Source organism: Bos indicus, chromosome 29 (genome assembly GCF_029378745.1).
Source record: "Bos indicus isolate NIAB-ARS_2022 breed Sahiwal x Tharparkar chromosome 29, NIAB-ARS_B.indTharparkar_mat_pri_1.0, whole genome shotgun sequence".
Taxonomy (NCBI): Eukaryota; Metazoa; Chordata; class Mammalia; order Artiodactyla; family Bovidae; genus Bos; species Bos indicus.
The window spans coordinates 41,875,282-41,993,806 of NC_091788.1; the positions used below are offsets into that span (position 1 = coordinate 41,875,282).

The 118,525-nt window shown below is 40.0% G+C and overlaps 3 protein-coding genes and 1 pseudogene across 5 annotated transcripts; 2 read left to right on the top strand and 2 right to left on the bottom strand.

The window, feature by feature from the left end:
- Positions 1–1,370: 1,370 nt before the first annotated feature.
- LOC109554666 (solute carrier family 22 member 10-like) lies at positions 1,371–37,935 on the bottom strand. 3 transcript variants are annotated; one of them, XM_019955335.2, is made up of 10 exons: positions 37,343–37,935; positions 18,269–18,372; positions 12,281–12,435; positions 12,011–12,179; positions 10,195–10,318; positions 9,511–9,626; positions 7,238–7,452; positions 4,920–5,028; positions 4,257–4,460; positions 1,371–2,825 (listed from the first exon to the last, which is right to left on the bottom strand). In XM_019955335.2, exons 1-10 carry the CDS (start codon positions 37,742–37,744, stop codon positions 2,765–2,767), a joined length of 1,659 nt encoding a protein of 552 aa, XP_019810894.2. In that variant the 5' UTR covers positions 37,745–37,935; the 3' UTR covers positions 1,371–2,764. The 3 variants fall into 3 exon arrangements, with proteins under 3 accessions (XP_019810894.2, XP_070639514.1, XP_070639515.1); XM_070783413.1 differs by lacking the exon at positions 9,511–9,626 and having other exon boundaries at positions 7,238–7,376; XM_070783414.1 differs by lacking the exons at positions 12,011–12,179; positions 12,281–12,435.
- A 20,075-nt stretch (positions 37,936–58,010) lies between these two features.
- On the top strand, positions 58,011–60,765 carry LOC109553965 (FH2 domain-containing protein 1 pseudogene; annotated as a pseudogene).
- LOC139180684 (uncharacterized) lies at positions 58,523–63,026 on the bottom strand. Its single transcript, XM_070782803.1, has 4 exons — positions 62,979–63,026; positions 62,066–62,194; positions 60,676–61,530; positions 58,523–58,609 (listed from the first exon to the last, which is right to left on the bottom strand). Exons 1-3 carry the CDS (start codon positions 63,024–63,026, stop codon positions 61,063–61,065), a joined length of 645 nt encoding a protein of 214 aa, XP_070638904.1. The 3' UTR covers positions 58,523–58,609; positions 60,676–61,062.
- Positions 63,027–71,972: 8,946 nt separating this feature from the next.
- LOC109554215 (solute carrier family 22 member 10-like) lies at positions 71,973–108,360 on the top strand. The gene is made up of 10 exons (XM_019954536.2): positions 71,973–72,481; positions 73,169–73,272; positions 86,100–86,254; positions 86,341–86,509; positions 99,682–99,805; positions 100,294–100,409; positions 104,301–104,515; positions 106,022–106,130; positions 106,583–106,786; positions 108,300–108,360. The coding sequence occupies exons 1-10, from the start codon at positions 72,080–72,082 to the stop codon at positions 108,358–108,360; spliced, it is 1,659 nt and encodes a 552-aa protein (XP_019810095.2). The 5' UTR covers positions 71,973–72,079.
- Positions 108,361–118,525: the final 10,165 nt, after the last annotated feature.

Genomic DNA, 118,525 nt, shown 5'->3' on the forward strand with positions numbered 1-118,525 from the left:
GATGGTGCAAGTTTGCTTTCCCGTATCCTTACACTTTCTCTTAGTCCTAAGAAATCAGAAATGAAGTTTAAGTTTCCCAGAATTGTGTTAGATTCTAGGAAACTGTGCTCCTAGATCAAGGTGACACAGCTGTCTCTTTCCAGCTTCAATCACTATTTGAGAAAAGAGAAATTCTTCTCTCTGTTGTGATTGAGATGCAAGAAGTCAACAGAATAATGAAACCCACCCTTTCATCTGAAACTCATAATTTTGGCTTTGTATAAAGATACCACAGTGGAGAGATTTTGAGAATATACATGCAACATAATTCTGGAATCCTTCCAAATTGGAGAGACTTGAGCCTCCAAGTTATAATCACAGACTTATAGAAAATCAAAATATGACGCCCAAGTTGCACTGTGGCCTACATGAGAGTTCTGATATTATGTTTTTTGTCTCATCAAATCTCTGTATCCACAGGAACAAGTTAAGTCCTTTGTATGTTACATATACATGACAAGGGGCTCCCCTGATAGCTCAGTTGGTAAAGAGTCCACCTGCAATGCAGGAGACCCCAGTTCGATTCCTGGGTCAGGAAGCTCCATTGGAGAAGGGATAGGCTACCCATTCCAGTATGCTTGGGCTTCCTTTGTGGCTCAGCTGGTAAAGAATCCGCCTGCAATGTGGGAGACCTGGGTTCAATCCCTGGGTTATGAAGATCCCCTGGAGAAGGGAACGGATACCCATTCCAGTATTCTGGCTTGTAGAATTCCATTGACTGTATAGTCCAGGGGTCGTGAAGAGTCGGACATGACTGAGTGATTTTCACTTTCACTTTTCATACACAAGTGTTTGAGGAACTACAAATTGAGTAGAACTCTTAACATAATGTCAACTGTTTTTGGCAGGATTAGAGCATATTGGCTTTTTTAAACTATACCACGTTGTCTTGTATATGAATGCCTATTGCAGTGTACCCCCAACCACAATGAGAATTATTATTACTTTTGAGTCTGTTCTTTTTAAAATGAAATATTATTTTTCAGATTTGTTGTGTCTTAAATTGCTATTAACTTTTCCTATATGGATTAGCCATCACACTTGAAATACAGTTTTTTCCCATTGAATCATATATTTTGTTATTTAAAAATTTTTATATTGGAGTATTGTTGATACAGCCTTCCCTTTTGGCTCAGACGGTAAAGCGTCTGCCTACAATGTGGGAGACATGGGTTCGATCCCTGGGTCGGAAAGTTCCCTTGGAGAAGGAAATGGCAACCCACTCCAGTATTCTTGCTTGGAAAATCCCTTGGATGAGGAGCCCAGTAGGCTACAGTCCATGGGGTCGCAAAGAGTCAGACACGACTGAGCGACTTCACTTCACTTCATAGTTGATTTATAGTGTTGTATTATTTTCTGCTTCACAGCAGAGCGAATTAGTTATACATACAGATATATCCAATCTTTTTAAGATTCTTTACCCTTCTAGATCATTACAGATTATTGAGTAGAGTTCCCTGTGGTATAGAGTAAGTCCTTATTAGTTACCTGTTTTATATTTTGTAGTATATATATGGGGCTTCCCTGGTAGTTCAGCTGGTAAAGAATTCTCCTGCAATGCAAGAGACCCCGGTTCAATTCCTGGACTGGGAAGATCCCTTGGAGAAGGGATAGACCACCCACTCCAGCATTCCTACATGCAGAATCTCCATGGACAGAGGAGCCTGGGTGGCTACAGTCCATGGGGTCATCTAGCTGGACACAACTGAGCAACTAAGTACAGCACAACACAGTGTGTATATGAACCTATTTACAAAACAGAAATTGAGTCGCAGACGTAGAAACCAGTCTTATGGTTACTGGGGTAAAGAAGGGGAGGGGTAAATTGAGAGATTGGGAGTATAGTTTTTAACTTGTAGTGATTTTATTAAATGCATACACATTTGAAGTTGCTTATACTTCAATTTTGATGTCTTAAAATACTAAAATTATATATGCTAATTGTTGAAAATATGAAAAGAGAAAATCCAAAGAGAAAGTAATAGTCATTTAAATCCCGCCATTAAAAAAGTCACTATTATCATTTCAATGATTGTATTTTCAAAGATTGCTTCCCAGGTGGCACTAGTGGTAAAGAACCAACCTGCGAATACAGGAGATGTAAGAGATGTGGGTTCGATCCCTGGGTCAGGAAGGTCCCTGGAGAAAGAAATGGCAACCTGCTCCAGTATTCTCGCCTGGAAAAGTCCATGGACAGAGGAGCCTGGTGGGCTACAGTCCATGGGATCGCAAAGAGTCAGGCACGACTGAGCTCACACACACAAGATATTCAAGGATTACACAAGCTTTCTTTTGAAGGAGATTTATGATGTCAAATGTATTATGTTAAGCATATACATATTGGGTATCTGTTTCCGGATTTCTTTCAATGGCCATTTACATATGATATAGTGCTCTGATTTTTGTAAATTTTTTTAAAGTTCACCATATGCTGTTCCATGTATCAACCAGTCAGATCCTAATTCCATGGTGTTTCTTTGTTTCTGAATCTGAATCATCCTGTCTATTAATAGTTTATTGATAAATTCAAAACTTTTAAACTACTTCCCACCAAATCGAACTGTTCATGAAATTACATGTTCCAACAAAGTATATGATAAAGTGCAAATTAATATAATGATTGTAAGTGAGATACATTTTCCAGTATATTTTCTTGCTAGTTTGTGAATAAAAAGGAAAATTCATATTTGTTCTTTGTATTTTTCTTTTCTTCACCAATAACTCCTTAAAACTTTGTCACTTTTATGTAGAAATCTTTTTCATTTACTTTCCTTGAAAATTTTTTCCTGGGAAAACAAGAAACAACCAGTCAACCAACCAATAAGTAAATGAAAAACAACCTTTAAAAAAGAAAATGTGAAAATAGGTTTGTGTGCCCTCCATACATAAGTACAAATTGATCCTCTCCATCATCTTTTTTAATTCAATAAAATCTATGGGATTGACACTCATGCTGGAATAGGCTCTGCTGACTGTGGAGATCCTAGAAAGTTGCTACTATCATTTGGTCTCTTTAGAGGTCTGGCCAGTGATGGAAGAAAGGCTGAAAGAGGTGAACTGAAAATCCTAAGGGAGTTCCCCGTTTGTTACGGGTTGAATCATGTCTCTCCTAAAATTCATGTGTTCAAGTTATAACTCTTAATACCTCAAATGTAAGATTGCCATATTCGGAAACAGGGAAGTTGCAGATAAAATGAATTAAGATGAGGTCATATTGGGCTAGGATGGGCCCCTAATCCAATTAGACTGGTGTCTTTACACAAAGGGAACATCAGGACACAGAAGTGTGCAGGGAGATGCCATGTGAAAATTGGAGTTATGCTGCCACAGGCAAAGAAACTATTGAAATGTAAGAGAGACCTGGAACAGACCCTTCCCTAGAGCCTATAGTGGGGACATGGCCCTGCCAACAACTACAGCTCAGACTTCCAGCCTATATAATCGTGAGACAATAAATTTCTGTTATTTAAGGAGCTCAGTTTGAGTCACTTCATTATGGAAGCTGTGGGTCAGTAATGGTCTTCCTAGGTGGGGCAGTGGTAAAGAATCTACCTGCCAATGCAGAAGACACAAGAATTTGGAGTTCATTCCCTGGGTCAGAAAGATCTCCTGGAGTAGGAAATGGCAACCTATCACAGTATTCCTATGTGAAAAATTCCATTGACAGAGGAGTCTGGTGGGCTACAGTCCATGGGGTTGCAAAGAGTTGGACATGACTGAGTGACCGAACATTTTTCTTATTTACAAATATTTTTTACCAGTTTCTTATTTTCCTTATCCTCAATATTTCCATTATTTATGGCAGCAAAATTGCCTAGTCTTATAGGCACCAATATAATATTTATCTCTCTAGTATCTTTTTAAAGAGAAACTTTAATTTTTATGGATCTGAAGACCATGAAATATGATCGGAAATGTATGTCTCTCATGAGGGCAGGTAAGATGTGCCCTAAGATATTAGTAGAGCTAATATCTTCTCTTCAGCACTAAAACTACCAAAGAGAACAGGGCAGAAGGGATCTCTGCAGTCTAGATTGAAACTCACAGTGAATAGAAATGACCTCACCACTCATGAAGGCAATGGCCCGAGATGGGAGTATCCTGGCAAGGTTCAGCCTCCCCAGTGATCTGAGGGACCCACGTGGTGTGTTGCCTTTCTCACCCACAGATCCAAAGCACACAGTCCCTCCCAGGGGATGGTTAGAAGATTTACTCACTTATTTTCCACATCCTGGATGGTGTCAGGCAGAGGCAGATTTCTAGTTTCAGGTAGGAGAAGGAGAACAGGAACAGCAATGATGGGACACACTCCATAGATGATCCAGGGCAGAGTGGGTAGATACACCACTAGGGTCATCAGCAGGGGAGCCAGTGCTGCCCCACACCTGTTAGCCAACAAATCTAATCCTGCAGCTTTTGCTCTGAAGGGTAAATGACAATATATAATAATCCAGTTAAATTCTGGACTTTAATTCATGATCTATTATTTTGACTTTATTTTGAACCAGAAAACCCCACAAGTATTAAATCATGAGCTTGATGAAAACATCTTGCTTTTGTCATTTGCTCTGTGATTTGCTAGATGTCTTTGTCAAGGTCAATATGAATTACTCTTTAAACAGAGTGTTACATATTGTGACTAGTCTGACAAATCTTCTAAAAAGTTAAGAGAGGATGCATTGAAGTACTGCTTAGCATGGTACATGGCACAAAGTCAGCATTTGCAGTAATTTTGGTTATAATTATTTTTAAAGCACTATTACAAATACTGATAATTGCTTTATAATAACAGATCTTATTATGTTTATTCTCTTGAATAAGCACCAATTAGCTGGGAAAGTTCTCTTCTGGGCCCTGGCAGAGTATTCATAAACTCATACCTGACAATCGTGGGGAGGAGTTCACTTTGGTGAACAGAAAAACAGGTGTGAGAGGCAGCAGCACAGCCAATTCCCACACTTGCCAAAATCACACGCAGGGTCTGCATATCTGGAGATGAGAAGATCAGTGAGATTAAAAAATCTGGGCTGAAGGAATCAACATCCACAAAATTTAGTCAGTAAAAAAACTCTATAGGCTGTTTGTATTTCTTAAATATATTGTAGATTTACCTCTGGGCTTTCTATCCTGTTCCAGTGATTTATATTTCTGTTTTGTGCCTGTACCATACTGTGTTGTTTACCATAGCTTTGTAGTGTAGTCTTAATTCAGGGATCCTGATTCCTTGAGCTCCATTTTTCTTACTCCAGGTTGCTTTGGCTATTGGGAGTTCTTTGCGGTTCCATACAGATTTTTTTGTTCTAGTTCTTTGGAAATGCCATTGGCAATTTAATGGGAATTGTATTGAATCTGTAGATTGCTTTGGGTAGGATAGAAAGTACAGACATAAACTCATGAACTATGGTTACCTAAACTTTGACAAAGGAGGAAGGAAAATATAATGGAGAAAAGACAACCTCTTCAATATATGGTGCTGGGAAACCTGGACAGCTACACGAAAAAGAATGGAATGTAAACATTTCTTAACCCTATTAAAAAAATAAACTCAAAATGGATAAAAGTCCTAACTGTAAGGCCAGACACTATAAAACTCTTAGAGGAAAACACAGGCAGAATACTCTTTGACATAAATGGCAGCAAGATCCCCTAGCTGCACCTTATAGAGTAATGAAAATAAAAATGAAAACAAATAAATGGGACCTAATTAAACTTAAAAGTTTTGCACAGCAAAGGAAACCACAGACAAGATGAAAAGACAACTTTCAGAATCTGAGAAAATAATTGCAAATGAAGCAACTGACAAGGGATTAATCTCCAAAATATACAAACAGCTCATGCAGCTCAATATAAAAGAAACCCAAACAACACAATAAAAAACGAGTGGAAGACCTAAATAGATATTTCTCCAAAGAAGACATAAACATAGAGATGGCCAACAAACACATGAAAAGATGCTCAACATTGCTCATTATTAGAGAAATGCAAATCAAAACTACAATGGAATATCACCTCACACCAGTCATAATGGCCATCAACAAAAAAATCTATAAGCAATAAATGCTGGAGGATGTGTGGAGAAAAGGAAATCCTCTTGCACTGTTGATGGGAATATAAATTGATACAACCACTATAGAGAACTGTATGGAGGTTCTGTAAAGAACTAAAAATAGAACTACCAAGTGCATGCACGCGCAGTTCCTTCAGTTGTGTCCAACTCTTTGCAACCCTATGGACTGTAGTCCACTGGGCTCCTCTGTCCCTGGGATTTTCCAGGCAAGAATACTGGAGTGGGTTGCCATGTCCTCCTCTGGGGGATCTTCCTGACCCAGGAATTAAACCAGAGTCTCCTGCATTGCAGGTGGGTTCTTTACCAGCTGAACTACCAGGGTAGCCCCATCATATCTGGTACTGAGCCAAAACAGAGGGAGTGACCATACTCTGTTTTCACCTGGGATATAATTGCAAGATCTCACCCCTCCATCCTTGTTATTAAAAGTGTGAATGGCGACTGAATAAGTCCTGTCCTAGAGGAACTGTCAGGACTAATGGTACCAGTTTATAGACAACTTTCACTATGTAAGATGATAAATAGATGTCTGAACTGCCACTTGCTGATCTCTGGTTCTTTTTCTAAAATCTTATTAGAATTTCTCATAAACTCTTTGATTGGTTTGGGTAGGGCTTAGCCTTTAATTGGGCTTCCCTGGTGCCTCACTTGGTGAAGAATCCACCTACAATGCAGGAGAGCCTTGTTCTATCCCTGGGTCGGGAAAATCCCCTGGAGAAGGAAATGGTAACCCACTCCAGTATTCTTGCTGGAAAGTTCCATGGACAGAGGACAGGGGAGCCTTATGGACCACAACATGGGGTTGCAAGAGTCAGACATGATTTAACAACTAAATGACCACCTGCTCCATAGACAGAGTGTGGGCTGTCTCTGAAGGCAAGAGTTTCAGTCTCAGGGTTTGGGGTCATGGTCTCTGATAGGGCACTGCACTGGGAGAAATACGTTCCATAGACAGAATGCTGTCTGATCTACCTTAAAAGGCCCTGAGGTGTGGGGGTGGTTCATTTCTTTTTTTTCTTTCTTTTTAATTGAGACCATTCTTCACTGCTGGCTCCAGACAGTATGACCCAACACAATCCATGGTGGTTTGAAAAAGACACTTCCTTTCCCCAAATTCCAACCTTCTCTCACCTTGAGGCACAAACATGTTGATCAAAATGGAAAGTCCCACCAGGAACATGAAAAACATCTGGGTTGGTCGACGGCCCACATTGTTCAGTGGGTAAAGTGCAAGACATCGGACTGAGATAGTGAGAGCTCCAAAGATTACCTGGAACAGGAAAATATTGCTTCCAAAGTGCTGTAGATTGACAATAATGCCAAAAAAGGGTATTGTGCCTGCAAATCTGTAGTGAACAAAAGAAGACCCAAGCCATAGATTAGAGCCCATTGCTGTCATTGATGATTATGTTGACCCAGGCAGCCAATGGTCAAGGTTAAAGAATAAAGGCCCAGTCTGTTTTCTGTAATACTTCATTTTAAGGTGATAAAGATACAATAAAAGATTATGTGTCTGTATATGAAAGTGACACTCCCTCTTGTCATTTTTTTTCTGAGTCCCTAAGCATAGAGTTGACAATGACAGGAATACATAATCTGGCCCAGTCCACCAAAGTGAATGGTTTAGAGAAATTGAATACAGAATGATTAAAACTTATAAATTGGAGAAGGATTTCTTTTTGTGTGTTGTCTGCATAAATGTACGTATGTGTGTATGAATTCTGTGAGTCCTCCCTCTCGTCCCCCAACACCAGTACTGGGAAGAATTCCCTTTTTCTCAACTATGATTGAAGTTGCAAAGAGACTACCAGCATCTCCTTGACCTGGGAGCAGTGTCCTGGGGTCTAACAGAATTCTGGGGAATTTAAACTTTGTATCTGATTTCTTAGCACCAAGGGAAAATGGAAGAATTCAGAAAGCAAATGTGCACCAACTGTACCATCAGAAATGTAGTGAAATATTGCCACAGGGGATCTACATCTTACACAGAAAGCATCTAGACATGAGCCCACTTTAAAGATCTACTACAACCAGAGAGAGCTACACTTAGAACTTACAACAAGAAATACCACAGATCACAGCAATTTTAAGCAAGGTCTTTCTTGATCATTATCTATACTTTTTTCTTCCATTCTGATTGTGTAGGATTCCAGAACATAAATCTGTATTTCCTAGTGAGTAAAGAAATGTTGAAACAGCACAATGCATTTAAATGCAGACATCTACTAAGATATGTCTGGAAAGAAGTAAATTGTTCAGCTTAGTAGTTACTTCTTAAGATTGGCAGTGGGTATGTATTTTCCAGTGGCTGATGTATGTGTAAGTCTTCAAAAATTAAAGTTTCTCCTCCTGACTCTATCAAAGTTAGTAGTTACATCTCGTCAAGAAATAATGAACAAGATTTGCTACAGAAGCAAATCTTGTTCTAGCACACAAACTGTATCCAAAAAGGAAACAAATAAAGTCCACCAAGTTTGAAGTATATACAGACATTGCAGTGTATTCATGTAATAGAAACTAGAACACTGGGGAGAACAGTTTACCAGGTTTACAGGTACAAGCAACAGAGTGGGTGAATCTTCATGAATGAGCCTGAAGAAAGGAGACCTGTCACAGAATGCTTCTGTCATTTATTATGTGAAGGTTAAGATCAGGCACCACTCATCTGTAGTGATGGAGATCGGAACAGTGCACAGTTCAGGGCAGTGAGGAGGAGATGAGAGTGGGGTCGTGGTGGAGGTGGTGGTGGTTATATGGGTTACATGAGCAGAACTCCTGGGAAATTTGGACTCTTCTATCTTGATTTGTATGTTGGGTGCATTATTAGACATTGAAATATTCATTGATCTGTATTTATTTGTGATCTTTTCACATTACAGTGTGCCAGATTTGCTTCAATTAAAATTCAAAGAATAAATGAAGAAAATCAAGTGCCAAAATCTGTACTGTGAGGGAAGTTCTCAACCTCAATCTCCAATGAAGAGACTGACAGTGTGAGATGACTGAACTGTCATTGTAAAATCAGTTCCACATGAGTCTTACTTGGCCTATTTCCTTCATCTTTTAAATGCAAATATGTATATTGCCATATGTGAAATAGGTCACCAGTCCAGGTTCAATGCATGAGACAGTGCGCTCAGGGCCGGTGCACTGCGTGACCCTGAGGGATGGGTTGGGGAGGGATGTGGGAGGGGGGTTCAGGATGGGGGACACATGTACACCCATGGCTGATTCATGTCAATGTATGGCAAAAACCACTACAATATTGTAAAGTAATTAGCCTCCAATTAAAATAAATAAATTAATTTAAAAAATGCAAGTATGCCCTTTCTCTCACTATACTGTTATAACATTTGAAATAAACAGATTCATGTTTCTTCTCACATGCACTATGTGTAGCCTACCTCACAAAGGACAGGAGATAGATCCTTTTTCGCAGGTTGGGTGTGCGGAACAAGTCAAACATAGTTGTTTTAGTCTGTGCTGTCTCCAGCTCCTCCTGCATGGTCGCTCTCAAACCCTTCAACAACAACAAACATGTAGCATTTGCTAACATAGTGCCAGGAATTGTGATGTGCGCTGGCACACAAGAGGACAAGACATATGTGTTCTCTTTCTTTCTAGTATATCGTATTGTATACACAATCACATGTGAACATGAAATGAAGGAAGTTGTAGGGAGTTAAGGGAGACTTCAGGAAATTAAATGCTAAAGTGCTATTTTGAAGAAGAGGCCATAGATGGAGGTAGGGTGACTCAAGAGTAGAAAAGTTTTAGATTCAGAGGAAGTGAGCTAAAGGATACTCCTATATGTATCCCTGAATCCCCATCAGTGTTCACCTAATCTGTCACAACATTGTTAATCAGCAATAGTCCAAGACAAAATAAAGTTTAAAAAAGAAAGAAGTAGCTGCACAGTGCTCAAAGCTTCTTTTATATTAGATTCCCATGAAAGATTAGGGAATTTTCATTCTCAACTAGCTGTCCTTGTTAGAAAAGCAGCTTGTCTATCTCAAGAAGGAGAAGGCAGGTCAGTTTATGATTTCCCTTCAACCAAGTAACCATATTCCCTTCCCTTTCCCACTCACCTCCAAGTTCAGGATTTCTTCAGCATTCTTCATTCCATTTCTGTGTGCAACTATTTTAAGTTCCTTTAAGCCCTTATCTGGTTTACTGGTGATAATCAGCCATCGAGAAGATTCCACCAGCCACCTGATGAAAAATGAGCACACAAGTGCAGTCAGTTGTGCTCAGCCGCTCAGTCCTGTCTGACTCCTTGAGACCCCAAAGACTGTAGCCTGCCAGGCTCCTCTGTTTATGGGATTTTCCTGAAAAGAAAACTGGAGTGGATTGCCATTTCCTTCTCTAGGGGATCTTCCTATCCCAGGGATCGAACCCACATCTCTTGCGTTGTCTTCTGCATTGGCAGGCAGAATCTTTACCACTAGCACCACCTGGGAGGCCATTGATTATTTGTCACGTGTCAATTGATAAGAGCTGTGTTTTGCTATCCATCTAAAATATAACACTTCACTTGTTGGATGAGTTAGTTAGTGTTAGCTGCTCCGTCGTGTACCACTCTTTGTGACCCCACTGACTGTAGCTCGCCAGGATCCACGGAATTCTCCAGGCAAGAATACTGGAGTGGGTTGCTATTCCCTTCTCCAGGTGATCTTCCTGATCCAGGGACTGAACCCAGTCTGCATTGTAGGCAGATTCTTTACTGTCTGAGCCACCAGGGAATATGAGAAAATCCAGATCTATTATACAAATACTAGGAGACTATGAGACTAACCACTCCATGACAGTGCACTTGGAAGTTGTACTACTAGTAAGGAACACAGACTTTGGAGTCAAATTGCCTCTCTGCTTACTCACTAGGAGAATTTACAAGAAGCTTGACAAACTTAATCTTGAGAGTCCCTCACATGATAATTTCCTTTCACCGTGGCATGGGACAAACAGCTTTTTGCACATGATATATATTTACAGTATCTATTTCTTTAAAAAAGAAGCCCCCATAATGTCAGCTTAAAGCCTAACAATGACTACAATTACTCCTGCTACTACTAGTTATGTTGACAACTAATTATCCAGTTACTAATACCAATTAATAACAAATTTCTTCTTTACATCTGCCTCAGTTTTCTCACTAATAACATGGGTACAGTAGTGCTGGCTTCCTTGTAGTGTTGTTACAAATATAGAATGACTTAACAGATGAGTCTGACATGGATTATACTGTCCTCTCTCTCTGAACTCATCTCGTTCTATAAAACCTGCAGTCATCTCCTTGTCTTCTCCTAAATCTGATTTTTCCTAGATTGGTTTTAGTGTGGGAATGAAGTTATCCATTAATAATTATTTATTAAAGTTATTTAAGGGAAGAAGGAGTGCTGAATTCATAATGTAAATCATCTAATTTGCATGCAAATTTAACTAGTGGAAAATCTTGTTGCTAGTTTGTGAAACAGCTCTTTGAATAAATTTTCTGCATCTTTTTCATCCAATTCCATCTGCAACAGAGCAAATCACTGAAAGCTTTTCTGTGACCTGATTCATTCCAAAGCCAAATAGAATTAAAAGTATATCTTTTTTTATAGAAAAAATTGAGTCTGTATTTTATATTAAGGAAAATAATATTGGAATAGCTCTATGACCTTTATATTGGGAAAGACTTAGGAACCAGATGGCAGAAAATACCCAGAACTCACAGGCAGAAAGATTATTGTTACTCCATGTTATGTTTCTCAAAACTCAAATTGCCCAGAATGAACAGGTGAGAGACATGGATTTCAGGTCCAAACAATAAGAATGTGCCGGGGAATAAGAAAATCAATATATCCAAATTCAATGTGCATTTTATCCCAGATTTCCTTAAGAGAGAGAGAGAACACTTCATACCTTGAGGAGAGAAAGAAGACAAAGAAAGGTACAGACAACACCAGCTGCAGGGTGCGCCATTCTTGAAAGACAAAAGCCAGTCCTCCCAGCATCATCTGTCCAATACTAAGGGCACAGTATATCAATGTTAATACCATGCCTTTCGACTGGGATCTTGTCCACTCTATAACTGAAAGATATTAAAACAGTGTTATCATGTCAAATAAGTGTGAAATTTCAAGCTCAAATTCAAGGCTAAGAAGATGGATTAGATCAGAATTGTTGACTTACTTAGAAAACAGTTGTTTGTTATTATGACTGCAATGGAACAGCCCGACAAGAAGCGTAGTAAGCAGTAAATGAAGATGTTGGGAGCGAAGGATGTACAGGTCCCAGAGATGGCAAGTTGGAGTAAACACCACTTGAGAATCAGCTTTCGCCCAAACCTACAACACAGTCAGCTTAGGTGATGTGAGTAATGATAATTTATGGTAACAAATTAAGAAAGCAAAAACATACTCTATAACTTTAACAAGAGAATCATGTACCTGAAAGCTTGAGTAAACAAGAGCTAAATCAACAATGCAAATCTCCAAAAAGCAACAATCTTTGACTATATGCTAATAATACAAAAACTTCATCATATAACCACCAGATGCCTCTGACACCATATAAAAGAAACTGTGCATCTGTGTCTTTATTTCTTCTTTGCAAATAGGTTCATCTCTACCATTTTTCTAGATTCCATATATGTGTTAATTTATGATATTTGTTTTTCTCTTTTTGACTTTCTTCCCTGGTGTTCCAGTGGTTAGGACTCCATGCTTTCACTGCTGAAGGCATGAGTTCTGTTCCTGATCCAGGAGCTAAAATCCTGCAAGCCATGTGGCATGGCCAAAAATAAAAATAACCTCACAGAAGAAACCATGGTGTTGGAAATTGTAACACTTTTGTAAGCAGTCATGTATTAGCCTGTGTTTAACCTGGTGTATAGTCTCTTAAGTGTCTGAAACATAAGAGAGCTAAAAGTGTACTTGGGTCTCAAGGACCACACAGGCAAGGCTAAACGGATGCAAAAGATCAGTGGAATAATGCATGAAAGTTGTTGAAGGGTTAGGTAACAGTCACTCTTTGTTGAATCTGATTTTATTGGCCTAAAGCAATATACTTTTCTAGAACAGAATGTAAGAGCACCATAATTCAGCCAGAGGCTGTTATATAAATATCTCAGATGAAAGAATTACCTAAGATGGAGAATGAAGGAAAAAGAAGGTGAAAAACAAATAAGGAAAAGTGAATTCTCTGTTCTATTGGGCATCAAGAAAAGAGGGCCTTAAAATACATGCATCCCAATGTTCATTGCAACTCTATTTACAATAGCCAGAGCATGAAAGCAATCGAATTGTTCATTGATGAATGAATGGATAAAGAAGATGGGGTACATATCTACAATGGAATATAATTCAGCCATAAAACAGAATGAAATACTGAATAAAATGTCAGAGGAGGAAAGATGTCATATGGCATTCCTTATATGCAGAATCTAAAAAGAAATGATAGAAATGAACTTATTTACAAATCAGAAACAGACTCACAGACTTAAAGAACAAACTTATAGTTGTCAGGAAGGAAGGGATAGTTTGGGCATACCAAATGAGGATCTCAAAACATTGAAAAGCCTTTTGACATAATACAATACCCTTTCATGATAAAAAATACTCAATTCGGTGGTATAGAAGGAATATAACTCAACACAATAAATGTGATATAGACAATCCTTCAGAGAACATCATACTCAGCAGAGACAGTTTGAAAGATTTTCCTTTAAGTTCAGGGAAGAAAAAGTGCCCACTCACACCAGTTCTATCAATACAATTCTGGAAGTGCTAGTTAGGGATATCAGGCAAGATAAAGAAGAAAAATGAAACCATACTGGAAAGGAAGAATTTTATTTTCCTTGATACAGATAATATGAACTTATATATATTAATAGAAAATCCTAAAGATTCAACCAAACAACTTGCTAGAACCAATCTACAAATTCAGTAAACTGCAAGATACAAAAATCAACATATGAAGTTAAATGCATTTATATACACCAAGAATGCAATGTCTGAGAAATTTAAAAGGTAGCAATTCCATTTACTATAGCATCAAAATTATAAAATAAGTATCAGTTTCATGAAGGAGATGAAATACATAGACACTACAGCAAGACTTTGATGAAAGAACTTGGAGAAGACACAAATAAATGGAAAGATAACCCATGTACATGGATTGGAAGAATTAGTATTGTTTAAATGGCTATATTATCCAAAGCCATCTATAGATTCAATGCGATCTCTATCAAAATTCCAATGGTAATCTTCCCCACTATCAGCATCAAGGGTATATGAGAAATCTCTGTACTTTCTGTTCAATTTTGCTATGAACATAAAACTACTCTAAGAAATAAAGTTTACTAAATAAAAAGTCTTGGGGTTTGAGTTTGGACTCTGCAGCTTACTAATTTAAATGTCCCGGGCTAATTAACTTATTAGACATTGTAAACTGCTGATACAAGTGGTATTTACTTCCCATGCTTGCCAAAAGATTGCAATGAAAAAAATTCCAGTGGCATTTTTCACAGAAATAGCAAAAGCTATTCTAAAATTTATGTGAAATCATACATGTTCCCAAATAGCCAAAGCAATTATGACAACGAAGATACAAGCTTAGAAGCATTACACTTTTGATTTCAAAGTATACCATAAAGCTACAGTAATAAAAAGATTATGGTACTGGCATAAAGATGGACACATATAATAATGCTCTTATCATGATTCCAGAAATTAATTCTTCAGATATCACATTTGATAAAGGAGCCAGTAATATTCTTTTCAATAATGATGCTGAGAAACTGGGTAATCACATGCAGAAGGATGAACTTTGATCCCTATTCATACCATTCAAAAATTCATTTAAGATGGATTAATGACTTAAACTCCAGTACTTTGGCCACCTCATGAGAGGAGTTGACTCATTGGAAAAGATTCTGATGCTGGGAGGGATTGGGGGCAGGAGGAGAAGGGGATGACAGAGGATGAGATGGCTGGATGGCATCACTGACTCGATGGACGTGAGTCTGAGTGAACTCTGAGAGTTGGTGATGGACAGGAAGGCCTGGAGTGCTGCAATTCATGGGGTCACAAAGAGTCGGACACAACTGAGCGACTGAACTGAACTGAACTGAATGACTTAAACATTACCCGGAAACAGTAAACTCCTGGGAGAAAGCATGAGGAAAAAGCTCTTTGACTCCGGGATTGACAGCAGTGTTTTGGATACAATGTCCATCCAAATGGTGTGAGGCTCTATCTCATTGTTGTTTTGGTTTTTCTAGCAAAGTAATGCTCAAAATTCTCCAAGCTAGGTTTCAACAGTACATGAACCGTGAACTTCCAGATGTTCAAGCTGGATTTAGCAGAGGAAGAAGAACAGAGATCAAATTGCCAACATCCATTGGATCATAGAAAAAGCAAGAGAGTTCCAGAAAAACATTTATTTCTGCTTTATTGATTATGTCAAACCCTTTGACATGTGTGGATCACTAGAAACTGTGGAAAATTCTTAAAGAGATGGGCATACCAGACCACCTTACCTGCCTCTTGAGAAATCTGTATGCAGGTCAAGAAGCAACAGTTAGAACCAAACATGGAACAACGGACTGATTCCAAATTGGGAAAAGAGTACGTCAAGGCTGTATATTGTCACCCTGGTTATTTAACTTATATGCAGAGTACATCATGCGAAATGCCAGGCTGGAAGAAGCACAAGCTGGAATCAAGATTGCCAGGAGAAATATCAATAACCTCAGATACGCAGGTGACACCACCCTTACGGTAGAAAGCAAAGATGAACTAAAGAGCTTCTTGATTAAAGTGAAAGTGGAGAGTGAAAAAGCTGGCTTAAAACTCAACATTTAAAAAACTAAGACCATGGCATCCAGTCCCATTGCTTCATGGCAAGTAGATGGGGAAAAAATAAAAACAGTGACAGACTTTATTTTTGGGGGCTCCAAAATCACTGCAGATGGTGACTGTAGCCATGAAATTAAAAGACACTTGCCCCTTGGAAGAAAAGCTATGACCAACCTAGACAGCATATTAAAAAGCAGAGACATTACTTTGCCAACAAATTCCCATTTAGTGAAAGCTATGGTTCTTCCAGTAGTCGTGTATGGACGTGAGAGTTGGACTATAAAGAAAGCTGAGTGCTGAAGAATTGATGCTTTTAAACTGTGGTGTTGGAGGAGACTCTTGAGAGTCCCTTGGACTGCAAGGAGATCAAACCAGTCGATCCTAAAGGCAATCAGTCTTGAATATTCATTGGAAGGCCACCTGCTGTGAAGAACTGATTCATTGTAAAAGACTGATGCTGGGAAAGATTGAAGGCAGGAGAAGGGGACGACAGAGGATGAGATGGTTGGATGACATCACTGACTCGATGGACATCAGTTTGAGCAAGCTTCGGGAGTTGGTGATGGACAGGGAAGCCTGGTGTGCTGCAGTCCACCAGGTCACAAAAAGTTGGACACGACTGAGTGACTGAACTGAACTGATGATCAGTGATGTTAAGTATCTCTTCATATACCTGTTGACTATTTCTTTGTCTTTTTTTGAAGAACTATCTACTGAGCTCCTTTGCCCAATTTTAGCAACAGATTATTTATGTTTTTTTCAAATGGTTGTAGTAATTCCCTGTACATTTTGGGTATAACTCTTTATCTGATACATGGCTTTCAAATATTTTTCTCTCATTCTACATATTTCCTTTTTATTTTGTCAATCATTTCTTTTGCTATGCAGCAGACTTGTTTTGACATAGTCTCCCTTTCCTATTTGTGCTTTTGATGCCAGTGCTCATAAACTTTTTACCTATGTCAGTTTAAAATCCTTAGCTTAGCTACAATGTTATCTCTTCACCTAATTTTCCACTCTCAGCTCCTATCATAACTCACACAGACACACAAACCTAGACACTTATGACTCTATGTCCATCTAAACTCTCAATCAGCATTTTATTATGAATAGTCATAAAAGGCTCAGTCAGTAGGCTGGTCCAAATGAGCACTCTGATGCAGAAATCTTTTGACTAATTACACTGAGGTGATACAGTCAGAGTCCTCAATTTTCAGCTATAAGATTAAATAATATTAGGTTTACGAATGACAAGGGATACTTATTCTAAGCCTCCCATTTCCCCTTTAGGACACTTAAATGTGTAGCTGTCATGTTTGTCCTATTGCTTTAAGAATGTACTTTAAGAATGACCACTGTCAGGTACAGGATAACCCAAACTTCTCACACCACATATTGTGACACATGAGGTCTATGGATTAGTTAATTGCCTTGTATGGTGGCAAATATTACCTGTAAGTAGGCTTTTTCTTTCTTTTTTTTTTTTTTAACATAATCACACAACCAGATTATAGACACAATAATTTCTACTCCAACTTCAGTACCATCCCAGAAACACAGAAGTTTCATAGAGCACTAATTACTGTAGGGTAACCATGATATGGGCTTCCTAGGTGGCTCCATGGTAAAGAATCTGCCTGCCAATGCAGGAATGCAGGAGACATGGTTGATCACTGGGTTGGGAAGATCTCCTGGAGGAGCAAATGGCAACCAAGTCCAGTATTCTTGCCTGGAAAATCCTGTGGATAGAGGAGCCTGGAGGGATACAGTCCATAGGGCTGTAATAAGTCGGACACCCTGAGTGACTGAACACCCCCCTCCGCCTCCCCCCACCCCCCCACACACACACAAGACCATGACATGAGGACCAAGGTAGGAACCTGCAAACATTTAGCTCAGTGATCTGTGAGGGACACAGAGACTTCATGGCAAAGGGCTACAACTCTGTTTCTTCAAACAGGCTGAACCACCCATCTTGAAAACACCTTCTCTTTTCTCAATGGTAACTCCTTCTCATCTTTATGAGGTCTCTCTAATTTTATGGTAACTTGCCTCTAAAAATTGTTCCGAAATGCCCCCTGCCCTTAATCTTATGGAAAGGTTATTTCTGTGTTAAAACAGAGAGACCTGTGGCAACAAATCGCATTCATCACAATGAGTCTAATTCTGAATTTCCATCCATAGCTCCCTGGAAACCAAGGCAACTCACAACAGCATAAATTATATCCTTGAACTAAAGAAACATTTCCTTATGAAACAAGTAATCATAAACTGTGAACACACCACAGAGGAGGGGCAGCAGTGATGTGGAGATACTCACCTGTCTGAGAGATGGCCATAGATGAGGCCCCCCACCAGTGTTCCAACCATGACTAGGGATTGAATCAACGGTTTCTGTGACTGTTGATCACATACGAGGTCCCACTGGAAGAGAAAGAAATCAGCACAGAGGAGCTTCACAGTATGTTACATCCTTAAATATTTGCTCAATCTAGTAGTCCTTTAATGAACTACTCTCTGGTTTCCTTTACAACCTTTACTTCTCCATGTCATTCTAGTCACAGTTTCAGTTCAGTTCATTTCAGTCGATCAGTCATGTCCGACTCTTTGCGACCCCATGAATTGCAGCACGCCAGGCCTCCCTGTCCATCACCAACTCCCAGAGTTCACCCAAACTCATGTCCATCGAGTTAGTGATGCCATCCAGCTGTCTCATCTTCTGTCATCCCCTTCTCCTCCTGCCCCCAATCCCTCCCAGCATCAGAGTCTTTTCCAATGAGTCAACTCTTCCCATGAGGTGGCCAAAGAATTGGAGTTTCAGCTTTAGCATCAGTCCTTCCAATGAACACCCAGGACTGATCTCCTTTAGAATGGACTGGTTGGATCTCCTTGAAGTCCAAGGGACTCTCAAGAGTCTTCTCCAACACCACAGTTCAAAAGCATCAATTCTTCAGTGCTCAGCTTTTTTCACAGTCCAACTCTCACATCCATACATGACCACTGGAAAAACCATTGCCTTGACTAGACGGACCTTTGGTGGCAAAGTAATGTCTCTGCTTTTGAATAGGCTATCTAGGTTGGTCATAACTTTTCTTTCAAGGAGTAAGCATCTTTAAATTTCATGGCTGCAGTCACCACCTGCAGTGATTTGGAGCCCCCAAAAATAAAGTCTGAAACTGTTTCCACTGTTTCCTCATCTATTTCCCATGAAGTGGTGGGACCGGATGCCATGATCTTTGTTTTCTGAATGTTGAGCCTTAAGCCAACTTTTTCACTCTCCTCTTTCACTTTCATCAAGAGGCTTTTTAGTTCCTCTTCACTTTCTGCCATAAGGGTGGTGTCATCTGCTATCTGAGGTTATTGATATTTCTCCCGGCAATCTTGATTCCAGCTTGTGCTTCTTCTAGTCCAGCATTTCTCATGATGTACTCTGCATATAAGTTAAAAAAGCAGGGTGATAATATACAGCCCTGATGTACTCCTTTTCCTATTTGGAACCAGTCTGTTGTTCCATGTTCAGTTCTAACTATGTCAGGTGGTCTGGTATTCCCATCTCTTTCAGAATTTTCCACAGTTTATTGTGATCCAGATAGACAAAGGCTTTGGCATAGTCAGTAAAACAGAAATAGATGTTTTTCTGGAACTCTCTTGCTTTTTCGATGATCTAGCGGATGTTGCCAATTTGATCTCTGGTTCCTCTGCCTTTTCTAAAACCAGCTTGAACATCTGGAAGTTCACGGTTCACGTATTGCTGAAGCCTGGCTTGGAGAATTTTGAGCATTACTTTACTAGCGTGTGAGATGAGTTTAATTGTGCAGTAGTTTGAGCATTCTTTGGTATTGCCTTTCTTTAGGATTAGGCATGACTTTTTCAGATCCTCAGCTAAATCCTGTAGGTTATGTCAGGGCCAATCTTCATATTCACTTAGCACTGCATATATCAATGTTTCTGTCTTTTGTTTTGTTGTTCAGTTGCTAAGTCAAGTGTGACTCTTTGTGATCCCATGGACTGCAGAACACCAGGATCCTCTGTCTTACACTATCTCCGGGAGTTTGCTCAAATTCTTGTCCATTGAGTCAGTGATGCTATCTAACTATTTCATCCTCTGCCACTGCCTTCTGCTTTTGAGTTCAATCTTTCCCAGCATCAAGGTCTTTCCTAATGAATCAGATCTTCCCTCTGGTGGCCAAAGTACTGGAGCTTCAGGTTCAGCATCAGTCCTTCCAATGAGTATTCAGGGTTGATTTCCATTAGGATTGACTGGTTTGATTTCCTTGCAGTCCAAAGAACTCTCCAGAGTCCTATTTAGCACCAAAATTTGAAAGCATCAATTCTTGGGCATGGACTACTTGATGATCCAATGCCCACCTCCATACATGACTACTGAAAAAATCATAGCTTTGACTATATAGACCTTTGTCGGCAAGTGATGGATCTGCTCTTTAACATGTTGTCATGATTTGTCATAGCTTTCCTTCCAAGGAGCAAGTGTCTTTTAATTTCATGGCTGCAGTCACTGTCTGCAGTGATTTTGGACACACTAAATACATTTAAAAAAAATTTATGATGCCTGGATTTTACATTTAGGGTGAAATGCACTCTGATTTCATTTTTTGACAAGTAGCCAGGATATGGAAATTAAAAAAATTGATACACGTATTTCCAATTTGCAAGTAAGGCAAGAATATTCTACCAAGGGTAGTTTTCACATATTATGTCTTTTCTAACTGTACACCTTCACACAATTTAAAGCTTTGTGATACTAAAATTCACTTCTAGTTTGTTTTGTCACTACACTTAATATTGAAAAATAAAGTGCCTTTTTCAATTCTGGTTTCCTCAGAGTATATGACAAGCAGTGGGATTGCTGAGTCTTATGGTAGTTTTATTCTTAGTTTTTTTTTTTTTAATGTTTTCCATAATGGTTGTATCAGTTTGCATTCCCACCAACAATATAAAAGGGTTCCCTTTTCTTCACACCCTGGCCAGCATTTATTGTTTGCAGACTTTTTGATGATGGCTATTCTGACTGGATTGGGAAGACCCCCTGGAGAAGGGAAAGGCTACCCACTCCAGTATTCTGGCCTAGAGATTTCCATGGACTGTTTAGTCCATGGGGTTGCAAAGGGTCAGACACAACTGAATGCCTTTCACTTTCATATTCTGACTGGTAAGAGAATACCTTGTTGGGATTTTGATTTGCATTTCTCTAATAATGAGCAATGTGGAGTATCTTTTCATGTATTAGCCATCTCTATGTCTTTGGAAAATATCTGTTTAGGTCTTCTGCCCACTTAAAAAATTATTATCTTTTATTGGAGGATAATTGCTTTACAGAATTTTGCTGTTTTCTGTCAAACCTCAACATGAATCAGCCATAGGTATACATATATACCCTTCCCTTTGAAACTCCTTCCCATCTCCCTCCCCATCCCACCCCTCTAGGCTGATACAGAGCCCCTATTTGAATTTCCTGAGTCATACAGCAAATTCCTGCTGGCTATCTATTTTTCATTTGGTAATGTAAGAAGATATTAAGAAGAGGTGGCAAGAATACACAGAAGAACTGTGCAAAAAAGAGCATCATGATCAAGATAATCATGATGGTGTGATCACTCACCTAGAGCCAGACATCCTGGAATGTGAAGTCAAGTGGGCCTTAGAAAGCATCACTACGAACAAAGCTAGTGGAGGTGATGGAATTCCAGTTGAGCTATTCCAAATCCTGAAAGATGATGCTGTGAAAGTGCTGCACTCAATATGGCAGCAAATTTGGAAAACTCAGCAGAGGCCACAGGACTGGAGAAGGTCAGTTTTCATTCCAATCCCAAAGAAAGGCAATGCCAAAGAATGCTCAAACTATTGCACAATTGCACGCATCTCACATGCTAGTAAAATAATGCTCAAAATTCTCCAAGCCAGGCTTCAGCAATACGTGAACCGTGAACTTCCAGATGTTCAAGCTGGCTTTAGAAAAGGCAGAGGAACCAGGGATCAAATTGTCAACATCTGCTGGATCATGGAAAAAGCAAGAGAGTTCCAGAAAAACATCTATTTCTGCTTTATTGACTATGCCAAAGCCTTTGACTGTGTGGATCACAATAAACTGTGGAAAATTCTGAAAGAGATGGGAATACCAGACCACCTGACCTGCCTCTTGAGAAACCTATATGCAGGTCAGGAAGCAACAGTTAGAACTGGACATGGAACAACAGACTGGTTTCAAATAGGAAAAGGAGTACATCAAGGCTGTATATTGTCACCCTGCTTATTTAACTTATATGTAGAGTGCATCATGAGAAATGCTGGACTGGAAGAAACACAAGCTGGAATCAAGATTGCCAGGAGAAATATCAATCACCTCAGATATGCAGATGACACCACCCTCATGGCAGAAAGTGAAGAGGAACTAAAAAGCCTGTTGATGAAAGTGAAAGAGGATAGTGAAAAAGTTGGCTTAAGGCTCAACATTCAGAAACCTAAGATCATGGCATCTTATCCCATCACTTCATGGAAAATAGATGGGGAAACAGTGGAAACAGTGGATGACTTTATTTTTTTGGGCTCCCAAATCACTGCAGATGGTGATTGCAGCCATGAAATTAAAAGGCGCTTACTCCTTGGAAGGAAAGTTATGACCAACCTAGATAGCATATTCAAAAGCAGAGATATTACTTTGCCAACAAAGGTCCATCTAGTCAAGGCTATGGTTTTTCCAGTGGTCATGTATGGATGTGAGAGTTGGACTGTGAAGAAAGCTGAGCACCGAAGAATTGATACTTTTCAACTGTGATGTTGGAGAAGTCCCTTGGACTGCAAGGAGATCCAACCAGTCCATTCTAAAGGAGATCAGTCCTGGGTGTTCATTGGAAGGACTGATGCTGAAGGTGAAAGTCCAGTACTTTGGCCACCTGATTCGAAGAGTTGACTCATTGGAAAAGACTCTGATGCTGGGAGGGATTGGGGCAGGAGGAGAAGGGGACGACAGAGGATGAGATGGCTGGATGTCATCACCGACTCGATGGACATGAGGTTGAAGGAACTCCGAGAGTTGGCGATCGACCGGGAGGCCTGGCGTTCTGTGATTCATGACACGACTAAGCGACTAAACTGAACTGAACTGAACGTAAGTTTCCAAGTTATTCTTCCATACATTTTACCCTCTCCTCCCTTCTCCCTATGGCCATAAGTCTATTCTCTATGTCTGTTTCTCCATTGTTGTCCTGTAAATAAACTCTTCAGTACCATTTTTATAGATTCGTATATATGAGTTAGAATATGGTATTTGTTTATCTTTCTCTTTCTGACTCACTTCATTCTGTATAATAGGTTCTAGGTTCATCCGCCTCATTAGAACTGACTCAGATGGGTTCCCTTTTATGGCTGAGTAATATTCTATTGTGTATATGTACCACAACTTTTTTATCCATTCATCTGTTGATGGACGTCTAGGTTGCTTCCATGTTCTGAAAGTGAAAGTGAAGTCACTCAGTCGTGTGCAATTCTTTGCAGCCCCATGGACTACAGCCTATCAGATTCCTCTGTCCATGGGATTTTCCAGGCAAGAGTGCTGGAGTGGATTGCCATTTCCTTCTCCAGGGGATCTTCCCGACCCTAAAATCGAACCTGGGTCTCCCACATTGCAGGCAGATGCTTTACCGTCTGAGCCACCAGGGAAGCCCTTCAGTTCAGTTCAGTTCAGTCACTCAGTTGTGTCTGACTCTTTGTGACCCCATGAATCGCAGCATGCCAGGCCTCCCTGTCCATCACCAACTCCTGGAGTTCACTCAGACTCATGTCCATCGAGTCAGTTTTGCCATCCAGCCATCTCATCCTCTGTCATCCCCTTCTCCTCCTGCTCCCAATGCCTCCCAGCATCAGAATCTTTTCCAATGAGTCAACTCTTCCCATGAGGTGGCCAAAGTACTGGAGTTTCAGCTTTAGCATCATTCCTTCCAAAGAAATCCCAGGGCTGATCTCCTTCAGAATGGACTGGTTGGATCTCCTTGAAGTCCAAGGGACTCTCAAGAGTCTTCTACAACATCACAGTTCAAAAACATCAATTCTTGGTGCTCAGCCTTCTTCACAGTCCAACTCTCACATCCATACATGACCACTGGAAAAACCATAGCCTTGACTAGATGGACCTTTGCTGGCAAAGTAATGTCTCTGCTTTTGAATATATTATCGAGGTTGGTCATAACTTTCCTTTCAAGGAGTAAGCGTCTTTTAATTTCATGGCTGCAATCACCATCTGCAGTGATTTTGGAGCCCCCCAAAATGAAGTCTGACACGATTTCCACTGTTTCCCCATCTATTTCCCATGAAGTGATGGGACCAGATGCCATGATCTTCGTTTTCTGAATGTCGAGTTTTAAGCCAACTTTTTCACTCTCCTCTTTCACTTTCATCAACAGGCTTTTTAGTTCCTCTTCACTTTTTGCCATAAGGGTGGTGTCATCTGCATATCTGAGGTTATTGATATTTCTCCTGGCAATCTTGATTCCAGCTTGTGTTTCTTCCAGTCCAGTGTTTCTCATGGTGTACTCTGCATATAAATTAAATAAGCAGGGTGACAATATACAGCCTTGATGTACTCCTTTTCCTATTTGGAACCAGTCTGTTGTTCCATATCCAGTTCTAACTGTTGCCTCCTGACCTGCATATAGGTTTCTCAAGAGGCAGGTCAGGTGGTCTGGTGTTCCCATCTCTTTCAGAATTTTCCACAGTTTATTGTGATCCACACAGACAAAGGCTTTGGCATAGTCAATAAAGCAGAAATAGATGTTTTTCTGGAACTCTCTTGCTTTTTCCATGATCCAGCGGATGTTGGCAATTTGATCTCTGGTTCCTCTGCCTTTTCTAAAACCAGCTTGAACATCTGGAAGTTCACGGTTCACATACTGCTTGGAGAATTTTGAGCATTACTTTACTAGCATGTGAGATGAGTGCAATTGTGCAGTAGTTTGAGCATTCTTTGGCATTGCCTTTCTTTGGGATTGGAATGAAAACTGATATTTTCCAGTCTTGTGGCCACTGCTGAGTTTTCCAAATTTGCGGCCATATTGAGTGCAGCACTTTCACAGCATCATCTTTCAGGATTTGGAATAGCTCAACTGGAATTCCATCACCTCCACTAGCTTTGTTCGTAGTGATGCTTTCTAAGGCCCACTTGACTTCACATTCCAGTATGTCTGGCTCCGGATGAGTAATCACACCATCGTGATTATCTGGGTTGTGAAGATCTTTTTTGTACAGTTCTTCTGTGTATTCTTGCCATCTCTTCTTAATATCTTCTGCTTCTGTTAGGTCCACACATTTCTGTCCTTTATCGAGCCCATCTTTGCATGAAATGTTCCCTTGGTATCTCTGATTTTCTTGAAGATATCTCTAGTCTTTCCCATTCTGTTGTTTTCCTCTATTTCTTTGCATTGATCGCTGAGGAAGGCTTTCTTATCTCTTTTTGCTCTTCTTTGGAACTCTGCATTCAGATGCTTATATTTTTCCTTTTCTCCTTTGCTTTTTGCTTCTCTTTTCACAGCTATTTGTAAGGCCTCCCCAGACAGCCATTTTGCCTTTTTGCATTTCTTTTCCATGGGGATGGTCTTGATCCCTGTCTCTTGTACAATGTCACGAACTTCATTCCATAGTTCATCAGGCACTCTATCTATCAGATCTAGGCCCTTAAATCTATTTCTCACTTTCACTGTATAATCATAAGGGATTTCACCTAGGTACTGTAAATAGTGCTGCAGTGAACAATGGGATACATGTGTCTCTTTCAATTTTGGTTTCCTCAGGGTGTATGTGTAGGAGTGGGATTTCTGGGTCATATGGTGGTTTCATTCCTAGTTTTTTAAGGGATCTCCATACCATCTTCCTGGAGAAGGCAATGGCAACCCACTCCAGTACTCTTGCCCGGAAAATCCCATGGATGGAGGTGCCTGGTAGGCTGCAGTCCATGGGGTCCCTAAGAGTCGGACACGACTGAGCAACTTCACTTTCTCTTTTCACTTTCATGCATTGGAGAAGGAAATGGCAACCCACTCCAGTTCTTGCCTGGAGAATCCCAGGGATGGGGAAGCCTGGTGGGCTGCCATCTCTGGGATCGCACAGAGTTGGACACGACTGAGACAACTTAGCAGCAGCAGCAGCAGCAGCAGAAGCATACCGTCTTCCACAGTGGCTGTATCAATTTACATTTCCACCAACAGTGCAAGGGCATTCCCTTTTCTCCACACCATCTCCAGCATTTATTACTTGTAATATTTTTGATTTTGGCCATTCTGACTGGTGTGAGGTGATATCTCATTGTCGTTTTGATTTACATTTCTCTAATAATGAGTGATACTGAGCATCTTGTCATGTGTTTGTTTGCCATCTGTATGTGTTCTTTGGAGAAATGTCTGCTTAGGTCTTTCTCCCACTCTTTGATTGGGTTGTCTGTTTTTCTTGTATTGAGTTGTATGAGCTGCTTTTTTTTTTTTTTTTATGAGGAAAATGTTTTTATTTTTTTATTTTTTTAATTTTATTTTTAAACTTTACATAATTGTATTAGTTTTGCCAAACATCAAAATGAATCCATCACAGGTATACATGCTCCCTGCTTTTATATTTTGGAAATTAATCCTTTGCCACTTATTTCATTTGCTATTATTTCCCCCCATTCTAAGGGTTGTTTTCCACCTTGCTTATAGTTTCCTTTGCTGTGCAAAAGCTTTTAAGTTTAATCAGGTCCCACTTGTTTACTTTTGTTTGTTTTTTATTTTTAAATTTTATTTTATTTTTAAACTTTACATAATTGTATTAGTTTTGCCAAATATCAAAATGAATCCGCCACAGGTATACATGTGTTCCCCATCCTGAACCCTCCTCCCTCCTCCCTCCCCATACCATCCCTTGGGTCGTCCCAGTGCACTAGCCCCAAGCATCCAGTATCATGCATCGAACCTGGACTGGCAACTCGTTTCATACATGATATTTTACATGTTTCAATGCCATTCTCCCAAATCTTCCCACCCTCTCCCTCTCCCACAGAGTCCATAAGACTGTTCTATACATCAGTGTCTCTTTTGCTGTCTCGTACACAGGGTTATTGTTACCATCTTTCTAAATTCCATATATATGTGTTAGTATACTGTATTGGTGTTTTTCCTTCTGGCTTACTTCACTGTGTATAATAGGCTCCAGTTTCATCCACCTCATTAGAACTGATTCAAATGTATTCTTTTTAATGGCTGAGTAATACTCCATTGTGTATATGTACCATAACTTTCTTATCCATTCATCTGCTGATGGACATCTAGGTTGCTTCCATGTCCTGGCTATTACAAACAGTGCTGCGATGAGCATTGGGGTACATGTGTCATTTGTTTTTATTTCCATTACTCTAGGAGGTGGTTCATAGGGGATCTTGTTTTGATTTATGTCATCGAGTGTTCTGCCTATGTTTTCCTCCATGAGTTTTATAATTTCTGGTCTTACATTTAGGTCTTTAATCCATTTTGAGTTTATCTTTGTGTAGGGTGTTAGGAAGTGTTCTAATTTCATTCTTTTACATGTAGCTGTTCAGTTTTCCCAGCACCATTTATTCAAGAGGCTGTCTTTGTCCCATTTTATCTTCTTGCCTTCTTTTTAAAAAATAAGTTACCAAAAGGTGCATGGGTTTATTTCTGGGCTTTCTGTCCTGTTCCATTGGTCTATATTTCTGTTTCTATGCCAGTACCATACTGTCTTGATGACTGTAGCTTTGTAGTATAATCTGAAGTCAGGAAGATTGGTTCCTCCCGCTTCATTCTTCTTTCTCAAGACTGCTTTGGCTATTCAGGGTCTTTATGTTTCCATATGAATTGTGAAATTTTTTGTTCTGGTTCTGTGAAAAATGCCATTGGTAATTTGACAGGGATTGCATTGAATCTGTAAACTGCATTTGGTAGTAAGTCATTTTCACAATATTGATTCTTCCTACCCAGAACATGGAATATCTCTCCATCTGTTTATGTCATCTTTGATTCTTTCATTAGTGTCTTATAATTTCTGTGTGCAGTTCTTTTGTCTCCTTAGGTAAGTTTATTCTTAGATATTTAATTCTTTTTGTTATAATGGTGACTGGAATGGATTCCTTAATTTCTCTTTCTGATTTTTCATTGTTAGTATATAGAAATGCAAGTGATTTCTGTGCATTGATTTTGTATCCTGCAACTTTGCTAAATTCACTGATTAACTCTAGTAATTTTCTGATACCATCTTTAGGGTTTTCTATGTACAGTATCATGTCATCTATGTACAGTATCATGTCATAGGGTTTTCTATGTACAGTGAGAGCTTTACTTCTTTTCTGACCTGGATTCATTTTATTTCTTTTTCTTCTCTGATTGCTGTAGGTAGGTGGTCCAGAACTATGTTGAATAACAGTGGCAAAAGTGGACACCCTTCTCTTTTTCCTGATCTTAGGTGGAATGGTTTCAGTTTTTCACCATTGAGAATAATGTTTGCTGTAGGTTTATCATCTATGGCCTTTACTATGTTGAGGTAGCTTTCTTCTATGCCCACTTTTTGAAGAGTTTTAATCACAAATTGGTGCTGAATTCTGTCAAAGGCCTTTTCTGCATCTGTTGAGATTGTCGTATGGCTTTTGTCTTTCAGTTTGTTAATATGGTGTATCACATTGATTTGTGTATATTGAAGAATCCTTGCATTTCTGGAATATACCCAACTTGATCATGGTGTATGAGCTTTTTGATGTGTTGCTGAATTCTGTTTGCTAAAATTTTGTTGAGGACTTTTGCATCTATGTTCATCAGTGATATTGGCCTGTAGTTTTCTTTTTTTGTGTTGTCTTTGTCTGGTTTTGGTATCAGGGTGATGGTGGGCTTGTAGAATGACTTTGACAGTGTTCCTTCATATGCAATTTTTGGAAAGAGTTTTAGAAGGGTGGGTATTAGCTCTTCTCTAAATGCTTGATAGAATTCTTCTGTGAAACCATCTGGTCTTGGGCTTTTGTTTTTTGGGAGATTTTTGATCACAGCTTCAATTTCAGTGCTTGTAATTATTCATAATTTGTTTCTTCCTGGTTCAGTCTTGGAAGATTGAACTTTTCTAAGAATCTGTCCATTTCTTCCAGGTTATCCATTTTATTGCCGTATAGTTGTTCATAATAGTCTCTTATAATCCTTTGTATTTCTGCATTGTCTGTTGCAACCTCTCCTTTTTCATTTCTAATTTTGTTGATTTGATTCTTCTGTTTTTTTCTTGATGAGTCAGCTAAAGGCTTGCAATTTTGTTTATCTTCTCAAAGAACCAGCTTTTAGTTTTAGAATTCTTTATTATTGTTTCCATCATTTATTTTTCATTTATTTATGCTCATATCTTTATGATTTCTTTCCTTCTACTAATTTTGGGGCTTTTTGTTCTTTTCCCAGTTGTTTTAGGTGTAAAGTTAGGTTGTCTATTCGATGTTTTTCTTGTTTTTTGAGGTAAGATTGTACTGCTATACATTTCTCTCTTAGAAGTGCTTTTGCTGCATCCCATAGGTTTTGAGTTGTCGTGTTTTCATTGTCATTTGTTTCCAGATATTTTTTGATTTCCCTTTTGATTCTTCAGTCACCTGCTGGTTATTTAGAAACGTGTTGTTTAATCTCCATGTTTTTGTGTTTCTTACTGTTTTTTTTTTTCTTGTAATTGATATCTAGTCTCATAGCGTTGTCAATGGAGAAGACGCTTGATACGATTTCAATTTTCTTAAATTTCCTGAGATTTGATTTGTGACCCAAGATATTGTCTATCCTGGAGAATGTTCCATGTGCACTTGAGAAGAAGATGTATTTTTCTGCATTCAGATGGAATGTCCTGAAGATATCAATGAGATCCATCTCATCTAATGCATTGTTTAAGATTTGTGTTTACTTATTAATTTTCTGTTTTGATGATCTGTCCATTGATGTGAGTGGGGTGTTAAAGTCTCCTACCATTATTGTGTTACTGTCAATTTCTCCTTTTACGTCTGTTAGTGTTTGTCTTATGTATTGAGTTGCTCCTATGTTGGGTGCATAGATATGTACAATTGTTATCTCTTCCTTTTGGATTGATCCCTTGATCATTATGAAGTGTCCTTCCTTATCTCTTGGAAGCCTCTTTATTTTAAGGTCTATTTTGTCTGATATGAGGATTGCTACTCCAGCTTTCTTTCGCTTCCCATTTGCATGGAATATGTTTTCCATCCTCTGAATTTCAGTCTATATGTGTCTTGAGGTCTGAAGTGGGTTTCTTGTAGACAGCATATATATGGGTCTTGTTTTATATCCATTCAGCGAGTCTGTTTTTTGGTTGGAGCATTTAATCCATTTACATTTAAAGTAATTATTGATATACATGTTCCTATTGCCTTTTTGAACAAAGCTAGTGGAGGTGATGGAATTCCAGTTGAGCTATTTCAAATCCTGAAAGATGATACTGTGAAAGTGCTGCACTCAATATGGCAGCAAATTTGGAAAACTCAACAGTGGCCACAGGACTGGAGAAGGTCAGTTTTCATTCCAATCCCAAAGAAAGGCAATACCAAAGAATGCTCAAACTACCACACAATTGCACTCATCTCACATGGTAGTAAAGTAATGCTCAAAATTCTCCAAGCCAGACTTCAGCAATACGTGAACCGTGAACTTCCAGATGTTCAAGCTGGTTTTAGAAAAGGCAGAGGAACCAGAGATCAAATTGCCAACATCCACTGGATCATGGAAAAAGCAAGAGAGTTCCAGAAAAACATCTATTTCTGCTTTATTGACTATGCCAAAGCCTTTGACTGTGTGGATCACAATAAACTGTGGAAAATTCTGAAAGAGATGGGAATACCAGACCACCTGACCTGCCTCTTGAGAAACCTATATGCAGGTCGGGAAGCAACAGTTAGAACTGGACATGGAACAACAGACTGGTTCCAGATAGAAAAAGGAGTATGTCAAGGCTGTATATTGTCACCCTGCTTATTTAATTTATATGCAGAGTACATCATGAGAAACACTGGGCTGGAAGAAGAACACGCTGGAATCAAGATTGCCAGGAGAAATATCAATAACCTCAGAAATGCAGATGACACTACCCTCATGGCAGAGAGTGAAGAGGAACTAAAAAGCCTCTTGATGAAAGTGAAAGAGGAGAGTGAAAAAGTTGGCTTGAAACTCAACTTTCAGAAAACAAAGATCATGGCATCTGGTCCCATCACTTCATGGGAAATAGATGGGGGAACAGTGGAAATAGTGTTAGACTTTATTTTTTTGGGCTCCCAAATCACTGCAGATGGTGACTGCAGCCATGAAATTAAAAGACGCTTACTCCTTGGAAGGAAAGTTATGACCAACCTGGATAGCATATTCAAAAGCAGAGACATTACTTTGCCAACAAAGGTCCATCTAGTCAAGGCTATGGTTTTTCCAGTGGTCATGTAGGGATGTGAGAATTGGACTGTGAAGAAATCTGAGCGCCGAAGAATTGATGCTTTTGAACTGTGGTGTTGGAGAAGACTCTTGAGAGTCCCTTGGACTTCAAGGAGATCCAACCAGTCCATTCTGAAGGAGATCAGCCCTGGGATTTCTTTGGAAGGAATGATGCTATAGCTGAAACTCCAGTACTTTGGCCACCTGATTCGAAGAGTTGACTCATTGGAAAAGACTCTGATGCTGGGAGGGATTGGGGGCAGGAGGAGAAGGGGATAACAGAGGATGAGAGGGCTGGATGGCATCACCGACTCGATGGACGTGAGTTTGAGTTAATTCTGGGAGATGGTGATGGACAGGGAGGCCTGGCATGCTGCGATTCATGGGGTCACAAAATGTTGGACACGACTGAGGGACGGAAGTGAACTGATTGCCCTTTTCTTAATTGTTTGAGGTTGATTTTGTAGATCTTTTTTCTTCTCCTGTATTGCCTGATTATATAAGTCCCTTTAACATTTGTTGTAAAGCTGCTTTGGTGGTACTGAATTCTCTTAACTTTTACTTATCTGAAAAGCTTTTTATTTCTCCATCAATTTTGAATGAGATCCTTACTGGGTATGTAATCCTGGCTGTAGATTTTTCCCATTCAGTACTGTAAATATATCCTGCTATTCCCTTCTGGCCTGTGGAGTTTTTGCTGAAAGATCAACTGTTAAGCATATGGGGTTTCCCTTGTATGTTACTTGTTGCTTCTCCCTTACTTCTTTTAATATTCTTTGTGTTTAGTCTTTGTTAGCTTGATTAGTATGTGTCTTGGCATGTTTCTCCTTGGGTTTATCCTGTATGGGACTCTTTGTGCCTCTTGGACTTGATTGACTATTTCCTTTTCCATGTTGGGGAATTTTCAACTATAATCTCTTCAAAAAATTTCTCATATCCTTTCTTTTCCTCTTCTTCTAGGACCCCTATAATTGGAATGCTGGTGCATTTGATGTGGTCCTAGAGGTCTCTGAGATTGTTCTCAGCTCTTTTCATTCTTTTAACTTTATTCTGCTCTTCAGAACTTATTTCCACTATTTTATCTTCCAGCTCACTAATTCATTCTTTTGCTTCACATATTCTGCTATTGATTGCTTTAGAGTATTTTTGACTTCAGTAATTGTGTTGCTTGTCTCTGTATGTTTATTCTTAATTCTTCTAGGTCTTTGTTAATTGATTCCTGCATTTTCTCCATTTTATTTTCAAGGTATTTGATCATCTTTACTATCATTATTCTGAATTATTTTTCAGGTATTTTTCCCATTTCCTCTTCATTTATTTGGACTTCTGTTTTTCTAGTTTGTTCCTTCATTTGTGCAGTATTTCTCTTCCTTTTCATTATTATTTTTTTAAAGTTATTGTGTTTGAGGTATCCTTTTCCAAGGCCTCAAGGAAAGTTGAATTCTTTCCTTGAAGAAGGTTGAATTCTGTTTTCCTTTTTGTTTCTGCCCTCCTAAGATTGGTCCAGTGGTTTGTGTGAGCTTCGTATAGGGTGAGATTTGTGCTGAGTTTTTGTTTGTTTGTCTTCCCTCTAATGGCAAGGCTGAGTGAGGTGATAATCCTGTCTGATGATGATTAGGTTTGTATTTTTGTCTTGTTTGTTGTTTAGATGAGGCATCTTTCACAGGGTTCTATTGGTGATTGGGTGATGCTGGTTCTTGTATTCAAGTAGTTTACTTTGAGTGAGTTCTCACTATTTGATACTCCCTAGGATTAGTTCTCTGGTAGTCTAAGGCCTTGGAGTCAGTGCTCCCATTCCAAAAGCTCAGGGCGTGATCTCTGGTCAGGAACAAAGATTCCACAAGTGGCTTGTTATGGCATTAAGTTAGATTAAAACAAATATCAAAAACCAAGAAACCAAAGATGAACCACAGACAAATGGAAATTACAAAATCAGGAAAATAATAATTAAAATAATGGAATATACACATATACATATATACCCATGAGCAAAGTGAAAACAGTCTAACAAAAATAAAGTATAGTAGATTGACCCAGTGAACAAAAGAAATAAAAAATTACATTTACCAGTTAAGAACAAAACTAACTTAAGCACAAACTGGAAAACAAAATTAAAGCAAGGTGCCAGCCAAGTGGGGAATAAAGCAATGATAACAAAACTAACAAATATATTGAGGGGAAAGGAAAGAAAGAAAAGAAAGAATAGATATGCAAAGTTAAATAGAGGTAGATGAGGAAGTTTTACATACATTAAAGATTAACTGCAAGGGGAAAAGAACAGTAGGAAAGGCAAACAAAGGAATAAATGTACAAAAAATATAATAGGCTTAAAAAATTAAAATTATAAAAAAGAGAAAACGAAAAAATGGAAGAAGAAAGAAAAAAGGAAAAGAAAGGATAACTTCACAGAGTTGCAAAAGCCCAACATAGAGGCAGAGGTTTATAACAATGATAGAAAATGTGACTGAATACACATATACATATACTCCCACAAGCAAAATCAAAACAGTCCAATAAAAATAAAGTACAGTAGATTGACCTGGTAAACTAAGGAAACAGAAAATTATATCTACTAGAACAAAAGTAATTAAAGCACAAACTGGAAAACAAAACTAAAGCAAGTTGCCAATTGGGAAATAAAGCAATGAAAATAAATCTGACAAATATGTTGAGAGGAAAGGAGAGAAAGAAAAGAAAAAATAGCTGTGCAAAGTTAAATAGAGGTAGACAAAGAAAATTTGTATACATTAAAGATTGATACAAGGGTAAAAGAACAGTAGGAATAGCAAATAGAGGAATCAATGCAGAAACATAATAATAGGTTTAAAAAATTAAAAAAGAGAAAAGAAAAAAGAAAAGAGGAAAACTCCACAGAACTTCAAAAGCCCAATGTAGAGGCAGAGGTTTATGACAACAATAAAAAATGTTACTGAGAAAAAAAAAAAGCTCAAAAACTTAATTGGATTTCTTAGTGCCGAAAAAATCAACAACTACAACAAAGGGGAAGAAAAGAAAAAAAAATCCAAAAGAATGTACAGAACAAGTAAAAAAATAAAAATGGTAAATGTTTTTCTTGAGTCACTGCTGTCAGTTTCTCTCCCTGGGAATCACAGTTCACCTTATCTCCCTAGGATGCCCTCCAACATGTGCTAATCTCTGGACCTGCTGTGGGGGCAGCTCAAATTCTAATCTGGTCCTACTCCTGTATGTTCTTGCCTTCAATGTCCACAGCTATCAGAACTAGTGTGTTTTCTTTTGTGGGAACTCTCAATGACCTTTGATATATTCCATAGACACAGAGTCTGCTTAGTTGATCATGTGGATTTACTTTGGAGCTTGTACAGCTGGTGAGAAAGTTTTGGGTCTTTTTCCCTAGCTACACTGTCCCTGGGTTTCAATTGTGGTTTTGAAATCCACAATCCACCTCTACATGTGGATTGTCCACTGGGGTTTAGCTCTGAGGCTGTCCTGGAGGGTTTGGGTTTGCTCCTGTCAGGGCCAGGTGTGGAGGTACTGCAGTTGCAGGGATTCTGGCAGCACCAAGTATTCAGGTGGGTTGGCGGCTAGGGCAGCAGGAAATATAGTGCTCTAGAAGGGTATGGCAACCAGTTTTGGCCAATACACTCCAATATTCTTGCCTGAAGAACATCCTCTCTGATAGAGAACCCTGGCAAGCCACAGTCTACAAGGTTGCAGAGTTGGACACAACAGAAGTGATCTTGCGTGCATAGACACAAGACTTTTTTTGCCTGTGGCAGCTCTGCCCCAGTGAGAGCTGAGCGTGAAGGCAGCACAGCTTCTTGGCTTGTGGGGACCCTGCTGGTGCCACGTGTGCAGGGACACTGACTGCCTCTGTCACAGGAGTTATGGCCCTATCAGAGTCTTTCTTCAAGCTTCTTGTAGCTGGCGATCAGGTCTCTTTGGCCAGTCTTTCTCCATTGCTCTGCTTATGCAGGCACTTAGAGGGCTCCCTTGCCTGGGGTCCCTCTCTGTTGTTCAGTCAATCAGACACATAGAAGGGTCCCCCTGGCTGGGGTCCTACTCTGTAGTTTGGCATATCAGTCACCGAAAGGAGCACCCTGGATGGGGTCCTACTCTAGTTCAGTGCGTCAGGCATTTGATAGACCAGGCTGTCTATTGTTCAGCTGCCAATGCTGGTGTGTGGGGAGAGAGAGGCTATGGTAATGGCTTCACCCCCTACATGTGACTCAGCAGTATCACCTTGCTTCCATGGCTGCCGGGCTTTCCTCCACCGGCATTTCCCACCACAATCTCCTCCCTCACATCCCCTCAGTCTCTCCACAGTCAACAGCAGCCCTCGCCCTGGGAGTGCACCACAATCCCTAAACTCCAGCTCCCAGCTGCTGCGCCTTCCAGAAGACCAGTGTTACTGTCTGAGGTATGTATGGCTGCAGCAAGGACTGTCTGATTCTCATTCCATTTAGGCTGCCACAGATCAGCTGTTTCACTCTCAGCCTTAAATGTTTCTCCTCTGACTCGGACAACTGTCCCACTGTGGGGACTGGACCCCTGCTTCAGTTCCCCCTCCCACCAAGGGCAGGTCCAGTCCTACTAACACTCCTATTTTCCCCCCTAGTTCCTTCATCCTACCAAGTTTTGCATGGTTCTACATATTCTTTTCTGCTGGTCAGGTACTCCTGTCTGCTCTCAGCTGGTGTTCTGCATGCACTTCTGTGTTTGAAGGTGTATTCCTGATATATCCGTGGAGAGAGATGTATTCCACCTACTCCTCTCCCATCTTGTCCTCAGCCTCTGCCCACTTTTTGATTGGGTTGTTTGTTTTTCTGGTATTGAGTGGCATGAACTGCTTGTGTATTTTGGAGATTAATTCTTTGTCAGTTGTTTCATTTGCTATTATTTTCTCCCATTCTGAGGGCTGTCTTTTCACCTTGCTTATAGTTTCCTTCTTTGTGCAAAAGCTTTTAAGTTTATTTAAGTCCCATTTGATTATTTCTGGGTTTTTAAAATTACCATATGTAAAATAGATAACCAGTGTGAGTTTGATGTATGACACAGGGCATGAAAAGCCAGTGCACTGTGACAACCTGGTGGGATAGGGTGGGGAGGGAGATGGGAGGGAGTTTCAGAATGGAGGGGACACATGTATACCTATGGCCAATTCATACTGATATATGGCAAAAACCATCACAATATTGTAAAGTAATTATCCTCCAATTAAAGTAAATAAATAAATTAAAAAGAATAAAGTGCTTGGCAATTAAAAGGATAATCAATCACTCCTTACTAAAAGTATGAAAGGAAGCTGGCTACATTATCTACTCAGTGACTGAAGACTTGAACCCTGTTTCAGATCAGATCAGTCGCTCAGTCGTGTCCGACTCTTTGTGACCCCATGAATCGCAGCACGCCAGGCCTCCCTGTCCATCACCAACTCCCGGAGTTCACTCAGACTCACGTCCATCAAGTCAGTGATGCCATCCAGCCATCTCTTCCTCTGTCGTCCCCTTCTCCTTTTGCCCCCAATCCCTCCCAGCATCAGAGTCTTTTCCAATGAGTCAACTCTTCGCATGAGGTGGCCAAAGTACTGGAGTTTCAGCTTTAGCATCATTCCTTCCAAAGAAGTCCCAGGGCTGATCTCCTTCAGAATTCATTTATGTTATTCTAAACAGGATAGGAGCACTCCCTGGTGGCTCAGTTGGTAAAGGGTCTGCCTGCAATGAGGAAGAACTGAGTTCGATCCCTGGGTCAGGAAGATCGCTTGGAGAAGGTAATGGCAACCCACTCCAGTATTCTTGCCTGGAGAATTCCATGGACAGAGGAGCCTGGTGGGCTACAGTCTATGGGGTCACGAGTTGGACACGACTGAGTGACTAACTTTTACTTTCAAACAGGATATGACTCAGGACACGACTGTATGTGTGTATACTCAGGACATGACTGAGTATACACCTACACTTATAAGAAGTAAATTGGGCCTTTACCTCAGTCACGATGGTGGAGGAGAACAAGCTGTGGTCATACACCCAGCCGTCCACACAGGGCTCTGTGTCCAGGTCAGTCATGTTGGGGAAAGTCCCATTCAGGTGAAGGAGCTGCCACTGGGGGTGGAGGAAACGACGACACTTCTCTGGTTTCAAGTTTGAATCCAGTGGGATGGAGATTCTCAGGAGGACATCAGGGCTGAGGATCCCAGTGTCATTATCAGAGACAGTGGCATTATCGAGGATGTGGACCCAGCAGCGATGACCAGGAATGGCTGCAGTGAAGTTCTCCAACAGTGAGTGACAGACTACTATCATGAAAGAAGGGAAAATTAAAGCCATCTGAAGTATCTGGAATTTCCCCAGGCCACCAACTTTATCCAGGAGCTCCTCAAAGGCCATTGCAAACAGGTGATATTCAAGAGGAGTCAAAATGACTTTACAGAGAGAAGTTCAAGGGGAGAAAATGTTTTCTTTAATTCACACTAAGTCTATGTGACCTCATGCCAGTTTCTCATGCCTGGGTCTAACCCACCTCACTACTGTAACAGAGCAATGGAATCAGTTTCCCTAGTCCTTTTGAAAGCATGGGGTGGTTGCTTTTTAGCAAAGTTATAGAGAAAATTATTTACCAAAGATATCTGTATCTCATGAATATTAAATCTGTTTAAATATTTACTCTCTGAATGTGTTTGTCCTTTGTGATTTTGTGAAACTGGCATAGGACTTTGTCATGTACGTGACCTTTGAATAACCTTAAAGTAAGCTACACAGTCTTCAGTCATTTCTAAAAAACGGAACTGGAGAGACACAAAGACTATTCTAGGAAAGAGAAGAAAACAAATGGTTTTTTTCTTGTTTGTTCTGTAACAACACACTACTCAAGAAAATACAGTCCTTTGCTTTTAATTAAAGTGGCGTATGATGCAATTTCTAACTGGTTCAAAGTTGGGAAAGGGGAACAACTAGGGTGTATGTTGTCACTCTGCTTATTTAACTGATATGCAAAGTACATAATGTGAAATGCCAATCTGGATTAATCATGAACTGGAATCATGACTTCTGGGAGAAATATCAATAACCTCAGATTCGCAGATGCCACTCTAATGGCAGATAGTGGAGAAGAACTAAAGAGCCTCTTGATGAGGGTAAAAGTTCAGTTCAGTTCAGTCCCTCAGTGGTGTCCGACTCTTTGCGACCCCATGGACTGCAGCATGCCAGGCCTCCCTGTCCATCACCAACTCCCAGAGTTTACTCAAACTCATGCCCATTGAGTCGGTGATGCCATCCAACGATCTTATCCTCTGTTGTCCCCTTCTCCTCCCACCTTCAATCTTTCCCAGCATCAGGGTCTTTTCCAATGAGTCAGTTCTTTGCATCAGGTGACCAAAGTATTGGAGTTTCAGCTTCAGCATCAGTCCTTCCAATGAATATTCAGGGCTGATTTCCTTCAGGATGGACTGGTTGAATCTCTTTGCAGTCCAAGGGACTCTCAAGAGTTTTCTTCAACACCACAGTTCAAAAGCATCGATTCTTTGGCACTCAGCTTACTTTAAAGTCCAACTCTTACATCCATACATGACTACTGGAAAAACCATAGCCTTGACTAGATGCACTTTTGTTGGCAAAGTAATGTCTCTGCTTTTTAATATGCTATTTAGGTTGATCATAGCTTTTCTTCCAAGGAATAAGCGTCTTTTAATTCCATGGTTGCAGTCATCATCTGCAGTGATTTTGGAGCCACCAAAAATAAAGTCAGCCACTATTTCTCCATCTTTTTGCCATGAAGTGATGGGACTGGATTCCATGATCTTAGTTTTCTGAATGCTGAGCTTTAAGCCAACTTTTTCACTCTCCTCTTTCACTTTCATCAAGAGGCTCTTTAGTTCTTCTCCACTTTCTGCCATAATGGTGGTGTCACCTGCATATCTGAGGTTATTGATATTTCTCCCAGCAATCTTGATTCCAGGTTGTGCTTCCTCCAGCCCAGCGTTTCTCATGATGTTCTCTGCATGTAAGTTAAATAAGCAGGGTGACAATACAGTCTTGACTTACTCATTTTCCTATTTGTCTAACTCAGTGAAACTAGGAGCCATGTCGTGTAGGGCCACCCAAGATGGACAGGTCATCGTGGAGAATTCTGACAAAATGTGGTCTACTGGAGAAGGGAATGGCAAACCACTTCTGTATTCTTGCCCTGAGAACCCCATGAACAATATTAGGGTAAAAGAGGAGAGTGTAAAAGCTGGATTGAAACTCAACTTTAAAAAAACTAAGATCATGGCATCTGGTCCAATCACTTCATGCAAAGTGAAGGGGAAAAAAATGGAAGCAGTGACAGATTTTCTGATTTTGGTCTCCAAAATCATTGTGGACAGTGACTGCAGCCATGACACTAAAAGATGCTTGCTTCTTAGACAGAAAGTTATGAAAAACCTTTTGTTGTTTTTCAGTCGCTAAGTTATGTCCACTCTTTGTGACTCCATGGACTGAAGCCTTCCAGGCTCCTCTATCCATGGAGTTCTCCAGGAAAGAATCCTGGAGTGGGTAGCCATTTAATTTTCCAGGGGGTCTTCCTGACCAATGGATCAAACCCGTGTCTCCTGCATTGTAGGAGGATTCTTCACCAATTGAGCCACCAAGAAAACCCATTATGTTGAAGTAGTTTCCCTCTATGCCCATCTTCTGAAGTGTCTTTAGTCATAAACCTGTGTTGAATTTTATGAAAAGCTTTTTCTGCATTGTTTGAGATTTAATCACTGCATATCAATCACTGCATATCACAGTGATTGATATGTGGATATTGAAAAATTCTGCATACCTTGTATAAATCCCACTTGATCATAGTGTATGATCCTTTTATATGTTGTTGGATTCAGTTTGCTACTATTTTGTTGTGGATTTTTGTATCTATGTTCATCAGTGATATTGGCCTGTAATTTTTTCTTTTGTGTGTGTGTGATGTTTGTCTGGTTTTGGTATCAGAGGGATGGTGGTATCGTAGTATGAGCTTAGGAGTGTTCCTTCCTCTATAATTTTTTTATTACTTTTTTTTTTTGGTCTACATTGTGTGGCATGTGGGATCTTAGTTCCCTGACCAGAGGTGAAACCCGATCCCTCTGCAGTGGAAGCACAGAGTCTTAACCACTAGACCACCAGGTAAGTTCCTTCCTCTACAATTTTTTGGAAGAGTTTCTAAAGGGTAAGTGTTAACTCTTCTCTAAATATTTGATAGAATTCATCTGTGAAGTTATCTCTCCTGGACTTTTGTTCGTTGGGGGATTGTTAATCACAGTTTCAATTTCAGTACTTGTAATTGTTCTGTTCATATATTCTGTTTCTCCTTGGTTTGTCTTGAAAAGCTGTACCTTTGTAAGAATTTGTCAGTTTCTTCTAGTTTGTCCATTTCATTGCCATACATTGTATTTCTGTGGTGTCCCTTGTAACTTCTATTTTATTGGTTTGAGTCCTCCCTCCCACCCCCATTTTTTTTTTCTTGAGGAGTCTTGCTAAAGATTTATCAATTTTGTTTATTTTCTCAAAGAACCAACTTTTAGTTTCATGGATCTTTGCTTTTATTTTCTTTGTCTCTATTTCATTTAATTCTTTTGTGATCTTTATGATTTCTTTCTTTCTACTAACGTTGGGGTTTGTTTGTTCTTCTTTCTCTAGTTGGTTTAGGTGTGAGTTTAGGTTGTTTATTTGATATTTTTCCTGTTTCTTGAGGTTAGAGTGCATTGCTATAAACTTCCCTCTTAGAACTGCATTTGCTATGTTTCACATCGTTTGGATCGTCATGTTTTCATTGTCAATTGTCTAGGTGTTTTTTGATTTTCTTTTTGATTTTTTTTTTCACTGATCCTCTGGTTGCTTAATAACATTTTGTTTTACCTTTTAGTGTTTATGTTTTTTTTTTTTTTTCAGTTTTTTTCTAATCTCACAGCATTGTAGTTGGAAAAGATTCTTGATATGATTTCAATTTTGTTAAATTTATCAAGGCTTGATTTGTGGCCAAAACTGATCATTCCTGGAGAATATTCCATGTGGTCATTGGAAGAAAGTGTGTTCTGTTTCCTTTGGATGTTCAGTTCAGTTCATTTCAGTCGCTCAGTCGTGTCCGACTCTTTGCCACCCCATGAACCACAGTACCAGGCCTCCCTGTCCATCACCAACTCCCGGAGTGTACCCAAACCCATGTCCATTGTGTCGGTGATGCCATCCAACAATCTCATCCTCTGTCGTCCCCTTCTCCTCCTGCCCTCAATCTTTCCCAGCATCAGGGTCTTTTCAAATGAGTCAGCTCTTTGTATCAGGTGACCAAAGTATTGGAGTTTCAGCTTCAACATCTGTCCCTCCAATGAACACCTAGGACTGATCTCCTTTAGGATGGACTTGTTGGATCTCCTTGAAGTCCAAGGGACTCTCAAGAGTCTTCTCCAACACCACAGTTCAAAAGCATCAATTCTTCTGTGCTCAGCTTTCTTTATAGTCCAACTCTCACATCCATACATGACCACTGGAAAAACCATAGCCTTGACTAGATGGTCTTTTGTTGGCAAAGTAATGTCTCTGCTTTTTAATATGCTGTCTAGGTTGGTCATAACTTTCCTTTCAAGGAGTAAGCGTCTTTTAATTTCATGGCTGCAGTCACCACCTGCAGTGCTTTTGGAGCCCAGAAAAATAAAGTCAGACACTGTTTCCACTGTTTCCCCATCTATTTCCCATGAAGTGATGGGACCAGATACCATTATCTTTGTTTTCTGAATGTTGAGCGTTAAGCCAACTTTTTCACTCTCTTCTTTCACTTTCATCAAGAGGCTTTTTAGTTCCTCTTCACTTTCTGCCATAAGGGTGGTGTCATCTGCATATCTGAGGTTATTGATATTTCTCCCAGCAATCTTGATTCCAGCTTGTGCTTCTTCCAGCCCAGTGTTTCTCATGATGTACTCTGCATATAAGTTAAATAAGCAGGGTGGCAATATACAGCCTTGACGTACTCCTTTTCCTATTTGGAACCAGTCTGTTGTTCCATGTCCAGTTCTAACTGTTGCTTCCTGACCTGCATATAGGTTTCTCAAGAGGCAGGTCAGGTGGCCTGGTATTCCCATCTCTTGAAGAATTTTCCAGTTTATTGTGATACACACAGTCAAAGGCTTTGGCATAGTCAATAAAGCAGAAATAGATGTTTTTCTGGAACTCTCTTGCTTTTTCCATGATCCAGCGGATGTTGGCAATTTGATCTCTGGCTCCTCTGTCTTTTCTAAAACCAGCTTGAACACCTGGAAGTTCACGGTTCATATACTGCTGAAGCCTGGCTTAGAGAATTTTGAGCATTACTTTACCAGCATGTGAGATGAGTGCAATTGTGTGGTAGTTTGAGCATTCTTTGGCATTGCCTTTCTTTGGGATTGGAATGAAAACTGACCTTTTCTAGTCCTGTGGCCACTGCTGAGTTTTCCAAATTTGCTGCCATATTGAGTGCAGCACTTTCACAGCATCATCTTTTATCCTTTGGATGAGTGCTTTATAAATATCACTGAAGTCTATTTGATCTAATGTATCATTTAAGGTCTATATAATTCTTTATTAATTTTCTGTATGTATGATTATCTCCATTGGTGTAAGTGGGTGTTAAAATCTTCCATTTTTATTGTGTTACTGTTGATTTCTCTTCTTATGACTGTTAGCATCTGCCTATATGCTGAGGGGCTCCTATGTTGGGTGCATATATATTTACAATTGTTCTGTATTCTTCTTGGATGATCCCTTAATCATTATGTACTATCCGTCCTTGTCTCTTAATATTTATTATTTATTTATTTATTTGGTGGCCAGGTCTTATTTGCAGTATGCAGGGTCCTCAGTTGTGGCATGCAAACAGTTGTGGCATGCAGGATCTAGTTTCCTGAATCAAACCCAGGCCCCCTGCATTGGGAGCACAATCTTAGCTACTGGACCACCAAGTAATTATTTTTCCTTGTCTCTAGTAATAGTCTTTATTTTAATGTCTATAATGTCTGATATGAGTATTAGTATTCCAGCTTTTACTTGATTTCCATTTTCATGGAATATCATTTTTCATCTCCTCACTTTTAATCTGTATGTGTCCCTAGGTCTGAGATGGGTCTCTTATAGACTATACAAACATATATATATATATATATATATACATATATATATATACATATATATATATATATATATACACATATATATATATCTTACTTTTATTTCCATTTATCCAGTCTACATCTTTTGGCTGGAGAGTTTTATCCCTTTACATTTAAGATAATCATCGATATGTATGTTCCTATTGCCATTATCTTAATTGCTTTGGAATCATTTTTGTCAGTATTTCTTCTATTCTTCTTTTGATCTGTCTTATGGTTTGATTAATGTTGTGTTTGGTTGCTTTTTATTTTTTTCCATGTATCTATTTTTTGCTTTTGGTTTGCAATTCCCATGAGGTTTTTTAAATTTGTATTTATTTTATTTCTTTGGCTGTGGTGGATCTTCATTGCTGCATGTTGGCTTTCATTAGTTGTGATGACTGAGGGCTGCTCTTTATTGCTATATGCAGGCTTCTACTTGTGGTGGCTTTTTTTGTTGTAGAGCACAGGCTGTATGTGCCCGAGCTTCGGTAGTTTCAGCATGTAGGCTCAGTAGTTGTGGCTCATGGGCTCTGGAACACAAGTTCAGTAGTTGTGTGTGTGAACATCGCTCAGTCGTGTGTGACTCTTTGTGACCCATGGACTGTACAGTCCATGGGATTCTCCAGGCCAGAATACTGGAGTGGGTTGCCATTTCCTTCTCCAGAGGATCTTCCCAACCCTGGGATCAAACCCATATTCCTTGCATTGTAGGCAGATTCTTTATCAGTTGAGCCACCAGGGAAGCCCTCAGTAGTTGTGGTCATGGGCTTTGTTGCTCCATGGCATCTGGGATCTTCCTTGACCAGGGATGGAACTGATGTCCTCTGCATTGCAAGGTGGATTCTTCTGGACCATTGGACCATCAGGGAAGTCCCACTGCCATGAGGTTTTTATATAGCAATCTATATATGTACAAGGTTATTTTAAATGGCTGGTTTCTTAATTTCAAATGCATATCCATTTCCTGTATTGTGTTCTCCTCTTCTCATAATTATTGCTGGTTTTGATATTATATTTGTATGATGATTTCTTGTAGTTACTTTATGTTTGCCTTTACTTGTGAGCTTTTCCATTTGTGATTTTCTTATATCTAGTTGCCTCTTCAAAACATCTCTTACCTAGAGAAGTTCCTTTAGAATTTTTGTATGGTAGTTTGACAGTGCTGAATTCACTTAGTTTTTGCTTGTCTGCCAATTTTTATTTCTCTGCCTAATCTGAGTGAGAGTCTTGCTGGGTAGAGTATTCTTGGTTGTAGGTTTTCCCCTTTAATCATCTAAAAATTATTGTCCACTCTTATTTATTTTTTTTTTTCACTGTGGACCATTTTTTAAAAGTCTTTATTGAATTTGTTACAATATTGCTCCTGTGTTAGTTTTGGTTTTCTGGCTGCCAAGCGTCTGGGATCTTAGCTCCCTGACCAGGGATGGAATCTGCCTCCCCTTACTTTGGGAGTTGATATCTTAACCACTGGACTGCCAAAGAAGTCCCTTTCTGTACTTTACTAATGAGAAAATGAGGCAGTGTATTGTGTTGGACAAAAAGTTTGTTTTGTCTGTTAAATGTTACTGAAAATCCTGAACTAACTTTTTGACCAACACAATCAGTGACTTATTCCTGTATTCAGCTACCAAGAACCCTGGAAGTAGCAGAAGTACTTACAATACTTGTTGGTGTTTGAACTTATAATATTTAAGGACTTCTTTCTATTTTTTTTAGAATATGTGCTATAAATATACACTATGTGCCCCAAATTGCCAGAGCACATGCCAAGCTTTGGGAGGAAATCATGCTTGTGAGTGACTCTCAGGTTTAAACTTTGATGTTTCTTGGAAATTTTCTTGGTGAATAAATAAAGAGCAGTTTGACTCCAAAGTCTGTGTTCCCTTGTTTTAGTACATGTTTTAAGTATTCATATTTTCCTAGAATTTGTATAATAGAACATGAGTTTGTATTTTTTAACCCAACAAGTGAAGTTGTGGATTATAGATAAAAGGCAAAAAAAAAAAAAAATTGTTGTCAAGAATCATGTGACAAATAAGCAAGAGACAGTTGACTGCACTTATGTGTAATTCTTTCATCAGGTAATTAGTAGAATCTGCTTGGTCAGTACTGATAATTATTGATTATCAGCAACAAACCACTCAATGGCTTAAAGGAACATAAAAGTTTGCACAGAGACATGGAGTAAAGAATGCTTAAATAACCCAGAATATGGGGGTGAACAGGAAAAGGAAGTGGTTATTGGGTTGAAGGGAAGATAAACGGCAACCTGCTTTCTCCTTATTGAGACAGACAAACTGCTTTGCTATTAAAAACAGGGACATTCAGTTGAGAATATAAACTCAGTTTCTTCTCTGTCATGGCTGTCTCATAGAATGAGGTGGATGAAACTGGAGCCTATTATACAGAGTGAAGTAAGCCAGAAAGAAAAACACCAATACAGTATACTAACACATATATATGGAATTTAGAAAGATGGTAACAATAACCCTGTATATGAGACAGCAAAAGAGACACTGATGTATAGAACTGTCTTTTGGACTCTGTGGGAGAGGGAGAGGGTGGGATGATTTGGGAGAATGGCATTGAAATATGTATAATATCATATATGAAACGAGTCGCCAGTCCAGGTTCAATGCACGATACTGGATGCTTGGGGCTGGTGCACTGGGACGACCCAGAGGGATGGTATGGGGAGGGAGGAGGGAGGAGGGTTCAGGATGGGGAACACGTGTATACCTGTGGCAGATTCATTTTGATATATGGCAAAACCAATACAATATTGTAAAGTTAAATAAAATAAAATTAAAAAAAAAGAAAAGAAGTTTTGCATATTGTGAAAATACTGCTTCATTTAGCTCAGTTCCTGATGTGAATCTCCAGTAAATGTGCTCTCCTGGATTCCCTGTACCCTGCTTTGGCTTCATTTTCAAAGTATTAGTGTTGCTATATAATTTCCTTGTGTCTCCCTAATTCCCTACACCATCTTTCATATCATACTCACACCTGTTCTTGCATGTATAATATGTTATACTAGAAAGAAAAGTAATGTATCTCTCTTGTCCTGTTGGGTGCCAGCGCTCATCACAATACCTGGCACTATGTTGGCAAATGATACATATTTCTTGTTGTTAAAGGGTTTGACAGTGACCATGCAGGAGTAACTAGAGATAGCCCAGACCAAAACTACTGTTTGACTTGTTCCGCACACCCAACCTTTGTAAAAGGATCTGTCTCCTGTCCTTTGTGAGGTGAGCTTCACAGAGTACATGACAGCTTTCAAAGAGTGGGGACATGAATCTATTTATTTCAAAGGTTATAACAGTGTTGTGAGAGACAGGCACTGATTTTGAGATAAAAGATGAATAAATAAGACTCATATGGGACTGATTACATTGTGTAGAGTTGGTTTTGTCATATCACATTGTCAGTCTCTTCACTGGAGATTGATGTTGAGAATTTCCCTCAAAGTACAGATTTTGGGGCGGTCCTAAGATGGCAGAGGAATAGGATGGGGAGATCACTTTCTCCCCCACAAATTCATCAAAAGATCATTTGAATGCTGAACAAATTCCACAAAACAACTTCTGAATGCTGGTGGAGGACACCAGGCACCCAGAAAGGCAACCCATTCTCATCGAAAGGAGGTAGGACAAAATATAAAAGACAAAAAGAGAGACAAAAGAGTTAGGGATGGAGACCCATCCCAGGGAGGGAGTTGTGAAGGAGGAGAAGTTTCCAAACACCAGGAAACCCTCGCGCCAGCGGGTCTGTGGGGAGTTTTGGAATTTCAGAGGGCAGCATAACCAGGAGGTGGGGGGGAAACCCACAGATTATGCACCTAACTGCAACTCCCAGTGGAGAAGTAGCCTGGATGCTTGCTCCCGCTAGCAGTGGGGGCTGAACAGGGAGGCACGGGTTGCATTCTTAGGGTAAGGACCGGGCCTGAATGCCCTGAATACAATCTGAGGGAGCTAATGTGAGAAAGCAACCCATACTGTAAGATAGCCAGAGAGAGAAAAAAAGAGAGAGAGAGAACTTTCCCATGAAAAGCTCTAACCTAAGGCATAGCTTGGCCTGCTCACAGAACAAAGGATTGAGCGAGTACCAGAGGACAGCTAGCCAGAACAAAGGATTGAGTGAATACCAGAGGAGAGCTAGCCAACTGCAGACTGATCCTCCCCACGCTGGAGGCAGAGAGGCAGGCGGGAGACAGCCAGAACCGAATGGTGAGGGGCAATCTTGGCCCCAGAGATGGCATCCTCCACTGAACTGTGAGCAGGCTCCCAGTTGCTAACCAAGTGTTCCTGGGATCCTGGATGGTTGACATCTACCAGGAGGGTCGCAGCCAGAGATCAGCCACCCAGAGGAGATACACAGCACACCTGAGATGGCGCTCTTGCTGCACACCCAGGAAACCAAGTGGCTGGGACCAGGGAGGTGATTTAAGATGCACAGACCACCTGGGACAGTGCACCTGCCCAACACCTGGTCACCTGAGCTGCTCTGACCTGGGATGGGCACAAAACGCACATCCAACCAAGTCTGTACCTTTGTGGAGTGCCTGAGAACCTGAACCTGAGCAGCTTAGACCTGGGAAGTGCACGCAACCCAGGGCCCACTTTGGACAGTTCCCCTGCAGAGCAACCTGGAGCTTGAGCAGTGTAGACCAGGAAAGAACACACACCATGAGTGGGGGCAAACCCAATGTGGCCCAGACACTGTGAGCACTCCCTACACACACCAGTGATATTTGTTCACAGTGTTCTTCCCTCCCACAACACAACTGAACAAGTGAGCCTAAATAAGCAACCACCTTCGCCCCCTTGTGTCAGGGTGGAAATTAGACACTGAAGAGACTTGCAAACAGAAGAAGCCAAAATAAACCAAGAATAGGGAACTGCTTTGGAAGTGACAGGTACAACAGATTAAAACCCTGTAGTTAGCATTGACTACATTGGAAGGAGCCTATAGACCTTCAGAAGAAGTATAAACTGGAACAAGGAACTATCTAAAACTGAACTGACCCCACATTGCCCTCAACAGCTCCAGAGAAATTCCTAGATATATTTTACTATTATCATCTTTTAATTAAAAAAATTTTTTTATTTTAAGTTCTTTATCACTCCTTTAATTTACATTTTTATAACCTACTATTACCTTGCAAAAAAAAAACCCCATTTAAAAGCAAATTTCATATATATATTTTAATAATTTTTGTGATTTTGTTTTGTTTTTTAATATTGTATTTTTGAGAGTCTAACCTCTACTCTAGATTTTTAATCTTTGCTTTTTGGTATTTGTTGTCAATTTTGTACCTTTAAGAATCTAATCTTCAGTACCCATTTTTACTTAGAGGTGTGATCACTGGCTTGATTGCTCTCTCCCCCTTTTGACTCTCCTTTTTCTCCCCCAGGTCACCTCTATCTCCTCCCTCCTTCTTCTCTTCTCTACCTAACTCTGTGAATCTCTTTGGGTGTTCCAGGCTGTGGAGAACACTTAGGGAACTGATTACTGGCTAGATTTGTCTCTCTCCTTTTGATTCCCCCTCTTCTCCTCCTGGTCACCTCTATCTCCCTCCTCCCTCTTTTCTTCTCCATGTAACTCTGTGAACCTCTTTGGGTGTCCCTCACTGTGGAGAATCTTTTCACCATTAACCTAGATGTTTTATCATCAGTGCTGTATAGATGGAGAAGTCTTGAGGCTACTGTAAGAATAAGACTGAAAGCCAGAGGCAGGAGGCTTAAATCCAAAAGTTGAGAACACCAGAAAATGCCTGACTCCAGGGGACATTAATCTACAAGAGCTCATCCCAAAGCCTCCATATCTACACTGAAACCAAGCTCCACCCAAGAACCAACAAGTTTCAGAGCAAGACATACCAAGCTAATTCTCCAACAATGCAGGAACATAACCTTGAGCATTAAAATACAGGTGGCCAAAAGTCACACCAAACCCATAGACACCTCAAAACTCGCTACTGGATACTTCATTGCACTTCAGAGAGAAGAGATCCAGCTCCACTCACCAGAACACAGATGCAAGCTTCCCTAACCAGGAAACCTTGACAAGCCACTTGTCCAACCCCACCCACAGGGAGGAACCTCCACAATAAAGAGGAACCACAAACTTCCAGCATACAGAAGACCACCCCAAACACAGAAATCTAAACAAAATGAAAAAACCAGAGAAATATTCAGCAGGTAAAGGAACATGATAAATGCCCACCAAATCAAACAAAACAGAAGGAGATAGGGAGTCTACCTGAAAAAGAATTCAAAATAATGATAGTAAAAATGATCCAAAATCTTGAAAACAAAATGGAGTTACAGATAAATAGACTGGAGACAAGGATTGAGAAGATGCAAGAAATGTTTAACAAGGACATAGAAGAAATAAAAAAGAGTCAATCCAAAATGAATAATGGAATATTTGAGGTCAAAAGCACTCTGGAGGGAACCAACAGTAGAATAACTGAGGCAGAAGATAGGATAAGTGAGGTGGAAGATAGAATGGTGGAAATAAATGAAACAGAGAGGAAAAAAGAATTAAAAGAAATGAGGACAACCTCAGAGACCTCTGGGACATTGTTAAATGCCCCAACATTCGAATCATAGGGGTCCCAGCAGAAGAAGACATAAAGAAAGGCCATGAGAAAATACTTGAGGAGATAATAGTTGAAAACTTCCCTAAAATGGGGAAGGAAATAGTCACCCAAGTCCAAGAAACCCAGAGAGTCCCAAACAGGATAAACCCAAGGCAAAACACCCCAAGACACATATTTTAATCAATTAACGAAGATCAAACACAAAGAACAAATATTAAAAGCATCAAGGGAAAAGCAACAAATAACACAGAAGGGGATTCCTATAAGGATAACAGCTAATCTTTCAATAGAAACTCTTCAGGCCAGAAGGGAATGGCAGGACATACCTAAAGTGATGAAAGAGAAAAACTTACAACCCAGACTACTATACCCAGCAAGGATCTCATTCAAATATGAAGAAATCAAAAGCTTTACAGACAAGCAAAAGCTCAGAGAATTCAGCACCACCAAACAAGGTGCTAAATGATCTTCACCAAATGCTAAAGGATCTTCTCTAGACAGGAAACAGGAAAAGATGTGTAAACTTGAACCCAAAACAACAAAGTAAATGGCAATGGGATCATACTTATCAATAATTACCTTAAATGTAAAGGGGTTGAATGCCCCAACCAAAGACAAAGACTGGCTGAATGGATACAAAAAGAAGACCCCTATATATGCTGTCTACAAGAGACCCACCTCAAAACAAGGGACACTACAGACTGAAAGTGAAGGGCTGGAAACAGATTCATGCAAATGGAAACCAAAAGAAAGCAGGAGTAGCAATACTCATATCCCATAAAATAGACTTTGAAATAAAGGCTGTGAAAAGAGACAAAGAAGGGCACTACATAATGATCAAAGGAACAATCCAAGAAGAAGATATAACATTTATAAATATATATTCACCCAACATAGGAGCACTGCAATATGTAAGGCAAATGCTAACAAGTATGAAAGGGGAAATTAACAGTAAGACAATAATAGTGGGAGACTTTTAATACCCCACTCACACCTATGGATAGATCAACTAAACAGAAAATTAGCAAGGAAACACAAATTTTAAATGATACAATGGACCAGTTAGACCTAACTGATATCTATAGGACATTTCACCCCAAAACAATGAATTTTACCTTTTTCTCAAGTGCACATGGAAGCTTTTCCAGTATAGATCACATCCTGGGCCATAAATATAGCCTTGGTAAATTCAAAAAAACTTGAAATAATTCCAAGCATCTTTTCTGATCACAAGGTGGTAAGATTAGATGTCAACTATAGAGTGAAAAGGCAATGGCACCCCACTCCAGCACTCTTGCCTGGAAAATCACGTGGACGGAGGAGCCTGGTAGGCTGCAGTCCATGGGGTCGCTAAGAGTTGGACATGGCTGAGGGACTTCACTTTCACTTTTCACTTTCATACACTGGAGAAGGAAATGACAACCCACTCCAGTGTTCTTGCCTGGAGAATCCCAGGGATGGGGGAGCCTGGTGAGCTGCCATCTGTGGGGTTGCACACAGTCGGAAACGACTGAAGCGAGTTAGCAGCAGCAGCATAGGGGGAAAAACTATTAAAAATACAAACATATGGAGGCTAAACAACATGCTTCTGAATAACCAACAAATCATAGAAAAAATCAAAATCTGCATAGAACCGAATGAAAATGAAAACACAACAACCCCAAACCTACGGGATTCAGTAAAAGCCGTGCTAAGGGGACAATGCATAGCAATACAAGCTTACCTCAAGAGACAAGAGAAAGATCAAAGAAATAACCTAACTCTACACCTAAAGCAACTAGAAAAGAAGAAATGAAGAACCCCAGGGTTAGTAGAAGGAAAGAAACCATAAAAATTAGGGCAGAAATTGGAAGAAATGGACAAATTCTTAGAAAAGTACAACTTTTCAAAACTCGACCAGGAAGAAATAGAAAATCTTAACAGACTCATCACAAGCACGGAAATTGAAACTGTAATCAGAAATCTTCCAGCAAACAAAAGCCCCGGTCCAGACGGATTCACAGCTGAATTCTACCAAAAATTTAGAGAAGAGCTAACACCTATCCTGCTCAAACTCTTCCAGAAAATTGCAGAGGAAGGTAAACTTCCAAACTCATTCTATGAGGCCACCATCACCCTAATACCAAAACCTGACAAAGATCCCACAAAAAAAGAAAACTACAGGCCAATATCACTGATGAACATAGATGCAAAAATTCTTAGCAAAATTCTAGCAATCAGAATCCAACAACACATTAAAAAGATCATACACCATGACCAAGTGGGCTTTATCCCAGGGATGCAAGGATTCTTCAATATCCGCAAATCTATCAATGTAATACACCACATTAACAAATTGAAAAATAAAAGCCATATGATTATCTCAATAGATGCAGAGAAAGCCTTTGACAAAATTCAACATCCATTTATGATAAAAACTCTCCAGAAAGCAGGAATAGAAGGAACATACCTCAACATAATAAAAGCTATATATGACAAACCCACAGCAAACATTATCCTCAATGGTGAAAAATTGAAAGCATTTCCTCTAAAGTCAGGAACAAGACAAGGGTGCCACTTTCACCATTACTATTCAACATAGTTTTGGAAGTTTTGGCCACAGCAATCAGAGCAGAAAAAGAAGTCAAAGGAATCCAAACTGGAAAAGAAGAAGTAAAACTCTCACTATTTGCAGATGACATGATCCTCTATATAGAAAACCCTAAAGACTCCACCAGAAAATTACTAGAAATAATCAATGACTATAGTAAAGTTGCAGGATATAAAATCAACACACAGAAATCCCTTGCATTCCTATACACTAATAATGAGAAAACTGAAAGAGAAATTAAGGAAACAATTCCATTCACCATTGCAACGAAAAGAATAAAATACTTAGGAATATATCTACCTAAAGAAACTAAAGACCTATATATAGAAAACTATAAAACACTGGCAAAAGAAATCAAAGAGGACACTAATAGATGGAGAAATATACCATGTTCATGGATTGGAAGAATCAATATAGTGAAAATGAGTATACTACCCAAAGAAATTTATAGATTCAATGCAATCCCTATCAAGCTACCAACAGTATTCTTCACAGAGCTAGAACAAATAATTTCACAATTTGTATGGAAATACAAAAAACCTCGAATAGCCAAAGTGATCTTGAGAAAGAAGAATGGAACTGGAGGAATCAATCTACCTGACTTCAGGCTCTACTACAAAGCCACAGTTATCAAGACAATATGGTACTGGCACAAAGACAGAAATATAGATCAATGGAACAAAATAGAAAGCCCAGAGATAAATCCACGCATATATGGACACCTTATCTTTGACAAAAGAGGTAAGAATATACAATGGATTAAAGACAATCTCTTTAACAAGTGGTGCTGGGAAATCTGGTCAACCACTTGTAAAAGTGCCAGGGTCCAGCCCCGGCTGATCCAGGGTATTCGAAGGAGAGACGGCATAGGTGACCTATTTATTTAAATATTTATCAAAGATATAAAGAGTAATAGAATAAGGATAGCTCAGTGAGGAAATTCAGTGCAGAAAAGAGGCTGAAATAAGGATAGCTCATTGAGGAAATTCCATGGAGAAAAGAGGCTGAATAATTCAGCCAGAAGGTAAGAGAAAGAACGACATGGTGAGACCAAATTTCGGTGAACAAGGCCCGCACTTTATTTTCCAGAGTAGTTTTTATACCTTAAGTTATGCATAGAGGATAATGGGGGAAGGGGTAGAGTCATGCAGCAAGCCAGGCTTTCTTCCTGCAAACTTATCATATGCAAAAGCTTAGGTGATTTGCATCATCTTCTGGCCCAGAGGCCTGTTAACATTTTAAGACCCTTTCTTCAGAAAACTTATTTTTCTCTAAAGGTGATTGGTCAGGAGCCACCCTCCAAAAGCATTAGATAAAGTTGCATTGCTACAGAGCAAAGGTGTGGTGGGCTATAACAAGAAAAAGAATTAACTCAAGGATCCCAGGTTACAAACATTAAAGCTACTATTTACACTAATTATATTAATTAATACACTGCCAGGGACACAGCAGGTAAGGGATATGGAAACTTAGCAGCAAACATTGGCCCAACAAGTGAAAATCCCTTCACCAATACAATTTCTAATTAATCTTTTAACTACTCAAAGGAATCTGTGTTTAGACAGTTTAGAACATCTCCTGCCTCTCACAGTTGGGAGGCTCTGAACAATCACATGCAGCTGGAAAAACCTATTCAGGCAGGCTAGAGGATTTCCAAAGGAGTTTGTAGGTTAAACACTGTCACACCCAGGCATTATTAACTGGAGCTGTAAGCTAACTCTTTTTTCAGAGAGAGGTAGTGGGGGACAGCCCCCCGTAAAGTCAGAGGTGTAGGTGAAAGCACAAAGCAGAAAGTAGGCAGACTCTGGTTTGGGGGGTAGATGGGGGACTCCTGAGGCTCGATCCCGCCTTTGCGTATGCCAAGCCTCCTTCCTCATGACCTTTGTCATGGGTGGAGTTCCTCACGCTGGCTCCTGGCAGTGATAGAATTCCAGTTGAGCTATTCCAGATCCTGAAAGGTGATGCTGTGTAAAGTGCTGCACTCAATATGCAATATGCACTCAATATGCAATATGCCGGCTCCCGGCATCAAAGAATGAAACCAGAATACTTTCTAACACCATACACAAAAATAAACTCAAAATGGATTAAAGATCTAAACATAAGACCAGAAACTATAAAACTCCTAGAGGAGAACATAGGCAAAACACTCTCCGACATACATCACAGCAGGATCCTCTATGACCCACCTCCCAGAATATTGGAAATAAAAGCAAAAATAAACAAATGGGACCTAATTAACCTTAAAAGCTTCTGCACATCAAAGGAAACTATTAGCAAGGTGAAAAGACAGCCTTCAGAATAGGAGAAAATAATAGCAAATGAAGCAACTGATAAACAACTAATCTCAAAAATATACAAGCAACTCCTACAGCTCAACTCCAGAAAAATAAATGACCCAATCAAAAAATGGGCCAAAGAACTAAATAGACATTTCTCTAAAGAAGACATACAGAGGGCCAACAAACACATGAAAAGATGCTCAACATCACTCATTATCAGAGAAATGCAAATCAAAACCACTATGAGGTACCATTTCACACCAGTCAGAATGGCTGCGATCCAAAAGTCTACAAGCAATAAATGCTGGAGAGGGCGTGGAGAAAAGGGAACCCTCTTACACTGTTGGTGGGAATGCAAACTAGTACAGCCACTATGGAGAACAGTGTGGAGATTCCTTAAAAAACTGGAAATAGAACTGCCTTATGATCCAGCAATCCCACTGCTGGACATATACACTGAGGAAACCAGAAGGGAAAGAGACACGTGTACCCCAATGTTCATCGCAGCACTGTTTATAATAGCCAGGACATGGAAGCAACCTAGATGTCCATCAGCAGATGAATGGATAAGAAAGCTGTGGTACATATACACAATGGAGTATTACTCAGCCATTAAAAAGAAAACATTTGAATCAGTTCTAATGAGGTGGATGAAACTGGAGCCTATTATACAGAGTGAAGTAAGCCAGAAGGAAAAACACCAATACAGTATAATAACGCATATATATGGAATTTAGAAAGATGGTAACAATAACCCTGTGTATGAGACAGCACAAGAGACACTGATGTATAGAACAGTCTTATGGACTCTATGGGAGAGGGAGAGGGTGGGAAGATTTGGGAGAATGGCATTGAAACATGTAAAATAGGATGTATGAAATGAGATGCCAGTCCAGGTTCGATGCACGATACTGGATGCTTGGGGCTAGTGCACTGGGACGACCCAGAGGGATGGTATGGGGAGGGAGGAGGGAGGAGGGTTCAGGAGGGGGAACACATGTATACCTGTGGCGGATTCATTTTGATATTTGGCAACACTAATACAATTATGTAAAGTTTAAAAATAAAATAAAATTGGAAGAATAAAAAAAAATAAAATAAAATAAAAATAAATAAAATTAAATTAAAAAAATAAAAAAATATTCAATTACAGGATAATTGCTTTACATTGTTCTGTTGATTTCTGCCATACAACAGCACAAATCACGTGTGTTGATATATATATAGACTTCCCTGGTGGCTCAGTGGTAAAGAATCTGCCTGTAATGCAGGAGACATAAGAGATGCAGGTTCAATCTCCAGGTCGGGAAGATCCCCTGGAGAAGGGCATGGCAACCCACTCCAGTGTTGTTGCCTGGAGAATCCCATGGAGAGGGGAGACTGCTGGTCCATAGGGTCTCAAAGAATCAGAAACGACTGAAGCAACTATATATATATATATATATATAATATATATCAGCAGCAGCAGCGTACATATGTCAATGCTACTTTCTCAATCTGTCCTACCCTCTTCTTCCCCCACTGTGTCCATAGATGAATGGATAAAGAAAATGTTATACATATATATATATAATGGACTATTACTACTACTACTAAGTCACTTCAGTCGTGTCCGACTCTGTGCAACCCCATAGACGGCAGCCCACCAGGCTCCCCCATCCCTGGGATTGTCCAGGCAAGAACACTGGAGTGGGTTGCCATTTCCTTCTCCAATGCATGAAAGTGAAAAGTGAAAGTGAAGTTGCTCAGTTGTATCCGACTCTTAGCGACCCCATGGACTGCAGCCTACCAGGCTCCACCATCCATGGGATTTTCCAGGCAAGACTACTGGAGTGGGGTGCCATTGCCTTCTCCGGATGGACTATTAGTCAGCCATAAAAAGGAATGAATTTGAGTCAGTTTTAGTGAGGTGGATGAACCTAGTGCCTGTTATACAGAGTGAAGTAAGTCAGAAAGAGAAAAGCAAATATTATATGTTAATGCATACATATGGAATCCCTTAGATTTTTAATTTACCTCTTGCCTTCCTAAAGGTGTCATTGGTCAGAGGTCTGAAAATCTCAAGTGAGAGCAGCAAGTTTCAAAACTGCTTTCTTGGGTCTGTATGGTTAGCAAAGCCTTTCTCCAGCATGAGTTTTAATCCCATGGATTTTGCTGGATTACAAAAAGGTGATGGTTAGAAGGCCAGTTTGTATTTATGCAGCGAGTGCATCCCAAATTATTTTTATTTTTGTTTTATAATGTTTATTTTTGCTAATTGGTTGATTGGCTGTGTCTGTTTTTTTTTTTTTTTTTCAGCAGAAAATTCTCGAGAAACAAATGAAAAAGATTCCTACCTGACAAACTTTTAAGACTTCATATCACTGATGAGAAAGAGAAAAATATAAGGAAAAAACCCTTTCTATCTACAAAGTAGCAAGAAAATACACTAATACACTAAGGAAATACTAATTTCATTTACAACTCAATGTATAATATATGGGAACAGGCAATTCTACTAACAATTCAATATTTGGGGGGAGGTAGCTGAAAAGCTAACTTATCAATAAATTATTAATATTAATGGACAAGATAATTCAGAAACAGAAATACTGTGTAATTAGGATGTGGCTGGTTTATATATGGATCAGCACATAATGAACTCTAAATTTACCAAAATCAGAATAGAGTAGCATAGGTAACCAGTACCAACAGAAATACAGAAGTAGATACCAATACATCTGTAAACTTAGTACATGCTAGTTTCGACAACAAAAGTCATTGGCAAAGAGAAAGATTAAGTGCTCCTTGGAAATTCATTCATTGAAATTATAATGATGGGGACCTTTAAAGAGCAGATTTTTAAGTGCTTACTACTTTTTCTTTGCAATTTTCTCATTTTTTTAAACAATAAACATATGTAAAATATTATGAAGTTATCAAAATCGTGGGGAAAATAACAGGATAAACAGAATTCAAAATGTATATACATTTAATAAAATCACTACAAATTAAATTTATATTTCAAATGCTCTGGTTAATTAGTATATGAAAGTTGTTCAAATTTAATAGTAGTTTAAGTCAAATCCAGTGTGAAATATTTGCTTGCATTTTTAAAACAGCAGGTTCAGGCCGGGGCGATCAGCCCTCAGGAAAGTGGATGGGTCCGAGACTGCCCCGTGTGATCCCGTGGGCCCGCGTGTCCCCGCGCTGAGCTGTCATCACCGCCGCGCACCTGAGCCCGCGCCCTCACCCCTCCAGCCCTTGCCGCGAGAAGACGCGCTGGGGCTGGCGACCCGGGGGGAACCGTACCCGCGTCCCTCTGCTGCCGCCATGCAGACGCGGCCCCCCAGGGACTCCGGCGGATGCGGCGCCCTCAGAGCCTTTTGTGTGTCCAGCTGGTGGCGCGTTGGTTTGGAAGATGACACCCAACGGAGACAGACTTCTTCTCATTGTTCATTTGCTCAGTCGTGTCCGTCTCTCTGCCATCTTATTGACTGCAGCATGCCAGGCTTCCCTGTTTTCCCGGAGCTTGCTCAAACTCATGTCCATTGTGTTCATGATGCCATCTGACCGTCTCATCCTGTGTCAACCACTTCTCCTCCTGCTAGTGGCTGGAAAAGTATGGCATAAGTCGGATGTCTGTGTCTGCTTCCCCTAGGTCAAGAAATTATCTCCTTAAAAGGCAACATACTATGCATGCTATGAATTGTATCTGCTTGGTCAGTGATAAAGGAAGTAGGAATAGCAACACAGCAGCTGGATGCATGGTTGGGCAAGCACCACCACCAACTCCTCTCCACCCACCGACCAGGTTCAAACTCCTTAGAAGGGTTTCCTCTTTCTCCTCCCTCTCCCCCTCCGTTGACTGGAGGGCCTCTGGTCCCTCTCCCCACCCCAGAACTACCCTCAACCTCTCACCTGAACAGCTACAGCCACCTTGGTAAGAAAAAGTGAATGAGAAGCTTCTTTTTTTAAATTGGAAAACCATTCCAGAGGACCAGGTTCATAGCAAAACCAACATCTGGACCTTGGCACCAGGCAACAGCATCAGTACCAAATCGACACAGGGACCACCCAGAAGCTGTTTGGGCAGCAAGAAAATACCACCAAGTCTTCCTCTTCTAGGAGAGGAAGGCTTTAAAATTGTCCTTCAGGAAGGCCAGAGAAGAGATTACTATCTTGGATGCAAAACAGAGCATGAACATTGGGATATTTCTTAAGTTATTTAAGAATTCTCCTTGGTCCATTGAAGAAGACATTCACCAAGGAAAGAGTGAGCATGATGGACCAGAGGCATTGTGAGAATTTCTTAAGCTTTTGCCAGAGTCAGAAGATATGAAGAAATTAAAAGCATTAAGTAGAGACATGGCCAAGCTGTCCTGGGAAGATCCCTTAATTCAGATGCCAAACTACTCACTGCGGATTGAAGTCATGGTGCTAAATTAGAATTTTTGCCTTCTTCTTGTCTATACACAGACATGATGCTTCTCAAAACTGCTACAAAAGAGCTGATGTGTGTGAGGAACTACATTCGATATTATTAATATACTTGGTGCTGCAAGAAGGGAATATCATGATTGCAGAGGGGGCATGCTAGCAATGCAGTGTGATTTAAACTGTCTTCTTTGCTCAACTTGGCAGACAATGCAAATAAACCTATGGTGAATCTCCTGCGTTGTTGCACGGGAAGCCCAAAAGGAAGATGCCGTGCTTCTGAACTTTTCTGAAAAGTTTCATCGTGTTCTCAAGGATGCTAGATTATCTCTGGAAAATACGAAGGCAGGGTGCACTCTCTCTTTTTTAAAAATACAATTTTATTTATTTATGGCTGTGCTGGGTCTTCCTTGCTGCACGCAGGGTTTCTCTACTTGCAGGAAGAGGGGGCTACTCTCTAGCTTTTCAATCCCGTGGCTTCTCTTGCTGCGGATCTCTGGGGTCTAGGGCGCTGGGGCTTCGGGAATTGCAGCAAGTGGGCTCAGTAGTTGTGACCCACGGGCTTAGCTGCTTCCTGGCTTTTGGGATCAAGACGAGATCTCTAAAGAACATCCAGCGGGGTGGTGGGTGGGTGTCAGTGGACGAAGATTTTCTTCTTTCAATGTGCCCTGGAAAAGCTGGGGCGCTGGAAGCAAGGGCTCGAAGACAAGCCGCAATGCCTTCACGGACTTCTTTTGTGAAGACAAAGACACCGCGCAACTGGACAAATGCCTCCAGATAGTCAGTGACTTTGTGTCAGATTCAACGAAGCGGTGAAGGACAACCGAGACCACGAGGCGCAGGAGCTGAAGTAGCGGCTGGGGAGCTGGGGATCTGGCTGGAGCAGCAGAGAATGACTCTGGGCTGTTGACGGAGAGGAGCGCGAAGGACCCGCCCGCTTTCCTCCACCCCACCACCCCGCGCCCATTAGCCCTTCCTACCAGACCCTCAACGCCCGCCGCTCCAGCCTCTCCCTGGGCGCCTCGGACCCTGAGCTTCTAGTTTTCGCGGAGAGAGCTCCACTGGCAGCCCCGAGGAGGAGCTCAAGTTCAACAGCTCGGCCGGGAGCTACCCCCAGCGGGACCCGCCCAGCGGAGCCTGGAGAGCCTAGGGACCAGGACCCCAGCCCAGCGTTCAGACCTCTGGCCTCGGAGAGCCAGGAGGAAGCCCCCGAACCTGCCTTGGCTTGGCCGAGCCAGTCCCAGCTCTCCCCCCACCCCCGGCCAGAGGACCCTCCTCCGTCTTACCCGAGGTTCAGCGCAGTGGGCTCGAGTAGCGAGCCGGGGTCTGGGTCCCGAGCGGTACCCCCTACTCTCGCCGTCTGCTCTAAGGATTAGGGGGCATGAGCTGGTGACCGGACTGGCTCACTTCTACCGCCAGGCCCCCACGGCCCCGGAAGAGCCGGGCCCCTGACGGTGAATGACTTCAGCCCTGTAGAGCTGGCGTCTGTAGGGGGATGAGAGACTTAGTCTCCGAGCGCCTGAAAAGACAGCCTGACGCCCGTGCGGGCAGAGGTGCCCAGGGCGGGGGCGGGGGAATGGCGGGCCGGCCCCGAGGAGCCCAGGAGCGAGGGTCTGATATTTGAGGGCAGCAGTGACCCTGAGAACCAAGATCCTGGCTCTCGGTTCTAAGTCTCAGACACCACTGACTGCTCGCTGCCCCTGGACTGAGAGGAGGGAACCGACTCCAGACCCGAAGCGGGGGATCCGCAGGATCAGGGCGATGGGGGAGGGCTCCGTGTCCTCCGGAGCCAGGGAGACCGGAGGCAGCCAGGTCTCCTCTAACCACACCTGCATCCCACCTGGGGAGGCTCCCACTGCAGCCGAGAGCCCGGCTGGCTGCCACGGGGACCTGCCCAAGGACAGGCCGGCCAGAGGGAAGGAGGTGATGGCCCCCCGAAGAGGAACTCCCTCAAAGAGGCGTCGGCGTCTGCTGCGGCTTCCGCGGTCACTGTTGCCCAGAGCGTCGCGGGGCCCGGGCTGGCGCTGATGTGCTGGGAGAGCGAGAGCGGGTGCGCTCCCCTCCACAACCTCCTCCCCCTGCTCTTCCCGCTGCAGAGGGCTCCCTTCGCAAGGGCTGGCGGCTGGGACCCGCCCGCGCCCCTGTTGAGCCGCAGGTGGTGAGGGGGCCTCCGACAAACTTCCGAGGAGGCCCTGGACAGCGGCCTGGCGGGGAGGGAGCCCCGCGCGCCACCCAGGACACCTTCAGGAAGCTCGGCTCCAAACTCCGCGCCCCCTGCCCCCTTCCCCTGCCGGCAACGTCAGGCGGCAGAAGTGCGGGGTGAGGGGTGAGGAGTCGGGGGGCAGGGTGAGGGGGGCGTTCTCGGGCCGGCCGTGTCCTCAGGTTCGCTCGCAACACCAGAGGACCAACTCTCACCACTGTGGGCAGAGCCCCCGGCCTCAGCCAGACCGTGTCTCAGCGGCAGCTGAGGGTGAAGGGTGGCCCAGAGACTCCACTCCCCAAGGAAAGTGGCGTCTTCATTCCCCAGTAGGGGCTGGAGTCGGCCTGGGGCCCCGGTGCTGCACAGAGATCCCGGGAAAGGACCGATAGACCGATAGAGATAGACCGAGGAAAAGGCCTCCCTTCCGTTGAAGGACGCCAGTCCAGCGGACCTGGGGAAGGGGCTCCATCCCTTACGGAAGCAAAGAGCATCCGCCCTCCGCTCTGGCCTCCAGGACAGACTTCTGAGAATGGCCGACCCGCCCCTCCTTCCCGCTCATGGCTGTTCCGCTTAAAGTCATCCTCTGGGGTCACCCGCAGATGCTCCTGTCACAGAAGGTGACAGTCTCTGGAAGAATGCTGGAGCTTCTGGAATTTACACGTGCTGCATTTTGATGGAAGGTCATCAGAGAGGTTTCAGTGAGCACATCTTTCCCCTTCTGTGTTTTCTCATTTGTTGTTGCTGTTCAGTTGCTAAGTTGTGTTCAGCTCTTTTCTACCCCATGGACTACATGCAGTACACCAGGCTTCCCTGTCCTTCACTATCTCCCGCAGTTTGCTCAGACTTATGTCCATTGAGTCGGTGATGTCATCCAGCCATCTCATCCCCTGTCTCCCCCTCTTCTTCCTGCCCTCAATATTTCCCAGGATCAAGGTCTTTTCCAATGAGCTGACTCTTTACATCAGGTGGCCAAAGTATTGAAGCCTTTTCTCCTTTGAGTATCTTATAAAACTAAGTGAACGCTGCTATGACTTGTGTTCGCTCTAGTTACAGGACAGAATTAACTCTTCAGTCTCCCAGTCTTTCTCCTGGAGCCTGGAGAAAGTCCTTCTTTTGTCTGTCTGTCTGTCTCTCAATACTTTTTAATGTTGATATCTCTTTTCCAGGTGGCTCAGTGGCAAAAAAATCTGCCTGTCAATGCAGGAGACGGGATTGATCTCTGGGTCGGGAAGAACTCTTGAAGAAAGAAATGGCAATCCACTGCAGTATTCTTGCCTGGAAAATTCCATGGACAGAGGAGCCTGGTGGGCTACATGGGGTTGCAAAATGTTGGACATGACGGAGCGCACACACACACACACACACACACACACCCCTGTTCTTTGGTACTGTAGTTTTAAATCCTGAATAAAACCAGATCAACTTTTTAAGGGCCATTGGGCCACTGGGTTTTTAAAAACAGACCTCCCAAAATGAAATTGCTTTCGGTTCAGTTCAGTTCAGTCACTCAGTCGTGTCCGATTTTTGCAACCCCATGAATCGCAGCATGCCAGGCCTCCCTGTCCATCACCAACTCCTGGAGTTTACTCAAACTCATGTCCATCGAGTCAGTGATGCCATCCAGCCATCTCATCCTCTGTCATCCCCTTTTCCTCCTGCCCCCAATCCCTCCCACATGAGGTGGCCAAAGTACTGGAGTTTCAGCTTCAGCATCAGTCCTTCCAATGAACACCCAGGACTGATCTCCTTTAGAATGGACTGGTTGGATCTCCTTGCAGTCCAAGGGACTCTCAAGAGTCTTCTCCAACACCACAGTTCAAAAACATCAATTCTTTGGTGCTCAACCTTCTTCACAGTCCAACTCTCACATCCATACATGACCCTTGGAAAAACCATAGCCTTGACTATATGGACCTTTGTTGGCAAAGTAATGTCTCTGCTTTTGAATATGCTATCTAGGTTGGTGATAACTTTCCTTCCAAGGAGTAAGCGTCTTTTAATTTCATGGCTGCAGTCACCATCTTCAGTGATTTTGGAGCCCCAAAAAATAAAGTCTGACACTGTTTCCACTGTCTCCCCATCTATTTCCCATGAAGTGATGGGACCAGATGCCATGATCTTAGTTTTCTGAATGTTGAGCTTTAAGCCAACTTTTTAAAAATATAAATTTATTTATTTTAATTGGAGGTTAATTACTTTATAGTATTGTATTGTTTTTGCCATACATCAACATGAATCCTCCACAGGTATACCCATGTTCCCCATCCTGAACCCCTCTCCTTCCTCCCTCCCCATACCATCCCTCTGGGTCGTCTCAGTGCACCAGCCCCAAGCATCCAGTATCATGAATCGAACCTGGACTGGTGATTCTTTTCTTATATGATATTATACATGTTTCAATGCCATTCTCCCAAATCATCCCACCCTCGCCCTCTCCCACAGAGTCCAAAAGACTGTTCTATACATCTGTGTCTCTTTTGCTGTCTCCCATACAGGGTTATTGTTACCATCTTTCTAAATTCCATATATGCCGGGGACCAGCCCCGGTTGAACCAGGGTATTCGAAGGAGAGACGGCGTAGGCGAAGATCAGGAAACAATTGCTTAATTAAATGTTAATTAAGGATATAAAGAGTAATAGAATGAGGATAGCTCAGTAAAATTCAGTGAAGAAAAGAGGCTGAAATAAGGATAGCTCAGTGAGGAAATTCAGTGGAGAAAAGAGGCTGAAATAAGGATAGCTCAGTGAGGAAATTTAGTGCAGAAAAGAGGCTGAATAATTCAGCCAGAAGGTAAGAGAAAGAACGACATGGTGAGACCAAGTTTCGGTGAACAAGGCCCGCACTTTATTTTTCAAAGTAGTTTTTATACCTTAAGTTATGCACAGAGGATAATGGGGGAAGGGGTAGAGTCTTGCAGCAAACCAGGCTTTCTTCCTGCAAACTTATCATATGCAAAAGCTTAGGTGATTTGCATCATCTTCTGGCCCAGAGGCCTGTTAACATTTTAAGACCTTTTCTTCAGAAAACTTATTTTTCTCTAAAGGTGATTGGTCAGGAGCCACCCTCCAGAAGCATTAGATAAAGTTGCATTCCTACAGAGCAAAGGTGTGGTGGGCTACAACAAGAAAAAGAATTAACTCAAGGGTCCCAGGTTACAAACATTAAAGCTACTACTTACACCAATTATATTAATCAATACACTGCCAGGGACACAGCAGGTAAGGGATATGGAAACTTAGCAGCAAACATTGGCCCAACAAGTGAAAATCCCTTCACCAATACAATTTCTAATCAATCTTTTAACTATTCAAAAGAATCTGTGTTTACACAGTTTAGAACATCTCCTGCCTCTCACAGTTGGGAGGCTCTGAACAATCACATGTGGCCGGAAAAACCTATTCAGGCAGGCTAGAGGATTTCCAAAGGAGTTTGTAGGTTAAACACTGTCACACCCAGGAATTATTAACTGGAGCTGTAAGCTAACTTTTTTCAGAGAGGTAGTGGGGGACAGCCCCCCGTAAAGTCAGAGGTGTAGGTGAAAGCACAAAGCAGAAAGTAGGCAGACTCTGGTTTTGGGGGTAGATTGCTCGAGAATTTCCAGGGAGACTCCTGAGGCTTGATCCCGCCTTTGCGTATGCCAAGCCTCCTTCCTCATGACCTTTGTCATGGGCGGAGTTCCTCACGCTGGCTACCGGCAGTGATAGAATTCCAGTTGAGCTATTCCAGATCCTGAAAAGTGCTGCACTCAATATGCAATATGCACTCAATATGCAATATGCCGGCTCCCGGCACATATATATGCATTAGTATACTGTATTGGTGTTTTTCTTTCTGGCTTACTTCACTCTGTATAATAGGCTCCAGTTTCATCCACCTCATTAGAACTGATTCAAATGGATTCTTATAATGGCTGAGTAATACTCCATTGTGTATATGTACCACAGCTTTCTTATCCTTCATCTGCTGATGGACATCTAGGTTGCTTCCATGTCCTGGCTATTATAAACAGTGCTGTGATGAACATTTGGGTATGAACATGTGTCTCTTTCAATTCTGGCTTCCTTGGTGTGTATGCTCAGCAGTAGGATTGCTGGGTGATAAGGCAGTTCTATTGCCAGTTTTTTAAGGAATCTCCACACTATTCTCCACAGTGGCTGTACTAGTTTGCATTCCCACCAACAGTGTAAGAGAGTTCCCTTTTCTCCACACCCTCTCCAGAATTTATTGCTTGTATACTTTTAAGCCAACTTTTCCACTCTCCTCTTTCACTTTCATCAAGAGGCTTTTTAGTTCCTCTTCACTTTCTGCCATAAGGGTGGTGTCATATGCGTATCTGAGGTTATTGATATTTCTCCCAGCAATCTTGGTTCCAGCTTGTGCTTCTTCCAGCCCAGTGTTTCTCATGATGTACTCTGCATACAAGTTAAATAAGCAGGGTGACAATATACAGCCTTGACATACTCCTTCTCCTATTTGGAACCAGTCTGTTGTTCCATGTCCAGTTCTAACTGTTGCTTCCTGACCTGCATATAGGTTTTTCAAGGTATTTTTTCAATACCAGATGGTCTGGTATTCCCATCTTTTGAAGAATTTTCCACAGTTTATTGTGATCCACACAGTCAAAGGCTTTGGCATAGTCAATAGAGCAGAAATAGATGTTTTTCTGGAACTCTCTTGCTTTTTCCATGATCCAGTGGATGTTGGCAATGTGATCTCTGGTTCCTCTGCCTTTTCTAAAAGCAGCTTGAACATCTGGAAGTTCACAGTTCATGTATTTCTGAAGCCTGGCTTGGAGAATTTTGAGCATTACTTTACTAGCATGTGAGATGAATGCAATTGTGCGGCTGTTTGAGGAGGTATTACAAATAGCTGTGAAAAGAAGGGAAGTGAAAAGCAAAGGAGAAAAGGAAAGATATGAGCATCTGAATGCAGAATTCCAAAGAATAGCAAGAAGAGATAAGAAAGCCTTCCTCAGTGATCAGTGCAAAGAAATAGAGGAAAACAACAGAATGGGAAAGACTAGAGATCTCTTCAAGAAAATTAGAGATACCAAGGGAATATTTCATGCAATGATGGGCTTGATAAAGGACATAAATGGTATTTACCTAACAGAAGCAGAAGATATTAAGAAGAAGTGGCAAGAGTACACAGGAGAACTGTACAAAAAAGAGCTTCACAACCAAGATAATCACAATGGTGTGATCACTCACCTAGAGCCAGACATCCTGGAATGTGAAGTCAAGTAGGCCTTAGAAAGCATCACTACAAACAAAGCTAGTGGAGGTGACAGAATACCAGTTGAGCTATTTCGAATCCTCAAAGATGATGCTGTGAAAGTGCTGCACTCAATATGCCAGCAAATTTGGAAAAGTCAGCAGTGGCCACAGGACTGGAAAAGGTCAGTTTTCATTCCAATCCCAAAGAAAGGCAATGCCAAAGAATGCTCAAACAAATACTTAGGATAATAAAATAAATCAGAGAGTCAAAAAAAAAAAAAAAAAAGGAAGAAGAAGAATAAGTTAGCTAGGATACATAAAACATAAAATATTCTATAGTGAGGAGAACTATTTCTCTATAGGAGAAAATATTTGTATACATTTGCAAATTTCCTTGTCCTGCCAGGAAGGTAGAAGTAGTTTTCCATGGCAATGGCTTTAGGGAAGTGGGACTTACAGGAACCTCATCTCACTACCCCTTCCTATCTCCATGAAGCTAAAGCTGGGACCTTCTAGGTCCCAGTTTACAGTAAGACCTAGCCAAGTTGGCAAGGTCCATTCCTCCCAAGGGCTCCTCACTTCAGCTTGTGGAGGCCCAGCAGCCCCTCCTAACCCCAGACCTTCTTCCTTAGGGGCTCATCAGAGCCCTCCTTGAATCAAGCTCCCACACCTTATCCTGCCATGGAGACCCTCTGGGCACACCAACTCTAAGGCCAAGGATCACCCAAAGACTTCTTAAATAGCCTTCCTCCATGAAAAAGTATTCTGAATAGACTGGCCTTTCCCTATACAAGGTCCTTCTCTGTGAGACTGGGAAGTGCATGGAGTTGGATAGGCAGGAGACGAAGATGCTGAACAAGAGCCAATCCCATCCCATCCGTGCTCCTTGAAACTGCCATGTGTCACCTACACAACTCTGTGCACTTAGATGTGTGGTTGGGAGTAACTTCTCTCTGTTTTGCACTTTGGACTCAAGTCACTGAATGTGGTTAGTCACTTTTCCAGGAAATGTGAGACTGTAACTACCAAGCGAATCCTTGGAATTTCCTGGCCGTCCAAGTTCATTTAACTCTGACTTCAAAGGGGGATCAGTCTCCCAGTTTATGCACCCTGTACTCTGTTCTCCAACTTACAATGCTGCCTCTTCTCTTCCCCCTCCATACCCTCCACTGCATGTTAGAAGGTGTCCCATGTGTTACTGGGGAAGAGTGGAGGGCAGTTATAAATAGCTGCAGAAAGAATGAAGTGGCTGGGCCAAAGCAGAAACAATGCTCAGTTGTGGGTGTGTCTGGTGGTGAAAGTAAATCCAATGCTGTAAAAAACAATGTTGTGTAGGAACCTGGAACATTAGGTCCATGAATCAAGATAAGTTGGATGTAGGCAAGCAGGAAATGGCAAGAGTGAACATCAAAATTTTAGAAATCAGTGAACTAAAATGGATGGGAGTGGGTGATTTTAATTTAGATGACCACTGTATCTACTACTGTGAACGAGAATGCCTTAGAAGAAATGGAGTAGCCCTCATAGTCAACAAAACAGTCTGAAATGCAGTACCTGGGTGCAATCTCAAAAAACACAGAATGATCTCAGTTCATTTTCAAAGCAAACCACCTCAACATCATAGTAATCCAAGTCTATGTCCCAACCACTGATGCCAAAAAAGCTGACGTTGACTGGTTCTACAACACCTTCTAAAACTAACACCAAAAAAAAAAAAAAGAAAGAAAAGAAAAAGATATCATTTTCATCATATAGGATTGGAATGTGAAAGTAGAAAATCAAGAGATACCTGGAATAACAGGAAAGTTTGGCCTTGGAGTAAAAAATGAAGCAGGTCAAAGGCTAACAGAGTTTGGTCAAGAGAACATGCTAGTCATAGCAAACACATTTTCCCAACAACCCAAGAGGTGACTCTACACATGGACATCACCAGATGCTCAATACCAAAATCAGACTGATTATGTTCTTTGCAGCCAAATATGGAGAAGCTCTATACAGTCAGCAAAAACAAGACTGTGGCTCAGATCATGAACTTCTTATTACAAAATTCAGGCTTAAATTGAAGAAAGTAGGGAAAATCACTGGACTACTCAGGTATTACTTAAATAGCTTATGATTATACAGTAGAAGTGATGAATAGATTCAAGGGATTAGATCTGGTAGACAGAGTGCCTGTAGAATTATGGACAGAGATTTGTAACACTATGCAGGAGGCAGCTATCCCTAAGGAAAAGCAATACAAGTAGGCAAAGTGGTTGTCTCAGATAGCCTCAGTGGTTATCTGAGGACAGAAGAGACGTGAAAGGCAAAGGAGAAACAAAAAGATATACTCAACTGAATGTAGCATTCCAGAGAATAGCAAGAAGCAGTAATAGTACAAGTGCTTAGCTGCTGAGTGGTGTCTGACTCTTTGGGGCACTTTGGACTGTAGCCTCCCAGGTTCCTCTGTCCATGGAATTTTTCAGGCAAGAATATTGGAGTGGTTTTCTATTTTCCTCCTCTAAGGGATCTTTGCTATTTTCCTCCTCTAAGCGATCTTCCTGAACCAGGGATTGAAGCCACATCTCACAATGCAAAGAAATTGAGGAAAACAATAGAATGGGAAAGACGAGATCTCTCCAAGAAAATTGTAGATATCAAGGGAACATTTCATGCAAGGATGGGCACGAAAAAGGATAGAAATGGTGAGGACCTAACAGAAGCAGAAGATATTGAAAAGAGGTGGCAAGAATACACAGAAGAACTATACAAGAAAGGTCTTAATGACCTGGATAACCATGATGGTGCCACCACTTAACTAGAGCTGGACATCCTGGAGTTTGAAGTCAAGTGTGTCTTAGGAAGCATTACTACAAACAAAGCTAGTGGAGGTGATGGAATTCCAGCTGAGCTATTTCAAATCCTAAAAGATGATGCTGTTAATGCTGCACTCAATATGTCAGTAAATTTGGAAAACTCAGCAATGGCCACAGGGAAAAGGTCAGTTTTCATTCTGGTCCCATAGAAAGGCAATGTCAAAGAATGCTCAGTTCAGTTCAGTTCAGTTGCTCAGTCGTGTCCGACTCTTTGCGACCCCATGAATTGCAGCACGTCAGGCCTCCCTGTCCATCACCAACTCCTGGAGTTGACCCAAACTCAAGTCCATTGAGTCAGTGATGCCATCCAGCCATCTCATCCTCTGTCGTTCCCTTTTCCTCCTGCCCCCAATCCCTCCCAGCATCAGAGTCTTTTCCAATGAGTCAACTCTTTGCATGAGGTGGCCAAAGTACTGGAGTTTCAGCTTTAGCATCATTCCTTCCAAAGAACACCCAGGACTGATCTCCTTTAGAATGGACTGGTTGGGTCTCCTTGCAGTCCAAGGGACTCTCAAGAGTCTTCTCCAACACCACAGTTCAAAAGCATCAATTCTTCAGCTCTCAGCTTTCTTCACAGTCCAACTCTCACATCCATACATGACTACTGGAAAAACCATAGTCTTGACTAGACGGACCTTTGTTGGCAAAGTAAGAATGCTCAAACACCACACAACTGTACTCATTTCACATGCTAGCAGGCTCAAAATCCTTCAAGTTAGACTTCAACGGTGTATGAATTGAGAACTTAGAGATGTACAAGCTGGATTTAGAAAAGGCAGAGGAACCAGAGATCAAATTGCCAAGATTTGTTTTATCTTGGAGAAAGCAAGGGAGTTCCAAAGAAACATCTATTTCTGCTTCACTGACTAAGCTAAAGCCTTTAACTGTGTGGACCACAACAAACTGTGGAAAATTCCTAAAGAGATGGGAGTATCAGACCACCTTACCTGTCTCCTGAGAAACTTGTTTGCAGGTCAAGAAGCAACAGTTAGAACCTTACATGGAAAAACTGACTAGTTCAAAATTGAGAGAAGAGTACGACAAGGCTGCACATTGTCACCCTGCTTATTTAACCTCTGTGCAGAATACATCATGTGAACTGCTGGGCTGGATGAATTACAAGCTGAAATCAAGATTGTCAGGAAAAATATCAACATCAGATATGCAGATGATAACATTCTAATGGCAGAAAGTAAAGAGAACTAAAGAGTGTCTTGATGGCAGTGAAAGAGTGAAAAAGCTGGCTTGAAACTCAGCATTCAAAAACTAAGATCATGGCATCTTGTCCCATCACTTCATAGCAAATGGAGGCAAAAAGTGGAAGCAGTGAGAGATTTTATTTTCTTAGGCTTCAAAATCACTGCAGACAAGAAAGGCAGGCATGAAATTAAAAGACATTTGCTTCTTGGAAGGAAAGCCATGACAAATTTAGACAGTGTATTAAAAAGCAGAGACATCACTTTGCTGACAAAGGTCCATTTAGTAAAAGCTATGCTTTTTCCAGTAGTCATGTATGGATGTGATAGTTGAACTATAAAGGAGGCTGAGCACCAAAGAATTTATGCTTTTGAATCATGGTGCTGGAGAAGAGTGATGATAGTCCCTTGGACAGTAATAAGATCAAACCAGTAAATCCTAATGGAAATCAACCCTGAATATTCATTAGAAGGACTGATGCTGAAGCTGAAGCTCCACTACTATGAACACCTGATGGCAAAAGCTGACTCATTGGAAAAGACCCTGATGCTGGGAAAGATTGAAGGCAAAAGGAGAAGAGGGTGGCAGAGGATGAGAGGTTAGATAGCACCACTGACTGAGTGGACATGAGTTTCAGCAAACTCTGGGAATTAGTGGAGGATAGAGCCTGGTGTGCTGCAGTCCATGTGGTCACAAAGAGTTGGACATGGCTTGGCAAGTGAACAGCAGCAGCAAAGTCCATATAAACAAGTAAAACCCTTCCTTTTTTGTTCTTTCCACAGAAAAACCATGAAGCAGTTCAATTCTGTCCATTCCATCTTCTGAAAATGACTGAATACTTACAGCAGGTTTATTTTAACTTGTTTGGAGACCATGTACATGCCAAAGTTCAGTGTTGATGATACAGAATCACTGAGGACAAGCACATCAGAGAGTAAATCTTTAAACAGATTTAATGTTCATCAGACACAAGTATCTTTGGTAAATAATTTTCCCTATGACTATTAAAAAGCGAACATCCTATGCTTCCAAAAGGACTAGGGAAACTGTTTTCATTTCTCTATTGTAGTAGTGAGGTGAGTTGGATCCACTCGGTAGTGAGGAGAACCTGACATGAGGTCACATAGATTTAATGTGAATTAATGAAAGGATGCTGTTTTCTCCCTTTGAAGTTGCAGCTTTGATGTCATTGTAACTCTTCTTGAGGATCACCTGTTCACAATGGCCTTTGAGGAGCTCCTGGATAAAGTTGGTGGCCTGGGGAAATTCCAGATTGTCCAGGTGGTTTTTGTTCTCCCCACTTACATGATAGTAGTCTGTCACTCACTGTTGGAGAACTTCACAGCAGCCATTCCTGGTCATCGCTGCTGGGTCCACATTCTTGATAATGCCACTGTCTCTGGCAATGACACAGGGATCCTCAGCCCTGATGTCCTCCTAAGAATTTCCATCCCACTGGATTCGAACTTGAAGCCAGAGAAGTGTCATCGTTTCCTCCACGCTCAGTGGCAACTCCTTCACCTGAATGGGACCTTCCCCAACATGACTGACCTGGACACGGAGCCCTGTGTGGATGGCTGGGTATATGACCACAGCTTGTTCTCCTCCACCATCGTGACTGAGGTAAAGGCCTCATTTACCTCTTGTGAGTACTTGTTCTCTGTGTTTAGAATAATGTAAAATAAACACAGGTTCATTATTCAGGTAGCCAGCTTTTATTCATTCTTTTAGCAAATAGTGATTGCTGATTTTTTTAAATTGTCAATTACTTACAATTTGAGGACACTGAAATTAACAAACTGATTATGGATTTTACTATCACAAAACTTAAGTTTTGTGTGAATTTTTATATTTAGCCAAGTTAGTACTTGATATAAATTGTGGAAAATTATTCTTGGTCACGTGTTCTTAGCCTCTGTGCAAGTCGGAAATACTTATATTTATTAAAAAAATTCCATGTCCTGGATTCTTATGAAAGAAACAAACCAAATACATTTTATTCCATGTGTAAAATCTAGGCATCAGTAATGAAACAAAAATCCCCTCAATATTTTCAGTGTGTGGCAAAGTTTGAGAACCAGTGAGGCACACAGTGCTACGTGAGTATGATTTGCCATGATAGAACTTAGAGGATTTAGTTGAGGATTTAGAGAATTCCGTGCTTAAGCTGAGACTTGAGTAATATATGTGAGTAAATGTTCAAAGGAAATCAGAAGCTGTGTTCTCTGAGGGTTGTTAGAGTGAGTGAATGTTCGTTGAGGGATATAAGAAGCTGTGAAGCTCCTCTGTGCTGGTTTCCTTCTCTTCCAGTGGGACCTCATTTGTGACCATCTGTCACAGAAATCAGTGGGTCAATCCCTATACATGGCTGGAATGCTGGTGGGAGGCCTCATATACGGCCTTCTCTCAGACAGGTGAGTGTCTCCACATCACTGCTGCCCTTCCTCTGGGTAGTTTCACAGTTTTCTATTAACTCTTTCATAAAGAAGTCTTTATTGAGTTCCAATAGGCAGTTTATACTGTTGGTTTCTAGGGACTATAGACAGAAATGGAGAATTAGACTCATTGTTACAAATGCAATTTTGGGGGGTCACAGAGCTCATTGTACTGGACACAGAAATAACATCTTTCTTAGGTCGGGGGGCATTTCAGAACAGTAGAGGAGGGTTACATAAACTTCATTTGTAAAGATGAGCAGAAATTACCAATGAGAAGTGAGAGTAAGGTGCTTCAAGACAGGAGGTTCAATCTTTTTAGAGAAACAATATTGTGGGTTTATATGTTATGACTCTATGTTAGTTCACTCCTTGACTCTGTGAGCTAAACGCCTGTGGGTTCTCATATTGGTCCTGCTGTCATAGTACCCCCCATATTCATTTCTAGAAAACTAGTGTTTAGTGAGACGGTTCTGAAGCTGAATTAAGAAATAATTGTGACTATAACCTGGATGTTTGGTTTTGCTTAAAAACCTCATTAGAGGTAATACTTCCAGATGAGTTAACTAATCTGTAAACCTCAGGTGATATAATTTGTGTTGTGAGACGTTTGGGTTATCTTGTACCTGGCAGTGGTCATCCAAAAGTAAGAGAACAACTGTGGCAGCCACACATCAAGTCCTCTGTAGGAGAAGTGGGAAGCTTAAAATATCCCTTGTCTGTAAGCCTAATATCATTTCTTCTTACATCTGAAAATTGTGAACTCTGAATGTATCACCTCTGTGTAATTCATAAAAGAATACATTTGAATCAGTTCTAATGAGATGGATGAAACTGGAACCTATTATACAGAGTGAAGTAAGCCAGAAAGAAAAACACCAATACAGTATACTAACGCATATATATGGAATTTAGAAAGATGGTAACAATAACCCTGTGTACGAGACAGCAAAAGAGACACCGATGTATAGATCAGTCTTATGGACTCTGTGGGAGAGGGAGAGGGTGGGGAGATTTGGGAGAATAGCATTGAAACATGTATAATATCATGTATGAAACGAGTCACCAGTCCAGGTTCAATGCACGGTACTGGATGCTTGGGGCTGGTGCACTGGGACGACCCAGAGGGAGGGTAGGGGAGGGAGGAGGGTGGAGGGTTCAGGATGGGGAACACGGGTATACCTGTGGTGGATTCATTTTGATATTTGGCAAAACTAATACAATATTGTAAAGTTTAAAAATAAAATAAAATTAAAAAAAAAAAAAAAGATTTCAGAGCTGAAGTGCTCATATTGGCCAGTCTTCTGACTGAGCCTTTTATGATGATTCAAAACCAATGCTGATTGATCAATTTATTTTATTATTATTATTTTTTTTTTACTTTACAATATTGTATTGGTTTTGCCATACATCAACATGCATCCACCACAGGTGTACATGTGTTAGATAATACTGATGTGTGGTGATGCTTATAGATATGTGTTTGTTAGTATGTTATGACAGAAAATGAGAGAAGAAAATTCCGTGAAGAAGCAGGAAACTTATAGCTCAGTCAAAGATTTTGAACTAAAAATAGATAAAAAGCTCTGGACATTGGTATCAAAAGCAAAAATAGACAAGTGGGGTTATGTCAAACCAGAAACTTCTCCATTGCAAAGAAAATGACCAGCAAAATGAAATGGAAACCTACAGAATAAGAGAAAATATTTGAAAGACATATGTCTGATAAAGAATTAATATCCAAAGAAACTATTACAACAAATAAGAAAAGCTCTCAAATATCCTGATATTTAAAATGGCATAGGACCTCAGTCGATATTTCTCCAAAGAACATATAGAAATAGTCAATCAGTATATGAGAAGACTCTTAACATCACTAATAACCAGAGAAAGAGAAATCAAAAGAACAGTGAGATATATCCTCATGCTGGTTCTGATGGCTATTATATCTAAGATACTATTGCCAAGGAGATTTTCCTTTTCTTTCTTCCAGGAGTTTTACTGTTTTGGGGTAATGTTTAAGTCTTTAGTCCACTTTTAGTGAGTTGAAAAATTTTTTGTAAGTTTTCAGAATTTTATATATATAATTTCATATCATATGCAAAGTCAATATAATTCCTCCTTTCCAGTGGATGCTTTTTGCTTTTTTCTTGCCTTATAGGTCTGACTAGGGCTTCCAGGATTATGTTGATAGGAGGGGTGTGAGCTGGCACCTCCTTTCCCCTCCTAAACTGAGAGGAAAATCTTTCAACCTGTCCATACGAAGTATGCTATTATCTGAAGACTCATCATAATGTTGATGTGCATTGCTTCTATCCCCAATTGATTGAGTATTTTTATCACGAAAAGATATTGTATTATGTCAAATGGCTTTTCCTGCATCTTTTGAGATGATCATATTATTTTTATTTTTTGTTCTATTAATGTATATCACATACATTGAATTGTGTATGTTGAACTCCAGGCATCCTAGGGCTAAATCCCACTTGATCCTAGTGTATAATCCTTTTAGTGTGCTGTTGAATTCGGTTTCTAATATCTTGTTAAGAAATTTTTGCGTCTATATTCAGCAGAGATGTTGGTCTTTCATTTTCTTGTAATGTCCTTATCTAGCATGAAAATGGTGGTCTTTTCCTGTGAGTTTGAGAGTGTACTTGCCTCTTTAATTTTTTGGAAATGTTTGAGAAGAATTGGTGTTAATTGTCATTTGAATGTGTGGTAATATTCACCTGTGAAACCATCTGGCCCTATCTTTTAAAATTTAAATATAGTTGATTTGTAGCATTATATTAGCTTCAGGTACACTAAATTATATTTCAATATTTTATAGATTATGCTCCATTTAAAGTTATTATGAACTAATGGTTACATTTTTCTGTGCTGTACAGTAGATCCTGTGGTTTATTTATTTTATACATAAAGGCACATTTATACATAAGAGATACATTTGTATCTTTTAATCCCATCCTAGTTTGTCTTCTGTATCTGTGAGGCTGTTTCTTTATTGTTACATCCATTCTTTTCTATTAGTTTTTGATTTCACATATAAGTAATAGAGTACTTGTTTTTCTCTGTCTCCCTCATTTCACTAAGCACATAGGTTCATCCACATTGTTGCAAATGACAGAATTTCCTTCTTCTCTAAAGCCGAATGATATTCCATTGTATATATGCACTGTATCTTGTTTGTTCATTCATCTGTTAATGGCCACTTAGGTTGCTTCCATGTCTTGGCTATTATAAATAATGTTTCAGTGAACACTGGGATGCATGTATCTTTTTGAATTATTATTATTATTATTTATTCTGGTAAGTACCCAGGAGTGGTATTGCTGGATCATATGGTAGTTCTATTTTAATTTTTTGAGGTGCCTCCATATTGTTTTATACAGTTTTTGCATCAATTTACATTCCCACCAATATTTCATGAAAGTTCCCTTTTCTCCATACTTCTGCCAACAGATGTTATTTTTGTCTTTTCCTTGATAGTAATCCTGATATGTATAAGGTGATGTCTCAGGGTGCTTTTGATTTTCATTTTTCTAGCAACTAATGAAGGAGAAGGCAATGGCACCCCACTCCAGTACTCTTGCCTGGAAAATCCCATGGACAGAGGAGCCTGGTAGGCAGCAGTCCATGGGGTCACTAAGAGTCAGACACGACTGAACAGCTTCACTTTCACTTTTCACTTTCATGCATTGGAGAAGGAAATGGCAACCCACTCCAGTGTTCTTGCCTGGAGAATCCCGGGGACGGGGGAGCCTGGTGGGCTGCCGTCTATGGGGTCGCACAGAGTCGGACACAACTGAAGTGACTTAGCAGCAGCAGCAGCAACTAATGATGTTGAGCATTTTTCATCTTCCCATGGGCCATCGGTATGTCCTCACTGGAAAAATGTCTATTTAGATCTTCTGATCTTTTTAAAAATTGAGTTATTTACTTTTTGATACTGAATTACATGATCTGTTTAAATATTTTTGATAGTAACTACATTTTGTATGGGGTAAGGTATTAGTAACTGTTGGTAGTTCAGATTTTTTTTTTTTATGACAGATAAATAGGAATTTATGTTTATTCTAGCTTATCAACTTTATTCTTTATAAATGTCAGTAGCAGTCTCTTACAATCCTCTGTATTTCTGTGGTATTAGCTGAAATGTCTCCTTTTTTAAAAAATTTTGAGTCTTCTTTCATTTTTTTAGTTTAGATAAAGTTTGTCAATTTTGTTCACTTTCTTAAAAAATAATCTCTTGGGTTTTTTGATATTGTTATTGATTTTCTGGTTTCCATTTATTTCATTTCTGATCTTCCCTTTGTTATTTAATTCTTTCTGCTAACTGTGGGATTGTTTCTCTCTCTTTTTTCTGTTCCTTGAGGTTAAAGTAATGTAATTTGAGAGGTTTCTTTTTCATAACTGCCTTATCTATTGCTATAAAGTTCATTCTTAGAGCTGGTTTTGTAGCATTCCACAAGTCTTGATGTGTTGCATTATCATTTTTGTTTGTTTCAAGATGTTGAGGATTTCTCTTTTGAATTATTTTATGTCCCATTGGTTTTTTAGTTAATTTTTATATATTTTAAAATTTCAAACTTTCCATCCATTATTTATCTCTAGCTTCATTTTATTGTAGTTAGTTACAAAGATACTAAACAAAATTTCAAACCTTCTTAACTAAGACTTTTTTTGTGACATGGTATATAATCTATTTCAGAAAATGTTCGCTGTGCACTTAAGCATGTGTATTCTGCTGCTGTTGGATGAAATGTACTTTGTATCTGTTAGGGCTGTTTGCTCTAAAGTATAATACAAGTTTATTGTGTTTTTATTGACTTGCAGTCTGGATCATCTCTTTCCATTGTCAAAAACGTGGTATAGAATTTCCCTCTTGTCATTGTATTGTCTATTTCTCCCTTCATATATGTTGTTGTATGTTGTTCAGTCACTAAGTCATATCTGACTGTGACCCCATGGATTGCAGCATGCCAGGCTTCCATGTCCTTCACTATTTTCTGGGGTTGCACAAACCTGTGTCCATTATGTCAATGATGCCATCCAACAATCTCATATTCTGTCGCCCTCTTCTCCTATCCTCAATCTTTCCCAGCATTGGGGTCTTTCCCAATGAGTTGGCTCTTCGTGTCAGGTGGTCAAAGTACTGGATCTTCAGTTTTAGCATCAGTCCTTCCAATGAATATTTAGGACTGATTTCCTTTAGGATTGACTGGTTTGATCTTGCTATCCAAGGGACTCTCAAGAGTCTTCTCTAGCACCGCATTTAGAAAGCACCCATTCTTTGGCTCTCAGTCTTCTTAATGGCTCAACTGTCACATACATACATGACTACCGCAAAAACCATAGCTTTGACTATATGGACCTTTGTCAGCAAAGTGAAATTTCTGCCTTTTAATATGCTCTGTAAGTTTGTCATAACTTTCTTTAAAAGGTGCAACCTTCTTTTAATTTCATGGCTTCAGGGACCATCTGCTGTGATTTGGGAGCCCAAGATCATAAAATTGGTCACTGTTTCTACTTCTTACCCGTCTATTTGCTATGAAGTGATAGGACCAGATGCCATGATCTTGGTTTTGTGAATGCTGAGTTTTAAGCCACCTTTTTCACTCTCCTCTTTCACTCTCATCAAGAAGCTCCTTAGTTCCTCTTCACTTTCTGCCATTAGAGTGCTATCATCTGCATATCTGAGGTTGTTGATATTTCTCCTGGCAGTCTTGATTCCAGGTTGTGATTCATCCAACCTGGCCTTTCACATGATATACTCTGCATAAACTTAAATAGACAGGGTGACAATATACAGCCTTGATGGAATCCTTTCTCAATTTTGAACCAGTTCATTGTTCCATGTCTTGTTCTAACTGTTGCTTCTTAACTTGCACATAGATTTCTCAGGAGACAGGTAGAGTGGTCTGGTGTTCCCATCTCTTTAACATTTTCCTGCAGTTTGTTGTGATCCATATAGTCAGAGGCTTTAGAATAGTCAGTGGAGCAGAAGTATATGTTTTTCTAGAACTCCCGTGCTTTCTCTATGATCCAATGGATGTTGGCAATTTGATCTCTGATTCTTCTGCCTTTTCTAAACTCAGCTTGTACATCTGGAAGTTCTTGGTTACATATTGCTGAAGCCTAACTTGAAGGATTTTGAGCATAGTCTTACTAGCATGAGAAAAGAACACAATTGTCCAATAGTCTGAACATTATTGGGCTTCCCTGGTAGCTCAGTGGTAAAGAATTCACCTGCAAATCAGGAGCCACAGGATATGCTGGTTCGATTTCTGTGTTGGAAAGATTGAGGGCATGGCAACTCACTCTAGTATTCTTGCCTTGAGAATCACAGGCCTGGAGAGAGGATCATGGTGGGCTACAGTCCACAGGGTTGCAAAGAGTTGGACATGACTGAAGTGATTTAGCATGCACATTGAACATTCTTTGGCACTCCTCTTCTTTGGGATTGAAATGAAAACTGATCTTTTCCTGTCCTGTGGTCCTACCAAACATTTAAAGTAGAATCAATACCAACCCATCTTAAATTTATCCATACAAATAGAAGGTGGGATAATATTTTAAAATTCATTTACTAGGCCAGCATCCTACTGATACTATAATGAAAAAAACAGGGAAGTAAAGCTATAGGACAATATCAATGGTAAACATAGATGCAAAAATCCTCATTAAAATACTGATAAACCAAATTCAATGACACAGTAAAAACATTTTATACCATGAACAAGTGGTTTTTACCCCAAAGATGCAAGAATGGTTCAAAACATGCAAATCATTCAACATGATATAGCATATTAACAGAATACAGGGTCATATTAATGGATGGTTAAAAAATTGAAAATATTCAGCATCTTGCATGATGAGATATTTGCTATGACCAGTGTATTCTCTTGACAAAACTCTGTTAGCCTTTTACTTGCTTCGTTTTGTACTCCAAGACCAAACTTGCCTGTTACTCCAGGTATCTCTTGACTTCCTTGCATTCCGATCCCCTATGATGGAAAGGACATCTTTTTCTGTGTTTGTTCTAGAAGATGCTGTAAGTTTTCATAGAACCAGTCAACTTCAGTTTCTTCAGCATCAGCAGTTGGGGCATAGACTTGGATTACTGTGATGTTGAATGGTTTGCCTTGGCAACAACTGAGGTCATTTCATCGCTTTTGAAATTGCACACATGTACTGCATTTTGGACTATTTAACTATGAGGGCTCCTCTGTACCTTCTAAGGGATTCTTGTCCACAGTAGTAGATATAATTGCCATCTGAATTCAATTCTCCCACTTCCATCCATTTTAGTTCACTGATGCCATCTCCTGTTTTACCATGTCCAATTTACCTTGATTCATGGACCTAAAATTCCAGGTTCTTATATTTTGTTGTTCTTTAGAGCATCAGACTTTGTTTTTAGCACCAGACACATCCACAACTGAGTTTCGTTTGAGCTTTGGCCCAGTTGTTTAATTCTTTCTGGAGTTCTTTGTTATTACCCTTCGTTCTTTCCTAGTAGCATATTGGACATCTTCTGACCTGGGGGCTCATCTTCTGGTGTCATATCTTTTTATGTTTTCATAATGCTCGTGGGGTTCTTGTGGCAAGAATACTGGAGTGGTTTGCCATTTCCTCCTCCAGTGGACCATGTTTTGCCAGAACTCTTTACTATGACTCATCAGCCTTTGGTGGCCCTGCATGACATGGCTCCTAGTTTCAATGAGTTACACAAACACCTTCACCATAACAAGGCTGTGATTCATCGGAAATCTTATCAATTGCAGTAATACGAATAAATAATTATACTATGAATGTATTATCACACTACATGAATAAACATGACACAAGACACATACTGCATGACTAACTTATATGTCGATTATGAAATACTTGAATCAGAGGAAGATAATGTAGAGAAGTGATTGTCAAGATTTTGGAGGTGAGAGAAATGGGGAGATGTTGGTCAAAGGGTATAAAGTTTCAGTCTTGCAAGATGAATATATCCTGGTCATGTATGGCACAGTTGTTTTCCAGTCGCTAAGTTGTGTCCAACTCTTTGTGACCTCATGGACTACACCATGCCTGGCTCCCATGTCCTTCCCTGTCTCCCGGAGTTTGCTCAGATTCATGTCTACTGAGTAGATGATGCTATCTAACCATCTCATCCTTTGCCTCTCTCTTTCCTTTTGCCTTCAATCTTTCTCAGCATCAGGGTCTTTTTCTTTTTAAATGTAAATTTATTTATTTTAATTGGAGGTTAATTACTTTACAATATTGTATTGGTTTTGCCATACATCAACATGAATCCGCCACAGGTATTTTTCATGAGTAGGTATAGTTAATAATTTACTGTATACTCAAAACTTGCAAGAGACTAGGTCATAAGTGCTCTCTCACACACAAAAATTGTATCTGACATGATGGGTGTGTTAATAAGCTTGGCTGAAGTGATTGCTTCACAATATACATATATCAAATCATCACACTGAACATCTTCAGTTCAGTTCAGTTCAGTTCAGTCACTCAGTCATGTCCGACTCTTTGTGACCCCATGAATTGCAGCACGCCAGGCCTCCCTGTCCATCACCAACTCCCGGAGTTCACCCAACCTCATGTCCATCGAGTTGGTGATGCCATCCAGCCATCTCATCCTCTGTTGTCCCCTTCTCCTCCTGCCCCCAATCCCTCCCAGCATCAGAGTCTTTTCCAATGAGTTAACTCTTCGCATGAGGTACATATATGCAATTTTATTTGCTTTTGTCAATTATACCTCAATTAAGTGGACAAATTACCAATGGATTTGAATAGATACATTTCTTTACAAAGAAGATATACAACTTGTAAGAAGCACATGAAAAGAAGCACAACAGCATCACTTATTAAGCCATACCAATAAAAACTATTGAAACCCCAACATATAATATAGGTAACTAATAAAAACCTACTCATAAAAAAAGCAAGAGAGTTCCAGAAAAACATCTATTTCTTCTTTATTGACTATGCCAAAGCCTTTGACTGTGTGGATCACAATAAACTGTGGAAAGTTCTGAAAGAGATGGGAATACTAGACTACTTGACCTGCCTCTTGAGAAATCTGTATGGAACAGTCTTATGGACTCTGTGGGAGAGGGAGAGGGTGGGAAGATTTGGGAGAATGGCATTGAAACATGTAAAATATCATGTATGAAACGAGATGCCAGTCCAGGTTTGATACACGATACTTGATGCATGGGGCTAGTGCACTGGGATGACCCAGAGGGATGGTATGGGGAGGGAGGAGGGAGGAGGGTTCAGGATGGGGAGCACATGTATACCTGTGATGGATTCATTTTGATATTTGGCAAAACTAATACAATTATGTAAAGTTTAAAAATAAAATAAAATTAAAAAAAAAAAAAGAAATCTGTATGCAGGTCAGGAAGCAACAGTTAGAACTTGACATGGAACAACAAATTGGCTCCAAATAAGAAAAGGAGTTCGTCAAGGCTGTATATTGTCACCCTGCTTATTTAGCTTATATACAGAGTACATTGTGAGAAATGCTGGGCTGGGTGAAGCACAAGATGGAATCAAGATTTCCGGGAGAAATATCAGTAACCTCAGATATGCAGGTGACACTACCGTTATGGCAGAAAGTGAAGAAGAATTAAAAAGCCTCTTGATGAAAGTGAAAAAGGAGAGTGAAAAAGTTGGCTTAAAGCTCAACATTCAGAAAACTGACATCATGGCATCCGGTCCCACCACTTCATGGCAAATAGATGGGGAAACAGTGGCTGACTTTATTTTTCTGGGCTCCAAAATCACTGCAGATGGTGACTGCAGCCATGAAATTAAAAGATGCTTACTCCTTGGAAGGTAAGCTGTGACCAACCTAGACAGCATATTAAAAAGCAGAGACATTACCTTGTCAACAAAGGTCTGTCTCGTCAAGGCTATCGCTTTTCCAGTAGTCATGTATGGATGTGAGAGTTGGACTATAAAGAAAGCTGAGCGCCAAAGAATTGATGCTTTGGAACTGTGGTGTTGGAGAAGACTCTTGAGGATCCCTTGGTCTGCAAAGAGATCCAACCAGTCCATCCTAAAGGAGATCAGTCCTGAGGGTTCATTGGAAGGACTGATGTTGAAGCTGAAACTCCAATACTTTGGCCATGTGATGCGAAGAGTTGACTCATTTGAAAAGACCCTGATGCTGGAAAAGATTGAAGGTAGGAGGAGAAGGGGACGACAGAGGATGAGATGGTTGGATGGCATCACTGACTCAATGGACATGAGTTTGAGTAAACTCTGGGAGTTGGTGATGGACAGGGAAGCCTGGCGTGCTCTGGGCCAGGGGAGTCGGACACGACTGAGTAACTGAACTGAACTGAGCTGAAAGACCTACTGTATAGCAGAGGGAGTTGGAGAAGGGAATGGCAACCCACTCCAGGATTTTTGCCTGGAGAATCCGATGGACAGAGGAGCTTGGTGGGCTACAATCCATTGGGTTGCAAAGAGTTGGACACAACTGAGTGACTAACACACATGTACACACACAGCAGAGGGAACTCTACTCCGCCCTCTGTAATAACCTATATGGGAAAAGAATCTAGAAAAGAGTAGAGTACCTTGGACAGCAAGGAGATCAAACCAGTCAACCCTAAAGGAAATCAACCCTGAATATTCATTGGAAGGACTGATGCTGAGGCTGAAGCTCCAACACTGGCCACCTGATGCAAAGAGCTGATTCTTTGGAAAAGACCTTCATACTGGAAAAGATTGAAGGCAGGAGAAGGGAGTAACAGAGGATGAGATGGTTGGATGGCATCAGTGACTCAATGGACATGAGTCTGAGCAAATTCTGGGGGATAACAAAGGACAGGAAAGCCTGTTTTGTTGCAGTCCTTGGGGTCACAAAGAGTTGAATTCGACTTAGTAACTGAACAACAACATGTTTATGTATAACTGACTCACATTGCTGTACAGCAGAAACTAGCACAACATTGTAAGTCAACTATACTCCAACTTAAAAAATCTAAATTGTATGGCAAAACCAATACAATGTTGTAAAATAATTAGCCTCCAATTAAAATAAATAAATTTATATTTAAAAAATCTAAATTGAAACCAGTTCAAACACACTAGGATGACTAGAATAACAAACAGTAAAAATCAGAAATAAGAGTGAGATGGTAGTTCAAGAGGATATGTAATTCACCCTCCCACCTGAACACATAAAAAACCACATCCATGTATGGAACGATCCTCAGCAAGCGCTATTGGGAAAGTAGCATAAGGACTTCCCTGGCAGCCCAGTGGTTAAGACTTTACCTTCCAGTGCAAGGACTGTCAGTTTGATCCCTGGTCAGGAAATTAAGATCCCATATGCTTTGAGGACTAAAAACCAAAACATAAAACAGAAGCAATATTTAATAAAAGACTTTAAAAGATGGTCCATATCAAAGAAAATATGGGGAGGAAGGTGGGAGGGGGGTTCAGGATTGGGAACACATGTACACCCGTGGCGGATTCATGTTGATGTATGGCAAAATCAACACAATATTGTAAAGTAATTAGCCTCTAATTAAAATAAATAGATTTAAATTAAAAAAAGAGATACATTTGACATCTTTAGCATTATTATTTCTGGAAATGTATTTTGCTTTGAAATTTATTTGATGTTAGTATAAATATTCCAGCTTATTATTATTACTATTTGTGTTGTATATATTTTTTGTCAATTTAGTTTTAATCTATAATAATTTAAGTACTATTGTGGGAAGCATGGACTTCCCTGGTGGCTCAGATGGTAAAGAATATGCCTATGATGCAGGAAAAGCAAAAAATTAAGTTTTCAAAGAATGCATTCTGGTAATTTCTATCAGTTGAAATTAGTTTGATATGATTGCTACAATTTTTGTCTATCAAGTCATTTTGTGTTTTCTAAATTATTTTCTTTATGATAATGATTACATATATGATTATTTGATGTGTTTGTTCCTATGTTGTACATTTTCTGTTTTTGGAGGGGCTGTTTGAATAACTTAAGAATTCCATTTAAATATTGCAGAGGAATTCCTGATCCCAAATGTGTTTATCTGTTTTTATTACTGGATATATAGATTTGCATATCCTATTTAGTCCTAGATGTCTCCACTAGGACTCTGTTTTCATGACTCTCAATGAAACAGAAAATTTATTTTCCCTTCTTTGTTCTTTATCTTTTCCTGTTCATTCTCCATCTTACATAGTTCTTTTCTCTGAGAGATTTATATAATATCCTCTATCTGTGTTGTAGTGCTTTTACATTCTGTTCTAGAAAAAAAAATATTGCTTGAGACTAATAAATCCAAATTCAACAAAGAGTGGTCCTTACATAAACCTCTTACAACTTTGTTGCATTTCCCACCAGTCTTTTGTATCAGTTAGCCTTAATCTGCCTGATCCTAGAGACCCAAGTACACCTTTAGCTCTCTTGTGGTCTACACACTGGATAGTCTATCTAGTTTGTTAAATATGTAAGTTAGTACAATATGTGCTTACAGTATGTTACAATTTCCAACACTGTAGTTCTCTTTATATGCTAGATGACAGAGTCCATTGGTGATTGGAGGATGAAATTATGGTATTGCTAGTGTACATTTGTAGCAAGGAATGTTATTTGAGGAGATTTCCATTGCTGATTTAGCTCTTGATTTTTCAAGCATTCAGGTACAAAGAATCATTTGTTAAAGCATTCTTTACATTTCAGTGTATGCTTTCGCTTTCTTAATGTTTTGCCCCAAATTATCATTGCTTTCATATTCTAACTGCCTTCTGTTTCTTAGGTTTGGGCGGAAGTTGATTCTCAGGTGCTGTTTGCTCCAGCTGGCCATCTCTGGGACCTGTGCAGCCTTTGCTCCCACCTTCCTCATTTACTGCTCCCTACGCTTCTGGTCAGGTTGTTCTGCTGTGGTCATCTTATCAAATAGCGGTATGCTCGGTAAGTTGACAATTTTGATCTCCTCCATTTTCCAAACCTTGAAATTTCTTCATCTAACATTACTACCTCAATTTTGTTTCTTTCAGTTACAGAGTGGACCAGATCCCAGTCAAAAGCCATGGTAATAACACTGTTATCCTGTGCCCTTAGTATTGGACAGATGATGCTGGGAGGACTGGCTTTTGTCTTTCGAGAGTGGCGCACCCTGCAGCTGGTGGTGTCTGTACCTTTCTTTGCCTTCTTTCTCTTCTCAAGGTAAAAGTCTTCTCTCTCACTCTGACTTAAGGGAACTGGGGTGAAAATACATATTGAATTGGAATATATTGACTGCCTTATTCCCTGGGCCCTTTCTTATTGTTAGGATATAAAACTCATATTTCTCATCTGTTCATTCTATACAATTTGAGATTCCAGGAGCAGATTTGTTGTTGTCATTCATTTGCTAAGTCATCTCTGACTCTTTGCAACCTCAAAGACTGTAGCATGCTAGGCTCCTTTGCCTTCCACTGTCTTCTGGGGTTTCCTCCAATTCATGTCTATTGAGTCAGTGGTGCTATCTAACCATCTTATCCTCTGCCTCCTCCTTCTCCTTTTGCCTTCAATCTTTCTGAGTACCAAGTCTTTTCCAATGAATCATTTCTCCACATCAGGTAACCAAAGTATTGGAGCTTCAGCTTCAGCATCAGTCCTTTCAGTGAATATTTTGGGTTGATTTCCTTTAGGATTGACTGGTTTGATCTTGCTGTCCAAGGGTCTCTCAAGAGTCTTCGCCAGCACCACAGTTCAAAAGCATCAATTCCTTTGGTGCTCAGCCTTCTTTATGGTCCAATTCTCACATGCGCCCGTGATTACTGGAAAACCTATAACTTTGACTATATGGACCTCTATCAGCAAAGTGATGTTTCTGCTTTTTAATAAGCTGTCTAGGCTTGTCATAGCTTTCCTTTCAAGTAGCTAGTATCTTTTAATTTCATGGTTGCAGTCAAAGGTCCACAGTGATTTTGGACCCCAAGAAAATAAAATCTGTCACTGCTTCCACTTTTTCCCTTTCTATTTGTCATGAAGTGATGGGACAAGATGCCATGATTTTAGTGTTGTTTAAAGACCTAGATAAGATTTATTGATTGGATTGTTTTAGAAAACCAACGTCAAAACACTGACAAGATATGTCAATACAGATTGGACATTTTAGGGTAAATTCACTGTATTTCCTACCTGCTTATAGGTAACGAGATAGGATGGAAAAACTATCCTGATCATAAGACATGCGCATCAGACTGCAAAAGGACTTCCACACTATTTAACCGAACTGTGGTAAATAGCTTTAAAGTAAGGCAGGCATCATGTGAGGCCTAAGCAAAACATTTTTTAATTTAATTAACTACCTGACCTATTTACAATATTTTTTTTCTATTCCCTTAGAATGGGACTGGTGATGGGACCAGATGCTATGATCTTTGTTTTTTAAATGTTGAGTTTTAAGCCAGCTTTTTCACTCTCTTCTTTCACCTTCATCAAGAGGCTGTTTAGTTCCTCTTCACTTTTTGCCATTAGGGTGGTGTCATCTGCATATCTGAGGTATTGATATTTCTCCTGGCAATCTTGATTCCAGCTTGTGATTCATCTAGCCAGGCTTTTCACATGATGTCCTTGCTGTGGCTAGGACTTCCAAAACTATGTTGAACAGTGTCTAGAGTGAACGTCCATATTTTGTTCCTGGTCTTAGAGGAAAGGCTTTCAGTTTTTCACCATTGAAAATAAAGTGTGCTGTGTATTTTTCCTATATGGCTTTTATTATATTGAGGTAGGTTCCTTCTATGCTCACTTTCTGGGAAGTTAATCATAAACGGGTGTTGAATTTTGTCAAAAACTTTTCTGCTTCTATGGAAATTGTCTTATGGCTTTTATCTTTTAATTTGTGACTATGGTGTATCACATTGATTGATTTTTGTGTAAGCATTCTTGTATCCCTGGGATAAACCCCACTTGATCATAGTGTATGATCCTTTTAATGTGCTGTTAGATTCATTTTGCTAGTATTCTGTTGAGGATTTTTGCATCTATGTTCACCAATGATATTGCCCTGTAATTTTCTTTTTTTGTGTGATGTCTTTGTCTGGTTTTGGTATCTGGGTGATGATGGCCTTGTAGAATGAGTTTGGGAGTGTTCCTCTCTCTGCAATTTTTTTGAAAGTGTTTGAGAAGGATAGACATTAGCTTTTCTCTAGACATATGATATAATAGAAATCACTAGTGAAACCATCTGGCTCTGGACTTTGGTTTGTTGGAAGGTTTTTGATCACAGTTTCAATTTCAGTGCTTGTGATTTATCTGTTCATATTTTCTATTTCTTTGTGGTTCAGTCTTGGAAAGTTGTACTTTTCTAAGAGTTTTTCCACATCTTCCACATTGTCTGTTTTATTGGCATATAGTTGCTCATAGTAGTCTCTTTTGATCCTTTGTATATTTGTGGTATCTCTTGTAACTTCTCCTTTTTCATTTCTAGTTTTATTGATTTTAGTCTTCTTCCTGTTTTCTTGATGAGTCTGGATAATTGTTTATCCATTTTTCTCAAAAAGCAGCTTTTTAAAAAATATATAAATTTATTTATTTTAATTGGAGGTTAATTACTGTACAATATTGTATTGGTTTTGCCATACATCAACATGAAACGAGCCTATTATACAGAGTGAAGTGAACCAGAAAGAAAAACACCAATACAGTATACTAATGCAGCTTTTAGTTTTATTGATCATCACTATTATTTTCTTCATTTATTTATGCTCTGATTTTTATGATTTCTTTCCTTCTACTAACTTTGGCCCCTTTTTATTCTTGTTTTTCTAATTGCTTTAGGTGTAAGTTTAGGTTCTTTATTTGAGATTTTTCTTGTTTCTTGAAGTAGAATTGTACTGCTATAAACTTTACTCTCACAACTGCTTTTGCTGCATTCTATTGGTTTTGAATGCAAGACCCAGATTTCCCCACAGTCAGTCCCTCCCATCAGGAAGCTTCCACAAGCCTCTTATCCTCATCCATCAGAGCGCAGACAGAATGAAAACCACAGTGTCAGAAAACTAACCAAAACTGATCACATGGATCACAGCCTTGTCTAACTCAATGAAACTATGAGTCATGCCATGTAGGGTCACATAAGATGGGCAAGTCATGGTGGAGAGTTCTGACAAAATGTGGTCCACTGAGAAGGGAATGGCAAAGTACTTCAGCATTCTTGCCTTGAGAACCCCATGAACAGTATGAAAAGGCAAAAAGATATGACATTGAAAGTTGAACTCCACAACTCAGTAGGTGAACAATATGCTGCTGGAGAAGAGTGGAGAAATAGCTCCAGAAAGAATGAAGAGATTGAGCCAAAGTGGAAACAACGCCTAGCTGTGGATGTGTCTGGTGGTGAAAGTAAAGTCCAATGCTATAAAGTACAATATTGCATAGGAACCTGGAATGTTAGGTCCATGAATCAAGGTAAATTGGAAGTGGTCAAACAAGAGATGGCAAGGGTGAACATCAAAATTATAGGAATCAGTGAACCAAAATGGACCAGAATGAGGGCAAGAATCTCTTAGAAAAAATGGAGTAACCCTCATAGTCAACAAGAGTCCAAAATGCAGTACTTGGGTGCAATTTCAAAAATGACAGAATGATCTCTGTTCATTTCCAAGGCAAACCGTTTAATATCACAGTAATCCAAGTCTATGTCTCAACCACTAAGGCTGAAGAAGTTGAGGTTGAATAATTCTATGAAGATCTACAAGACCTTCTAGAACTAACACCAAAAAAGATGTCCTTTTCATCATATGGGACTAGAATGCAAAAATAGGAAGTCAAGATATACCTGGAATAACATGCAAGTTTGGCCTTGGAGTACATAATGAAGCAGAGCAAAGGCTAACAGAGTTTGACCAAGAGAATGAACTGGTCACAGCAAACACCCTCTTCCAACAACACAAGAGATGACTCTACACATGGACATCACAATGGTTAATACCAAAATCAGATTGATTATATTCTTTGTAGGCAAAGATGGAGAAGCTCTATAACGTCAGCAAAAACAAGACTGGGAGCTGACTGTGGCTCAGATCATGAACTCCTTATTGCAAAATTCAGATTTAAATAGAAGAAAGTAGGGAAAACTCCTAGGCCATTTAGGTATGACCTAAATCAAATCGCTTACAATTATACAGTGGAAGTGACAAATAGATTACAGGGATTAGATCTGATAGACAGAGTTCCAGAAGATCTATGGACAGAGGTTCGTAACATTGTAGGGAGGCACCGATCAAAACCATCCCCAAGAAAAAGAAATGCAATAGTGCAAAATGGTTATCTGAGGAGGCCTTACAAATAGCTGAGAAAAGAAGAGATGCAAAAGCAAAGGAGAAAAGGAAAGATATATCCATCTGAATGCAGAGTACCAAAGAATAGCAAGGAGAGGTAAGAAAGCCTTTCTAAATGATCAGTGCAAAGAAATAGAGGAAAATAATAGAATGGGAAAAACTAGAGACACTTCAAGAAAATTAGAGACATCAGGGGACCATTTCATGCAAAGATGAGCACAGAAAAGGACAGAAAGAGTATGGACCTAAAAAAAGAAGAAGATATTAAAAAGAGATGACAAGAATACATAGAAGAACTGTACAAAAAAGATCTTATTGACCCAGATAACCATGATGTGATTGCTCACATCCTGGAATGAGTGTCTCTCCAGCCAGACATCCTGGAGTCCAAAGTCAAGCAGGCCTTACAACACATGACTATAAACAAAGTTAGTGGAGGTGATGGAATTCCAGTTGAGCTGTTTCAAATCCTAAAAGATGATGCTGTGAAAGTGCTGCACTCAGCATGCCAGCAAATTTTGAAAACTCTGCAGTGGCCACAGGACTGGAAAAGGTCAGTTTTCATTCCAATCCCAAAGAAAGGCAATGCTAAAGAATGTTCAAACTACTGCACAATTGCACTCATCTCACATGGTAGCAAAGTAATGCTCAAAATTCTCCAAGTTAGGCTGCAGCAGTACATGAACCAAGAACTTCCAGATGTCCAAGTTGGATTTAGAAAAGGCAGAGGAACCAGAGATTAAATTGCCAACATCCATTGGATCATAGAAAAAGCAATATAATTCCAGAAAAGCGTCTACTTCTGCTTCATTGACTTCAAAGGCTAAACCCTTTGACTGTGTGGATCATAATATACTGTGGAAAATACTTAAAGAAATGGGAATACCAGACCACCTTATCTACCGCCTGAGAAACCTGTTTGCAGGTCAAGAAGCAACAGTTAGAACCAGACCAGACTGGTTCCAAATTGTGAAGTACATCAAGACTATGTATTGTCACCCTGCTTATTTTACTTCTATGCAGAGGACATCATCCAAAGTGCTGGGTTGGATGAAGCTCAAGCTAGAATCAAGATTGCCAGGAGAAATATCAAGTACCTCAGATATTCAGAAGACACCACTCTAATGGCAGAAAGTGAAGAGGTACTAAAGAACCTCTTGAAAGAGGAGAGATAAAAGCTGGTTTAAAACTCAACATTCTTAGGGCCTACACTATAGCTGACAAGTTAGATTAAGAGTGATGAGCCTAGAAATCTGCGTTTTTAACAAGCTTGCCTTATGAAATGTCTGCTCACTATAATTTGAGAATTACTAGACAGAGGCGAGTGAAAAAGTTGGCTTAAAGCTCAACATTCAGAAAACTAAGATCATGGCATGCGGTCCCATCACTTCATGGGAAATAGATGGGGAAACAGTGGAAACAGTGTCAGACTTCATTTTTGGGGGCTCCAAAATCACTGCAGATGGTGACTGCAGTCATGAAATTAAAAGATGCTTACTCCTTGGAAGAAAAGTTATGACCAACCTAGACAGCATATTGAAAAGCAGAGACATTACTTTGCCAATAAAGGTCCATCTAGTCAAGGCTATGGTTTTTCCAGTGGTCATGTATGGATGTGAGAGTTGGACTGTCAAGGAAGCTGAGTGCCGAAGGATTGATGCTTTTGAACTGTGGTGTTGGAGAAGACTCTTGAGAGTGCCTTGGACTGCAAGGAGATCCCACCAGTCCATTCTGAAGGAGATCAGCCCTGGGATTTCTTTGGAAGGAATGATGCTAAAGCTGAAGCTCCAATACTTTGGCCACCTCATGCGAAGAGTTGACTCACTGGAAAAGACTCTGATGCTTGGAGGGATTGGGGGCAGGAGGAAAAGGGGACGACAGAGGATGAGGTGGCTGGACGGCATCACCGACTCAATGGACGTGAGTTTGAGTGAACTCCAGGAGATGGTGATGGACAGGTGATGGAGAGTGTATTAAAAAGCAGAGACAGCACTTTGCCAACAAAGGTCCATCTAGTCAAAGCTATGGTTTTTCCAGCAGTAACTTATGGGTGTGAGAGTTGGACCATAAAAGGCTGAGCACCAAGGAATTGATGCCTTTACATTGTGGTGCTGGAGAAGACTCTTGAGGGTCCCTTGGACTGCAAGGAGATCAAGTCAGTCAATCCTAAAGGAAATCAGTGCTGAATATTCATTGAAGGACTGATGCTGAAGCTGAAGCTCTAATACTTTGGCAACTTGGTGCAAAGGGCTGACTCATTAGAAAAGGCCCTGATGCTGAGAAAGATTGAAAGCAGAGGACAGAGGATGAGATGGTTGGATGGCATCACTGACTCAATGGACATGAGTTTGAGCAAGATCTGGGAGACAGTGAAGGACAGGGAAGCCTGGCAAGCTACAGTCCATGGGGTCGCAGAGAGTCAGACATGACTGAGCAACTGAACAAAACCACCCAATAGGTTTTGGGTCAGTGTGTTTTTGTTGTCATTTGTTTCTAGGTATTTTTTATTTTCTTTTTGGTTCCTTTAGTGATCTTTTCATTGGTTAGAAGTGTATTGCTTAGTCTCCGTGTGATTGTGTTTTTTACAGTTTTTCCCTGTAATTGATATCTAATCTCAGCATTGCGGTCAGAAAAGGTGCTCAATATGATTTTAATATTCTTAAGTTTATGGAGGTTTGATTTGTGACCCAAGATCTGATCTATCCTGGAGAGTCATGTGCAGTTGAGAAGAAAGTGTATTCTGCTGATTTGGGATGGAATGTCATGTAAATATCAATTAAGTCCATCTGTTCTCATGTGTCACCTAAGGCTTGCATTTCCTTATAAATTTTCTTTCTGTATAATTTGTTCATTGGTGTAAGTAGGGTGTCAAAATCCCCACTGTTATTGTGTTACTGTTGATTTCCCCTTTTATGGCTGTTAGCATTTACTTTATATATTGAGGTGCTCCTTCGTAGGATGCATAAATATTCACAATTCTTGTATCTTCTTGGATTTATCCCTTGGTCATTATGTACTGTCCTTCCTTGCCTCGTATAACAGTTCTTATTCTAAAGTCTATTTTGATCCCCTTACTTTCAGTCTATACATGTCCCTAGGTCTAAAGTGGGTCTCTTGTAGACAGCTTATATATGGGTCTTATTTTTTTATTCATTCAGTCAATCTGTATTTTTTGGTTGGAGCTTTTAATCTATGTACATTTAAGGTAATTATTAATATTTATGTTCTTATTACCATTTTCTTAATTGTTTTGGGTATGTTTTTGTAGGTCTTTTCCTTCTCTTATATTTCCTGCCTAGAGGATTTCCTTTATCATATGTTGTAAAGCTGGTTTGATGTTGCTGAATTCTCTTAACCTTCGCTTGTCTGTAAAATTGTTTATTTCTCCATTGAATTTGAATGAGATCTTTGCTGGGTAGAGTATTTTTGGTTGTAGTTTTCTTCCTTTCATTACTTTAATTATATTCTGCCACTATCTTCTGGCCTGCAGAGTTTCTGCAGAAAGATCAGATTTAAACTTATGGGGATTCCTTTGTATAGTATTTGTTGCTTTACCCTTGTTGCTTTTAATATTTTTCTTTGTGTTTAATTTTTTAAAAAATTTGATTAATATGTGTCTGTCATGTTTCTCCACTGAGTGTATGCTGTATCAAACTCTCTGTGCTTCTTGGACTTGATTGGCTATTTCCTTTCTCCTGTTAGAGTAGTTTTCAACTATAATCTCTTCAAATATTTTCTTACCCCTTTCTCTCTCACGCGCGTGCTCTCTTTTCTCCCCTGGGATCCCTATAATTTGAATGTGTGCATTTAATATTGTCTCAGAGGTGTCTGAGACTGTCCTCAATTATTTTAGCTCTCTTTTTTATTCTAGTGTGCTTCAGTTATTTCCAGCAATCTATCTTCCATCTCATTTATTCATTCTTCTGATTCAGTTATTCTGCTGTTGATTCCTTCTAGAGTATTTTAAATTCAGTTTTTGTGTTGTTCATCATTTTTTATATTATTATTCTTTATTTCTTCTGGGTTCTTACTAAGTGTTTCTTGCATTTGCTCCATTCCATTTCTGAGATTTTGTATCATCTTTACTATCATTGGGCTTCCCTGGTAGCTTAGCTGGTAAAGAATCTGCCTGCAATGCAGGAGACCCTGGTTCAATTCCTGGGTTGGGAAGTTCCCCTGGAGAAGGGACAGGCTACCCACTGCAGTATCCTTAGGCTTACTCTGAATTCTTTTTCTTGTAAATTTTCTATTTTCTGTTTATTTATTTGGTCTTGTGGGTTTTTACCTTCTCCTTAATCTGCACAATATTTCTCTGTCTTTTTTATTTTGTCTAACTTTATGTGTTTAAGTTTTCCTTTCCCCAAGCTGCAGGGTTATAATTTTTGCTTTTGGTCTTTCCCCCAAGTGGGTGAGGCTGGTCTAGTGGCTTGTGTAGAGAGGGCAAGTGTCTGCATTCTGATGGGTGGAGCTGAATCTTTTCACTCTGATGGGAGGGTTGTGTAAAGTGATGTGTTTTGGGGTGTCTGTGGGCTTAGTATGACTTTAGGTAGCTTGTCTGCTGATGATTTGGTTTGTGTTCCTATCTTGCTTATTGTTTGGCATGAGGTATGCAGTGCTAGGTGCTACAGGCAGTTGGGTGGAACTAGGTCTTGGATTTGGATGGAGGCCTTTATGGGAGCGCTCACTTATTAATAGTCCCTGGGGCCAGGAATCCTCTGTTCAGTATCCTGGACTCAGTGCTTCCACCCTAGAGGCTCAGGCCAGACTTCCAGTCAGGGAATCAATACCCCACAAGCCATTCATCATGGTAATAAAAGGGATAAAAAAGAAACCCAGACAAATGTTAAAGCAAAATCTAAAAAAACAGAAGAGCAAAGGAAATATAAGCATGTGTATGCATGTGTGTGTGCACACACACACACACATACACACACACACACACACACACACACAAGAAACCAAAACAAAACCAAGAGAGCAAAGTAAAAGACAGCAACCAGACAAGCAAAGGAAACCCAAAATGAAATCAACCAATTAAAAACAAAACTAACAAAAATACAAAACAGAAAATAAAACCAAAGCAGAGTGCCAACTGAGGAATAAAGCAAAGAAAACAAAACAAATGGAAAAATGATAAAAAAAAGAACAACAGAAAAGCAAAGTTAATACAGAAGTATATAAAAGATATATATATATATATTTTTTTTTTTTAATAAAAGAAATCCCCACAAAACAAAAAGGAACCAACCCCTCCCCCCCAAAACAGAACAGAAAACCAAAGTAAAAGTAGAGATAGATTTAAAAAATTAAAAGTATGGTTAAAAAAGAATCCAGCAAAACTAAATAGAAATAATAATAATAATAGGATTCATGTTGATGTATGACAAAACCAATACGATATTATAAAATAATTAGCCTCCAATTAAAATCAATAAATTTAAATTAAAAAAAAAACAGCAATCACAACAGCAGAGAATAAAGAAATTTCAAAAATAGCCAAAGTGAAAGTGAAATCACTCAGTCGTGTCCGACTCTTTGTGACCCCATGGACTGTAGCCTATCAGGCTCCTCTGTCCATGGGATTTTCCAGGCAAGAATACTGGAGTGGGTTGCCATTTCCTTCTCCAGGGGATCTTCCCAACCCAGTGATAATGGCACAAATCAAAACACAAAAACAATAATAAAAGTTTTCCTAGGATCTCAGCCATTGGTGTCCTTTGCCCTACCTTGAATCATTTCCCTCCACTGCTTTCCCAAGAGACCCACAAATGCTGGGGAGGGCTAATCTCTAGACCTGCTGTGGACCCTGTGAGGACAGCTGAGACTCTAATTTGGCTTTTCTCCCATGTGTGCTTGCCATCAATATCCACAGCTGCCAGAGCTAGAGCATTTTCTTTTGTGGGAGCACTAGTTATACTCTCGTATATTCCATAGATGCAGAGTCTTTAGTTGATGTTGAGTATTTAATCTGCAGCTTGAACAGCTGATGAAAAGGTTTTTGATCCTCTTACTTAATTGCCAGGCCCCTGTTGCTCACTTGTGGTTTTATCACCAACTCTGCATGTGGGCCACTCACAGGAGTCTGCTCCTAAGGCTGCCCTGGAGGACTTGGGTCTGCTGCAGTGGGGACCAGGCATGGAGGTAGCATAGCTGCTTGAGTTGAGGAAGGCTGGTGGTGCCCAGCATACAGGGAAGCCAGTGGCCATGGATGCAAGAGATAAGGCTCTATTGATTGCTTTTCCTAACCTCCAGAGGCAGGCAGGCAAGGGGCAGCCATGGCTGGTTCTTCTCTATTGCTAGGTAGCCCAGGCTGGTGTGTGGGGAGAGAGAAGCTACAGTGGTGACTCTACTCCCTGCATGTGACTCAGCAGTAGTGCCCTGCTTCCACGGCAGTCCAATTTTCCTCCAAAGGCATTCCCTGTTGTGGATTTTCTCCTCCTATTCCCTTAAGACGTCTCCCCCCAGCCAACGGCAGTCCTCGCCTGGGTTTGCTCTCCAATCCCCAGGCTCCAGCTCCCAGACCCCCTGCATACCCGTGGATGTGGCTTCCAGTCTAGGGTATGTAGGACTGTGGCACAGATTGTCCGTATGGTTCTAACTCTATCCAGACTGTCACAGACCAGCTGGTTCATAACTGACAGCCCCAAATTCTTCCCTTCTGTCTCAATTGATTTCCCTGGATGTGGGAATCTCTCCTTTCCTTCAGCTACCCCACCCTGTGGTGTAGGTCTGGTCCTACTTGCTCTCGTCCTTCTTCTCCCTTCTTTCTTTCATCTTAGCCAGTTAAGTGTGGCTCCATATGGTCCTTTCTGGTGATTGAGTTCTCCTGCTAGTAGTGTTCAGCCAGTGTTCTGTGAGAACTTTTGCATCTGCAGAGGTATTCCTGATGCATCCTTGGACAGAGATGCACTCCATGTCCACCCACTCCCCTACCATCTTGGAAAGCCCCAACAAACAGTTTTTAAATAAATAAATTCATTCCTACACTTAAAACCATTCTAGGAAGAATCAGATTTAATAGACCACAGAAAGATGACTATATATTTAACAGTGAGATGAGTTCAGAGAGAGGGGACAGTGTAATCCATGTCCGAATCACATGCTCAGTCATTCTGTCCTCTTAAAAACCATAAAAGGAAGCTAGGCCTCTTGTTCCCATTTTACTGATGAGAAAATTGAGGCACATGTAATACGTGACTCACATGTGTAGTTAGATATCAACATTGTTGGTAGTGGCAGGAGTATTTATTTGTTTTTTTGGGGGGGTTAGTTATTTTATTTATTTATTTTAATTGGAGGCTAATTACTTTACAATATTGTCATGGTTTTTGCCATACATTCACATGAATCAGCCATGGGTGTACATGTGTTTAAAATATTTGTTGACCTCTACCAGACCACCTGATCTGCCTCTTGAGAAATTTGTATGCAGGTCAGGAAGCAACAGTTAGAACTGGACATGGGACAACAGACTGGTTCCAAATAGGAAAAGGAGTACATCAAGGCTGTATATTGTCACCCTGCTTATTTAACTTATATGCAGAGTACATCATGAGAAACGCTGGACTGGAAGAAGCACAAGCTGGAATCAAGATTGCCGGGAGAAATATCAATAACCTCAGATATGCAGATGACACCACCCTTATGGCAGAAAGTGAAGAGGAACTCAAAAGCCTCTTGATGAAAGTGAAAGTGGAGAGTGAAAAATTTGGCTTAAAGCTCAACATTCAGAAAACGAAGATCATGGCATCCGGTCCCATCACCTCATGGGAAATAGATGGGGAAACAGTTCAGACTTTATTTTTTTGGGCTCCAAAATCACTGCAGATGGTGACTGCAGCCATGAAATTAAAAGACGCTTACTCCTTGGAAGGAAAGTTATGACCAACCTAGATAGCATATTGAAAAGCAGAGACATTACTTTGCCAACAAAGGTCCATCTAGTCAAGGCTATGGTTTTTCCAGTGGTCATGTATGGATGTGAGAGTTGGACTGTGAAGAAGGCTGAGTGCCGAAGAATAGATTCTTGGACTGCAAGGAGATCCAATCAGCCCATTCTGAAGGAGATCAGCCCTGGGATTTCTTTGGAAGGAATGATGCTAAGGCTGAAAGTCCAGTACTTTGGCCACCTGATTCGAAGAGTTGACTCATTGGAAAAGACTCTGATGCTGGGAGGGATTGGGGGCAGGAGAAGAAGGGGACAACAGAGGATGAGATGGCTGGATGGCATCACTGACTCGATGGACGTCAGTCTGGGTGAACTCTGGGAGTTGGTGATGGACAGGGAGGCCTGGCGTGTTGTGATTCACGGGGTCGCAAAGAGTCGGACACGACTGAGCGACTGAACTGAACTGAACCATACATAACTGGGGCTTCTTTTTTCTAAAAAGTTTTTATTCATTTGTTTATTTTTGCTATTCTGGGTCTTCGTTGCTACATGGGCTTTTCTCTAGTTTCAGCCAGCAGTGGCTACTCTTCATTGTAGGGCATGGGTTCTCACTGGGGTGGTTTCTCTTGTTGTGGAGCAGGAGACCTGAAGCACACAGACTTCAGTATTGTGGCGCATGGGCTTAATAGCTGTGGTTTCTGGGGTCTAGAGCACAGGCTCAATAGTTTTGGTGCATGGGCTTAGTTGCTCCCCGGCATATAGGATCTTCCCAGAACAGGGATTAAACCTAGGTCTCCTGCGTTGGCAGGTGGATTGTTTACCACTGAGATACCAGGGAAGCCTGGGGCACTTTTTGAAAAGAATATATATTATGTGCACAAAATTGCTAGATTTCATATCAAGCTTCGAGAGGGAATTATGTATGTGAGGCACTCTCCAGTTTAACCTTCATAAACTTCTGGGAAAAACTCCTGCTGAATAAGCATAAAGGCAATTTGTCTCCAAGTCTGTCATCCCAGCATGGAGTTATCACTCTCATATTTTCCTAGAATTAGTCTAGCACAACATGAATGTCTAGTTGATGTAGTGGATAGTAGGTGGAAGACATAAAACATGTTGTCAATAATCAAATAGCAAATAAGCAAAGAAGGGTTGACTATACCCGTCTGCTCTTCTTTCATCAGGTGGCAGGTGGAATCTTCACGGTGGCTGATTGTCACCAATAAACCAGATGAGGGCTTAAAGGAACTTAAAAAAGTTGCACACAGAAATGGAATAAAGAATACTGAAGAAATCTTGAGTATGGAGGTAAGCCGGAAAGGGAAGGTGGTTATTGGGTTGGAGGGAAGTCATGAACTAGTACCTGCCTCCTCCTTATTGAGAGAGACAAACTGCTTTTCTAACAAGGCCATCTAGTTGAGAATGCAAGCTCAGTTTCCTGGTCTTTCATGCCCATTTCTTATAAAAGGAGCTTTGAACACTATACAAGGACTTCTTCCTTTAGTTCATCTGCTGATTTGAACCTGCAGCCTATGTGCTCTCATGGATGCCCTGCCCACTTCCCTCTGCCATGGCCTCATTAAAAAAAAAAAAAATCATTGTTGCTGTGTAATTTCCTGGAGTCTCCCTTAACTCCCTACATCCTCCTTCATATCATGTTCACACATGTGATTGCATGTGTAATCTGTTGTACTACAAAGAAAGGGAAGGTATTTCTCCTATCCTATTGGGTGCCAGTGTTCATCACAATACCTGGCACTGTGTCAGCAAGTGATATGTGTTTGTTGTTGTTGAAGGGATTGAAAGCGACCATGCAGGAGGAGCTGGAGGCAGCACAGACCAAACCTACTGTGTTTGACTTGTTCCGCACACCCAATCTGCGTAAAAGCATCTGTCTTCTCTCCTTTTTGAGGTGGGCTTTACAGAATGCATGTAGTTGTTGCTATTGTTCAGTTGCTAAGTCATGTCCAACTCTTTGTGACCCCAGGGACTATAGCATGCCAGCTTCTTCTGTCCTCCACTATCTCCTGGAGTTTGCTTAAACTCATGTTCACTGAGTTGGTGATGTTATCTAACCATCTCATCCTCTGAAGCCCCTTGTCCTTTTGCTTTCAATCTTTTCCAACATTGGAGTCTTTTCAAACAAGCTGGCTCTTCACATCAGCTGGCCAAAATATTGGAGCTTCAGCTTCAGCTTCAGCAGTAATCCTTCCAATGAATATTTGGGACTGATTTCCTTTATTATAGACTGATTTGATCTCCTTGCTGTACAAGGAACTCTCAAAAGTCTTCTCCAGCACCACAGTTTGAAAGCGTCAATTCTTTGGCACTCAGTCTTCTTTATGATCCATCTCTCACATCCATACAGGACTACTGGAGAAAACAGAAACTATAAGCAAGGTTAAAAGACAGCCTTCAGAATGGGAGAAAATAATAGCAAATGAAGCAACTGACAAACAACTAATCTCAAAAATATACAAGCAACCCCTGCAGCTCAATTCCAGAAAAATAAACGACCCAATCAAAAAAATGGGCCAAAGAACTAAATAGACATTTCTCCAAAAAAGACATACAGATGGCTAACAAACACATGAAAAGATGCTCAACATCACTCATTATCAGAGAAATGCAAATCAAAACCACAATGAGGTACCATTTCACGCCAGTCAGAATGGCTGCGATCCAGAAGTCTACAAGCAATAAATGCTGGAGAGGATGTGGAGAAAAGGAAACCCTCTTACACTCTTGGTGGGAATGCAAACTAGTATAGCCACTATGGACAACAGTGTGGAGACTCCTTAAAAAAAAACTGGAAATAGAACTGCCATATGACCCAGCAATCCCACTGCTGGGCATACACACCGAGGAAACCAGAATTGAAAGAGACACGTGTATCCCAATGTTTATTGCAGCACTGTTTATAATAGCCAGGACATGGAAGCAACCTAGATGTCCATCAGCAGATGAATGGATAAGAAAGCTGTGGTACATATACACAATGGAGTATTACTCAGGCATTAAAAAGAATACATTTGAATAGTTCTAATGTGGTGGATGAAACTGGAACCTATTATACAGAGTGAAGCAAGACAGAAAGAAAAACACCAATACAGTATACTAACACATATATATGGAATTTAGAAAAATGGTAACGACAACCCTGTATGCGAGACAGCAAAAGAGACAAAGATGTATAGAACAGTCTTTTGGACTCTGTGGGGGGGGGGATGATTTGGAATAATGGCATTAAAACATGTATAATATCATATAAGAAACGAATCGCCAGTCCAGGTTCGATGCAGGGTACAGGAAGCTTGGGGCTGGTGCACTGGGATGACCCGGAGGGATGGTATGGGGAGGGAGGTGGGAGGGGGGTTCAGGATGGGGAACACGTGTACACCCATGGCGGATGCATGTTGATGTATGGCAAAACCAATACAATATTGTAAAGTAAAAAAAATAATAATTAAAAAATAAATAAATAAAATAAAATAAAAATAAAAGAGTGGACATGAAACTATTTCATTAATTACAACAGTGTTGTGAGAGGGAGGCACTGATTTGAAGATAAAAGATGAGGGAAACACACCAAATAATACTGCCACAGAAATTAGTATATGAAGTAGAGTTGGTATATCACTGTGTCAGTCTCTTCAGTGAAGGTTTATGTTGAGAATTTCTGTCACAGTGTGGATTTGGGGGTTTATTTTTTCTTTAAATTTTAATGGAAGCAATTTTTGCCAATTGATACATGAAGATATTATGAATATATACAGATTAATGAATATTTCAACATGTAAAAATGTAGCAACCTCCAGATCAAAGCAGGAAAATCCTGATACCCCAGGATTCCCCTCACATATCCTGTACAATAATAAATAATAATAATAAATAATAATACCTCCACCACTGCCTCATTCTTGTTCTCTCCTCACTGCCCTCGCCTGTCCAGCTGCTCTCATCTCTTTCACTGCAGAAGAGTCTTGCCTGATCCTGACCTTCACCTAATGTAAATGATAAGAGGATTCTGTGACAGGCCCCCTTTTCTCATGCTCGTTCCTGAAGATTCACCCATTCTGCTGCGCGTAACATTAGGTGGTTTTCCTCCCTAGTGCTTCAGTTTTCATTAGATGAATACACTACAATTTCTTTTTTTTTTTTTCAAATTATACCTTTTTATTATTTTTTAATATAAATTTATTTATTTTGATTGGAGGTTAATTACTTTACACTATTGTATTGGTTTTGCCATACATCAACATGAATCTGCTACAGGTATACACGTGTTCCCCATCCTGAACCCCCCTCCCTCCTCCCTCCCCATTATGTACTTCAATGTTGGTGGACTTTTATTGGTTTCCAATTTGGATACATTTTATTTGTGTGTTAGCACAAGGGCTTCTGTAAGGAAATCTTGGTCATTGTCTCTTGAGGGGATATAAGTACTCACTTTGGTAGAGTCAAGAGGAGAAATTTTAAATATAATTCTTAATTTTTGAATACTGAATGCTCATGCACGAGAAACATACAGGACAACATAGACCCACTGACAAGCTTAAGTAAGTGACTATTGCATTGCATAATTGATCTCTTCCCAGGCATAGCCTAGTAGACCATTTATGCATTTAACTTTATTATGCTTTTTCATAATGAAGAATGAGGGGGAGGCACTGATTGGGAGATAGAAGATGAGGAAAAGACACCTAATAATACTTACATGGAAATTAGTGCCTCCTTCTTTTGAGGGGCTTCCCTGGTGGCTCAGACAGTAAAGAATCCATCTGCAGTGTGGGAGACCTGGGTTGGGAAGATCCCCTGGAGGAGGGCATGGCAACCCTCTCCAGTGTTCTTGCCTGGAGAATCCCCAGGACAGAGGAGCCTGGTGGGCTACAGTCCATTGGGTTGCACAGAATCTGACACGACTAAGTGACTAAGTTCACAGCACATGCATTTTCAACTTTTCCATATTCACTAGGACATAGACTTGTGTTTCTGAATCCTAGACAATCAGAGTGGAAGGAAAAAGTAAAGATGACAGTCATCAGACACCTTTTTTGGAATACTGTGATCTGTGATGTTTCTTCTATTTTAATGTCTAAGTCTAGTTGTACTAAGTCTAGCTCTCTATAGGTATAGTAGATCATTAAAGTGGGCTTCTTTAAATGTTTTCTGGGTAAAATCTGAAGTGAGATCCTTTGATTCCATTTCTGATGTTACTGTTGGTATATGTTTGCTTTCCTGTATTCTTACACTGTTTCTTAGCCTTAAAAAATCAGGAATGAACTTTAAATTTCCTAGAACTGTGTTAATCCCCAGGGCACTATGCTGTCAAGTCAAGGGGACACAGACAGTATTTTCCAGCTTCAACCACTAGTTGAGAAAATAGAAATTCTTTGCAGTATTGGGATTGGGCGAGGAGGGGGAGGACTCACAGCATATAGACAACCCTCAAAAAGAAATTATTTCCCTAATTTCTAAGTTTTACTATTAATGCTTCTGTTGTCAAGTATTATATACTATCCTGTTTGGAGACTGAGTCACGTTATGTTTCCTCTTACTGTCATATTTGTGTTTAATAAATCAGACAAAAGAATGTCAGAAAAAGTGTTGTTTTCATATACAGCCATGTAATTTTTACGACAACTTTTCACTTTAAAATGAAGAATTACACAAGTCAGATAGGGCCTTTATTGTTTAATATTGATCTCTGGCTGCCTGGGTGAATATAATCATCAATTATAGTACCTTTGCTCTAAGTCTTATGGCTTATGTCTTTTTTCTTCTTTTTTTTCCCCCACTACAGATTTGCAACCACAATACCCTATTTTGGCATCTTTATGAATCTACAGCACTTTGGGAGCAATATTTTCCTGTTCCAGGTAATCTTTGGAGCCCTCACTGTCTCAGTCCGAAGTCTTGCAGTTTTACCACTGAATCACATGGGCCGTCGACCAACCCAGATGTTTCTCATGTTCCTGGTGGGAATATCCATTTTGGTCAACACATTTGTGCCCCAAGGTGAGAGAAGACTGGACTTTGGGGAAACGAAGGGTCTTTTTCTCATTCTTCAAGGTTTGTTTGGTCATACTTGTCTGAAGCCAGGAGTAAAAAGAGGTCCTAATGAAAGGTTAAGTATTCCCCCAAACCAAACTGATGAGAAATTCTGCTAATAAGTTTTTGAGGAAAGAACTAAAGGTCAGTAAGGGGCAGCGCAAACATATATTTATCTTTCATCACATAGTGGAAACGTCTGGAAAATGGTCCCATTTATTCCAGGTAGTCTCTCTAGGACAGCAATCATTCACTTGTGGTTTTCCCATTCACACATTAAATAGCCAGTAAAGAGGGATGAGGCCTTGCAATTATATCCCATGTGAGAGCATACTATGGCCACTCCTTCTATTTGGGCTCTTCATTACCAGCTTTGATGACTGGTCTACTTCCCCATTTCTATGTATCTACATATGACTGTGAGCTTAAGTCACTATGACTATAGTTCTTGCTTAAGAAAGTCTCCCAGGAAATGAAAAAAAAAATCCTCTTTTTCAAGTGGGGAAGGAGGGTGTAGTAGAAACAAGAACTGAAGCTGAGAAAAATCCTTGTCCATTCCCTATCAGATTACTTTATAAGTTAATAGAATGATGATATGTAATAATTAGGAGAAACTTGGTGGGCAATTTGCATCTCCAGTGCAGGAATGTGACACAGCATTACAGATAGGTATTTTTATTGCTTCTCAGAATATCATCAATAATGCATTAATAATACTTCTTTACCATGGAGTTCTTTCCAATATTATCCAGTTATAATTACATTTCTTTTTATACTGTGTAGAAAACTGATTCCCCTCAATTTTCTCAATTGTTCCTTAATTTTGACAATTTTTCCCAACTAGAGGCTTCAATTTTAGGTTCTTCATGTCTAACATTGATGTAGATCTAGCTTCTCCACAGCCTGTTCACTAATAGAGCAGTACTGTCCTGTTACTCTCTGGTGTCATACTTACCCCATGGCAATGCTGTATCTACGCTAGGTTGGTTGACTTATTTGGGTTTACCTGGGACTTTTCTGATTTTATCAATGAAAATCTCACATTATCAAAACCTTCAAATTCCCAGGATGACTGGTCACTTTAAAACCTGCACTTTAATTACAAACGTCTCAAGATTGGAGCTGAACATTAGACTCAGTAATTGTCCATGTCTTAACTTCAGCAATAAGGATATTGCAAATACCAGACAAAATTAGTGAAAGCAAATTTCTGCCACACTGTTTCCTTTTTCTTTTCTTGCAAATCTCAGATATGCAGATGGATTTGTTGCAATTATTCCAGATAGTTTTATGTAATTTTACCACATATATTGATGATTTTACATTTCTCAGTTTATCAACATATATATATATTCTATGGTATATTTCAAATCTATCAATAAACCATAGTTTTCTTTTTTTCCTGAGTAAATTTGGTGGATGCCACTTCCTCCAGCCCAGATTTCTTAGTGTTGCTGGTCTTCCTGTCTCCAGAAATGCAGACCCTGCGTGTGGCTTTGGCAAGTGTGGGAATTGGCTGTGTTGCTGCCTCTGTGTCTGCTCTTTCTGTCCACTCTAATGAACTCATCCCCACTCTCCTCAGGTAAGAGTTTATGGATGCTCTGCCAGGATCTAAAGTATGACTTTCCCATCTAACTGATGCTTATTTCAGGAGTGAACACAATAAGATCTTTAAGTTATAAATTAATCATTTGTAATGGTAATACTATATCAATAGCAACTATAGCCAAAGTTAATTGAAAAACCCAACTTTGTTCTGTGTATTGTTCTGAGCAGTAATTCAATTATCTTCTCATTAATCTTTTGAATCTCTTATTACTATAGGTCCAATGTGTAACATTCCATATAAAATAATGAAAATATATCAATACACTTGACAAAGACAGCTAGAAAACCAGGGAGCAAATCTCAATAACAAGGGTTTATCATCAAGCTCATGAATATAGTAATTGTGTTTCATTGCAGAATAATATCTCATGAATTTTGTGTGCAGATATTTACTGAATTACTATATCATGTCATTTATTCCTTCAGGGCAAACTTTTTAGGATTAGATATGCTAGCTAGTAGATGTGGGGCAACCCTGGCTCCCCTCTTGATGACCCTAGTAGTGTATCTACCCATCCTGCCCTGGATCATCTATGGAGTCTTTCCAATCATTGCTGGTCTTCTCATTCTTCTCCTACCTGAAACCAAAAATCTGCCCATTCCTGACACCATCCAGGATGTGGAAAATAAGTGAGTAAACCTACCATCCCCTGGGAGGGACTGTGTGCTTTGGATCTGTGGGTGAGAAAGGCAACACACCTCATGAGTCCCTCAGATCACTGGGGAGGCTGAGCCTTGCCTCGGATACTCCCATCTTGGGCCATTATCTTCATGAGAGGCAAGGTCATTTCCATCCATTGTGAATTCTAGTCTAGACTGCAGAGATCCCCTCTGCCCTGTTCTCATTGGTAGTTTTAGTGCTGAAGTGATGGTAATTAGCTCTGTTATGATTTTACATCCTACCTGTCCTCATGAGAAACACACATTCATATTGGGATCATGATCCTCAGATCCATAAGAGCTTGGGATAGAGGGGAAAGAAATGGGATGACTGGTGAAGGAGCATTGTTAGAAAAATCACATTTTAAGGACTTTCCCACAATTTAAGGACTTTCTGTGGAAAGGCAGTAAAAAAGTTATTTATTTGCATGTGGCTGTAAGATTCAGTTTTGCTGCCACAAGTTATGCAAAGATTGAGGATAATAAGAAACTGGAAAAGGCATTTTAAAACTATAACATTGTATCTTAGTTTCATAGGGCTTCTACAGTAGAATCTGATAAACTGAGTGACTTAAACAAAATAAATTTACTGTGTCAAGTTTCAGGAGGCTGAAAGTCTGAGCTCAAGTTGTTGGCAGGACTCTACATCTTCTGAAGGCTCTAGAGAAGGGTCTGTTCCAGGTCTCTCCTGGATTCTGGTAGTTCCTTGGCTAGTGGAAAATAGCTCCAGTCTTCACATCGCATCCCCCTGGCATCACTTTATGTCTCAAGTTCCCCTCTTTTAATAAGAACATCATCATATTGGATCAGGGGCTCTTTCTACTCCAGTTTGATCTCATCTTAATTAATCAGCAACAATCCCGTTTTCAAATATGATAATTGCATATTCTGAGGTAGATGGTTAAGACTTCAATATATATACTTTGGAAGGTACACAACTGAACCTATAACAAGTTGGGAACTCCTTTAGATTTTTAACCCACCTCCTGACTTATCAAAGGTGTCATTGGCCAGAGATCCAAATGACAAAGTGAGAATCCAAAAAGACCAAGTGTGAGTAGCACTTTTAAGTGCATTCATGTGCCTGCACAGTTGGTGTCATTTAGTCGCTAAGTCACATCTGATTCTTTTGGGACCCCATGGACTGTAGCCCATGAGGCTCCTTTGTCCATGGAATTTACCAGGCAAGAATATTGGAGTGGACTGCCATGCCCTTCTCCAGGGGATCTTTCTGACCCAGGGATCAAATCTGTCTCTTACATTGGCAGGAGAGTTCTTTACCATTGAGTCATCCTGATTCAGTGGTAAGGAATCTGTGACTTAGTGACTCAATAGCAACAATGAAAAAAGCTGATGGTTAGGGATCAGTTTGTACTTGTACAAGGAGGGCATCCAAACTTACTTTTATTTTTTCTCTTTCATAATGTCTATTCTTATTTTCTGATTGGTTGGTTAATTTGTTGTTTCTCCTTTGGTTTTTCAGCCAAAAATTCTCAAGAAAAATAAATGAAAAAGATTCTTACATAAAAGTGACAAAATTTTAAGGCTCTTCATGGTCTTGCTGGTGAGGAAGAAAAAATTATGAAGAAAAAATATCTCCAGGAGTAGATATCTCCTTTATATCTACAAAATGGCAAGAAAATACACTTGAAAAATACATCTCATCTATAATTATTGCATTAATTGGCAATTAAACATGTAATAAATGAGAATATGTAATTCCATGAACAGTCCCATTTTGGGGGGAAGGAGTCAAAAAAGTTTCAAATTTGTCAATAAATTATTAATAGACAATGTGATTCAGAAACAGAGGAATACCATGGCAGGTTCATGTAAGGAGGACCATATGATGAACTCTAAATAAATTTGCAAAAGTCAAATCAATCAATGTAATACACCACATTAACAAATTGAAAAATAAAAAGCCATATGATTATCTCAATAGATGCAGAGAAAGCCTTTGACAAAATTCAACATCCATTTATGATAAAAACTCTCCAGAAAGCAGGAATAGAAGGAACATTCCTCAACATAATAAAAGCTATATATGACAAACCCACAGCAAATATTACCCTCAATGGTGAAAAATTCAAAGCATTTCCCCTAAAGTCAGGAACAAGGCAAGGGTGCCCACTATCACCACTACTATTCAACATAGTTTTGGAAGTTTTGGCTACAGCAATCAGAGCAGAAAAAGAAATAAAAGGAATCCAAATTGGAAAAGAAGAAGTAAAACTCTGTTTGCAGATGACATGATCCTTTACATAGAAAACTCTAAAGACGCCACTAGAAAATTACTAGAGCTAATCAATGAATATAATAAAGTTGCAGGATATAAAATCAACACACAGAAATCCCTTGCATTCCTATACACTAATAGTGAGAAAATAGAGAAATTAAGGAAACAATTCCATTCACCATTGCAATGAAAAGAATAAAATACTTAGGAATATATCTACCTAAAGAAACTAAAGACCTGTATATAAAAAACTATAAAACATTGGTGAAAGAAATCAAAGAGGACACTAATAGATGGAGAAATATACCATGTTCATGGATCAGAAGAATCAATATAGTGAAAATGAGTATGCTACCCAAAGCAATCTATAGATTCAATGCAATCCCTATCAAGCTCCCAATGGTATTTTTCACAGAGCTAGAACAAATAATTTCACAATTTGTATGGAAATACAAAAAACCTCGAATAGCCAAAGCAATCTTGAGAAAGAAGAATGGAACTGGAGGAATCAACCTGCCTGACTTTAGGCTCTACTACAAAGCCACAGTCATCAAGACAGTATGGTACTGGCACAAAGACAGAAATATAGATCAATGGAACAAAATAGAAAGCCCAGAGATAAATCCACACACCTATGGACACCTTATCTTTGACAAAGGAAGCAAGAATATACAATGGAGAAAAGACAATCTCTTTAACAAGTGGTGCTGGGAAAACTGGTCAACCACTTGTAAAAGAATGAAACTAGAACACTTTCTAACACCATGTACTGCTACTGCTAAGTCACTTCAGTCATGTCCGACTCTGTGTGACCCTATAGACGGCAGCCCACCAGGCTCCCCCGTCCCCGGGATTCTCCAGGCAATAACACTGGAGTGGGTTGCCATTTCCTTCTCCAATGCATGAAAGTGAAAAGTGAAAGTGAAGTCGCTCAGTCATGTCTGACCCTCATCGACCCTATGGACTGCAGCCTTCCAGGCTCCTCCATCCATGGGATTTTCCAGGCAAGAGTACTGGAGTGGGGTGCCATTGCCTTCTCTGTACACAAAAATAAACTCAAAATGGATTAAAAATCTAAGCATAAGACCAGAAACTATAAAACTCCTAGAGGAGAACATAGGCAAAACACTCTCCAGCATAAATCACAGCAGGATCGTCTATGACCCACCTCCCAGAATATTGGAAATAAAAGCAAAAATAAACAAATGGGACCTAATTAAACTTAAAGGCTTTTGCACAACGAAGGAAACTATAAGGATGGTGAAGAGAGAGCCTTCAGAATGGGAGAAAATAATAGCAAATGAAGTAACTGACAAAGAATGAATCTCAAAAATATACAAGCAGCTCCTGCACCTCATTCCAGAAAAATAAATGACCCAATCAAAAAATTGGCCAAAGAACTAAACAGACATTTCTCCAAAGAAGACATATAGATGGCTAACAAACACATGAAAAGATCCTCAACATCACTCATTATCAGGAAAATGCAAATCAAAACCACCATGAGGTACCATCACACGCCAGTCAGAATGGCTGCTATCCAAAGTCTACAAACAATAAATGCTGGAAACAGTGTGGAGAAAAGGGAACTCTCTTACATTGTTCGTGGGAATGCAAACTAGTACAGTCACTATGGAGAACAGTGTGGAGATTCCTTAAAAAACTGGAATAGAACTGCCAAATGACCCAGCAATCCCACTGCTGGGCATACACACTGAGGAAACCAGAATTGAAAGAGACACGTGTACCCCAATGTTCATCACAGCACTGTTCATAATAGCCAGGACATGGAAGCAACCTAGATGTCCATCAGCAGATGAATGGATAAGAAAGCAGTGGTACATATACACAATGGAGTATTACTCAGCCATTAAAAAGAATACATTTGAATCAGTTCTAATGAGGTGGATGAAACTGGAGCCTATTATACAGAGTGAAGTAAGCCAGAAAGAAAAACACCAATACAGTATACTAACTCATATATACGGAATTTAGAAAGATGGTAACGATAACCCTGTATGTGAGACAGCAAAAGAGACACAGATGTATAGAACAGTCTTTTGGACTCTGTGGGAGAGGGCGAGGGTGAGATGATTTGGGAGAATGGCATTGAAACATGTATAATATCATATGTGAAACGAGTCACCAGACCAGGGTCGATGCATGATACAGGATGCTCAGGGCTGGTGCACTGGGATGACCCAGAGGGATGGTACAGGGAGGGAGGTGGGAGGGGGGTTCAGGATGGGGAACATGTGTACACCCGTGGTGGATTCATGTTGATGTATGGCAAAACCAATACAATATTGTAAAGTAATTAGCCTCCAATTAAAATAAATAAATTTATATTCTAAAATAAATAAACAAACAAATTTGCAAAAGTCAGAACTGTATAGTATATGCAACTGGACATCGAAAGAAATCCAGAAGCAAATATCAATATATCTGTAAACTTAGTGCATGATACTTTTGATGTCATAAATCACTGGCAATTAGAAAATTATGTGTTTTTTTGGAAATACATTCATTGAAATGGTAACAGTGGTGAACTTTAAGTGGTCAAATTTTAAGTGATTACTGTTTCTTTGCAATTTTTTATGTTCATGTTTTTAAAAAGTAAGCATACAAAATTAAAATATTATAAGGGGATGACCAAGTAACTGCTTAATAAGGAAATTGTTATGGATCAGCCATCTCAACAGAAGCAAAGCTATTGTTCAAGGTCATGGAAGAATGACCGTGAAGGCAATTCAGAGAGCTGCCACTCCATTCAAAAGCCCAGAGGGCAAGGGGCTGAGAGGGCCTTGTTGTTATTGTTATTTGGTCGCTAAGTCATGTCTGACTGCCACCCCATGTGAGCTCTGCCTGGTGCTGTCTCATCTTGTTGTTGTCTATGGTTCCCTTATTTTTGGTATAATTTACACATGGTAAAAAGTACAAATCCCAAGGTCAAAATTCAGTGTATTTGCATAAATTCATATACCAGGGGCAAATGCAACCCAATCAACAGGGAGATTAATTTCCATTCCAGAAATTACTTTTGTGCTCATTCCTCAGTCAGAATTGTCCCTTAGCCTTCAATCCTCTTCCACTGTGTATTTCACTAGGTGTTAACTTTGTTTCTCCTAGAACATCACGTAAGTTTATTACAGATTTATACTTTTTTTGTATTGACATTTGCTTGGTATATTGTACTTGAAATTCATGCCTGTTGTTGTTTGTATCAGTATTTTATTCCTTTTTATTGCCATGAAGTATTACATAGTATGGATTTGAAAATACTGCCAAGTTAGATATCTGAAAAAGGGTTAATATCCAAAATTCATAAGTAACTCCTACAATTCAATAACAAAATACCAAGTAACCCAATTTAAAAATAGACAAAGAACCCTAATAGACATTTTCCTAAAGAAGATATACAAATGGCCATCAGTTTTTGGACAGTTGCTCAACATTACTGATCATCATGGAAAGGAAAATCAAAACTACAATGGAGAAAATCCTCACACCTCTTAGAATGGCTGTGATGGAATAAAATTTATACTTTAAAGCAGGACAAGAAACTTTAAGCATGACATACTCCCTGCCCATACTGATCCCTCCTTCATATGCAATGTGTATCTGCGTTATACATTAATCAGAGCTCCTAAAGGATGAGACTGCTCAACTGTAACAGGTAATGGTGACCTGCTGCTTGCTTGGTGTGTGCAGAACTGGACTATGTATCTTTGGTGAACTTGATGCAAAATGTCAGTGTGTCATTTGTGACATAAATTTCTTTGTCTCAAAATATATATATATGACTGTGCCTTCAACTTCTAACAAATAGAACAGTCCTCAGAGTTTTCTGAAAGGCTGTCTCCTGGATTACAATCCTCAGCCTGGTTCAAATAAAATTCTCTATTTCTCCTTTGGATTGACTATTGGTTAATTTTTGATTCACAGCTAGCATCAAGAAGACAAGAGATAATAAGTGTTGGTGAGTATGTGGTTATGGTTGTTATTTAGTTGCTGAGTCTTGTCCAACACTTCTGCGATGCCATGGGCTATATCTTGCCAGGATCCTCTGTCCTTGGAATTTTCCAGGCAAGAATACTGGAGTGGGTTGCCATTTCCTTCTCCATGGGATCTTCTTGACCTAAGGATCAAGCCTCCCTCTCCTGCATTGCAGGCGGATTCTTTACCACTGAGCCACCAGGGACGTTAATATGTGGAGTAGAGGCTATACTTGGTGCTAATATGAATCAGTGCAGTCATTATGGAAAACAGCATAAAGATTCCACAAAAAAATTTTTTTTAAAATAGCATATAATCCAGCAATCCTGTTTCTTGTTTTATGTGCAAAAGGAATGAAAACAGGACAATGAAAAGATATTTGCATTCCCATGATTATTTTTTACAATAACAAAGAAGCAACATAAGTGCTCATCTGAAAGTGAGTGGTTAAAAACATAGTGTAAGTTTAAATAATAGGATATTAATCAGTCATGAGAAAAATAGAAGTGTTATTTGTGAAAACATGAATATACCTTGACAGCACTGTGCTAAGTAAGATAAATCAGACAGAGAATAACAGATACTGTATATAATTTAGACGTCAAATGTAAAAAAAGTCAAACTTGTGCAAAATGGTATAAGTAGGATGGTGGTTATCAGGAGCTGAGAGATCGGGGAATTGGGGAAAAGTTTAATGGTACAAACTTGCAACTAGTAGATAAGGTGTAATGCATAATTTGTGATTATAGTCAACAATGTAGGTGTGTGTACGTGTGTGTGTGTGTTTGTGTATGTATGTGTGTGTTAGTTGCTCAGTCGTATCTGGCACTTTGCAATCCCATGGACTACAGCTTGCCAGGCTCCTCTGTCCATGAAAGTCTCTTGGCAAGAATGCTGGAGTGGGTTGCCATTTCCTTCTCCAGGCGATCTTCCCAAACCAGGGGTCAATCTTGGGTCTCCTGCATTGCAGGCAAATTCTTTCCCATCTGAGCTACCAGGAAAGCCCATAGTCAACAATACTACATTGCAAATTTCAAATGTTGTTAGTCTGGATCTTAATTATTCTCCACACGAAAAAGAAATGATAATTTTGTGGCATGATTAGAGTGTTAGCTTGTAGCTAACACTATGATAATAATCATATTGAAATATATAAATGTATCAAATCAGCACTGCTGTATATCTTGTTGTTTAGTTGCTAAGTCATGTCCAACTCTTTGCAACCCCATGGACTATAGCCCACCAGGCCACTCTGTCATGGATTTCCCAGGCAAGAATACTGGAGTTGGTTGCCATTTTCTTCTCCAGAGGATCTTCCCTACCCAGGGATCATACCCACCAGTTTCTTGCATTGGCAGCAGATTCTTGACCACTAAGCCACCAGGGAAGCCCCCACTGTATATCTTTTGCATATGAGCTAAGTCACTTCAGTCATGTCTGATTTTTTGCGACCCCATGGAATATAGCCCACCAGGCTTCTCTGTCCATGGGATTTCCTAACCAAGAATACTGGAGTGGGTTGCCTTGCCCTTCTCTAGGGGAGCTTTCCATCCTAGGGACCGAACCTGCATATTCTCCATTTCCTGCAGTGGCAGGGGGGTTCTTTACCACTAGCACCACCTGGGAAGCCCCTTATCTTAACCTTGTACAATTTTTTATGTCCATTATATCTCAATAAAGAACAAATGGACAAATAAAAACTTGAAACAATCCTGTTGGGCTTTGCCAGTTAAATTAACAATGTATATACATTTCATGTATTCAACAGTGAAAAGAAATAAGCTATAGAAACACATAGAATGGGGCTTCCCTGGTAGCTCAGCAGGTAGAGAATCCACCTGCAATGAGGAAACCTGGGTTCAGTCCCTGGGCTGGGAAGATCCCCTATAGAAGGGAATGGCTACCCACTCCAATATTCTGGCCTGGAGAATTCCATAGACTATTCCATGGGATGGCAAAGAGTTGGACAGGATTGACTGACTTTTACAATAGGATAGGCTGTCCAGGTGACTCACTGGGTAAAGAATCCGCCTGCCATGTGTGAGACCTGGATTCGATCCCTGGTTTGGGAGGATCCCCTGGAGGAGGGCATGGCAACCCACTCCAGTATTCTTGCCAAGAGACTTTCATGGACAGAGGAGCCTGGCAGGCTACAGTCCATGGAGTGGCAAAGGATCGGATGTGACTGAGTGACTAACACTTTCACTTTTCATTTTATTTGCATCTTGATACAATTTTCAACACGATGTTTTTTTTTTTTTTAATCTTTTCTTTCAGATATTCCATTATAAGTGCATAGAAATGCAATAGGTCTCTGTATTAATCTTGTGTCCTATAGCCTTGCTAACTGCATTCATTACCTCTAACAGTTTGTTGGCCGTTACTTTAGGGTTTTCTGTAGAGAGTATCATGACATCTACAAATAGTGATAGCCTTACCATTTGGATACATTTTAGTTCTTTTCCTTGTCTGATTGCTGTGCACAGGACTTTCAGTACTTTGTTAAATAGAAGTGGTGAAAGTAGGCATCCTTATTTTGTTCCTGAATTTACCAGAAGTCTTTCAACATTTTGCCTTTGAGTATTACATTGGCCATAGGTGGTTTTGTTAAGAGGCCTTTATTATGTTGAGTTATGTTCCTGCTATAACCACTTTGATGAAAGTTTTTATAATGAATGGATGTTGAATTTTGTCAAATGTGTCTTCTTTGTCCATTGAGGTAATTATGTGATTTTTTGGTCTTTCTTGTGACCCTGGAATAAATCCAATTTGATCATGGTAAATGATCCTTTTTATATACTGTTGGATTTAGCTTGGTAATATTTTTTGTTGAGGATTTTTGCATCTATATTCATCAAAGATACGGGCATGTGATTTTCTTTTATTTCTTGTGTTGTCTGATTTTGGTATCAGGGTAATAAGTGCAGCATTGTAGAATGAAGTTGGGAGTGTTACCTCATCTTCATTTTCTGGTAAATTTTTGAGAAGAACAGGTTTCATTTCTTCTTTATATGTTTGGTAGAATTCCTCAGTGAAGCTGTCCAGTCCTGGACTTTTTTTTTGGCACGGATTTAAAAAAAATACAGACTCTACTTCACACATAGTGATTGGTCTGTTCAAACTGTCTGTTTCATCTTGACTTATTTTTGGCAGGCAGTATGTTTCTAGAAATTTGTTTATTTCTTCTAAGTTGTCCAATTTGTTGGTGTATATTTGTTCATAGTATTCAATTCTAGTTTTTTTTTTTTTCTGTATTTCTATGGCATCAGTTGTTATTATTTCTCTTCTTTCCTTTCTAATTTTGTTTATTTGAGTCCTCTATCATTTACTTTTGGTGAGTCTGGAAGTTTGTCAAACCTCTGAGTCTAGAGGTTTATCAATTTTGTTTATCTTTTCAAAATATTAGCTCTTGGTTCCTTTGATCTTTACCTCTGATTTTTAAAAGCTCTCGTTTATTGATCTCCTCACTGATCTTTATTATTTCCTTCTTCTGCTGACTTTGGGCTTCTTTTTTCTGATTATTTTAGATAGTACGTTAGGTCTTTTATCTAAGATTTTTCTTGTTCCTTGGTGAAGGTGTGTACAGCTCTAAATTTCCATCTTAGAATTGGCTTTTTTGAGTCATTAGCTCATTGGGTTTCCTCTTTGATTTGATCATTAACTTATTGGGTTTTTAGTAGTATGTTGATGGACGTGAGTCTGAGTGAACTCTGGGGGTTGGTGATGGACAGGGAGGCTTGGTGTGCTGCGATTCATGGGGTCGCAAAGAGTTGGACACGACTGAGCAACTGAACTGAACTGTATAGTCCTCATATATTTATTCTTTTCTGATTTTTTTTTCCTGAAATTGATTTCTAGCTTCATAACATTGTGGTCAGAAAATATGCTTGATATAATTTTCTATCTTCTTAAATTTGTTGAGACTCGTTTGGTTACCTAGTATGTAGTCTGTTCTGGAGAACATTCTATGCACAATTTAAAGAATGTGTATTTTGCTGTCTCGTAAAATACACATTCTTTAAATTGTGCATAGAATGTTCTCCAGTCCAGGTTCGATGCACGATACTGGGTGCTTGGGGCTAGTGCACTGGGACGACCCAGAGGGATGGTATGGGGAGGGAGGAGGGAGGAGGGTTCAGGATGGGGAACACATGTATACCTGTGGCGGATTCATTTTGATATTTGACAAAACTAATACAATTATGTAAAGTTTAAAAATAAAATAAAATTTAAAAAAATAAAGAAAAAAGAAAAAAAAAAGAATGTGTATTTTGTTTTATTTGTTTGTTTTTGGTTTGAATGTAGCATCCATTAGATATCAATTAAGTCCAACATTGTTTCATTTAGGACCTCTTTTGCTTTATTGTTTTTCTTTCTGGATATTCTCTCCACTGATGTCAGAGGGGTTTACAGTATCTACAATTTCTGTATTATTGTCATTTTCTCCCTTTATGTCTATTAGTATTTATATATATATAAGTGCTCCTATATTGGGTGTGTGTATTTTAATGAATGTAATGGCCTCTTCTTGTATTGATCTCTTTATCATTATTTATGCCCTTCTTTGTCTTTCTTTATGTCTTTGTTTTAAAGTCTGTTTTGTCTGACATGATTGCTACTCCTGATCTCTTATTTCCATTTGAATAAAATATCTTTTCCCACACATTCAGCCTGTGTCTTTTGTCTTGATGTGAATCTCTGGTGGACAGCATACTACAGGTTCTTATTTTTTTAATCCAATTAACCACTCTGACTTTTTTTTAAAAGATTAATTTATTTATTTTAATTGGAGGCTAATTACTTTACAATATTGTGGAGGTTTTTGCCATACATTGATATGAATCAGCCACGAGTGTGCATGTGTCCCCCCATTCAGAACCCCCCTCACACCTCCCTCCCCATCCCATCCCTCTGGGTTGTCCCAGTGCACCAGCTTTGCCACTCTGACTTTTGATCTGGCTATTTAGTATGTTGACATTTAAAGTAATTATTGATAGCATGTACTTATGACCATCTTAATTTTTGTTTTCTGATTGTTTTTGTAGTTCTTCCTTTTCATTTCTTCTTCTTTTTGTTTTTCCTTTTATAGTTTGATGATTTTCCTTTTTAGTATGCTTTCTTTCTTTTTAGTTTTTGTGAATCTGTTGTTTATTTTTGATTTGTGGTTACCATGAAGTTCATGAAGTTCACCACTATGTTTTCTTTCTGTAACCTATATTCATTTAAGTTCAACAACATTCTAAAAGATCTACATTTTTGTACTTCCCCCTACATTTTTTGATGTCTTATTTATATCTTCACGCTTATCCTTTTTACTGTGTATTGTATTTATAATTGTCTTTATAAGTTTATATCTCTTTTAATCTACATACTGGCTTATTTTACTAATCTTCAATCATTTCTTTTTTTTAATTTTATTTTATTTTTAAACTTTACATAATTGTATTATTTTTGCCAAATATCAAAATGAATCC

What these genes read in the sequence shown, in the direction of transcription:
- LOC109554215 (XM_019954536.2), top strand. Translation starts at nt 72,080, where the DNA reads ATGGCCTTTGAGGAGCTCCTGGATAAAGTTGGTGGCCTGGGGAAATTC. An exon ending in AAGAAATCTTGAGTATGGAG is followed by an intron (nt 99,806 to 100,293) that starts GTAAGCCGGAAA and finishes TTGTTGTTGAAG; the next exon opens with GGATTGAAAGCGACCATGCA. An exon ending in CTCATCCCCACTCTCCTCAG is followed by an intron (nt 106,131 to 106,582) that starts GTAAGAGTTTAT and finishes TTATTCCTTCAG; the next exon opens with GGCAAACTTTTTAGGATTAG.
- LOC139180684 (XM_070782803.1), bottom strand. Translation starts at nt 63,026, where the DNA reads ATGGCCCTTAAAAAGTTGATCTGGTTTTATTCAGGATTTAAAACTACA. An exon ending in ATTCAGGATTTAAAACTACA is followed by an intron (nt 62,195 to 62,978) that starts GTACCAAAGAAC and finishes CTTCTGTGACAG; the next exon opens with GAGCATCTGCGGGTGACCCC. An exon ending in GGCGGATGCTCTTTGCTTCC is followed by an intron (nt 61,531 to 62,065) that starts GTAAGGGATGGA and finishes GCGGCTCAACAG; the next exon opens with GGGCGCGGGCGGGTCCCAGC.
- LOC109554666 (XM_019955335.2), bottom strand. Translation starts at nt 37,744, where the DNA reads ATGGCCTTTGAGGAGCTCCTGGATAAAGTTGGTGGCCTGGGGAAATTC. An exon ending in GTCTTCTTTCTCTCCTCAAG is followed by an intron (nt 10,319 to 12,010) that starts GTATGAAGTGTT and finishes ATTTTTCATCAG; the next exon opens with GTGGCTGGTGGAATCTTCTC. An exon ending in CTCCTCCCCACGATTGTCAG is followed by an intron (nt 4,461 to 4,919) that starts GTATGAGTTTAT and finishes TTTACCCTTCAG; the next exon opens with AGCAAAAGCTGCAGGATTAG.